This window comes from Heteronotia binoei, chromosome 17 (genome assembly GCF_032191835.1).
Source record: "Heteronotia binoei isolate CCM8104 ecotype False Entrance Well chromosome 17, APGP_CSIRO_Hbin_v1, whole genome shotgun sequence".
In the NCBI taxonomy this organism is placed as follows: domain Eukaryota; kingdom Metazoa; phylum Chordata; class Lepidosauria; order Squamata; family Gekkonidae; genus Heteronotia; species Heteronotia binoei.
Window position 1 is genome coordinate 44516815 of NC_083239.1, and position 141891 is coordinate 44658705.

A 141891-nucleotide genomic window follows, 5' to 3' on the forward strand; every position below is an offset into this window, starting at 1 on the left:
CCAAGTAACGGTGACCCCCGTAGGGTTTTCAAGGCAAGAGACAAACTGAGGTGGTTTCCATTGCCTGCCTCTGCGTAGCAACCCTGGACTTATTCGGTGGTTTCCCATCCAAGAACTAACCGGGGCTGACCCTGCTTAGCTACTGAGAGCTGACAGGGCTAACTTGGGCCATCTAGGTTGAGGCAAGTGACATGCCAAGGAGGTTTGCCCTTGTCTGCCTCCGTGTAGCCGCTCTGGACTTCCTTGATAGTCTCCCATCCAAGTACTAACCTGGGCTGGCCCTGCTTAGCTTCTGAGAGCTGACAAGACTGGGCTAGCTTGGGCCATCTAGGTTGAGGCAAGTGATGAGCAGAGGTGGTTTGCCATCACCTAACTCTGCGTAGCAACCCTGGACTTCCTTGGTGATTTCCCATCTGAGCACTAACCTGTGCTGATCCTGCTTAGCTTCTGAGAGCTGACTGGGCTAGCTTGGGTCATCTAAGTTGGGGCAAACGACAAGCAGAGGTGGTTTCCTGTTGCCTGCCTCTGCACAGCGACTCAGGACTTCTTTGGTGGTCTCCCATCCCAGTACTAACCTGGGCTGGCCCTGCTTAGCTTCTGAGAGCTGACAAGACTGGGCTAGCCTGGGCCATCTAGGCTGAGGCAAGCGACAAGCAGAGGTGGTTTCCCGTCGCCTGCCTCTGCATAGTGACCTAGGACTTCCTTGGTGGTCTCCCATCCCAGTACTAGCTGTCAGAACTTAAGAACTTCAAACGGATCCCATACTTGGTTTCAAAGCTAGGATTTTATTAGAGAGAACTAAGTACTGGAAGAGACGAGATAACAGTGATGGCAAGGGCCACCACTAGCACAGTTTTATACACTAAAGCAAACACATCACAAAGCCACAATTCACCCCATTGCAAGCACATCTGTCTTCCCACCATCCACTATCAGTAAGGAGGTTGCCTCCTCGTTCTGAAGGCCACACTGCTTGGCTTCAAAGGGCACTAGTGTGAGAATGTGCAGAGACACACCATAATTCAATCTACAGCCCTAAATATTTTGGATACCAGTAGGGCAAGGTTAATTGCTACATAGGCACTCGGGGTTGTTAAGAGGTTACAACATGGAGTCAGTTTGGTTCAGTTACAATCTGAGCATGAGCAATACTGAAAGTACAAAGCAAATACTGGTTACATTACAGTTAAGCCTCAGCAGTAGTTACAAGTTCTGACACTAGCCTGGACTGACCCTGCTTAGCTTCTGAGAGCTGACAGGGCGAACTTGGGCCATCTAGGTTGAGGCAAGCAACAAGCAGAGGTGGTTCCCCATCGCCTGCCTCTGCGTAGCGACCCTGGACTTCCTTGGTGGTCTCCCATCCCAGTACTAGCCTGGACTGACCCTGCTTAGCTTCTGAGAGCTGACAAGACTGGGCTAGCCTGGGCCATCTAGGTCGAGGCAAGCGACAAGCAGAGGTGGTTTCCTGTTGCCTGCCTCTGCACAGCGACCCTGGACTTCCTTGGTGGTCTCCCATCCCAGTACTAGCCTGGACTGACCCTGCTTAGCTTCTGAGAGCTGACAAGACTGGGCTAGCCTGGGCCATCTAGGTCGAGGCAAGCGACAAGCAGAGGTGGTTTCCTGTTGCCTGCCTCTGCACAGCGACCCTGGACTTCCTTGGTGGTATCCCATCCAAGTACTAACCTGGGCTGGCCCTACTTAGCTTCTGAGAGCTGACAAGACTGGGCTAGCTTGGGCCATCTAGGTTGAGGGAAGTGATGAGCAGAAGTGGTTTGCCATCACCTACCTCTGCGTAGCAACCCTGGACTTCCTTGGTGGTTTCCCATCCAAGTACTAACCTGGGCTGGCCCTGCTTAGCTTCCGAGATCCGATGAGACCGGGCTAGCCTGGGCCGTCCAGTTCACAGTGGTGCAAGTAAATAACCCTACAAGTCTGTAACCTGTCCAGCCGTGGATGAGGGCCAAGAGAATGAGAGAGAGGGCTGAAAGCCAAGTCCAGAAGATAACCTAGGATGACAGGAAGTCAGTAAAAGCTCCAGCAGATCTGCGAGTCAAGATCACCCTGCCAGATCTCCAGGCCATAAATCTAGACCGCCACCACAAGACCCCCAAAACCAGAAACGATGGGTCCACATCCTTGGCAAGACGGTGGAGAGAAGGAAGAATGTGGCTCTTTGACACATATCGTGTGACTCTTGAAGTCCCCATTGCCCCACTGGCTTGCAGCCTGGAGAATGCATTTGAAATTAAAATTGCTTTCTTTATACCTCCCTCCCTTCTTCCAGTCTATTTGCTTTCATAGAATCATAGAGTCGGAAGGGACCTCCAGGGTCATCTAGTCCAACCCCCTGCACAATGCAGGAAACTCAGAAATGCCTCCTCCCAAATTCACAGGATCTCAATCGCTGTCAGATGGCCATCTAGCCTCTGTTGAAAAACCTCCAAGGAAGGAGAGCCCACCGCCTCCCGAGGAAGCCTGTTCCATTGCCACAGAAAACAATTCCATACCATCCTCTAGATGACAGCCCTTCAAGTCCTTGAAGATGGTGATCCTATCACCTCTCAGCTGCCTCCTCTTCGGGCTAAACATGACCAGCTCCTTCAACCTTTCCTCACAGGACTTGGTCTCCAGACCCTCACCATCCTTCTTTCCTTGCAGCTCTCAGACATCTGATAGTTAACCTATGTGGCTCTGACGTTAGGCAAGTTTGGCCACCCCTGGGCTATAAAATTCTGAGACACCTGAATTGGGGCATTCCCAAAAATGTATGTTTTCTTTTCCTCTCCTGATCAGCCAGTATTACTTTAAGCACAGCCAGCCATTTTAGGTGTGCGGGTATATCCTTTACGAAATCCAGGGGCCACCTAGAGGGTCAGGCCGGGACAGATTTCTCCTAACCGACCATTGAGGATGTGTGCATGTTATTTTTGTAATTTATATAACCCGCCACTTTATTAAAAAAAACTCTAGCTCTGTGGTCTCTTTCTCTCTCTCTCAGCAACATGAAACGCGACTTCAAAGAGCCCTGGGCTAAAATTGGTGAGGTTTCGGGAAGAAGAAATCCCAATCGATCCCCGTTCCTCTGATCCCAACACTCTTCAAATTTATTTTGGACAGCAATTCTTTCTCCATTTGTGAAGGAGAAGATATTGGATTTCTATCCCGCCCTCCACTCTGAAGAGTCTCAGAGCGGTTCACAATCTCCTTTACCTTTCTCGCCACAACAGACACCCTGTGAGGTGGGTGGGCTGAGAGAGCTCTCCCAGAAGCTGTCCTTTCAAGGACAGTTCTGCGAGAGCTACGGCTGACCCAAGGCCATTCCAGCAGCTGCAAGTAGAGGAGTGGGGAATCAAACCCGGTTCTCCCAGATAAAAGTCCATGCACTTAACCACTACACCAAACTGCCTCTTGTCTTTGGGAGAGAGATACAGCGGGACATGTGGGGTTCTGTGAGTTGGCAATGTACGCTTGGGGTGGGGGGAGATGTGTCATGGTTGTGGACACCCTATGGGGTGGTGTTTTGTGTCTAGGGGCCACATGAATCCTGGGGTTGGAGTGGGTGCCTATTGAGGCCTGCGCTTTGCAAATAATGTTAGGCGCTCTTTCCTTGGGTGTCCCAGCACCGTGGCTCGCAGAACGACCTTCGTAAAACCGGGGGTCGCTCAGAGAGAGGCCTGCCTCTTTTGGGGTGTCATTTGGGGTCACTTTGGCACAGGTGTCTCGGTGAGGTTCGGGGATCCCCTGCCCCCTTCTCCCCTACCTTGGGGAAGGTGAATTCTGCAGTAAAAGGGGAGGGGCTTGCTGGTGGGCTGGCGCGGGGGGGGGAGTCACTGCTGATTGGCTGTGGCGCCCTCCCTGGCTCAGACAGCAGAGCCGGGAGCCTGCTGGGCTCCGTCCTTCCGCGCCTGGCAGCCGTGGGCATAGTATCCCTGGCTGGGGCGCAGGCGGCTCCTCCTCTCCCCTGTCTGTCTTGTTCTCTCTCTCTCTCTCTTTCTCTCTTTCCCCCATCCATCCACCCACCCACCCATCGTCCATCTACCTGTTTGTCTGCCAGCCAGCTAGAGGCCCCAAGAGATTCTGGATCATCCAGGCTGAGACGGGAAAGCCACCAAGATGGGGGTAGGTACCAACACCGGCTCTGTGTGTGTATTTGTGCATGCATGGCGCTGTCAACATCCCCCCCCCCAACCCTCTCCGCTTGGGTACCCCTGTCAATTCCAGATTGCCGCTTTGCGTGCGCTTGACATCCATGCGTCCTTGTGCCGCATATGCGCCTCCAGCGATGCCGCCATGTCTGCCCCCTCCTCGCTATGCGTGCCCAGGGGAGAGCATCTGTCGGCACATCGATGTGCTCTTTGGGGTGGACGTTGCTGGGTGTCCGCACATCTCTCTTTCTCGCTCTCTCTGCCCCATGGAGTCATTTCGCCTGGCTGCTCATCCCAGAGACAGACCTATCCCTCCCCCCCTCAAGACAGCTGAGATCTGCACCGAGACACGTGTCAGCGTTTCCCATGCGCCACGTGTGAATCCTCCCTCCACCTGCGTGTCCGGGGACAAGTGCATCGGCATCTGCCGTCTGCCTGTGGGCGTGTGACACGGATCTATAGATGCCTGGGCATAGAGTGCCACTGGTGCCCGTATGTTGGCACCCTACCCCACCCATCCAGTAACCTTCCATTCCCCTCTGCCTGTCCCTTTTTCCAGGCAATGTAACCTCTTCTCCTGAGCTGGGTTTTTTTTTTTTTTGCTTCCTTGACCTGCCTAATTTTGCTCCTGAGTCCCCCTCCTCTCCCCCCTCCACCAGACCCGGCTTGCAACACCCCCCCCCTTTTTTTCTCCATGCTCAGGAAATATTTTTAGCTGGGCACAGATAAAGCCTTATCGCGCCATGCAGTGTTCTGGGAACCACAGCCGTGGTTAGGTGTGCATATAAAAGCAGCGGGCTGTGTTTTTTTATGGTGGGAGATGCGGAATTGAGGACCACCCCCCCCCCCCGCTTTAAGGTTGTTTTGAGGGGGGCGTTCTTGAGAATTGGGGTGCCTAGAAGAGATGCGCGGGGGGGGGGGAGAGGTGTCTTTGCAAATCGCACATGCTTTGAAGGATGGGGAGGGGAGTACAATGATTGCAAAGGCTGTGAATGAGCAGGACAGGGGGAGAGAAATCTCTCAAGGACCAAAAAAGAAAATAAAAAATGTCAGCTAGGAACCGATGGAGAAGCCGGGGAAAGGGAAGGAAGATGAGTCATAGGCGAGAAGTGAGAACACAGAAGGCAGGAGAGAGAGAGAGAGAGAAAGATGGTGCGTTCACACTGCACTAGGTAATATGTTTGACATCCAGATTTTTTTTTTTTTTTTGCTATTCGTCTACAGTAAAAATCTGGATGTAAAACACGTTATTTCGTGTAGTGTGAATGCAGCAGAGGAGAGAGAGAGAGAGAAGCCAGGTCTCCAGAAAGGATCTGGTGCTGAGAAAAGAGGGGGGGGGGGGCGCTGTGATGGCCCCTCATTGATATTCCAGGGCTGTCTTCTCCTCTGGGGGGGGGATGGGGGGGGGCTGCGGCAGTCGAAAGCGGAAGCCCAACCAAGCCTGGGACACCCACGGTTTGGGGAGGGTGGGGGGAACAGTGGAAAACGGATTCCTCTCCAAGGTCATCTTCTTTCTCCCCCAAACTGGAGAAGGTGCTACAAAACTGGGGGGGGGGGGGGGTTTGCAGAGAGATGGGGGGGGTGAGCAAGGTGTGTGCATGGAGGGGGGTGGGGTTTAACAGCCGCCCCGCTGCATTTCTGGCGTCCCCGGTTTCCTAAACTCTGCCCCTGGAAGGCATCTATTTTTTGGGGGGGGGGAGGGGGGGGTGAAACGTCTGGTTTGAGAAATCCTTTCGAGATGATCTCCCTCCTAGAAGAGGGAGGGGTTTTGAGAGGGTGGGATACGGATCCTGGAACGAAGCGTCGTTTTTCTGACTTTTTTTTGGGGGGGGGGAGTTGCAGAAATAAATCGGGGCGGGGGAGGGGTGAAAGAGGAGAACGAAGGCTTGCAAAAAAAGAAGAAAAAGAAAGAAAAAAGACCAGCCTGCTTGAAGGAGGTTGCGGGGGGGGGGGAGCATATGGCTCTGGAGAGAGTCGCTAATCCGCCTTTCTTTCTGCCGGGGGGGGGGGAGGAGACACACACATCAAAGCGAGGGCGCCGTTGCAGCAGCTGTAACCTTGCGAAGCACAGGAAGGGGAGAGAGAGAGAGACAGCCGGGCTGGGGAGGGAGAGGAGGCAGTACGCGAGGGTCTGTCCATCAAGACAGGAGCTGGGATTTTCCCAGGGGAGGGGGGAACCTGAAGCCTTCTCCCCCCCCCCGCAACAACCTCTGGGCACAGCACATCTTCCCCCAGAAGTGGAAGCAAGGGGAGGTGGCGAGGGAAAGGGGGCAGGGCTGGCCCTCCCACCTCCTTCCCTTTCCACTGGAGAGACCCCCCCCCCCCCCCGCCTTCCAGTTTGCAGATAAGGTTTCCTCCCTGCAGGATGTGTGTGTGTGGGGGGGTGTAGTTTTCAGGGCCTACCTGGATTTAAAATAAGCCTTCCCCTCCACCATCTGATTCCTTAGATTCCCCCCCCCTCCACACACACCCCAATAGCACGCCACCCATGTTTGGGGCAGTTTCTGGCCCTGCTTGTGGCGGCTGAATCCACCCTCACTGCTCTTGGGTCAAGAAGGGCAGGACATCTTTGCGCATGGGTCACCTCTGAGCTGGCTCCCCCTCTCCTCCCCCCATGTCTCCTCCCAGGGAGCCTCTAGGGGTGAGGAAGGCTAAGGGGGGGTCCCTCTTTGCCCTCCTTCCTCCTCCTCTTCTGTGGGCCTCTGCGGCTGGGGATCCTACTGCAGCGCTGGCGTGGCGCCAAGCATCGCCTGGCTTCCTTCTGTCGCAACACTGCAGAGTAGGTGGGTAGCAGCCGATCACAACACCGCTGGGGAGACCCAGCATGGCCCTAGAGGGGTTCAGTGCCCCGGAGGTGCCTGGAGCTAGAGGCGCTGTGCCATAGTTGCCCCACGGCGATGCGCCACCCGCCTCCGAGATGCGTCTCCCAGAGGCGCATCGTTAGGCTCTGTCCGCAGCGGGGAGCCAAGGGATTCCCCCTTTCTGGACCACTCCTCTTTTTCCACATAGGCCGGGAGAAAAAGCGATTTCTCGTCCCACACTGCAGCACACATCCAGGGCATAGTTTGTCGAGTTTGTCCCTCTCCAGCCAGTGAGCTGTGCGCATTTTATTTGGTTGCATTCTCCCACCACCACCAGGCCCCGGATTGCAGCTGTCTGTGAGGGAGAAGCAGGGGGGGGGGGCGGGGAAGGAAAATAGTTTGCAGTTCCCCACCACCACCAAGGTGAAATTTGGTGCAGGTGAGGAATAAGCACATAACTCATGTCAACAGCAGTGTGGGAGTGTGTGTCGGCTTATAGAGGCAGGGATAGGAAGAATAGGACGCCATATACTTGAGGAAAAGGAAGGCATATGAGTGCATTCGGAAGCCTTGGTGGTTCAGGGAATGTACAGGAGAGGTGGTCGTATGTACGGCATCTGTGTGCGCGTGGTGGTGCATTTGTGTGGGGATGAGTGTATAGCACTGCGACGGACTGTGGGGTGTGTGTGCGGTTCCATATGCAAAGTCAGGGCTTTTAAAGTTCTTTTCTCCCCTGTGTACGTCTGTCTTTGGTGTGGATAGCTGCACATGGGATGAACAGGATGTAAATATGTGGACACCTGTTGACATGTCCCTGTATGTTTGTGTGCCTTAGAATGTTCGTTCACTCTACTCAGGGCCGCATCCCTATCTTTTTGAGAGTCCTCAGTTCCGGCCAAACGTTTGTCCTATAATAAGGCCTTGCTTGCCATGGGGACAGTGAATAGGGGTGGTCACGGGGCGTTTCTCAATGTTCCCCTCCACAATGACCCAGAGGAAGATGGTTTCTGCTTTTGGATACATATCGGGGCGAGAGATACCCACCCGACAGGGCCTCTAGCCTTTTGACAAGGCAAAACCGGGAAGGACGTCTCAAGGTCATTGAAGGTCATGGGCATAGGCTTTGGGCCTTAAGAAGCAGGTTTATTTGTTGCTTTTATATGCCGTCTTTCCTTCCGTTCAAGTAAGGGGCATGGTTCAGTCTGGGTATCTTCTGAAATGGACTGACGTCAGGTGCCTTCAGATCACAAAAAATCGATTGATCCCCTTATCCTTTCCCACCCTGTCCCATTGAGGCCTGCCCGAGTTTTCTTTTAGGTTAGGGGTGTCAAACTCATTTGACGTAAATGAGACCTTGTTGGGCCAGGCCATGTTGGGCCGGGCCATTTGTGTACCGATTTAAGATTAGGTAGCAGAGAAATAAACACAAACACAATTAAATATTTTTTAAAACTTAAAACACATTTAAAACATTAGCACTCAGTGGTCTTAAAGGTGCTTTCTTCGTATCTTTCCCCTGGGATCCAGGGAACTGGGTAAAGGAAGCTCTGGCTCTTTCCTTTCTTCCCCAGGGAACAAGGAGGGGGAGGAGCCTCAGCCAATAGAAGGAAGAGAGGCTTTGCTCTGCTGAGTGATTGAGAGAGCCTGGCAAAGGAAGCTATCCTCCCCAAGGGGGGAGTCTCAGCCAATGGAGAAAATAGGGGGTTTGCTCTGCAGCTCCTGTGCAATTGAGCAAGCCTTGCAAAGCAAGCTGTGATGCAGAAGGAAGCAAGAGAGAGGGAGAAAGAAGCAGATGACAGCCAGTAGCTTGGGAGCCTGATAGAAGCCCTCCAAGGGCCTGATTCAGCCCCCAGGCTGCCTGTTCTAGGGAGCTAGAAAGACAAGGTGGTTTGCATATAGATAGTAGTTTTCAGCGACTTAAAGAGTGTATGAAGGAATCATTGGGTTTTTGGGGAGATGCACAGTGTCTGTTTTTCTTCTATGCATAGTCAAATAGGTTGTGCAGGTTTATGTATTGCTCCAAGAACCTGCAGCACCTGTTTGACTTTGAGACCCCAGCGGGACACAGTTGGGGAGGATAAATGTTCTGCTGCTGGGGGTGACAGTGTGTCTACCCTGCAAACTACATCTTGTTTGATGTAGTGGTTAAGTGCGTGGACTCTTATCTGGGAGAAGTGAGTTTGATTCCCCGCTCCTCCACATGCAGCTGCTGGAATGGCCTTGGATCAGCCATAGCTATCACAGGAGTTGTCCTTGAAAGGGCAGCTTCTGTGAGAGCTCTCTCAGCCCCACATACCTCACAGGGTGTCTGTTGTGTGTGGGGGGAAGGTAAGGGAGATTGTGAGCTGCTCTGAGACTCTGAGATTCAGAGTACAGGGCAAGATATAAATCCAATATCTTCTTCTTCTTCTTCCCTGACCACATGGAGGCCGATCTAGCACTGATCAAGGTCAAGGGAGAGAAAAACCCAGGGGGGACTTCCTCTCAGTTGGGTGTCTCTTTTTTAGTCTGGGGAATCACATATAATTTCAATTGCCATCTCAAGGATGGATTCAATAGTTCCAGGTAACATCCCTGAAGTGAGGGACAGGTCCTTTGCTTCGTATGCTCCAAAGGTGAAATGTACCAATAAGCAGTGCTCCCTCTAAGCTGAGTTAGCGTGAGCTAGCTCACAGATTTTTAGCCTCCAGCTCACACATTTTTGTCTCAGCTCAGGAAGGATGACCCCCAGAGTACACTAGTTTATGCAGCAGCTCACAACTTTTAATGCCAGTAGCTCACAAAGTAGAATTTTTGCTCACAAGACTCTTGGGTCTTAAAGGTGCTTTCTTTGTGTTTCTCTCATAGGATCCAGGGAACTGGGCAAAGAAAGCTGTTGCTCTTTCCTTCCTTCCCCAAGGGACAGGGTAGAGGAGCCTCAGCCAATAGAAGGAAGAGATGTTGTCTCTGCTGTGTGATTGAGAAAGCCTGGGAAAACAAGCTCTGCCCTCCTCCCCAAGGGAGGAGCCTCAGCCAATAGAGAAAATAGAGGTTTTGCTCTGTAGCTCCTGTGTGATTGAGCAAGCCTTGCAAAGCAAGCTGTGATGTAGAAGGAAGGAAGAAAGAGGGAGTAGGAAACAGATGACAGCCAATTGCTCGGCCTGATAGGAGCTCTCCAGGGGGCTGATTGGGCCCCCGGGCCACATGTTTGATACCCCTGGGTTAGGCTCATATGCTGGTCAGAAAACCATGCATGCCACAGGTCCCAAAACGTGGATTGTAGCCTCTAGAACCAGCCTAGTTCTGGAACCCGGAACATCTGCACATCCGCAGTGCAGAGTCTGCACTCCAGGAGCACAGGTGTGTTTGCGTGATTCTGCATAGGTAGAGACACCTGCGGGCAGAAGGGACTGAAAGGAGTTCATATTTAACTGGTCATCCATCGCTTGCCATTCCTTGGGCAGTGAAAACGCCGTTGACTTGGCCAGATGATCACTGTATCTAGCCTAGCATCATCTTGGGCAAAGGACTTACCCCCAGATGGAAAAGATGCCAAAGATCAAACCCGGCAGGCCGTCTTGCATCTGGAGTTTGCGCTTGACCTACAGTCTAGCTGGCTGCTGAGTAGATGGCCATTTTTCCTGGGTCTCCTTTTTTATCCCCAAAGATCTCACAGGGGTTCTTTTTCAGAGGGGAAAAAAACCTGGAACTTTCAACGTTGCGCCTCTTCGCCGGTGACTGAAGAGTAAGCCGCAAAGTGCCTGAGGAAATCAACTTTTTGTGAATTAATTGGTTCTTTAGGAATGACAACAAACGCAGTACTAGAACCGCAGTCTAGTAAACCAAGTCAGTAAGATGATGAAAAAGAAGATATTGGATTTATAACCCGCCCTATACTCTGAATTTCAGAGTCTCAGAGCGGTCACATTCTCCTTTACCTTCCCCCCCACAACAGACACCCTGTGAGGTGGGTGGGGCTGACAGAGCTCTGACAGAAGCTGCCCTTTCAAGGACAGCTCTGCCAGAGCTATGGCTGACGCAAGGCCATTCCAGCAGATGCATGTGGAAGAGTGGGGAATCAAACCCGGTTCTCCCAGATAAGAGTCTGCGCACTTAACCACTACACCAAACTGGCTCTCAGTGAGGGAGACTCAAAGAAAAACACGTATTTATTCAGTGTCTGCAGCCATACAAATTGCCATGAAGCGCCAAACCACAATTCCTTCTGCAGCCAAATATTTTGTTCCTTGCAACAGCCTGTGAGATGCCTCTGGGTACCCACAAGCAAGAACCAATGCATTTTCATATAGTTTCTTCCCAGCATCTGATATAATGCCTCTGAAAACGGAGGTTCCATTTAGTCACTGGGTAGGGTTTCCCAAGTCCAATTCAAGAAATATCTGGAGACTTTGGGGGTGGAGCCAGGAGACATTGGGGGTGGAGCCAGGAAAAGGGTGTGACAAGCATAACTGAACTCCAAGGGAGTTCTGGCCATCACATTTAAAGGGACAGCACACCTTTTAAAATGTCTTCCTTCCATAGAAAATAATGAAGGATAGGTGCATCTTATTTTGGGGCTCATAGAATTGGATCCCCTGGTCTAATCGTTTTGAAACTTGGGGGGTATTTTGGGGAGAAGCACTAGATACTGTACTGAAAATTTGGTGCCTCTACCTCAAAAAACAGCACCCCCAGAGCCCCCGAAACCTCCAGATTAATGTCCCATTATACCCTATGAGAATCGATCTCTACATAGGGAATAGTGAAGTGCTCAGCAGACGTTTCCCTCCCTCTCCCCCCACCCTGTTTCTGGTTACTCTGAAGCGAGGGATTGGCCTCTCTACTCATGAGTTGCTGCCAGCTTCTTCAAGGTAACACAGACACACCATCCCAAGAGGAAGTTTTTCAATCGGAGACTGAAGCCTCCGGAGGTGGAAAGTCACATGTTCCTCTGGGGGCGGGGCTTCCCCCTGCTGACTGGCTGACTGGGGGCGGGAAGGAGCCTGGGAAAGCAGAAGAACCCCCGCTGGGACCTGGGGATTGGCAAGCCTATCAACGGAGCCAAGAGAGGGAGAGGCCTCCTCTGCGAATAGCTTGTTGCTATCACCGCATCTTATGGTGTGGCATTTGGTCACAGATTTCAGCATTCAGGACTCAGGGCCTAGTCCAGGGATGGCCAAACTGTGGCTCAGGAGCCACACCTAGCTCTTTCACACATATTGTGTGGCTCTCAAAGCCCTCACTGCCCCACTGGCCAACTTGGAGAATGTTTTATTTTTATTTATTTTATTTTATTGCATTTATATCCCGCCCTCCCCTGTCAGACTCAGGGCAGCTAACAACGGTTAACCATTTGATAACAGATTTACATTATTAGATTATTAAAATATTAAAAGCAGTTTTAAATAAATGAATGGATCGAATAAATGAATGCATGAATGCATTTAAAGTTGCTTTTCCCCATATTTCCCTCCCTCCCCCATCTTCCTTCCTTGTCTTGTGGCTCTCAAACATTCAATGTTTATGTCTTGCGGCTCTCAAACATTTGATGTTCGTTCCATGTGGCTTTTATGTTAAGCAAGTTCAGCCACCCCTGGTCTAGTCCAGGGGTAGGGAACAGTGGCTCTCCAGATGTTTTTTGCCTACAACTCCCATCAGCCCTAGGCAGCATGGCCAATGCCTGGGGCTGATGGGAGTTGTAGGCAAAAAAAAAATCTGGAGAGCCACTGTTCCCTACCCCTGGAGTCAAACCTGAGGCTTCATTACCTGAAGGTACTTAATAGGCCTTACCAGAGCTTTTTTTCTGGAAAAAAGATGCTGGAACTCTCAAGAGGCAGCGGCGTCACTAGGGCGGGGCCAAGGGGGCCATCGGCCCTCCCCCAGAGCATTCTCATTGGCCCCAGTTTGCAGAAGGCCGGGCCGAGGAGCGAATGTCAAAGGTGCAAACGTAAAGCGTGCTCTTGTCTCTTAACAAACATCGTACCCCTATTTAGGTTTTAAGTAGCGTTATGCATTTGCATTCTTTTTTTTTTAAGAACAGTTTTCAATATATATCGTAACCCACCCGCAGTCTTCTGGATACGCTAGGGGGGGATTATTGAATCTAAATGCAATATCATATTTTCAGGGGGGGAAACCCTCCGGAGATGCCGCTAACAACTTTGCACGCTGCTTTCTCTTCCCCCCCCCCCACTCCCTCCTTGCTCCCGCTCCCTGCGAGGACTCGCACCGGCTCTGTGTTGGGGAGCGCCAGCTCCCGCAGGCTGCTGCTGCTGCTGCACGAACAGTGCACGGAGAGAAAGGAAGCGGATCAGCTCCACACCGGTCCCAAAGGCGAAAAGGAAACTGAGGAGGGTCGGAACCAGCAACAAGAAGGGCAGAGGGGGTGACGCAGCCCTCCAAAAGGGGTGACGCCCAATGGGGGGGGTGACTTGAATCAGTTACACCCCAGGGTGCAACCCACCCTAGTGACGCCTCTGTCAAGAGGGAAATGAAGGAGAAACGTACAGATGCCCCTCATGAACCTTAAAACGTTTTCTGGGAAATTTTGTGTCCATGAAGAGGTCCCGGAATTCCATGCCGCCATGTTCCCCCAGAAAAAAGCCAGCAGTTTCAGAGCCAGTCTGCGCTAGAACAGCTAGATTTGAAGAGCATACATTTGGCAGGGAAAGAAAATTGGCGTTCAGGGTAAAATGTCCTTCTAAATCTTATTAAAATAGAATTGGCAACTCAGGGTCGACAAGCATGGATTAGGCAGCTGAAGCCGGTTCCTTCGTCATCCATCTTTCTGTGTTGGAAATAACACCTTGCCCTTCTTTTCAAGAAAAAGAAAACAGAGCCTTGGGTCTTGGGATTTTGCTCATTTTGTTCAAGGAATGAAAAGCAACACCCAGGTCTATGCTATCAACCTTAAGGTCAGGGGTGTCAAACATGCAGTTCAGGGGCCGAATCAGGCCCCCGGAGGGCTCCTATCAGGCCCCCGAGCAATTGGCTGTCATCTGCTTTCTTCTCTCTCTCTCTCTTGCTTCCTTCTGTGTAACAGCTTGCTTTGCAAGGCTTGCTCAATTGCACAGGAGCTACAGAGGAGAACCTCTTTTCTCCATTGGCTGAGGCTCCTCCCTTGGGGAGGAAGAGGGGAGGAATAGCTTGCTTTGCCAGGCTCTCTCAATTGCACAGTGAAGCTACTGAGCCAAGCCTCTCTTCCTTCTGTTGGCTGAGGCTCCTCCCCCTCCTGGTCCCCTGGGGAAGGCAGGAAAGAGCCTAAGCTTCCTTTGCCCAGTTCCGTGGCTCCCATGGGAGAAATACAAAGGAAGCATCTTTAAGACCAATGAATGCTAACGCTTTAAGCTTGTTTTAATACTCACAAGGCCCGGCTCAACATGGCTTGGCCCAATCTGACCTGGCCCGGCCCAAGAAGGTCTCATTTATGTCAGATCAAGCCCTCATGAGTTCGACACCCCTGCTTAAGGTGGTCTCCAGTCATAAAGATTGGTTCAGCTGGAGAAAAAGGCCACTTTGGAAAGGGCTCGGTGGTGTATTATACTCCACTGGATGCCTTCTCCTTCCCAAGCCACGCCCTCCTCAGGCTCCACCCCCCCAGTCTCCAGGTATTCCCCAACATAGAGCTGGCAATGCTACCCAGGGCAGATAATCTGGCCTTAACTTAGGTGTTGGTCTGAAGCAGCAGAACAAAGGCCAGAGTCCAGTGGTACCTTTAAGACCAACAAAGTTTGAGTCAAGGTGAGCTTTTGTGTGCAAGCACACTTGGTTTTATTGTCTGATGAAGTGTGTGTGTGTGTGTGCTTGAAAGCTCACCTTGAATAAAACTTTGCCCTCTGGACGACCACTTTCTTCTACTGGCCTTGAATGGTTATTCTGTTCCCGAAATCTTTTGTACTGTGTATTTCACCAGGCGGAGAGAGCTCAGATCTCTTGGCTTCTTCCCAAGGCCAAGAAATGCCATCAAACCCCTCAAAAGTTTCAAATAGCAAGCCTTCTGACTGACATTTGTCTGTCACAATTTTCCATTGGTGAATGACGGCATGTCTTGTATGAATGAGGTCTTTGGACGCTTGTGGAAAATGTTCAGCCATCCAGGTGAATCGCCTCGGTTTACATGGATTCAGCGCACAAAATAGGAAAGCCAAGAATTGGTTCTGGATCGACCATCCTGATTGTGATGGGACGTGTAGGTTTTTGTAGGCTGGCATTTGTAAAGAAACAGTTTGACCCCATGGATCGGGATCTCCAACCTAGTGCCCAGGGGCACCTTTCTTGGCACCTGCCAAGTGCTTTTAAAAAGTGGGCAGAGCAAGGATAGGCTATTGGCCATTGGCAATAAGCTTGGCTGTACAGGTTTTTTTGTGTTGCTTTGGTAGCAGCTGCCACCAAAACACGAGAATAATCATGGTATGACTGAAGGAAGGGGTTTTTTTGAGCAGGGACGCACAGGAATGCCATTCCGGCTGACTTTGTGGCAGGGGGCATGGCCTAATATGCAAATGAGTACCTGCTGGGCTTGTTCTACAAAACAAAGGTGACATCAGGGGTCTGGCCTAATATGCAAATCATCTCCTGCTGGGTTTTTTCTACAAAAAAAACCCCCTGACTGCAGGTACGGTGTGGCATACATTTGGGGGCTAGTTCCACCTCCATTCTGCGGCAGCCATTTTGTGGTTACCACACTCAGAATTCCAAAGGTGCCCACAGGCCCAAAAAGGTCAAGAGAACTCCTTACACTCTTAGATCAGTGGGGGTTTTGGCCTGCATCAAGGATACTCTTCGACAGATCTGTATCCAAAATGTGTTTCCTCAAACAAGTTCTGAGAATTGAGAGTTTCCTATTTGGGTTGGACCAGGTCTATTGTATTCCCAAGAAGACGCCTCTAAATGGAACCTTCACCCCATGCGTGGTTTTTTTTTTGTATCAGGAACTCCTTTGCATATTAGGCCACATACCCCTGATGTAGCCAGTCCTCCTGGAGCTTATAGTAGGCCCTGTACTTACTGCCCTGTAAGCTCCGGGAGGATTGGCTACATCAGGGGTGTGTGGCCTAACATGCAAAGGAGTTCCTGCTACAAAAAAAGCTTCGGTGCTATGGATGTTGATGTTTTGGAGGTGCTCAAAGAAAGTAGTTCTGCAACCGTCTTTGATACCTTGATTTCTGTTTCCCCCCTCCCCCTTTTTCTGCTCAGTACGGCCGCTCAGACAGCTACCGTGTGGCGACCACACAAGACAAAAATGATGAGAAGGCCTCTCCTCAAAAGGGCAAAGCACAGAAAGCCCGGGACTTGGACGATCTGAAGAAGGAAGTCGCGATGGTGAGTGGGAACAGCATTGGATGCTATTGGACTTTGCTTCCCGGTTGTTTTTGGGTGTGATCTCAAAGAGGTTCGGGGTTTTCAGCTTGGAGGAATGACAACTGGGGGGCAGCGTTCCCTCTAAGCTGAGCTGGTGTGAGCTAGCTCACAATTTTTTAGCCTCCAGCTCACACATTTTTGTCTCCGCCCAGGAAAAATGGCCCTAGAGCAAACTAATGTATGCAGGAGCTCACAACTTTAATGCCAGTAGTTCCCAAAGTTGAATTCTTGCTCACAAGACTCCACAGTTTATGAGGGCTGACATGATAGAGGTTTGCAAAATTATGCATGGGATAGAGAAAGCAGAGAAAGAAGGACTTTTCTCCCTTACTCACAAGACAAGAATTCCTGAGCACTCCATGAAATGAATAAGCAACAAGCTTAGAACAGATGAAAGGAAGTACTAGTTCACCCAAAGAGTAATTAACACGTGGAATTCACTGCTGCAGCAAGTGGTGGCAGCTACACGTATAGAGGGGGTTGGAGGAACATATGGAGCAAAAGTCCATGTGCGGTTATTAACTGCAAAGCATACATGGGACATCTGACTGGGGCAGTGATGCTCTGTATCCTCGGTGCTTGGGAGGCAAGAGTGGAAGGGCTTCTGGATTTCTGGCCCCACTGGTGGGCCTCCTAATTGCCCCCAGGTTTTGGCCCCTGTGTGACACTGAGCGTTGAATTGGATGGGCCATTGGCCTGATCCAACATGGCTTCTCTTACGCTCTTATAATGTTCTTATGATCTGACGCAGACCAACTCCAGTTTACAGTCAGGGAAATATGAATTTAGAGTGGAGTAACTGCTTCAGATTAATTTGACAGCGGTAGACTGTGGAGTTGGGAGGGAGGAACAGAGGAAGAGAATGGAAGGGCCTTCTAATTCTCGCCCCATTTTGCATTCCCCCCCCCTGCAGACCGAGCACAAAATGTCCATCGAGGAGGTGTGCCGAAAATACAACACAGATTGTGTGCAGGTAATGAAACCCAGGCAGTGGGATTTTTCTCCCCCTTTATTGGGGTGCTAAAGTCTCCCTCCTGAAGGCCTAGGGGTGCTTTGGGGAGAATTGCAGTGCTGCATATTGGTGACAGTTGGACTTTATCTTCTGGAGAGAGTTGGAGTCTGGAAGGAAAAGGAAATAGGTTTTTACACAGTGAGTAATTCAAATGTGGAATTCTGTGTCAGAGGATGTAGTGATGGCCACAGGAATAGACAGCTTTAAAAGGGGGATTAGATACATTCATGGAGGACAAGTCTATCAATGGCTGTTAGCGTTTTGGTGACTGAAGGGAACCTCTCCATTCAGAGCCAGGAGGCAACATAAGCAGAAGGCCTTGGCCTCTAAGCTCTGCCCACTGGTCCTCCAGAAGAATTGGTTGGACATTGTGTGAGACAGGATGCTGGACTAGATGGACCACTGGTCTGATCCAGCAGGGCTCTTCTGATGTTCTTATGAAGGCCTTGGCCTCTAAGCTCTGCCCACTGGTCCTCCGAGGAACTGGTTGGCCACTGTGTGAGACCGGATGCTGGACTAGATGGACCACTGGTCTGATCTAGCAGGGCTCTTCTGATGTTCTTATGAAGGCCTTGGCCTCTAAGCTCTGCCCACTGGTCCTCCGAGGAACTGGTTGGCCACTGTGTGAGACCGGATGCTGGACTAGATGGACCACTGGTCTGATCCAGCAGGGCTCTTTTGATGTTCTTATGAAGGCCTTGGCCTCTAAGCTCTGCCCACTGGTCCTCCGAGGAACTGGTTGGCCACTGTGTGAGACCGGATGCTGGACTAGATGGACCACTGGTCTGATCCAGCAGTGCTTTTCTGTGAAGGCCTTGGCCTCTATCCCCTGTTGTTGGCTCTCCAGAGGAACTGGCTGGCCACTGTGTGAGACAGGATGCTGGAAGAGATGGACCTCTGGTCTGATCTAGCAGGGCTCTTCTGATGTTCTTGTCAGGGAAAGGCCACGGCCTCTGTACCCTGTTGTTGGTCCTCCAGAGGAACTGGTTGGCCATTGTGTGAGGTGGACTAGAAGGACCACTGGCCTGATCCAGCAGGGCTCTTCTTATGAATGAATTTGCCAGTCTTAGAAGCCTGACAGATGATTATAAAATCAACCACAGGGAGCTTGAACTTCTGAAACAGGATTTGACAAATGAGTTTTGGAAACCCATTTATACAGGATGAGGATCAAAAGACAGGTGATGGGTTGTCTGAGCCAGCATTACCACGGACACTTTTATATGTCATTTGGGACTTATCTGGAAGGAAAATAGTCATAAATATTCTCTGTAAACAAGAAAGTTAGTTAAGGAAGGCTGGATAGCAGATTCCTAAGAGGATGCCACGTTCCCACAGCCATCTTTTTGCAACATTTAGAAGTAAGAACTTATGTCTCAGGTTCCACAGTACCTTGGCTTGGAAAGCACCGTGGTGCATTTCCTGATGTGGGATTCAATTTGTCTTTTTGCCTCATTCGGGTAGAGGAAGGAATGAGAATGAAGTTGTGGAGGTAAACCGTTGAAGGGAGTGAAGAAACAAAAATGCAGGACGCCAGCTGACAGGCGGCTCCTTCGTAGCTTCGTGATTCGAACTAGTTTCTCTGTTTCAGGGTCTGACCCACAGCAAAGCTGCAGAGATCCTGGCCCGTGATGGCCCCAACGCACTGACCCCACCACCGACCACCCCCGAATGGGTGAAGTTCTGCCGCCAGCTCTTTGGAGGGTTCTCCATCCTCTTGTGGATCGGGGCCATCCTCTGCTTCTTGGCCTATGGCATCCAAGCAGGGACCGAGGATGACCCAGCTGGGGACAATGTAAGTGCTGGGAGAGAGGCCTTCTCCAGAGAGTTAGGGATGCCTGGGAAGGAGGCGGGAAAAGAAATAGGGCGAAACAAGGGGATTCCATGGAGCTTCCGAGATCCAACTTCCTGTAACTGTTCCTCCCCTTGTACAGTTGTACCTAGGTATTGTGTTGGCCGCTGTAGTCATCATCACGGGCTGTTTCTCCTACTACCAAGAAGCCAAGAGCTCTAAGATCATGGAGTCTTTCAAGAACATGGTGCCACAGGTATGGACTGTGAATAAGGCATGGTCCGGTAGGGTGAGGTGGGTAGAACTCAGTTTCACTAGTTAGACCTTTATCTGGTACTCAGTATGGGGGTCTGAAAAGTCAATAGGTTCCAAATTCTGCTTTGCAGTCCATGATTTTACCAAACGGTGCTGGGCTCCACCAGGTCCCTCCCACAGATTCCTCCCACAAGGCCTCTGGATTCCAGTGTGGCTCCTCCCCCATTGCTTTCTGATTCTAGTCTGACTCCTCCCCCAATCCAGATTCTAGTCTGGCCCCTCTCCCAGTGCTGTCTGATTCTAGTTGGCTCCTCCCCCAGTGTTGTCTGATTCTACTCTGGCCCCTCCCCCAGTCCAGATTCTAGTCTGGCTCCTCCCTCAGTCCAGATTCTAGTCTGGCTCCTCCCCCAGTGCCTCCTGATTATAATCTGACCCTCCCCCAGTGCCTTCAGATTCTAGTCTGGCTTCTCCCCCAGTTCTTTCTGATTCTTGTCTGGCTCCTCCCCCAGTGCCTCTAGATTCTAGTCTGGCTTCTCTCCTAGTGCCTTCAGAGTCTAGTCTGGCTCCTCCCCTAGTGCCTTCAGATTCTAGTCTGACTCCTCCCCTAGGGCCTCAAATTCTAGTTTGGCTCCTCCCCCAATGCCTCCAGATTCTAGTCTGGCTTCTCCCCCAGTGTCTTCAGATTCTAGTCTGGCTCCTCCCCCAGTGCCTCCAGATTCTAGTCTGACTCCTCCCCCAGTGCCTCCAGATTCTAGTCTGGCTTCTCCCCCAGTGCCTCTTCAGATTCTAGTCTGACTCCTCCCCCAGTGCCTCCAGATTCTAGTCTGGCTTCTCCCCCAGTGTCTTCAGATTCTAGTCTGGCTCCTCCCCCAGTGCCTCCAGATTCTAGTCTGACTCCTCCCCCAGTGCCTCCAGATTCTAGTCTGGCTTCTCCCCAAGTGTCTTCAGATTCTAGTCTGGCTCTTCTCCCAGTGCCTCCAGATTCTAGTCTGACTCCTCCCCCAGTGCCTCCAGATTTTAGTCTGGCTACTCCCCCAGTGCCTCCAGATTCTAGTATGGATCCACCCCCAGTGCCTCCAGATTCTAGTATGGCCCCTCCTCCAGTGCCTCCAGATTCTAGTCTGGCTCCTCCCCTTACATCCCTCCTTAGATTCCATTTTGGCTCCATCCCTCAGTAACCCAGGTTGTCCATTGCTCTGTCCTTGATTGCTAAGTTTGGTCAGGTATTCTTCTTTGTTCTCCCCCAGTTAGCAATCAATATATATATATATATATTTCTATCTCAACTTTGCAATGCTGCACAAGAAGGATTTGAGTGATCTCGAGAAAGGAGTGCAGCCCAGAACCTCTGATGGTTCCTTAACACATTTCTTTTTTTGTCCTAAGAGATCAACATGTCACTGCGTTGTCATGAACAGCGTGGGCTAACCAGTTAGTTCTTGAACTGGGGCAGACCCCGGTTGAGAACCAGTGTGGTGTCATGGTTATAGCGTCAGACTAGTATATGGGAGACCCAGGTTTGAATCCCCACATATCATGAGAGCTCATGGGGCGACCTGTGTACAATTCTGGTCACCTAAAAAAAAATAACACTGGAAAAAGTCCAGAAAAGGGCAACTAGAATGATTCAAGGGTTGGAACACCTTCCCTATGAAGACAGATTAAAGCACTTGGAGCTCTTTATCTTAGAGAAATGTTGACTGAGGGGTGACATGATAGAGGTTGACAAGATTATGCATGGGATAGAGAAGGTAGAGAAAGAAGGACTTTTCTCCCCTTCTTGCAATACAAGAACTCATGGACACTCCATGAAATTGCTGAGCAGTCAGGTTAGAACAGATAAATGGGAGTCCTTCTTCATCCAAAGAGCAATTAGCACACAGAATTCACTGCCACAGGAGGTGGTGGAGGCTACAAGAATAGACAGCTTCAAGAGGGGATTGGATAAACATCTGGAGCAGAAGTCCATCAGTGGCTATTAGCCACAGGGTATAGATGGAACTCTCTGCCTGGGGCAAGTGATGCTCTGTATTCTTGGTGCTGGGGGGACAACAGTGGGAGGGCTTCTAGTGTCCTGGCTCCACTAGTGGACCTCCTGCTGGCTCCTGGGTTCTGGCCACTGTGTGACGCAGAGTGTTGGACTGGATGGGCCATTGGCCAGATCCAACATGGCTTCTCTTATGTTCTTATGATTTGGGCCAGTCATACTCTTTGAGCCTAACTTAACTTGCAGGTAGGATAAAACGAAGGAGAGGAGTATGATGTAAGCCACTCTGGCTTCCCAATGGGGATAGAAGCAGGGTATAAGTAATTAAATTAATTAGTAATAATTTATATAAATACGTAATACCATTGACTATTGGCAGGGGTGGAGTTCTAGCAGGAGCTCCTTGCGTATTAGGCCACACACCCATGATGTAGCCAATCCTCTAAGTTTACAAGGCTCTTTTTTGTAAGCTCTTGAAGGATTGGCTACATCAGGGAGGTGTGGCCTAATATGCAAAGGAGCTCCTGCTAGAATTCCACCCCTGGCTATTGGTCAGTTATTGAAAAATGGACCGGAGGTGGGTGGGATTCTGAGCCTGCAGGTACTGTTGGAATTGTGACACGATGTCTGCCACAAAATGGCTGCCACGGGAGTTGGAGCCAGCCACAAAATGCCTGCGGCAGCTTTCCTTCTCTCGCATGGTGAAGATCCTTGTGATGTTGAGGCTGTTACTGCCAAAGCAATGTTTTTTTTAAAACCTGCACAGCTAATCAAATCTGCAGTGGCCAATCAGGAGCCTTGTAGGGCAGAAGCGCCACCTGACCTCACCCACATTCTAAAACACTTGAGGGGGGGCGGAGCAGCAGGAAAGGTGTTGGCGGATGCAGCGGTGCACAAAAATGCACACGGAAATCAGAGGGTAAACCAAAGCAGCGCGGGGCCAGAACAGAGATAAGAAATCCAAGCGGAAAGGTCCTCTGTTTTAATGCCAAAAACAACAGAGGAACATATATACAGTTTCCCAAAACATGCAGGGAAAATAAAGCCACAATAAAACCTGAGAGGGTTTGGGAACGAGCATTATTACAGGGTAAATTTACCAGCTCTCTGGGATTGCTTCCTTTTCCTCTCATGCCTCTGGTACAACCGCACAGGAGTTTTGAAAGGACCGATTTGTAATTTGGAAGCTTTTCAAACCACCTCTTGTACAACAATTATGAGACAGGAAAACACGGATGCCAGCAGATCCTAAACCATGCTAGAAGTTCAACAAAGTCTAAGACTTTCTAGCAGACCATGTTTCTTCCAGATGTGGGTTAAAAATCCCAGCTGCTGTATAAATAGTTGGCCTTTGTACATCTGTTTTGGAATCCCTGCTTTTGCAAAATGGGAACAGAAATAAAGCATCTCAAAAGGATCGTTTTTAAGGAAGGATGAATCGATCAACTGAGGATTGCCAGTTGGTACGGTAACGTCTCAGGCCTTTGCCTGTTAAAAGCGCGATGCGAAAAACAACAGAAGTGATGACTCTAGGGTTGCCAAGTCCAATTCGAGAAATATCTGGGAACTTTGGAGGTGGAGCCAGGAGTAAGGTTGTGACAAGAATAATTGAACTCCAAAGGGAGTTCTGGCTGTCACCTTTACAGCAAAGTGACTGCACACTTTTTAAAGGCCTTCCCACCATTAGAAATAATGAAGGATAGGGGCACCTTCTTTTGGGGCTCATAGGATTGGACCCCCTGGTCCAATCTTTTTGAAACTTGGAGGGTGTTTTGAGGAGAGGCATTGGATGCTATGCTGCAGATGTGGTGCCTCTAACTCAAAATCAGCCCCCTCAGAGCCCCAGATACTCACGGATCAATTCTCCATTATACCCTATGGAAATTGGTCTTCGAGAGGGGAATATCCAGAGATGTAATGAAACGTGGAACCCAGTATATCGATGGGTTAAAGGAAAAGGTGTTGATTTGGAATAATAGAACTTATAATTTGACAACCTCAACCGCTCCTCGTATGAATGGGGAGTTAGTATGATGTTAGTTTGTTAGTACATTATTAGAGTGTGGCAGGTAATATACTGTATGTTATTAAGTTAATATGTTGAACTTTATATTCGTATTTCATGTTGTGGTCGTTGATTGGTTTTTTGTGTGTTTTTTTATTATGTAATAAAATTATTTAAAAACTGAAAAAAAAAAGGAAATTGGTCTTCAAAGGGAATAATGGATACATTTCTCTCCCCGCCCCCCCCCCCCCGCTTTCTGATGACCTTGAAATGGAGGATCGCCAAACCAGGGGATCCCCTGCCCCCAATTGGGAATTGGCAACCCTAGATGACCGAGTGTCTTTTGTCCCTCTCAGACAGTCCACTAGGGTAAAGCATTTTAGCTGATAGCTGAGAACCCCCAGAATTCGTATATCTCTCCCCAAGTCTGCTGTTCTCACCCTATAGCAAGCCCTGGTCATCCGGGAAGGTGAGAAGATGCAACTCAATGCTGAAGATGTGGCAGTCGGGGACCTGGTGGAAGTGAAAGGTGGAGACCGAGTCCCAGCTGATTTGAGGATCATTTCAGCTCATGGCTGCAAGGTGAGACCCTTGAGTTTGCATTTCTCCCCCCACCCCAAATTTCCTGAAGCATGGAACACCAGTAACTGGGCAGTGCTGTGAGATTTGTGAAGGGTTCTCTCCAGTTTTGTGTAGTGGTTAAGTGCGTGGACTCTTATCTGGGGGAACTGGGCTTGATTTCCCACTCCTCCACTTGTAGCTGCTGGAAGGGCCTTGGATTAGCTAGCTCTCGCAGAGTTGTCCTTGAAAGGGCAGCTGCTGGGAGAGATAAAGAAGATTGTAAGCCACTCTGACTCTGATTCAGAGAGAAGGGCAGGGTATAAATCTGCAGTCTTCTTCTTCCTTTTCTTCTTCCTCCTCTTCTTTTTCCTACTCTTCTTCTTCTTCTCCCTCTTCTTCTTCCTCCTCTTTTTCCTACTCCTCTTCTTCTTCTCCCTCTTCTTCTTCCTACTCCTCTTCTTCTTCCTCCTCTTCTTCCTACTCCTCTTCTTCTTCTTCCTCCTCTTCTTCCTACTCCTCTTCTTCCTACTCCTCTTCTTCTTCTCCCTCTTCTTCCTACTCCTCCTCTTCTTCTTCCTCCTCTTCTTCCTACTCCTCTTCTTCTTCTCCCTCTTCTTCTTCCTACTCCTCTTCTTCTTCTCCCTCTTCTTCTTCTCCCTCTTCTTCTTCCTTAACCAAACCTAGTGGAGAAAGGAGCTCAGGCTACCGGCTTCAGAGACAGAACATCCACGATTTGTGGTCCATCGAGCGAGACGATTCAAATTAGCATCACAATGGCTGCTTCAGACATGCCTGTGCACAATGTTCTGTTCTGAAGATATTTCTGTCTCTTTATTAGGGAGGGGAAGCCGAGCAGTGCGGCTTGCAGAGGACATTTTAATGTATAAGAATCAGATATTTGTTTTAGTTGCACAATATACCAGGAAGTTCTCCGTTGTAATTGTAGCTCACCTTCTGTAGGAATTTTGCAACATGTCAAATGACTTTAATTCAGAACCCCAAATTCAAAGTTCTTTGTTGTTCATTTATTCAGATATTCATATATTGCTTTTCCCCCGTAAAAATGGTAAATTTGAAGGTAGAGGTCAGAGATCCCTTGAATTTCCTAGTATTTCCATGCTGACATTGAGAATGTGAAAATCTGAAACATGAATTCCGCATCAGAGTTTAAAATGAGGTCATTTGAATGCAAAGCTCTTGAGAAGTCTGCATTTTGTGGAAAAATAGGTGGTGAAGCTCATCCAGGGATTGTTATGCAGCTGCACCTACTATTCAATGGATAAGGAGGTGGAACTCTCAGAAGGAGGAGGTGGAACTCTCAGGAAGGTTCAGGAGCTGTGCTCCTGTGAGCTCCCACTGAATCTGAGGCCTGCAAGTCTGTTTCAGTTTAGAACCATTTTTAACTTACATGCGTGGTTCTCTTTCTGCCCAGGTGGACAACTCCTCCTTGACTGGTGAATCAGAGCCCCAGACGCGATCCCCCGATTGCACCCACGACAATCCCTTGGAAACCAGGAATATCACCTTCTTCTCGACCAACTGTGTAGAAGGTATGACCAGAGCCTAAAAGCGAGATGGAGGGTATAGACTGATGGAACCTGACTAGGTTGTCTCTAGGACAGTTTACCACAGGGGAGGCCAACGGTAGCTCTCCAGAAGTTTTTTGCCTGCAACTCCCATCAGCCCCAGCCAGCATGGCCAATGGCTGGGACTGATGGGAGTTGCAGGCAAAAAACATCTGGAGAGCTACCGTTGGCCACCCCTGGTCTACCAGGGTGCTGGTGGAAGAACAATATCAATAGATCTAGTACTCAACCCAGCCAAATCTGAAATCCTGAGACTGGAGCCCGGAACAGAGAAGACAGATCTTCCTACAAACCTAAAATCTAAACCCCTAAAAAAACTGGTGAAAAGGAAGCAGGAAAAGGAGAGGAAACAGTGTGAGAGGGGGAAAACGAGATGTCCCCGCAAGTCCTCACAGGCTCCCATTTGTATTAGGTCAAATTCCTTGGGGACTATCTGCGTTATAGACCTAAATGAGATTAATAGCTAACCATTCGGTTTTCTGGAAGAGGTAGACATTTCTAACAGATAATTCTTGTTCTTTCTGAAATACAATTCCCAGGATTCTTTGGGAGAGGTCAGGGGTGGAATTCTAGCAGGAGCTCCTTTGCATATTAGGCCACACACCCCTGATGTAGCCAATCCTCCAAGAGCTTACAAAAATGAGCCTTGTAAACTCCAGAAGGATTAGCTACATCAGGGGTGTGTGGCCTAATATGCAAAGGAGCTCCTGCTACAATTCCATCCCTGGGAGAGGTCATGACCCTCTGCCAAAGAATCATAGGAATTATATTTTAGGAAGGATGAGAATTATCTGTTAGAAATATCTGCCTTTCTCAGGGATGACAATGTGTAGTAAGTGAGCATGAAACCAACATAAGAGAGCAAGTGGGGTGTAGTGGTTAGAGTGTTGGACTAGGATCTGGGAGACCGGGATTCAAATCCCCGCTCATGCCATGGAAGCTCACTGGGTGACCTTGGGTCGCTCACATTCTCTCCACCTAACCTACCTCACATGGTTGTTGTGAGGATAAAATGGAGGAGAGGAGAGCGGCTTAAGCCACTTTGGGTCCCAGTGGGGAGAAAGGTGGGGTAGAAAGGAATGAATAAATAAAAGTCCGCCTTGCCTCAACTACGGCCAGGGCTTTTTTAGTCTTGGCCCCGACCTGGTGGAATCAGCTCCCTACAGAGACCCGGGTCCTACCTGGCTTATTAGCCTTCCGTAGGGCCTGTAAAACGGAGCTGTTCCGCCAGGCTTTTAGTTGAGGCTGCAGGCGTCTATTCTTGATCTGTTCGGCCTCCCCTATCGGCACTGTCACCTGTGTTAATGATGTGAGATGGCCGGGCTGGGCAATATGTGATGATATGGTAAATTTCTCTGAGCTCTGTTGAGTTGTCTGTTTTTAAAATATTTTTATTGTATTTTATTGTTTTATCATATGTTGTGCTCCGCCCTGAGCCCTACGGGGAATGGGCGGAATAGAAATATACTACAATAAGTAAAATAAATAAAATGTGCAGTGCAGAGATGCCCACCAAGCTGTCTTTTCATTCTCTTAGGCACGGCACGTGGCGTCGTCATCGCCACTGGTGACCGCACGGTGATGGGCCGAATTGCCACCCTGGCTTCGGGCCTGGAGGTCGGCAAGACCCCCATTGCTGTTGAGATCGAACACTTCATCCAGCTCATCACTGGTGTGGCTGTCTTTCTGGGGGTCTCCTTCTTCGTCCTCTCCCTGATCCTGGGCTACAGCTGGCTGGAAGCTGTCATCTTCCTCATCGGCATCATTGTGGCCAACGTCCCCGAAGGGCTTCTGGCTACTGTCACTGTAAGTACCGCAGATTGTAGGCGCGCTTGTGGAATGGGCACTCTGGTCGCATAGCCGCAGGTGTAGAGGGGAGAGATCCGACCAGTTGCAGCAAAATCCTGAGCTAGATTTCATCCACTAGCACCTTAGACCTGACCAAGAGTAAGAACATAAGAGAAGTCATGTTGGATCAGGCCAGTGGCCCATCCAGTCCAACACTCTGTGTCACACGGTGGCCAAAAAACCCAAGTGCCATCAGGAGGTCCACCAGTGGGGCTAGAAGCAGTCCCACTGTGCCCCCCCCCCCAAGCACCAAGAATACATAGCATCATTGCCCCAGACAGAGAGTTCCAACAATACGTTCGGGCTAATAGCCACTGATGGACCTCTGTTCCATATGCTTATCCAGTCCCCTCTTTTAGGCATCTATGCTTGTAGCCGCCACCACCTCCTGTGGCAGTGAATTCCACATGTTAATCACCTTTTGGGTGAAGAGGTACTTCCTTTTATCAGTTCTAACCTGACAGCTCAGCAATTTCATTGAATGTCCACGAGTTCTCGTATTGTGAGAAAGGGAGAAAAGTACTTCTTTCTCTACCTTTTCTATCCCATGCATAATCTTGTAAACTTCTGTAATGTCTTTCCGCAGTCGATGTTTCTCCAAGCTAAAGAGCCCCAAGCGTTTTAACCTTTCTTCATAAGGAAAGTGTTCCAACCCTTTAATCATTCTAGAGTGTTGAAGTATAAACTTTGGGAGGCAAACCTCCCTATATCAGGGAAGACAAAGGGAACTCTGACTCTCAAAAGCTTATACGCTGCAAATCTTGTTGGTCTGCAACTTGAATCAAGCTCTTGTTTGGTAAAGCGGTTAAGAAGACTGCAGATTTATACCCCACCCTTCTCTCTGAATCAGAGCTCAGAGCGGTTTACAATCTCCTATATCTTCTCCCCCCACAACAGACACCCTGTGAGGTGGGTGGGACTGAGAGAGCTCTGACAGAAGCTGCCCTTTCAAGGACAACTCCTGCCAGAGCTATGGCTGACCCAAGGCTATTCCAGCAGTTGTAAGTGGAGGAGTGGGGAATCAAACCCAGTTCTCCCAGATAAGAGTCCATACACTTGACCACTACACCAAACTGGCTCTTATCTGGTGGACTCTTATCTGGAGAACTGGTTTTGATCCCCCACTCCTCCACATGGAGCATTTGGGTGACCTTGGGACAGTCACAGTTCTCTCAGAGCTGTTCTCTCAAAAGCAGTTCTCTGAGAGCTCTCCCAGCTCTACCTCCCTCACAGGGTGTCTGTTGTGGGGAGAGAATGGGAAGGAGATAGTAAGCAGCTCTGAGACTTCGAGTGAAGAGCGGGGTATAAATCCAATCTCCTCCTTCTTCTTCTTCCTCCTCCTCCTCCTCTTTCTTTTTCCTCCTCCTCCTCCCTCTCTAGCAAAATCCTAAACTCCGGATGCATAATAGGCTCAAAGTTGTTTATTCAAGTGCCATAGTGCGTTTCAGTCAACCTACTGTCTTGATACTGGGTCCCTGGGTGGTGGGAACTGGGTAGAATGTTGCCTACACACTTTCCCATGTAAGTATCAGGGCTAGAGACAACCAGGGTTTTTATTTTTCATGGAACCTGGAGATTTAGGGAAAGGGACCCAGGTTCTGATACTGAACGCATGAAGCTGCTTTATACTGAATCAGACCCTTGCTCCATTGAGGCCAATATCGGCAGTGGCTCTCCAAGAGCCCCGTGGCGCAGTGTGTGAAAGCTGCAGTACTGCAGTCCTAAACTCTGCTCATGACTGAGTTCGATCCCCGGCGGAAGGTGGTTCAGGTAGCCGGCTCCAGGTTGAGTCAGCCTTCTAGCCTTCTGAGGTCGGTAAAATGAGTCCCCAGCTTGCTGGGGGGGGAAGCGTAGATGACTGGGGAAGGCAATGGCAAACCACCCCATAAAAAGTCTGCTGTGAAAACGTTGTGAAAGCAACATCACCCCAGAATCGGAAATGAATGGTGCTTGCACAGGGGGCCTTTTCTTTTCTTTTCCTCCAAGGTCTCAGGCAGAGGCATTTCACGTCACCTAATACCTAATCATTTTGCCTGGAGATGCCGGAGATTGAACTTGGGACCTTCTGCATGCCAAGCAGAGGCCACAGCCCCTCCTCTCTTTGGTGTAGTGGTTAAGTGCACGGACTCTTATCTGGGAGAACCGGATTTGATTCCCCACTCCTCCACTTGCACCTGCTGGAATGGCCTTGGGTCAGCCCTAGCTCTCGTAGGAGTTGTCCTTGAAAGAGCAGCTTCTATCAGAGCTCTCTCAGCCCCACTCACCTCACAGGGTGTCTGTTGTGGGGGAGGAAGATAAAGGAAATTGTGAACCACTCTGAGATTCGGAATATGTGATGATACGGTAAATTTCTCTGAGTGTTGTTGAGTTGTCTGTTTTTAAAATGTGGAGAGTGGGGTATAAATCTAATACCTTTGGCTGACTATTTGAAAAAACGGAACGTTGTTGAGTATTGTCCAGCTTTGTAAATTGTGTCTGCCCTTGCAAATCTGATTTGAATGCTGTCTTGCCCTCCGCCATCCTGCTGACTTCTGCCCTCTTGCCAGGTGTGTCTGACCCTGACTGCCAAGCGCATGGCCCGTAAGAACTGCTTGGTGAAGAACTTGGAAGCTGTGGAGACCTTGGGCTCCACCTCCACCATCTGCTCAGACAAGACGGGGACCCTGACCCAGAACCGCATGACAGTCGCCCACATGTGGTTTGACAACCAGATTCACGAAGCTGATACCACCGAAGACCAGTCTGGTGAGGGCCGCAGGGGAAACGAGTCCACACGTCACTCTCTCCCTCCTTGAGAACTTCACACTGTGACTTTTTCATCTCCCTTTCTCGTCCCTGTAGGCACGGCCTTTGATAAGAGCTCTGCTACTTGGGTGGCCCTGTCCAAAATTGCGGGTCTTTGTAACCGAGCGGTGTTTAAAGGGGGCCAGGAAAATATTCCCATCCTCAAGGTGAGAGCAGGATACCCAGACCTCCATTAGAAAGTGTGTCGAGAGCTGGGAGGGAGGGAAATGAGGTGAGTGGGGGACATGGTGCAGAAAAAATGGATCAACTTTGGAATGAAGGGGAAAGGAGGGCGTAAGGAAACTTGCTTTGATTTCTTGCATTTTCTTTCCAAGCAAAAAATAATATGGAGGTTGGCAACCTGAGTCAGTTTGGTGCAGTGGTTAAGTGTGCGGACTCTTATCTGGGAGAGCTGGGTTTGATTCCCCACTCCTCCACTTGCAGCTGCTGGAATGGCCTTGGGTCAGCCATAGCTCTCGCAGAGATGTCCTTGAAAGGGCAGCTGCTGTGAGAGCTCTCTCAGCCCCACCTACTTCACAGGGTGTCTGTTGTGGGGAGAGGGGGAGCAAAAGAAGATTGTGACTGCTCTGAGACTCTTAAATTCAAAGTATAGGGTGGGATATAAATCCAATATCTTCTTATTCTCTCCCCACAGCGTGATGTAGCAGGAGACGCTTCTGAGTCGGCCCTTCTGAAATGCATCGAGCTCTCGTCCGGATCTGTCAAACTCATGAGGGAGAAAAACAAAAAAGTGGCCGAGATCCCCTTCAACTCCACCAACAAATACCAGGTATGGATTCTTGTAGAGTTGCCAGCCTCCAGGGGATAACTGGAGATTTCCTGCTGTTGCCACTGTTCTGCAGTCAATGGTGACCAGTTCACCTGGAAAAAATGGCTGCTTTGGAGGATGGGCTTTATGAAATCTCTCCTCTGCCCCAACCCTGTCTTTCTCAGGCCTCACCCCCCAAATCTCCAGGTTGTTCCCAATCTGGAACTGGCAACCATAATTCTCAGGCTCTTGGGCCAGCCCTCAAAATGAGCATGAGAAGAGCCCAGCTGGATCAGACTCGTGGTCCATCTCATCCAGCATCCTGTCTCTCACAGTAGCCAGCTAGTTGCCCTAGAGAGCCAACAAGCAGGGTATAGAGGCCAAGGTTTTCCCCTAATGTTGCCTCCTGCCACTCAGATTGAGAGGCTGACTGTGTCTGAATGTGAAAATTCCCTTTAGTCACCATGGCTGGTAGCTGCTGACCTACCTTTCCTCCATGGATCTATCTTATCCTATTTTAAAGGTGCCTGCAGCCATTTCTACATCCTCTGGCAGCAGTCTCCACATGTCAATCACTTGCTGAGTAATGAAGCACTTCCTTTTGTCTACCCTACATTTACTGCCTGTCAGCCTCCTTGGATGTCCTTGAGAAGACAAGAAAAAAAAAGCTTTCTCTATCCACTATGTCTGCCTTGTGCATAATTTTGAAAATTCTCTTCACATTCACATACAAATAACACTACAGCTTTATAGCCCTCGCGTCCAGAATCTTCTTTCATGTATCTTTTGCTTTCAGTCAAAACAGTCACCGTATGTTCCCTTCAGCTCCCTTGAAGGCCCATTCTCTAGAACTTTCTTCTCCGCCAGAAGGCCGTGGCTACATATGACCCGCTCATATGGCGACATGTGCTCAGGCCATTCCTAGAAACCTTTACAACCTTCTTTCTAGCAGGCCTTAATATTTTCTTCACATTCACCTATAAATAACACTACACCATTGTCTCCCTCACTAGGCCTGCTAGATCCAGGTTGGAAAACTCCTGGAGATTGGGGAATGGAGCCTGGGGAAGACAGGGACCTCAGTGAGGTGAAATGCCACACAGCCCACCCTCCAAAGCATTCATTTTCTTCAGGGAAAATTATCTCTGTAGCTGGAGATAAGCTGTAATTCTGGGGGATCCCCAGGTCCCACCTGGAGGCTGTAATCCCTACCCTCACTTCCAGAATCTTCCTTCATATAACTTCCCTTAATTCAAAATGGCTGCCATACTTTCCCTTCAGCTCCCTTGGAGGCCTATTCTCTAGAACATTCTTCTCTTTGACAGTGCTGTGGCCACCTGCGTTACCCATTTGTACAGTGGCTGATGTTCTCAGGCCATATCTAGAGATCTCTACAGTCTTCTCCTTAACAGGCCTTAATATTCTCTTCACATTCACCTATAAATAACACTACAGCATTATCTCCACTGCCTTAATATAACTTTTCCCTTCACTCAAAATGGCCACCGTATGTTCCCTTCAGCTCCCTCGAAGGCCTGTTCTCCTGACCTTTCTTCTCTGTGGAAGGGTGGTGGCCACATATGACCTATTTTATGACACATATGACATATTTGTATGACAACGAATGTGCTCAGGCTCTATCTACGTCTCTGAGGGGGACATTCGGCCCTTTGTCTTTGAAAAACTGGCTGTGTTAAAGACATGGTTGGGGAATATAATTTGGACAGGACCTCAGTGCCAGGGTCCTGTCAGGTCTCCTTTTCCAATTGAGTTGCAATAGTATTGTTGCAATAGCAACTATTCCTAGTACTGCCAATCCTCAGGCGGGGGCAGGAGATCCCCTAGTTTGGAGGCCCTCCCCCTGCTTCAGGGTTATCAGAATGCGGGTGGGGGGGAAATATCTGCTGGGCACTCCATTGCTCCCTGTATTGACTGATTCCCCTAGGATATAATAGTGAATTGATCTGCGAGTATCTGAGATTCTGGGGAGGCTGTTTTTTGAAGTAGAGGCACCAAATTTGCAACATAGCATTCAGTGCCTCTCTTCTAAACACTGTCCAAGTTTCAAAAAGATTGGACCAGGGGGTCCAATTCTATGAGCCCCAAAAGAAGGTACCCCTATCCTTCTTTATTTCCAATGGAGGGCAGGCATTTAAAAGGTGTGCGGTCCCTTTAAATGTGATGACCAGAACTCCCTTTGGAGTTCAATTATGCTTGTCACAACCTTGTTCCTGGGTCCACCCACAATGTCTCCTGGCTACACTCCCCAAGTCCCCAAATATTTATTGAACTGGACTTGGCAACCCTAACTATTCTGAACCTTGCTCCGTTATTCTATAGGAGGAATCACTTTAGCCTGTTTCAGATTCTAAATTGTGTAGAATCAACATACGGGGGAGGGGAATTGGGATCACAGCAGCAGGCCCCGCCTTCACCCTCCACGCACCTGATGGCTCATTGGGCACATGGTTTGCATGAGGATGTATAACTTGCATGTGCGTAGGCACAGCGTAGCGATTAATGCATGACGCTGAGGGGTGGGGCCAGCTGACACGCTCCTGATTCCCTTACCCATGCCGCCATGCATTGATTCCGCATGCTTTTCAGAAGTCAGAAACAGCTGTTGTTTCGAGTCTCTCTCTGCCGGCATAGGGAGACCACTCTTTTGTGATAATCCCAGAGTTTTGTGCATTGATGCTTTTTCACAGCAGGGTTCCTCCAAGGAACTCTGAGCAGATTTTGTGGTGCTAACAAGTAGGCAGAAAGCTCCAAAGTCAGTGGCTAGTCCTCAAGGGGACCGCATGCCAGTTTGGTGTAGTGGTTAAGCATGTGGACTCTTATCTGGGAGAACCCAGGTTGGATTCCCCACTCCTCCACTTGCAGCTACTGGAATGGCCTTGGGTCAGCCATAGCTCTCGCAGAGCTGTCCTTGAAAGGGCAGCTTCTGGGAGAGCTCTCTCAGCCCCACCCAGCTCACAGGGTGTCTGTTGTGGAGGAGGAAGATAAAGGAGACTGTAAGCCGCTCTGAGACTCTCATTCAGAGAGAAGGGCGGGGTATAAATCTATGGTCTTCTGCTTCTTAAATGCCTCCCCTCCATTTGGAAATAATGAAGGACAGGGGCAGTTTCTTCTGGGGCTCATAGAATTGGACCCCCTGGTCCAATCTTTTTGAAACTTGGTGGATGTTTTGAGGAGAGGCACCAGATGTTGTGCTGAACATTTGGTGCCTCTACCTCAAAACACAGCCTCCCTAGAGCCCCAGGTACCCACAGATCAATTTTCCATTATACCCTATGGGAATTGGTCGCCATAGGGTATAATGGAGTGCCCAGCAGACATTCCCCCCTCCCCTGCTTTCTGATATCCCTGAAGCAAGGAGAGGGTCTCCAAACCGGGGGGATCTCCTGGGTCTCCGAGGGGGCTGTTTTTTGAGGTAGAGGCACAAAATTTGCAGCATAGCATCCAGTGCGTCTCCTCTCCAGGCTCCACCCCTAAAGTCCCTAAATATGTCTTGAATTGGACTTGGCCAACCTATACTAAATGCCAAGCTTCCACTGCCTCTAAACAAATACCTCAGCTCTCCATTTGTCCACAACTTCACACTCGGGGAGTCTGACCACTGAGGGGCCATTTGACTATCCTGCATGTTAGCTGTTGAAAGACCACCCCGTCATGAAGGGCTCTGATGCCTTCCTCAAAACTGCTTAAACTAGAAGTTATTTTAGGGTTGCCATCCTCCAGGTGGAGCCTGGAGAGCTCCTGGAATCACAAATGATAGGGTTGCCAGCCTCCAGGGGGGACCAGGAGATCTCCCGCTTTTACAGCTGTCAGAGATCAGCTCCCCTGGATAAAATAATATATATCACAGGTACCAATGTAATAGTAATATACTGCAAGATAAATCAGCGGTGAAAAATGCCACTTTCACACTTACATACATTCTATTTAGTGCAATTTATAAGAAGGTATACGTTTACAAATAGGCATGAGTAATGCGGCTACTCAAAGCTGAAACAAAACCAAAACGCAAAGTGTCCTTTTCTCCCCCAAGCGTCCTCGCAATAAGCTTTAACCGTGGCAGCTGCCGCTTTTTTCAGTTCATAAATCCGCAATTTGGGTGGAGTCTTTACGTCAGGGGTGTCAAACTCTTGTTATGAGGGCCGGATCTGACATAAATGGGCTGGGCCGTGTGTGTCACAAAATGGTAATGGCAGGTAGCGGAGATACAAACTTTATAAAGGAGACAGACAAACACAAAGATTTTTTTAAAAAAACTTAAAATATGCTTAAAACGTTAGCATTTGTTGGTCTTAAAGGTGCTTTCTTTGTATCTCTCCTGTGCAATCCAGGCTCTCAGTAGCACAGCACAGCTACTGAGCCAAGCCTCTCTTCCTTCTATTGGCTGAGGCTCCTCCCCCTCCTGGTCCCCTGGGGAAGGAAGGAAAGAACCAGAGATTCATTTGAAGCAAGCTATCCCTCTCCCCCCTTTCTCAGCCAATAGAGAAAATAGAGGTTTTGCTCTGTAGCTCCTGTGCAATTGAGCAAGCCTGGCAAAGCAGGCCGTGATGCAGAAGGAAACAAGCAAAAGGGAGAAGGAGGCAGACAACAACCAGTTGCTCGGGGGCCTGATAGGAGCCTTCTGGGGGCCTGATTCAGCCCCCAGGCCACATGTTTGACACCCCTGCTTTAAGTATTCAGCTATAAAAATCAAACTGAGAGAATAAGGAACCGTGTCCCCAGGATTTTCCACAATTTCGTGCCTCTGTCCTTCTTTAGCCTTTTCTTTCAAAGATGCTGCTTTTTTCCAAAGCCACAGTTTCTCTATATCAAACATGGATCAACGCACGTTACTCAAAGTTCCTGTTTCCGGTTCTCTCAGCAGCACTAAACACTTTCTTATAAATCGCACTAAATAGAACGCATGTACACACTGTAAGTGTGAAAGTGGCATTTTTCACCCCTGGAGAAAATGGTTGCTTGGAAGGGCGGACTCTATGATAATAAATTTATAATAATAAATTTTATTTATATCCCGCCCTCCCCGCCTAGGCAGGCTCAGGGCGGCTAACAACAGTTTAATAAAATTATACAATATAGAATATACAATATAAGGTGATTTAAAACAACATTGAAATTATACATTAATTTAAAACAACAATCTAAAACCAGTTCGAATGTCTGGGTCATTCCATAGTTTAAACGGCGGTCCAAATTCCGCAGGGCCCGTACCTCCGGAGGTAGGGGTGGCCAAACTTGCTTAACATAAGAGCCACGTAGAATAAATGTCAGGTGTTCGAGAGCCACAAGACATGAATGTCAGATGTTTGAGAGCCACAAGACAGGGAGGGAGGGAGGGAGGGAGGGAGGAAGGAAGGAAGCCCTTCCACTGCTGGCCCCCCAAGCACCAAAAATACAGAGCATCACTGCCGCAGACAGAGTTCAATGTACCTCAGACATAGATTGCAATCCACACCATTTTCTGAGTGACATCTTTCCACATGCATTTGTAATTTTAAAAGATCCAGCTGAAGGAAGGAAGGAAGGAAGGAAGGAAGGAAGGAAGGAAGGAAGGAAGGAAGGAAGGAAGGAAGGAAGGAAGGCAGGCAGATGGGGAGGGAGGGGTAGAAAGAAAGTGACTTTAACTTTAAATGCATTTAGAGAGAGAAATGCCTTCTCCTAGCTGTGAAAGAGCCACAATACATGTGAAAGAGCCACATGTGGCTCCCGAGCCACAGTTTGGCCACCCATGCTCTAGGGCGTTGAACCATGCTGAGGCCTCTCCCCTCCCCAAACCCCTCCCTCTCCCAGATCCACCCCCAAACTCTCCAGGTGTTTTCCAACACAGACCTGGCAACCCTAGATCAGACATCAGCTGTAATTCCAGGAGAAAATGGCCGTTCTGGAGGATGGATTCTATGACACTATGCCCCGCCTCGGCCTTCCCCAGGCTCCACCTCCCCAAATCTCTAGGTATTTCCCAAGCAAGAGTTGTCAACCCTGGTTGTTCTCACACCTACCAGTGGTGGATGTACATGCCTAAGTTATGCATTGCGTAGGGAAGATCTTCCATAGGCCAGCACCCTTCAGAGCAGAGCATTTCCTAAGGCTACCCCTAACCAATAAGAACATAAGAGAAGCCATGCTAGATCAGAGTAGGCGTTAGAACTCCTACTGCCAATAGAATGTAACAGAACAGATCTTCCTTACGTTGCACCCTGCCATTTTGAAATTACCTCTTGTTTTAAAAAGTGACCTGACTTCCTGTCTGGCCCTTCCTTTCAGCAGTAGTACAGGACTGCAGGGTGACATGATAAAGGTTTACAAGATTTTGCATGGGATGGAGAAAGTAGAGAAAGAAGGACTTTTCTTCCTTCCTCACAATACGAGAACACGTGGGCACTCAATGAAATTGCTGAGCAGTCAGGTTAGAACGGATTAAAGGAAGTACCCAAAGGGTGATTAACATGTGGAATTCACTGCCACAGGAGGTGGTGGTGGCTACAAGCATAGCCAGCTTCAAGAGGGGATTGGATAAATATATGGAGCAGAGGTCCATGAGTGGCTATTAGCCACAGCTTATTGTTGGAACTATCTGGGGCAGTGATGCTCTGTATTCTTGGTGCTTGGAGGGGCAAAGTAGAAGGGCTTCTAGCACCACGTTTGAACCTCCTGATGGCACTTGAGGGGTTTTTTTGTCCATTGTGTGACACAGAGTGTTGGACTGGATGGGCCATTGGCCTGATTCAACAAGGCTTCTCTTATGTTTCTATTAGGAACTCTGCCCCCCTGCCCCAAAGGGTTGCTGAGTCCAATTCAAGAAATATCTGGGGACTTTGGGAGTGGAGCCAGGAGACACTGGGGGTGGAACCAGGAGCAAGGGCGTGACAAGCATCATTGAACTCCAAAGGGAGTTCTGGCCATCACATTTAAAGAGACCGCACACATTTTAAATGCCTTCCCTCCATTGGAAATAATGAAGGATAGGGGACCTTCTTTGGGGGCTCATAGAATTGGACCCCCTGGTCCAATCTCTTTGAAACTTGGAGGATGTTTTGAAAAGAGGCACTGGATGCTATGCTACAAATTTTGTGCCTCTATCTCAAAAAACAGCCCTGCCCCCGAGCCCCCGATACCCATGGATCAATTTCCCATTATACCCTATGGTAATTGGTCTCTATAGGGAATAATGGAGTGCCCAGCAGACATTTCCCTCCCCCCGCTTTCTGATGACCCTGAAGTGGGGGGAGGGCCTCCAAACCACGGGATCTTAGGGTTTCCAAGTCCAATTTAAGAAATATCTGGGGACTTTGGGGATGGAGCCAGCAGACATTAGGGGTGGAGCCAAGATTAAGGCTGTGACAAGCATTATTGAACTCCAAAGGAAGTTCTGGCCATCACATTTAAAGGGACAGCACAGCTTTTCAATGCCTTCCTTCCATAGGAAATAATGAAGGATAGGGGCACCTTCTTTTGGGGCTCATAGAATTGGACTCCATGGTCCAATCATTTTGAAACTTGGGGGGTATTTTGGGGAGAGGCACTAGATGCCATACTGAAAATTTGGTGCCCCTACCTCAAACAACAGCCCCTCCAGAGCCCCAGATACCCGCAGATCAATTTTCCATTATTTTCTATGGGAATACATTTCCATAGGGAATAATAGAGTTCCCAGCAGACATTTCCCTCCCCTCCCCCCACTTTCTGATGACCCTAAAGCAGGGGGGTCCCTCCAAACCGGGGGATTCCCTGCCCGCACCTGAGGATTGGCAACCCTACCGTCCCAAGATGGGGAAGACCCAGGGCCAGCCCTCCTGAAAACCTTTGTAGTAGGGGGATCCCAGCCTGGTATGGCTCTGCCGTTCCCATGGCGAGGACAGCGTGATCCCAATACAGTTCCCTGTTCCCGGATTCTCAGGCCTGTCAACCTTAATCCCGTCCCTGTCGACGACAGCTGGGGAGGATTAGACAGGATTCCTGACGGGCAGCAGTCTGGAATGATCGGCCTTGATGGACAATGCCAGAAAGGGGGCAAGAGGAGGCTGTGTCTGCAAGCTAAAAGTGTTTCTGCTCCGCAGGGTGCTGCACATCGTCTCTTCCCCTCAGTCAATGTTGCTGTGATGTCGGCAGTGTTTCGTTTCAGTTGGGATTTCCTAGTCCCATGGAGACTATACTCTCACGATACCCAAATTTTTAAAATGTCTGATTAAAACCGAAGCTCTTCGATCAATGATTTCCTCAAGCGATAGAAAAGAAAAACGGGAGGAGTTCATAAGAACCGAAGAGAAGCCATGTTGGATCAGGCCAATGGCCCATCCGGTCCAATACTCTCTGTCACACAGTAGCCATGACACCAGGTGCCATCAGGAGGTCCATCAGTGGGGGCAGGACACTAGAAGCCCTTCCACTGTGCCCCCCCAAACACCAAAAATACAGAGCATCACTGCCTCAGACAGAGAGTTCAGTGTACCTCAGACATAGATGGCATTCCACACCACTTTCTGAGAGACATCTTTCCACATGCTTTCGTAATTGTAAAAGATCTCGCTGAAGGGAGGGAGGGAGGGAAGGAAAGGAAAGGAAGGCAACTAGTTGGTGTATTTTTATAATTTAGACTGGACACAACTGGTTAGCTGTCTGCTGGGCTGGCTCCATGGGCAACTCTGTCCTCTGGTGGCCAGACCCCATTTTAATGACAGGTAAAAATGTAGCTCATGTTTTCATGGGTACAGCAATGAAGCATGTCGGAGACTCAGGGTGTCTTTTTTTATAAATTACTACCACCCATCTGACTCTTGAGGGGATATTTCTGGAAGCACGTTTTCCCTCAGGCTGAGCCCTTGATTACCTCACGCAGTCCAAATCATGCACAGCCTAACCGATGTGATTCTGAGTCAGTAACAGAATCCGGCTATCTGTAGAGAATTGGCATAGTTCCAGCCCTGAAACTTGTGTCTGACAAATACAGATTCCTTTCTTTTAAAAAAAATTAAAATCTTTCCTCTGATGCTGAATTCCAGTTTGCAGTGAAATGTAAAACTGACGGAAGTCATCTTCGCTGTTTGCTGAGATGTAGTACAAATAACGTATGAAGTCTTCCAGAAACACACACTGTAAACAGATTTTTTTTTTTTGCCCTGACTTAGGGCTGCCAAGGTCCTGGGTTGGGTGGGGGATCTCTCACTCTGGAGGTTCCCAACCTATCGGCCCACATTGGGGCGGAAGGGGGATCCTCTCCTGACATCGCTGGCGTGATGACGTCACTCAGAAGAAAAGGCTTAGTGAGAAGTGCCTTGTCATGACTGGAGCTTAGAGAAAGCCTGGAAAGCTAAAACAGGTTCTGAATTTCCAGATACCTCGTTTAGCTCTTATGCAGTAAAAACAGAAATTTTCTGCTTGTCTAAGAATCTACATTGACCGCTAGCTGACTGTTCACCTGTTCCCCTTGGCGTTCTTAAGTTAGAACGCCAAGGGGTTGGTCCTTCATTCTGTTTGCTTCACAGGAGACTAAACCTGAACCTTCTGTGAAATTGTCTTAAGAAAAAGGAAATTGCCTCTGTGGACCTTGTAAAAATATATATATACATCATTAGGTGTTTGGCTCTTCTCCTGCTGATGTTCCGTTTGCTATACATGTATTTTGATAAGGCCAGTTATATTTTTGTGTTAGAGTAACTTTATTTGTGTTAGCTTTCAGAAGCACCATTGAGACTAATTTATACATGGTAGCGTTGCTTTGTATCTCTGCCACCCTTATCTGTGTTCCACTTTGGTTGCTTACTTAACCTCCAGATGACAGAAATCACTTCCCTTGGAGTCACACACCTCTCCTCTTTGGATCATTATTAGAGAGCAAGGACAAAGACTACCTGTCTTGTCACACTGCATGCAGAAAATGTAGTACTTACGGGAGAGTGCTTTAGCATAGCCCTTTCCCTGATATTATAGCTTTGGAAAAAGGGCAACTAGAATGATTAAAGGCTTGGTACGCCTTCCCTATGAAGAATGGTTAAAACACTTGGGGCTGTTTAGCTTGGAGAAGTGTCGACTGAGGGGTGACATGATCGGGGTTGACATCACCCACCCCTTTGCCTCCCCCACCCCCACAGTGTGCCGCACTTGCTCCCTGCCAGCCGTGACGCGCACGCTTCTGAAGGACACTCTGGAGAAGGCTTGGTTCTCCCCTCCCTTTGGAGGGGAGGAGGTGATGGGAAGGGAAGGAGGGGGTGGGTGGCAGGGGGAAGCGCAACAGAGCACGGTGGGGGCAGTGCAATGGAGGGGGGGTGCGATGGAGCGTGGCGAGGGGGTACCTGCTGGAGTGCCATGCACTGTCTGTGGATGTGGAAGTCCTGATTGAATTCAGAGAGTCTTCTTTCCTTCCCGCAGCTCTCCTTTCATGAGACGGAGGCCCCAATGATAACCGCTACCTGTTGGTAATGAAGGGGGCCCCTGAGCGCATCTTGGACGATGCAGCACATCATCCTCCAGGGCAAAGAGCAGCCGCTGGATGAGGAGATGAAAGAAGCGTTCCAAAACGCCTACCTGGAGCTAGGAGGACTCGGCGAGCGGGTGCTGGGTAGGGTGATACCTGGAGAGAGGGGGCAGAGGGGGATGCTGGAGAGGGCCTGAAGAGAGTGTGGTACCCAGGGGTGGGATTCTAGCAGGAGCTCATTTGCATATTAGGCCACACACCCCTGATGTAGCCAATCCTCCAAGAGCTTACAAAAAGAGCCTTGTAAGCTCTTGGAGGATTGGCTACATCAGGGGTGTGTGGCCAAATAGGCAAAGGAGCTCCTGCTAGAATCCCACCCCTGGTGGTACCCATAGGCAGGGGTGCATGATGGTGTTATTTATTCATTTATGTATTTCATTAGATTTGTAGCTCACCCACCCCTGCACTGCGAGGCTCAGGGCAGGTAACGAGAAGATAAAAACAGTACAATAATTCATTATTAAAACAATTTAATGTACTAGCAATCGAAGATAAAACAGATGGCAATGTAGGCACTAATGCAATTCATCAGGCAAGGTTGTGCAAGCTGTGTGTTTGTTAAACGCTGGAACAAACGCTGGAATGCAGTGAAAGGCAGGGAGGGGGACTGGGGAAAGCATTTTTTTTTTTGTATTTGTGTGTGTGTGTGTGCACCTCAAAGTCATGGCAATTTCTGCTGGGGGTCTGGAGGATATTCAGAGAGATGGCTGAATAAAGCATGCCCCTGTCCCCTGACTGCTGGTATTCCAAGGAAGTCTCCCATCCAAGTATTTGCCAAGAGGGATTTATACCCGCCCTCCACTCTGAATCTCAGAGTCTTGGAGCGGCTCACAATCTCCTTTTCCTGCCTCCACAAAAGACACCCATCTGAGGTAGATGGGGCTGAGAGAGTCTCCCAGAAGCTGCCCTTTCATGGACAGCTCTGCGAGAGCTATGGCTGACCCAAGGCCATTCCAGCAGCTGCAAGTGGAGGAGTGTGGAATCAAACCTGGTTCTCCAGATAAGAGTCTGCCCTTTCAAGGACAACCTCTGCCAGAGCTATGGCTGACCCAAGGCCATTCCAGCAGCTGCAAGTGGAGGAGTGGGGAATCAAACCCGGTTCTCCCAGATAAGAGTCGGCGCACTTAACCACTACAACAAACTGGCTTTTGCAGCAACTCAGGTGCTAGGTTTTCAAAGAGAATTTGCCTGTCTTTTTGCACCCAATGTGGGGGTGGAGGGTGGGGATGGTTCCAAGTTCTTAAAGAGGCAAGCGGAATCCCCGGATTAGCTCCCGGCCCTTCCAGTTTTGAAGGGCCCCCCAAGACTTCCATCTTCTCCCCACCCAGGTTTCTGCCTTTACTACTTACCAGAGGAGCAGTACCCCAAGGGATTCGCCTTTGACTGTGACGATGTCAACTTCACCACCGAAAACCTCTGCTTTGTGGGGCTCATGTCCATGATCGACCCACCCCGAGCAGCTGTACCTGATGCTGTCGGGAAATGCCGAAGCGCTGGCATCAAGGTAGGGAGGCTGAGCATGTCTGGAAGCAAAAGAGCCGGTGCTGAAATCTGGTGGCCCCTACCCTGAATGAAGCCAGTCGGCTTTTTTATAGAGATGCACTTTGCCCAGGGCTGAGATGTATCTACCACAGGGCATGGTGGTGCTGGTGGGGTGCTTAGAGATCGCTTTCTTGGTGCCAAGCTTGCAGCTGTTTCTGTGAAAGGAGAATCCTTCATGTGGTAAACATGTCCAAATTCAGAAATCTGTAGCATTTGTTTATTCTAGTGCTCTTCAGTGAATCCCAGAGTTGCCCATGGTCTTTCAGAACTGAATGCAAGAATTCCTTTGCTCCGTGGCAGCTGTTTGGCCAAGCCCTCTGTGACATCAGAGTAGCTCAGCCAATGCCAGCTAAGAAGCTGTGACACTTTGGGGGCTTTTTTCAGGATAGTCATTGTGATAGACACACACCAACTGTTTTCTCTCTCATTAGAATTCACACATCCGGACAGCTGGTCTGAGTCAAAGGTACTTCCCTGGGGGAAAAAATTGGCCCCCGATGCCCTAGGGAATTCTTGAATAAATATCAGCTTGTGTCAGTTTGGAATTCCTGCTTCAAACTGCAGGATTGTCCAGGGGGCAGCTGGAAAATGACACCACTCTAAACAACTTGACTCTTGCAGAATTTTAAGTCGTAGGAGGCGTGCACTGGTTTATAGCTGTAGAAAGAAAGCTGCAGTTAGGGGTGTGTCGATAAGCAAAAAGGAGTGTTATGTCTTCCTAAGGAAATAGATCCAGGTGGGCAACCGTGTTGGTCTGAAGCAGTAGAACAAAGCCAGAGTCAAGTTGCACCTTTATGACCAACAAAGAAAATGCTTCTCTTTTAATCTGCTAAAAAACATTTCCATGACTTCGCACGCTAACTCTCTGCTCACTTTCATATTTAGGACTGCTTGCCATTCCATCCTATTGTCTGATGAAGCGTGCTTCTAGCACACGAAAGCTTACATTCTGAATAAAACTTTGTTGGTCTTAAAAGGTGCAACTTGATCCTTGCTTTTTCCTAAGGAAATGTTTGTCTTTTGGGCCCCTTGGACTTCCTCCTGAACTTTTTAGCTCTTGAAAGGGAGCCCAGGCTGGTTTGGTGGATGGGTCATCCTGGCTTCCTTTCTCCTCACTGGTTCTCCTTTGGTCCCCTGCCCTTCTCCTCCACCAGGTGATCATGGTAACCGGCGACCACCCAATCACAGCCAAGGCCATTGCCAAAGGTGTGGGCATCATCTCAGAGGGCAACGAGACGGTGGAAGACATTGCCGCCCGCCTGAACATCCCTGTCAGTCAGGTCAACCCCAGGTGTGCACAATTCTGGTCACTGGACCTCAAAAAAGATATTATAGCATTGGAAAAAGTACAGGAAAGGGCAGCTAGAATGATTAAAGGGTTGGAACACTTTCCCTATGAAGAAAGGTTAAAACGCTTGGGGCTCTTTTGCTTGGAGAAACGCCGACTGACATGATAGAGGTCTATAAAATTATGCATGGGATAGAGAAGGTAGAGAAAGAAATACTTCTCTCCCTTTATCATAGGAGGTGGTGGCAGCTACAAGCATAGACAGCTTCAAGGGGGGATTGGATAAGCATATGGAGCAGAGGTCCATCAGTGGCCATTAGCCACAGTGTATTTTTGGAGCTCTCTGTCCAGGGCAGTGATGCTCTGTATTCTTGGTGCTTTGGGGGGGGCACAGTGGGGGTGGGCTTCTAGTGTCCTGGTCCTACTGGTGGACCTCCTGACGGCACTTGTTTTTTTTGGCCACTGTGTGACACAGAGTGTTGGACTGGATGGGCCACTGTCCTGATCCAACATGGCTTCTCTTATGTTCTTAAAGCAGGTGGGAGAAAGGGGGGAGGGAGGAGCCAAAGGTGGGGTTGTAGAGAGGGGAAGCAAAGAATTCTGGGTTGGGGAATTCTGGAAGATTTGGGGGGGGGGGGTTCAGTTGGCAGGCTTTGGGGGAGGAGATGGCATGCCATAGAGCAAGTGTCCCTGAGTACACAGGCACCTCTGGAATTCTGACATGGGATGGTGATTTATAGCCTCCATGTTTCAGCAATGCTGAATATTTCCTTCCTGTTAGGGTTCCCTCTAAGCTGCGTTAGTGTGAGCTAGCTCACAGTTTTTTAGCCTCCAGCTCACACATTTTTGTCTTTGCTCAGAAAGAATGGCCCTGGAGCAAGCTAATTTATGCAGCAGCTCACAAGTTTACTGCCAGTAGCTCATGAAGTAGAATTTTTGTTCACAAGACTCCACAGCTTAGAGGGAGTATAGGTTACCAGCCCTTGGTAGGGAAATACCTGGAGATTTGGGGGTGGAGCTTGGAGAGGAAGGGGCTTGGGGAGGGGAGGGGCCTCAGCAGGGTTCGATGCCATAGACTCTACCCTTCAAAGCAGCCATTTTCTCCAGGGGAACTGATCTCTGTTGCCAGGGGATCAGTCATAAAACAGGAGATCTCCAGGTACCATCTGGAGTAGGCTTCCCAATCCCCAGGTCTCAGAGGGGGATCCCCCGGTTTTACAGGCTTCCCCCCTCCCCCAGCCAGCTGGCCGGTGGGAGAAGCCCCACCCCCACAGCCATCATGCACCTCCATGAACGATTCCCATAGGGAATGATGGGGAATTGATCCACGAGTATCGGGGGCTCTGGGGGGGCTGTTTTTTGAGGTAGAGGCACCAAATTTTCAGTATACCATCTAGTGCCTCTCCCCAAAATACTGAGGTAGAGGCACCAAATTTTCAGTATACCATCTAGTGCCTCTCCCCAAAATACCTTCCAAGTTTCAAAAAGATTGGACCAGGGGGTCTAATTCTATGAGCCCCAAAAGAAGGTGCCCCTATCCTTTATTATTTCCTATGGAAGGAAGGCATTTAAAAAGATGTGCAGTCCCTTTAAATGTGATGGCCAGAACTCCCTTGGAGTTCAATTATGCTTGTCACAGCCTTGATCTTGGCTCTGCCCCTAATGTCTCCTGGCTCCACCCCCAAAGTCTCCTGGCCCCACCCCCAAAGTCCCCAGATATTTCTTGAATTGGACTTGGCAACCCTAATCTGGAGGTTGACAGCCGTACCTTGAACTCCATGTTTCCTCTGCGGATCAGGACAGGGGTCTCTTCTCCTGCCTTCACCCACTGTTGTTCTTGGAGTACCAAGCTGGCAATGGGGAAGAAACAGCCAAAGCGCTGCCCTTACCAAACAGCCATCCCAGGCAATCACTCGGGATTCCTCTTGGCAGGGCCAGGCCTCATGCCTGGGCACGGGAGTGGCATTTCTCACCATCTTTCTCCCACCCAGGGATGCAAAGCCTGGTGTGATCCACGGCACGGATCTGAAGGACATGACCCGCGGAACAGATAGACGAGATCCTGCAGAACCACCACAGAGATCGTCTTCGCCCGCACCTCCCCCCAGCAAAAACTGATCATTGTGGAGGGGCTGCCAGCGGCAGGGTAAGGAAGGGAACCCCGCCACGCACACACTTCCGTCCCTCCGCAACTGGTTCCAAGACCCACACCTCTAGCCAGGGCTTTTTTTTTTTGGGTAGCAGGAACTCCTTGCATATTAGGCCAACCCCGCCCCCCCCTGATGTAGCCAATCCTCCAACAGCTTGCAGGGCTCTTAATACAGGGCCTATTGTAAGCTCCAGGAGGATTGGCGACATCAGGGAAGGTGTGGCCTAATATGCAAAGGAGTTCCTGCTGCAAAAAAAGCCTTGCCTCCAGCCCACGTCTCCCCCTATTGGGCAACCCCTGTTAAAATTACACATGCCCAAACTGCAGGACTCTCAGGGTCATCTATCCTGGATTCATTTCTGTGGGAGGAGAAAGCATGTTATTTTTTTTTGGGGGGGGGGGTTGTATTTATACCTGCATCATGCACATGTGTGCGTATCTGGAAGTCATGGCAACCTCTGGTGACTGACCCCTTCTGAGGGCCTGGAGGATATTCAGAGAGGTGGCTGAATGAAACCTGCCTTTGCCCTCCCGACTGCTAGTATTCCAAGGAAGTTTCCCATGCCATGGCTTGCCAGAGAAGAACCTGGAAGTCATGGCGACCTCTGGTGACTGACCCTTACTGGGGGCCTGGAGGGTATTCAGAGAGGTGGCTGAATGAAGCCTGCCCCTGTCCTCCTGATTGCTGGTATTCCAAGGGGGTCCTCCTATCCAAGTACTTGCCAAAGTTGAGCTCTCTTAGCTTCTGAAATATGACCAGATCAGGCTTTGCCTGGGCTACCCAGGTCAGGTGTGGGAGAAGAGAACTTGAACGGTGGCTAGGGTTGCCTGGAGAGGCTGACAAATTAGCAGGGGACTTACCTGGAGGTTCTGGGAGAGGGGAGGAAGAAGTGCGATTGAACTCCGAAGTGAGTTGTGGGTGCGTTGGCCATCACATTTAAAGGGACCACTTTCCTTTTAAATGCCTTCTGCTCGATGGAAATAATGGAGGATGGGGGCACCTTCATAGAATTGGACCCCCCGGTCCAGTCTTTTTGAAACTTGGGGATTTCAGCTATGTTGAAAATTTGGTGCCTCTACCTCAAAAACACGGGCCCCCCATAGCAACAGATACCCATGGATTGATTCTCCATTATACCCTTTGGCAGGGGTGGCCAAATTATGGCTCAGGAGCCACATGTGGCTTTTTCACACATATTGTGTGGCTCTCAAAGCTCCCACCAGCCCATTGGCCAGCTTGGAGAAGGCTTTTTTTCTCTGAAATCACTTCCCTAAGCCAAGCCAGCCGGTGGCTTGGAGAATGCATTTAAACTTAAACTTCCTTCCTTCCTTCCTTCCTTCCTTCCTTCTTCCTTCCTTCCTTCCTTCCTTCCTTCCTTCCTCTCCTTCCTTCCTTCCTTCCTACTCCTTCCTTCCTTCCTTCTCTTCCCTTCCCCTTCCTTCCTTCCTCCTCCCTTCCCTCCGGCTCTCAAACATCTGACGTTTGTGTCTTTCGGCTTTCAAACATCTGACCTTTATTCTATGCGACTCTTTACATTAAGCAAGTTTTAGCCACCATAGCCTCCATAGGGCATAATGGAGTGCCCAGTGGCCATTTTCTTTTCCTACACTTTTCTCCTGCCCCCAGCTGGGGATTGGCAGCCCTAAATTTTTGGTGTATGTTTCTTCTTTCCCCACTCAGGGTGCGATCGTGGCCGTCACAGGGGATGGAAGTGAATGACTCCCCGGCCCTGAAGAAAGCAGACATTGGGGTGTGGCCATGGGTATTGCCGGCTCTGATGTTTCCAAGCAGGCAGCTGACATGATCCTCTTGGATGATAACTTTGCGTCCATCGTCACTGGAGTGGAGGAGGGTAAGAGACAGAAGGGTGGCTCCAGGGCAGGGACGGGTCAAAGTCTGGGGTGCTAAGCAGGGGTCGTTTTGTAGAAAAATAGGGTGGTGGAGCACATTAGCTATCATCATTAGCATATGCTGCCCACCCCCATCCCAAAGCAACCCAATGCAAGAAAGGAGAGCCTCGGGTGAGTGAGGCCTGCTTGGGCTAGCTAGAGATCCAGCCAGCCCAAGCAGGCCCAACTCACCTAGGGCTCTCCTTGGACGGCCCCCCTCCCATAGTCAAAAGGCCAGCAAGTCACCTGCTGCCCAAAATCACATAAGAAGTGGAGAAAGGGTGATGCGGGCTTCTCCAGGGGGTTAATGAGGGCACTGTGAGTGTGGCAAAGCCCTTGGGGGTTGGCTGGCTGCCCGCTCTCCTAATCCAGGGATTGTTATGCAGGTGCACTTCCTATTCAATGGTCAAGGTAGGTAGGTGGGGAGGAGGAGGGGGGCCATCAGAAAGGTCCATCTAGACCAGCATTCTTATGAGGGGGAAAGGCCTCTCTGTCCTGTTGTTGGCCCTCCAGAGAAACTGGTTGACCACTGTGTGAGACAGGATGCTGGTCTAGATGGACCACTGATCTGACCCAGCAGGACTCTTCTGAAGCTCTTCTGAAGGCCTCAGCCTCCATGCCCTGTGGTTGGCCCTGCAGAAGAACTGGTTGACCACTGTGTGAGTCAGGATGATGGACTAGATGGACCACTGGTATGATCCAGCAGGGCTCTTCTTAGGTTCTTATGGCCTCAACCTCTATGCTCTGTTGTTGGTCCTCCAGAGGAACTGGCTGGCCACTGTGTGAGACAGGATGCTGGACTAGATGGACCAGGGACAGGGATGGTGGCTCAGTGGTAGAGCATCTGCTTCGTAAGCAGAAGGTCCCAGGTTCAATCCCTGGCATCTCCAAAAAAGGGTCCAGGCAAATAGGTGTGAAAAACCTCAGCTTGAGACCCTGGAGAGCCACTGCCAGTCTGAGTAGACAATACTGACTTTAATGGACCAAGGTCTGATTCAGTATAAGGCAGCTTCATATGTCCATATGTCCATGACCACTGGTATGACCCAGCAGGGCTCTTCTTAGGTTCTTTTGAAGGCCTCAGCCTCTATGCTCTGTTGTTGGTCCTCCAGAGGAACGGGCTGGCCGCTGTGTGAGTCAGGATGCTGGACTAGATGGACCACTGGTATGACCTAGCAGGGCTCTTCTTAGGTTCTTATGAAGGCCTCAGCCTCTATACTCTGTTGTTGGTCCTCCAGAGGAACTGGGCTGAACACTGTGTGAGACAGGATGCTGGACTAGATGGACCGCTGGTCTGATCCAGCAGGGCTCTTCTTACGTTCTTATGAAGGCCTCAACCTTTATGCTCTATTGTTCATCCTCCAGAGGAACTGGCTGGCCACTGTGTGAGACAGGATGCTGGACTAGATGGACCGCTGGTCTGATCCAGCAGGGCTCTTCCGATGTTCTTAAGGCAAGAGCCAAACAGTGGCGGTTTGTCATTGCTTGCTTGTGTGTGATGGTGGTCTCTATCTGGGTACGAACAAGGGCTGACCCTACTTAGCTTCCAAGATCTGACAAGATTGGCTAACCTAGGCCATCTAGGTCAAGGCAGAGATGTTCAGAGGTGGTTTGCCATTGGCTGCTTCTGCATAGCAACCCTGGACTTGGTGGTCTCCCATCCAAGTACTAACCATGGTTGACTCTGTTTAGTTTCTGAGATCTGATGAGACTGGGCTAGCCTGGGCCATCCACAGCCAGGTGCATCTATCCAAGGAAATAGACAGAGAGGAGTCAAAATCTTGCTTCTGAGGGGAAGACTGTACAACCATAACGCTGAAAATGACCTTGAGGCAATCACTTTTAAGCAGGGCTGGAGTTCTAGCAGGAGCTCCTTTGCATATTAGGCCACACACCCCTGATGTAGCCAATCCTCCGAGAGCTTACAAAAAAGAGCCCTGTAACCTCTTTGGAGACTGGCTACATCAGGGGTGTGTGGCCTAATATGCAAAGGAGCTCCTGCTAGAATTCCACCCCAGCTTTTAAGCCTCTCCCATAATTGGGGATATTCTTTTTATAGCAATAATTCCTCCCTCTTTTGGAAATCTCCACAAAACAAGATTCTATGGGCTTGCCCAGGGGCTTTTTGGTAAAAAAAAAAAAAAAGCCCAGCAGGAACTCACTCATTTGCATATTAGGCCACACCCCTCTGACGCCAAGCCAGCTGGAGCTGTGTTCCTGCTCAAAAAAAGCCCTGGGCATATCCACGCTACAAGCATACACCTGTATTGAAGCAATTATACAGCTGTGGCTTTTCCCAAAGGATCGTGGGAGATGTAGCTTGCTGACTATGCTAAGAAATAGGGTTGCCAGGTCTGTGTTGGAAAATACCTGGAGACTGTGGGGATGGATCCAGGAGAGGGTGGGGTTTGGGGAGCGGGGGGGCCTCAGCAGGGTCCAATGCCATAGAGCAGGGGTGGCCAACGGTTGTTCTCCAGATGTTTTTTTGCCTACAACTCCCATCAGCCCCAGCCATTGGCCATACTGGCTGGGGCTGATGGGAGTTGTAGGCAAAAAACATCTGGAGAGCTACTGTTGGCCACCCCTGCCATAGAGTTCACCCTTCAGAACAGCCATTTTCTCCAGGGGAGCTGATCTCTGCCAGCTGGAAAAGGAGATCTCCAGGCCCCACCTGGAGGATGGCAATCCTACAGACAAAATCTCTCTTAGAGATTGCACCACCCCTTCAAATTCCTAGCTTTCCCTGGATAGCCAGGGAATTGCTACAAATTCATTTTCAGACTGCTGTATAGATATACCCACTTAACAACCTCTTCTTAGCAGCTTTAACCATCGCTAGAATCCCTTTTTATAAAGTTCTTTGACAATTCAGCGTATGTTCCATTGAAAAATCCACTGAATTTTTGTCCTGGCTACGCAAACTGCTCTGCGTGTTCTGTATGTGAGGGGGCAGCTGGTATTCAGATATTTACCCTATGTCCCCTCAAAAATAGGGTACAAAGAGGGCCTGTGAGAGGTAGGACATCTGCTTGGCATGCAGAAGGTTCCGGGTGCGATCCCTGGCATCTCCAATTAAAGAAACAGGTGATACAAAAGACCTCCACCCAAGACTTGGGAGAGCTGCTGCCAGTCTGAGTAGACAATACCAACCCCAATGGCCCAATGGTCTGATTCAGTATCTGACAGCTTCCTGTGTTCATGAGGGGGCAGGTGGGAGAGGTAAGATGGGGGTGCAGAGCCCAGCGTAGAGAGGGGCGGGGGCGGGCTCCCGAAACCAGGGCTTTTTTGGGAGCAGAAACTCCTTTGCCTATTAGGCCATATACCCCTGATGTAGCCAGTCTTCCAAGAGCTTACAATAGGCCCTGTACGAAGAGCCCTGTAAGCTCCAGGAGGATTGGCTACATCAGAGGAGTGTGGCCTAATATGCAAAGGAGTTCCTGCTACTAAAACCAAGCCCCGAAACCAAGCCAGGGGATGCAGAGATCTGCCTGGCTCTGACTTTTGGGACTCCTGCTTTCCCCGCCCCCCCAGTCGTGCCCCCCGTCTCTCCCCTTTATACCCACGTGTCTCCCTCCCGCCAGGGCGACTGATCTTTGACAACCTGAAGAAATCCATCGCTTACACCCTGACCAGCAACATCCCGGAGATCACCCCTTTCTTGCTGTTCATCATGGCGAACATCCCCCTCCCCCTGGGGACCATTACTATCCTCTGCATCGATTTGGGAACCGATATGGTGAGTCATCTCCTCCTAGGGTTGTCAAGTCCAAATCAAGAAATATCTGGGGATTTTGGGGGTGGATCCAGGAGACTTTGGGGGTGGAGCCAGGAAACATTGGGGGTGGGGCCATAAGCAAAGTTGTGACAAGCACAACTGAACTCCAGAGGGAGTTCTGGCCATCACATTTAAAGGGACCGCAGCACCTTTTAAATGCCTTCCCTCCATTAGATATAATGGATAGGGGCACCTTCTTTTGGGGCTCACAGAATTGGACCCCCTGGTCCAATCTTTTTGAAACTTGGAGCATTTTGAGGAGATTCATTAGACGCTATGCTGAAAAATTGGTGCCTCTACCTAAAAAAACAGCCCCTCCAGAGCCCCAGATACCCCCAGATCAATTCGCCATTATTCCCTATGGGAATCGATCTCCATAGGGAATAATGAAGTGCCCAGCAGACATTTCCCTCCTCCCCCCTTTCTGACGACTCTGAAGCAGGGGAGGGCCTGCTCCCACCTGGGGATTGGCATCTCTACTCACGAGTCGCTGAACTTCCAACTTCTTCAAAGTAACACAGAGCAACCGACCTCTGAAAAGCTTCTGCGACCAACGAAGGGTCTGGGCTGCAAACGACCTCTGCAAAGATTGTGCAACCAACGGAGGGTCTGGGCTGCTTTCACAGCCATGTTATTCTGCCTGCTCCCCCGCCCCCCTTCAGTGTTAAAGACGCAGACGCACCATCCCAAGAGGAAGCCTGTCCAGTAGAGTCTGAAGCCTCCAGAGGTGGAAAGGCACATGGTCCTCTGGGGGCGGGGCTTCCCTCTGCCGGCCAGGTGACTGGGAGCGGGAAGGAGCCTGGGAAAGTGGGGGAACCCCCACTGGGACCTGGGGATTGGCAAGCCTATTTCCTCCTCCCCCTCCGGGCCTCTGTGTGTCCAACTCCTCTGCCCAAATGTTTCCAAAATGGTATGCCCCCTGGCTTCTGCGTTGCAGCTCATGGCAGTGAGGCCTTGGATTATTGTGGCCTCGAAGCCAGTTCTGCACAAACCGATGTGGTAAAACTAGGGATCATTCAGTTGAAAAAGAGGCACCAGAGCTCATTAGCACAACTCATTTGCATATTCCACACACCCCTGACATCATCGGAAAGTGTATTAAATAATATCAGCTCAGCATCTACCTTAAAAATGCTTCTTGAATTCAGGGCTTTTTTTTTGTAGCAGGAACGCCTTTTTAAAAGTATGGTGGGAGTAAGGTTTTATATTACAGGGCTTTTTTGTTGTTGCAGGAACTCTTTTGCATATTAGGCTATACACCCCTGATGTAGCCAATCCTCCTGGAGTTTACAGTAGGCCCTGTACTAACAGCCCCGTAAGCTCTTGGAGGATTGGCTACAACAGGGGGTGTGGGCTAATATGCAAAAGAGTTCCTGCAACAACAAAAAGCCCTGGCATATAAAACCTTACTGCCATCAAACTTTAAAAAATGACTTTCTTCTATGTGGCCACAGCGGCGGGATGAAGATTTCCATCTGTCTGCTTTATGTGTTTTGGTTGTTCTCCCAGTTTTTGTGGGGGAAAATATTAAAAAAATGGTCCAATCGTAGAGATCAGCAAAATTCTCACAGGGGGGAGGGGTTGAAGAATGGAGCCCAGAAACAAGTATTGGGGGAGAGGGTGGTAAGAAAGAAAGAGCACGACCATTATGTAGTGGTTCTGGAGCTCTGCTCCTGTGAGCTCCTGCCCAAAATGAGGCCTGGGTAAAACTTGTTCTTGGAAGGGCTGCCAGGTCCAATTCAAGAAATATCTGGGGACTTTGGGGGTGGAGTCAGAAGCCATTGGGGGTGGAGCCAGGAGCAATTGTGTGACAAGCATAATTGAACTCCAAAGGGAGTTTAGGCCATCACATTTCAAGGGACCTTTTAAATGCCTTCTCTCCATTGGAAATAATGAAGGACAGGGGCACCTTCTTTGGGGGGCTCATAGAATCGAACCCCCTGGGCCAATCTTTTTGAAATTTGGAGGGTATTTTGGAGAGAGGCCCCGGATGCTATGCTGGAAATTAATGAGGACATTACAATAAACTCAAATACAACACACACACACACACACACACGTATAGATAAATACATAAGATTCAAGGCTTCATTTATGGAAACAATCAATGCGAGGTTATTAATGAAAGATATTCATCTTGCGGTAACGTTGAAGTGTGAGGGCAGGAACCAAAATTCCTTTTCAAAAAAGGTTCCTATTTAAGCAACATAGAAGGAGAAGACTTAGACCCATAATGGGATTGAAAGCTAACTCATTTATCTAAAATAAAATATTCCCAAAGTTTAGAAGCCCAAGTTTGGATAGAGGGAACTCATTTGCATATTAGGTCACACACACCCAATGTTCCCTCTTAGCTGCAGAATCTTGTGAGCAAAAATTCTACTTTGTGAGCTACCGGCATTAATGTTGTGAGCTAATGCCATTAAAGTTGTGAGCTACTGCATCAATTATTGTGCTCTGGGGGGGGGGGGGGCATTTTTCCTGAGCTTAGGCAAAAATGTGTGAGCAGGAGGCTAAAAATCTGTGAGCCAGCTCACCCTAACTCAGCTTAGAGGGAACACTGCTTGTGAACTACTGGCATTAAAGTTGTGAGCTCTTGCATAAATTAGTGCGCACTGGGGTCTTCCTTCCTGAGCTAAGACAAAAATGTATGAGCTGGAGGCTAAAAATCTAGCTCACGCTAACTGAGCTTTGAGGGAATACTGGTTACACCCTCTGATGTCAAGCCAGCTGAAACAGAGTTCCTGTTCAAAAAAAAGCCCTGAGGATTCACAGTGTACAAAGAATTGCAGGGGGGGCCCACTGTAAAATCTTATTAAAAGTGCAAATCAGTTGGCCGATTCCAATGTAACATGATTCATGAGGGATCACAATTTGTTTGAAGCATTCAGAACGTCCATCAGATAAGGAGATCAGCGTACAAATTCCTCTGCTCATTTCACAACCCCAAATTATTTCATGTATGTATGCAGCATTTCGTATATGTAGCCTACATGGCTAGGGAAATCGATGAATAGTTTTTGGCACGTGAAATACTGAAAAGAGCATTGGGTTTTTGTTACAAGGTGCATTCTTGAGGAAGAATCTGATTTGAAACGGGCTTCCGGGATCCAGATGTGTCTGTTGTGGCACTACACAGCTGCACGAGGGGATAGAAAACTCTCGCTGAAGCTCAAAACTAATTCCATAGGTTAGTTTTTTCTTGAGGGAATGCAGGGCCTTTTGGGTACAAAAAGCCCAGAAGAACTCATTCGCATATTAAGCCACTCTTCCAGTGCCACCATTGTGTCACGCAGGGCTTTTTTGGTAGAAAAAGCCCAGCGGGAAATCATTTGCATATTAGGCCACACCCCCTGACGCTGAGCCAGCCAGAACAGCGTTCCTGTGCAAAAAAAGCCCTAGACAAGACAGTCAAACTGGTTGGCATCTGTAGGTAGGGTGCCAGGTCCCACCCCCCCCCCCACTAGCAGGGGATGGCAGTGTAGGGTTACCAAATCCAGGCTGGAAAACTCCTGGAGATTTGGGGATAGATGCCACAGAGTCCCCTCTCCAAAGCCTGCGTTTTCTCCAGGGGAACTGATCTCTGTAGTCTGGAGATAAGCTGTAATTCCAGGGGCTGGCATCCCTATAATAAGCGGTCAGTATGAATATGAAGCACAGCCTTCAGGTATTTTTTACTCTCTGAGCCTGGTGGCCGCAGCCAAATGCCTCTCGGTGCCAGCTTGACAAAATGGCCACATCGGAGCATCCAACACTCTCAGTGAAGCACGCCGACAGCCATTGTGGAGATTCAAAAGGTTAGCTGTCCAATAGGGCTGGAACGTTTTTAAGAGGTGCACAGAGCTGGTCCTGTCCCCAGGTTCTGAAAGTAACAACATGATAGAAATGTTTTGGACTGTTCAGGTCTGTAAGGTGCTACTGAACTCGAATCTAGTTCTCGTTTGGTGTAGTGGTTAAGAGTGGCGGACTCTCATCTGGAGAACCGGGTTTGATTTCCCACTCCTCCACATGCAGCCAGTTGGGTGGCCTTGTGTCAGCCACAGTTCTCTTAGAACTGTTCTCTCAAGAGCAGTTTCTGTCAGCGCTCTCTCAGCCCCCAACTACCTCACAGGGTGTCTGTTGTGGGGAGAGGAAGGGAAGGAGCTTGTAAACTGCTGCAAGATCCCTAGCGAAGAGTGGGGTATAATTGGCAGCCATTTTGTGGCAGCCATTTTTTTGTCTATGCCCACCGAGCTGTGTCAGAATTCCACAGGCTGAAAAAGGCTAGGGGCCCCTATTATAATTCTTCTCTCACCTTTGCCTGCAGGTGCCAGCCATCTCCTTGGCCTACGAAGCTGCTGAGAGTGACATCATGAAGCGTCAACCACGAAACCCCAGAACCGACAAGCTGGTGAACGAGCGGCTGATCAGCATGGCCTACGGACAGATTGGTGAGGGGGCGAGGCAGTGTGCCTTTGCCATGGAACTGGGGAGAGCATGTGCCCTGGGAACAGGAAGGGGGGAAGTCTGAAAAGGTACAGAAAGCCAGGCCAATGTTTCAGATCTGACTTTCAGGCAGTTTGGTGTAGCGGTTAAGTGTGCGGACTCTTATCTGGGAGAACTGGGTTTGATTCCCCACTCCTCCACTTGCAGCTGCTGGAATGGCCTTGGGTCAGCCATAGCTATTGCAGGAGTTGTCCTTGAAAGGGCAGCTTCTGTCAGAGCTCTCTCAGCCCCACTTAACCTCACAGGGTGTCTGTTGTTGTGGGGGGGGGGAGGTAAAGGAGATTGTGAGCCACTCTGAGACTCTGAGGTTCAGAGTGAAGGGTGGGGTATAAATCCAGTATCTCCTTCTTCTCTAGAAAGCCTGGTGCTTAGTGCATTCTGTGGGCCAAACAAACACTGGGGGGAAAGACAGAAAGACAGAATAGGGTCGCCAGCTCCAGGCTGATGTTTAATTTTTATTTTTTAAAAGATGTCATCGATATCAAGATGAAATTGGATTTTTTTTTTTTTTTTAGAAATACAAAGAATAGAAAAAAAATACACGGTTCCAAATTGAAATATATGAAACAATCTAAAAATACACGCCTGGGCTTCTTTAGCCTTAAATCTTGTTACTTGTAGTTAACACAGTGTACAGTCGTTAAAGAAGCACAAATGTCTATTGATGAGCTCGAAATTGGGAAATTCTTGGAAATTTTGGGGGTCGATCTTGGGCAGGGTTGTCAAGTCCCCCAGCTGCTGATGGGGGGTGGGAATAAGGTGCCAGCTTCAGGTTGGGGAACTCCTGGAGATTTGTGGGTAGAGCTTGGGATGACCTTAGTAGGGTAAGATGGCATAGAGTCCCCCCTCCAAAGCATCCTTTTCCTCCAGGGCAACTGATCTCTGTAGTCTGGAGATGAGCAGGACTGGATTAACAACTAAGCCAAGTAGGCACTGGCCCATAGACCCCCCCACACACACACCTTTAGGGGCCCCCGGCCGGCTTTTCCCCATGGTTTCCCCCCTGCTTGCAGCTTTGGAACCTGCACACGCAGCCAGCAACTGAGCCGCTCGTTGCCTGACTTGCCTGGTGCAGCTGCTGCTGGCGTTGTCCCCAAGTTTGCCTCTCTCTGCCTCTCCCCCGCAGCTTTGTCAAAGGGGCTTTTGAGAAGGTGCCTGCAGGATGCAGTGGGGGCTGTGGGTGGTGGGGTAGGAGCTCCGACTCTGAGATAATTTGCAAGGGGACCTCCAAGATTTTGACTGCCGAGGGGCCTCCACAGGGCTTAATCCAAGACTGGGGGCACGGGAGATGAGCTGGAATTCCGGGGAATCCCCTGGTCCCCCCTGGAGGCTAGCATCCTTGTCCTGGCCAGGGCAGGGTTTGGGGAGAAGAGGAACTTCAGTGGGGTATAATGCCACCCTCTCAAGCAGCCATTTCCCCCCCCCCCCATAGGGTTGCCAAGTCCAATTCAAGAAATATCTGGGTACTTTGGGGGTGGAGCCAGGCGACTTTGGGAGTGGAGCCAGGAGACATTAGGGGTGGGGCCAAGATCAAGGCTGTGACAAGCATAATTGAACTCCAAAGGGAGTTCTGGCCATCACATTTAAAGGGATGGCACACCTTTTCAATTTCTTTCTTCCATAGGAAATAATGGATAGGGGCACCTTCTTTTGGGGCTCATAGAATTGGACCCCCTGGTCCAATCTTTTTGAAACTTGGGGGTATTTTGAGGAGAGGCACTAGATGCTATACTGAAAATTTGGTGCCTCTACCCCAAAAAACAGCCCCCCAGAGCCCCAGATACTCGCAGATCAATTCTCCATGATTTTCTATGGGAATAAATCTCCATAGGGAATAATGGAGTTCCCAGCAGACATTTCCCTCCCCTCCCCCTGCTTTCTGATGACCCTGAAGCAGGGGGAGGGCCTCCAAACCGGAGGATCCCCTGCCCCCACCTGGGGATTGGCAACCCTACCCCCCCCCCCCAGGAGAACTGGTCTCTTGTGTCTGGAGAACAGCTGTAATTCTGGGAGATCTCCAGGGGCCACCTATAGCTTGGCAACTCTTGAAACAGGACCAACAGGGCTTTTTGTGCAGCAGGAAGTCATTTGCCTATTAGGCCACACCCCCTGATGTAGCCACCCAGCCCAGCGTCCGGTTGCCAAGTATGCTGGGCTGGATATGCAAACCATGGAGTGATGACTGCAGGATGCGATGAATGTTAAATTATGGGACTGTAACGTTAAGATTCTTCAGGTTTCGTTTACTGTGTAATGATATGAAAAATGTGGTAACGTACGAGAAGTATAGTATGCTCTTTTGACTTATTTATGAATTTAATGGAATTTGGTTTTGCAAAAAATTGGTAGTCTTTAAGACTGCTTCTGTCGCATTTGGGGTTGTAAAATCTATCTGTTGTAGTTTCCTGTATGTTTGTCTATTTCCCACCTGGGGACTGGCAATTCTACTCAGAGCGGTCACAATCTCCTTTACCTCCTGCACCCCCAACAGACACCCTGTGAGGTGGGTGGGGCGGAGAGAGCTCTCATAGCAGCTGCCCTTTCAAGGACAACCTTTGCCAGAGCTATGACTGTCCCAAGGCCATTCCAGCAGCTGTAAGTGGAGGAGTGGGGAATCAAACCTGGTTCTCCCAGATAAGAGTCTGTGCACTTAACCACTACACCAAACTGGCTCTCTTGCAAAATATTGCGCATAGTGGTTCATTGAAACTGCAGATATGAATGGATATAGTTTTGGGATGGTCTGTGGTGGAAGTGCTCAATCCAAGTCCAGAAACCCTTTAGAAACCAACAAACCAAGAGAGCTTTGAGTCTTAATAACTTAGCCAGTTTGGTGGAGTGGTTAAGTGTGGGGACTCTTATCTGGGAGAACTGGATTTGATTCCCCACTCCTCCACTTGCACCTGCTGGAATGGCCCTGGGTCAGTCACAGCTATCGCAGGAGCTGTCCTTGAAAGGGCAGCTGCTGTGATAGCCCCCTCAGCCCCACCCACCTCACAGGGTGTCTGTTGGGGGGAAGAAGATATAGGAGATTGTAAGCCACTCTGAGTCTCTGATTCAGAAAGAAGGATGGGGTATAAATCTGTAGTCTTCTTCTTCTTAGACTCTGAAAATTTTGTTGGTCTCTGAGGTGTCACTGAACTCGAATCTAGCTGCTTGACTAATGGACATAGCTTTGTTATATTGACCGGGAATAAATTTTAACACGCCTTTAACCTTTCCAGATCCCAGAGAGTAATGCAAACCCCTGAATGTCATTCTGATCTTTATGGTTTTGGAACACGATAAAAAGTACATAAAAATTTATTGCATTAGCCACAGCTGTAAGAACAGCATTACACAAAAATGTGCCTGGGAACACCCTCCCAGAAGCTATAAGGGCCCTGCGGGATTTGTCTGCGTTCCGCAGGGCCTGTAAGACCAAACTGTTTAAACAGGCTTTTGTGGTCTAACTGAAAAAGGGCTGCCACCGGACACCGGTGGGTCTGATCATAGTTAAGAAGTCAATACCGCCTATACTGGATTGAAATAGCGCTATAGAATGGTTTTAAAGTTGATATGTAAATTATGGCTTTATATGTTTTATTGGATTAATTGTTTTATAATGTTGTAAGCCGCCCTGAGTCCGCTGGCGGAGAGGGCGGGATATAAATGAAAAGTAATAAATAAATAAATAAATATTTAGGCAGCTCTACAAAGACCTCAGCTAGATGGGTCAAGGATTCTGCACAGGGGTGGAATTCTAGCAGGAGCTCCTTTGCATATTAGGCCACACACCCCTGATGTAGCCAATCCTCCAAGAGCTTACAAAAAAGAGCCTTGTAAGCTCTTGGAGGATTGGTTACATCAGGGGGTGTGGCTTAATATGCAAAGGAGTTCCTGCTAGAATTCCACTCCTGGTTCTACACCATAAGCAGGTAGGGTTCCCAGCTGGGGGGGGGGAGATTTCCCCTGGTTTTAAGGCCCCCAAATAGCTGGCATGGACCTGTCCGGTGGGCGGGATCTCTGCCCCAAAGAGTCCATCACACCTGATCTGCCTTGTGCAATGACATTGCCCAGAAGTGATGTCATCACACCAGGCGCATCATTCGGGGGACACTCTAGGAATTTGGATAAAGATTCTATGGCATGTGAAGTGATGGTATCACTTTACTCGGCTCGGGTAAGTCTTAGTGTTCCCGCTAAGCTGAGTTCGTGTGAGCTAGCTCACAGTTCTTTTAGCCTCTGGCTCACACATTTTGGTCTTAGCTCAGGAAAAATGGCCCCAGAGCACACTAATTTATGCAGCAGCTCACAACTTGAATGCCAGGAGCTCGCAAAGTAGGATTTTTGCTCACAAGACTCCACAGATTAGAGGGAACATTGCTGGCAACCAGTGTTCCCTCTAAGCGGAGTTCGTGTGAGCTAGCTCACAACTTTTTAGCCTCTGGCTCACACATTTTGGTCTTCGCTCAGGAAAAGTGGCCCCAGAGCAAACCAATTTATGCAGTAGCTCACAGCTTTAATGCCTGTAGCTCACAAAGTAGAATTTTTGCTCTCAAGTCTCCACAGCTTAGAGGGAGCATTGAAGTAGCAACATCAGCTGTATCCTTCTAACTCCATTGACTCCAATGGATTTAAGGCATAGGCAGGCCTCGGATTCAGCGGGAGCTCATAGGAGCACAGCTCCTGAATCTTTCTGAGGGTTCCCTCTCCTCCTCCCTACCACGTCCACTGAATAGTAGGTGCAGCTGCATAACAATCCCTGGATGAGCTCCACCACCTCTTTTTCTACAAAACGACTCCTGTGTATAGGACTGCATCATAACACAGGTGACTGGTAGGCAGGCAGGCTTTTTTTCCCACTGTCCTTGCAGGCTCAGGGCGGGTTCCAACATGGTTCCGACATATGGCATGATTAAAATGTAATGCAGCCTCCAAATCTGAAATTTATTAATCCATCAGTTTAAACCAGGCATGGCCAAAATGTGGCTCGGGAGCCACATGTGGCTCTTTCACACATATTGTGTAGCTCTTGAAGACCCTGCCAGCTTGGAAAAGGCATTTCTCTCTTGATATCACTTTTCTGAGCCAAGCCAGCCAGCAGCTTGTAAAATGCATTTAAAGTTGCTTTCTTTTCACCTCTTCTTCCGCATCTTTCTTCCTTCCTTCCTTCCTTCCTTCCTTCCTTCCTTCCTTCCTTCCTTCCTTCCTTCCTTCCTTCCTTCCTTCCTTCCTTCCTTCCCTCCTTCCTTCCTCCCTCCTTCCTTCCTTCCTTCCTCCCTCCCTCCCTCCCTCCTTCCTTCCTTCCTCCCTCCCTCCCTCCCTCCTTCCTCCCTCCCTCCCTCCCTCCTCCCTCCCTCCCTCCTTCCTTCCCTCCCTCCCTCCCTCCCTCCCTCCCTCCTCCCTCCCTCCCTCCTTCCTCCCTCCCTCCCTCCCTCCCTCCTTCCTCCCTCCCTCCCTCCCTCCCTTCCTTCCTCCCTCCCTCCTTCCTTCCTTCCTTCCTTCCTCCCTCCCTCCTTCCTCCCTCCCTCCCTCCCTCCTTCCTTCCTTCCTTCCTCCCTCCCTCCCTCCCTCCCTCCTTCCTTCCTTCCTTCCTTCCTTCCTTCCTCCCTCCCTCCCTCCTCCCTCCCTCCCTCCTTCCTTCCTTCCGTCCTTCCTCCCTCCCTCCCTCCCCCTCCCTCCTTCCTTCCTTCCTTCCTTCCTCCCTCCCTCCCTCCCTCCCCCTCCCTCCTTCCCTCCTTCCCTCCTTCCTTCCTTCCTTCCTTCCTTCCTTCCTTCCTTCCTTCCTTCCTTCCTTCCTCCCTCCCTCCCTCCCTCCCTCCCTCCCTCCCTCCCTCCTTCCTTCCTTCCTTCCTTCCTTCCTTCCTTCCTTCCTCCCTCCCTCCCTCCCTCCCTCCTTCCTTCCTTCCTTCCTTCCTTCCTTCCTTCCTTCCTTCCTTCCTTCCTTCCTTCCTTCCTTCCTTCCTTCCGACTCTCAAACATCTGATGTTCATCTTTTGTGGTTCTCAAGTATCTGACGTGCATGTCTTGCAACTCTCAAACATCTGACATTTATTCTGTGTGGCTCTTATGTAAAGCAAGTTTGGCCACCCCTGGTTTAAACTATAATAAAACGTTGCCAAAACACTGGATGGCGTCCACCGCACTGTTGACAAGTCCCAAGAACTCAGGTTATGCGTAGCCAGGGATGGAACAGGAGAGAGCAGCTGGGTGGGTGAGAAGGTCAGGCTTGATGGAATAGAATACGGCAGAGCAGGGGAGGCCACTATAGACCAGCTCAACCATAGGCCTCAACAGTGGTAGAATTCTAGCAGGAGCTCCTTTGCATATTAGGCCACACCCCCTGATGTAGCCAATCCTCCAAGAGCTTACAAGGCTCTTTTTTGAAAGCTCTTGGAGGACTGGCTACATCAGGGGGTGTGACCTAATATGCAAAGGAGCTCCTGCTAGAATTCCACCCCTGGGCCTCAACCATCTTTAGGAGCTCTTTTTTTTAATTAGGAGCTTTTGTAGTTTTACTTGTAAGGCAAAGTATGGTGTGGGAGGGTTGGCAGAGAGAGAGAGAGCACAGAAGATTCAAGTGCAATTATGGTTGCCAGCCTCCAGGAGAAAAAAAAATACCTCTACAAACATTACGAATAAATGGTCAGTATAGCAGCCCCATGGCACAGAGTGGTAAAGCTGCAGTACTGCAGTCCTAAGCTCTGCTCACGACCTGAGTTCAATCCCGGCAGAAGCTCGAGGTTGGCTCAGCCTTCCATCCTTCCGAGGTTGGTAAAAGGAGTACCCAACTTGCTGGGGGTCAAGTGTAGATGATTGGGGAAGGCAATGGCAAACCACCCCGTAAAAAAGTCTGCTGGGAAAACATTGTGATGCTACATCACCCCAGAGTCAGAAATGACCAGTGTTTGCACAGGGGACTACCTTTTACCTTTTTATGGTTACGAATGTTTACAGAACAGGATAATACTGTGAACAATTAACTCGATTTATATCTATACCACTGAATAGTCATCCTGTAATTTCTTAAATCGACTAATTTTGACTATGTAGTTGGGAACACTCTCCAAGTTAAAACTGCAATATGAAAAGGTGACATGGTTGACTTTTAAATATTAATTAACTTAAACTCCACTTGACAGTATTTTATTTTTGGTTTAGAATAAATGCAAATACATATAACAAATATCTCTAATATAAATAAAAAAGAAGGGAAAGTATTGTTATTCTGAAGATAACTGTATTCTGGGGTATGTAAAGATTTGATGTATGGTATATTGTATCTTGATTAATTAGTTAATAAAAAATTGAAAAGTCAGATGGCAGCTGGAGTTTTCCCAGAGTTACAACCAGGTGTTTGGGTTTTTTTGTAGCAAGAATTCCTTTGCATATTAGGCCGCACACTCTTGATTTAGCCAATCCTCCTGGAGCTTACAGTAGGCCCTGTACGAAGAGCCCTGTAAGCTCCAGGAGGATTGGCTACATCAGGGGGGCATGGCCTAATATGCAAAGGACTTCCTGCTACAAAAACAGCCCTGGTCTTCTGCCCTCTCTCTCCTTTGAAGGAAACCTACTCTGTAAAAGAGAGAGATTCAGTCCAGTAGCCCCTTAGAGACCAAGATTTTCAGGGTATAAGATTCTGAGAGTCAAAACTCTCAAAAGCTTAAATCCTAAAAATCTTGCTGGTCTTTAAGGTGCTCTTCTACCCAGGGCTTTTTTTGTAGCAAGAGCTCCTTTGCATATTAGGCCACACACCCCTGATGTAGCTAATCCTCCAAGAGCTGACAGGGCTCTTTGTACAGGGCCTACTGTAAGCTCCAGGAGGATTGGCTACATCAGGGGTGTGTGGCCTAATATGCAAAGTAGCTCCTGCTACAAAAAAGCCCCGATTACACCTGATCTTCAGCTTGCAGAAGGTGGATTCTGTGGCATCAGATTCCTGCTGAGCTCCTTCCCCGAAGGCTGCCTCCCTCTGGCACGCCGCTCCTCAGTCTCCAGGAATTCCCAATCCAGAACTGGTGACCCCAGTTGCCCTGGAAGGGTACAGAGAAATGGGTCTCCCCTAATTCAAACCTTGTTTTGCAGGAATGATTCAGGCGCTGGGAGGTTTCTTCTCCTACTTTGTGATCCTGGCCGAGAACGGGTTTCTTCCGTCAGTGCTGGTCGGCATCCGGCTGAACTGGGACGACCGAACCGTCAATGACCTGGAGGATTCCTATGGGCAGCAGTGGGTAAGAATACACACACACACACACAGACTGTTCCAGTTGCATAGCAGCATAAGACTAGCTATTCAGTGGAATTGACAGATACTGAAATATCATTCAGGTAGCCTTGTTGTCTATTGTAACCGGGGCTTTTTTTTTTGTAGCAGGAACTCCTTTGCATATTAGGCCACACCCCCTGATGTAGCCAATCCTCTTGGAGCTTACACTAGGCTCTGTACTAAGAGCCCTCTAAGCTCCTGGAGGATTGGCAACATCAGGCGTGTGCCCTAATATGCAAAGGAGTTCCTGCTACAAAAAAAAAGCCCTGCTTGTAGCAAAATAAGGCTTCTGGACTGCTGTAGTGGTACATTAAATATTATATTAACAACATTTATCGCAGCACAAGCTTTCATATCATTTCTGTAACTTTCTGCTTCTAGAATGAGGTAAAAGCGTTCCTCTCTCGCCGCTGTATCTGAGGAAGCGAACTGAGTTTCATGCAAGCTCATAACTGGCATAAATGTTGTTAGGCACTGCAATTAATAGTTCTGTTAAAATGCTTGGAGAAGGCCTTTCTGTCTTTATATCGCTTCTCCATGGCGAGCCAGGTGGCAGCTTGGAGAAGTGCCTTCAGATTTACAACCATAACTCATGCACAGCATGGATTGGGCCTGAGGGGCAGAGAGGCAGGGGTATTTTTGGGAGGGGGTGTCCTCCCCTCTCAGGATATTGATTTTCCCCTCCTCTGCCTCTCCCTAGACCTACGAGCAGCGCAAAGTCGTGGAGTTCACCTGCCACACAGCCTTTTTCGTCAGCATCGTGGTGGTGCAGTGGGCCGACTTGATCATCTGCAAAACCAGAAGGAATTCAGTCTTCCAGCAGGGCATGAGGTCAGAACACTGGGGGTCTAAAGATACATACCAACAGAGTAGAAAAGGCCCAGCAGGAACTCATTTGCATACTAGGCCACACACCCTGATGGCACCGTTGTTTCACATAGGGCTTTTTTTGATGAAAAAGCCCAGCAGGGATTCATTTACGTATTAGGCCACGCCCCCTGACACCGAGCCAGCCGGAACTACATTCCTGTGCGTTCCTGCTAAAAAAAACCCCTGCATACCAACCACTGCAGTTCTGCAGCCCCAAAATGGATTATGGAATAGCTGGGGGAGGAATAACGCATATCAGACTTTAAGGCAGGGGTCTCTAGCACAATGCCTGTGGGTGCCACGGTGCCCGCCGACAGCTTTCCTGGTGCCCGCCCAAACCATGCCCTCCCCAGGCTCCACTCCCAAAATCTCCAGGTCTTTTCCCACTTAAGGTTGGCAACTCTAGTTGAACGTGACACACGTTTTCCCTATGCGTTTTGACACATTCTCTTAGTGCTAGCATGAGAAAACAGAGGTGACCGTAGAAATCTGTAATGCCCAGGAGAGATGCATTAGGTGTGAAAGAGACCTGTGAGAATTTGGGGTCCCATTTTAATTTGATTTAATTAATTTTTCAAATTATATCCCATCCTATCCCACAAGTGGGCTCAGGGCGGCTTACAACATTAAAACACCCTTAAAATGAATCACTTCAAAAACATTGTCTCCAGAGAAATGTCTATCGGATTCGAGAGCAGCAATCCGTAAATCTCTCTCTCTCTTTCTCCTCAGGAACAAGATCCTTATTTTCGGTCTCTTTGAGGAGACTGCCCTGGCGGCTTTCCTATCGTACTGTCCCGGAATGGATGTGGCACTGAGAATGTACCCCCTGAAGTGAGTAGGGGTCATGGCCAGCTTTCTCAAACAGGATGGCAACCCATGTTCTTGGAGGGGTTTTGGCTGCCGTCTCCGGGAGGTCCATCCCACCCTTTAATCCCTCTGCGCTGATCTCCTGCCATCTCTCCTCAGGCCTAGTTGGTGGTTCTGCGCCTTCCCATACAGCTTCCTCATTTTCGTGTACGACGAAATCCGTAAACTCATACTGCGCCGTAACCCAGGAGGTGAGTGGGTTGTGAAGAGGCATGGGTGCGCATTCGCGTGCATGCACAGGAACTGGGCAGGTACGATGCAACCTTCGGGCAGGATGCTTAATGAGGAGAGTCAGGAGCTATCCGGGGTTGTATCCGTGCATTGTTGGATATTGCGTTGTTGTCTCCTGATAGCAGTCATTCAGATATGGATTCTCCCAGGTGGGCAAGGCACCATCTGTTTGCAAACGATTGCTATTGCACATCTGTTTGCAAAAGATCGCTATTGCACATCTGATTGCAAAAGATCGCTATTGCGCATCTGATTGCAAACAATCGCTATTGTGCATCTGTTTGCAATCGATCGCTATTGCACATCTGATTGCAAAAGATCGCTATTGCACATCTGATTGCAAACAATTGCTATTGTGCATCTGTTTGCAAACGATCGCTATTGCACATCTGTTTGCAAATGATTGCTATTGCGCATCTGTTTGCAAACGATTGCTGTTGTGCAGGTAAAGTGCAATATCCAAGAATGCGTGGAGGGAACAGAACTCCAACCCACAGATGATAAGAGGCCACTGCTATTGATTTCCCACAATTCGGACTAGCGCAAACCTAGAAATAGGTGTCGAGCCAACAGCTCAGCGATCTATCTAGAGTTCTGTGTTATTAAAATAGGGAGGGGAGGTGGCAAGGTCTCATCAGATCTTGTAAGCTAAGCAGGGTCAGTACTTGGAAGAGAGACCACCAAGGAAGACCCTGCAGAGGAAGGCAAAGACAAACCACCTCTTCTTCTCACTTGTCTTGATAATCCCTTGCTGGGTCGCCGTAAGTCGGTCGCGATGCGATGGCACATACGTATGCGATTAAAATGAACTTACATTTAATTTCCCAAATATATGTATTGGTTGGAGCTTACCAAACTCAAGGCAAGGGCTAAATATGGAGAGCAGCCATAAAGAAAAGTTTAACCAAGACTGATAGTAACTCGGTAGTCTGGTCTCCCCCTTTAAGATAATCCCTTGGTCCAAGCACTCTGCACTCTACCTCTCCAGGTAGGCCTTTAACTACTCATAGAATAAAGACCCTCCTGATTTGGATGGCCCAGGTTAGCCCCCTCATCAGATCTTGGAAACTAAGCAGGGTCAGGCCCTGGTTATTCCTTGGATGGGAGACTGCCAAGGAAATCCTGCCTTTCTGTGGAAAGGCAGGCAATGGCAAGCCACCTCTGAACTTTTCTTATTTGGCTGTGATTTGATTACACTTTCTGCCACTACCATGACCGATGTAAGGACCACTTCCTAGCTATTGTGCCAATCAGAAGACAGGGTTCCCCCACTCCACTCCATTCAGCCTGAAAATCTTTTCTGGTTAGCCCCAAAGTCGTGGGAAAATTCAGAACAGGAACATGCAGTGTGAATGGGGGAAGCTGCAAAGGGAAAGGAGGTTAGGTTTGAAAACGAGGTGTTCAGAAACTATTTGAGCGGTGGCATAAGTGGAAGGGGGGGGGAGGAAGCTGGTGGAATGGGCGTTTGTGAAAACAGGGGTGGGGTGTAGAAACAGGCTTGGCCCTAACGCCCCCTCCTGTTGATTTCTCTCTTGCAGGATGGGTGGAGAAGGAAACCTACTATTGAGCCTCTTCCTTGGTCCGTTGCTGGTGTCTCCCCTGCAAGGGGGTGGGCACTCCCCCCTCCAAAATTACACCTACCCCTCCGATTATGAGACAGTGGCCGGGACCGTCTTCTCAGACGCAGAAACAACAAACCGATTCCCTGTTCCCAAACCCCCATTTCCTCCCCAACATTGGGTGGTTGAGATGGAGAATTAGTCCTGTCTCATCCTGCCTTCATGTCCCAGGCCAGAGGCGAGGGGGAGGGACACCCTTCCCTCCCGCCCTCTACTCTCTGCCCTCTTCTTCATTATCTTTGGGGGAGGAATCTGGGGAGAGGGTCTCGTGTGCCACAGACAAACGGGGGGAGATCTAAGCGAAATGGATTTACCTCTGCAAAATACTCCTTGGGGAGCTCCCCCTCCCTTTCAAATCCCTTTCCCTAGCTGGAATCAAACCTGGGACCAGTGGCAGCCCAGAGGAAAAAAAATTATGCCTCGGATATGTGAGCCAAATGTGACAGGGTTACTGTTATCCGGTTAGCAGAAGTAGAGACTTTTGACCACCCCACCCCACCTTGGGGAGGTGACCCCCTCTTCCTGTTCTCCTCAAGGGGGGGGAGGGTGTTTGTGTGTGTGCGTGCGTGTGTGTGTGCGTGTGAGGGGGAATGGAGGCCAGAGATGGGTGAGCCCCCCACTGCCCGACAAAAGCTTCCCCAGCCTTCCCCCCCTTCTCGCAGTGTTCCGAAACGTGTCTCGTGCTGGGTGCTGAGCACAAAGCGGTGTGTGTGTGTGAATGAATGAGGGGGAACCCAGCGAGAACAAAAAGCACCAGGATTCCACAGCGCCTCCCTTCTCCCGCCTTCCCTGCCCGATTCTGACTCCTGCTAGATGTGTAAATGAAACCCAGGAGTTCCGAGTCCTCTGTGCATGTACAAAGTTGCTCTTTTAGGACCAAGGCAGCCGCTTTTCGCCTGTTTCCCTCCTCTGTGTGTGCGCATAGGGGGAAGTCGTCATTGTTATCCTCCTATTCCAAGAGAACCCCTGGAGGGGAAGGGGGATGCCCCTTTGGTGCTCAACACCATCTTCTCCTCCCCTGCTCCCTCTCTCCGTGGCCATTTTCCCGGTGCCCCTGCCTTGCCAACCAGCCCAGGGCAGAGGGGTCCACAGCCATAGCCCTTTCCCCAGGGGGCTCTGCTCTTCCTCATCTGCCTTGGGGCAGGAGAACGGGGAGGGGGGCTCTCTTGTCTCCTGACAGGGTGAGATGGCTGCATCACCCTGTTACCCCCCTCCCCACATACCCTCTTATTTTCTTTGTGTTTTAGGGGTGGGGAAGGGGGACAGGAGGGGCCCACGTTTGGAGGGGGGACCTCTACCCTTCCTGTCCCGTCTTCCCTTTCCTGTTTCGGGATAGTGTTGTCGTGTGAATCAACCAAAACAAGGAAAACAAAACAAAACAAAAAAAATACAATTTAACAAATAAAAACCAGAAGTGGAATATTTAATAGGAGAGCTGTGGCCGTCTCATTCCCTGCAGCCCGTGAGCATCCAAGGGGGTGTCTGTGTTCTGAGAGAAAAAAAAAATGGTTTCTGAATTAAAACCAATGTACAAACCGGCCAATGTACCCATTACGCAGAATGAAGTGGTAAACCGAGTCTGTGACAATTTGAACTCTGTTAATTTAGATGGTGGTGGGGGGGAGCATTGTCGTCATAATTTAGAATGTTCTCTCATTTAAAAAAAATCAATCTCCCTGTCTGTTAAAATAACACATAAAAAGGTTTGACACGGATGTACCAATTCACTACATGTAGACAGTCTGGTTTTTTTTTAAAATGAAGAGGCGATAAAAACACACTTCCCCCCCCCCCACACACACTGCATTTTGAAGTGATACAACCTGGAACCTGCCACAATGGGGAGGAGAAACCAACTGCGGCATAGGGGTCAAGAGCGTGAGCAGCGAACCGGCACGAATATCACTTTAGCCATGATTTTTACGACTGTCGGAAGGGTTGAACAGGAAAGTCTCTAAGGGAAAAACACACCCCAAACTGGCTTGTGCCTTCCCACTAAGCAAAAGCTGAAGGCAGGCCTCCAGGCTAAGGGACCCTGCGCCCCGACCAAGTGGCTGTTCCGCCGTCGGAAGAAAGTAGGAAGTTGAAAGTAGGCTTCGCATTTTGCAGAGTTTGAACATATATGAACATATGAAGCTGCCTTATACTGAACCAGACCCTTGGTCCATCAAAGTCAGTATTGTCTTCTCAGACTGGCAGAGGCTCTCCAGGGTCTCAAGCTGAGTTTTTTCACACCTGTTTGCCTGGACCCTTTTTTGGAGATGCCAGGGATTGAACCTTCTGCTTCCCAAGCAGATGCTCTACCACTGAGCCACCGTCCCTCCCCAAGTTTGGTCAGCATCCCGAAAGGGTTCGTTGAGTTTGGTCAGCATCCCGAAAGGGTTCGTGGTCGGGGAACCGTGCTGGTTTAAAAGCAAGCATTTGCCTATGTACTCTTTGCAGAGAGGAGTGGGGTGCGTGCGTGGGGGATTTACTGGGGACATGAAAGGAGCCGGCGCTGAGAATTCCAATACAAAACAGGGTTTCCGCATCAATTGAGACAAATTAACACAACAGCTGGAATGTAGGAGCACAAAGAGTCCCCAAACGTTACATGAACATTTCACACACTTTTTAATAACATATAATAACCGTAGATAGATCCCAGTAGGCAGCCGTGTTGGTCTGAAGCAATAGAACAAAGCAGTAGACAAGTTCACCTTTAAGACCAACTAAGTTTTATTCAGAATGTAAGCTTTCGTATGCTCTTAAGCAGACTTCATCAGAAAAAATGAAATGGAAGCGGCAATTCTTAATATAAGTGGGCAGTGCAGAATCATGGGAATAAAAAGATTCCCATGATTCCACACTGCCCACTTATATTAAGAATTGCTGTTTCAATTCCCATTTTGTCTGATGAAGTCTGCTTAAGAGCATACGAAAGCTTACATTCTGAATAAAACTTAGTTGGTCTTAAAGGTGCACTTGTCTACTGCTTTGTTCTATATAGTAATCGGATTTATTTAACCATTATTCGCAGCCATACGATATCCATACAACAATAGAACTCTCCTTAAAAAAAAGTGAAGAGCGTCAATTTCCTTTTCTCTTATTCTCCGTGTCGGAGCTTTTAGCCCCCACTCTTTCAAATACAGATGAAGACTGAAATCTACAGCAAGCCTTTAGGACTGGAAAGAAGCAACAGATAGAAAGACGAAGCGTAGATCCATGCAAACTTTACTCCTGTGGCTCCAAATAAGGATCCAAGTGATTATAAAATGTTGAGAAAGCTGCACCGAAACCACCTGTTACTGGAAGGCATGTCTGTTTGCTCGCTGTAGATTTCAGTCTTCATCTGTATTTGTGGAAGTGATTTCCCTGTTGAAGGAACGTTATCAGTTCTTATGGATCGTTTGACGACTTGAAAAAGTTCACAGTGGGAGCTAAAAGCTCAAACACAGAGAATAAGAGAGAAGGATGCAGTGGTTAAGCGTGTGGACTCTTTTCTGGGAGAACCGGGTTTGATTCCCCACTCCTCCACTTGCACCTCCTGGAATGGTAAGGTAAAGGTAAATTTATTTTTGTATCCCGCCCTCCCCCGCCAAAGGCAGGCTCAGGGCAGCTCACAGACATGGAATAACCATGATTTCAATAAAATACAATCAATACAATACAATAAGACAAATTAAAATACAATTAAATTACCATTATAAGTTAGGATAAAATTGGATAAAACAGCTGTTATATGTTAATAATTAATAATTAAGGTGCTACAATTCACAGTCCTCCACTTACCCGTAATCCACTAGTTTAAAAAAAAAAGTTTACTAATTGACTCACTTTGATTAGTTTATTGTATATATTGGATTTGGACTGTTTAAATTTTTTTTGCTAATTAATTTAAGAATGGTTAATGGGGGGTGGGCCTTGGGTCAGCCATAGCTCTGGCAGAGGTTGTCCTTGAAAGTACAGACTCTTATCTGGGAGAACCGGGTTTGATTCCCCATTTCTCCACTTGCACCTGCTGGAATGGCCTTGGGTCAGCCATAGCTCTGGCAGAGGTTGTCCTTGAAAGGGCAGACTCTTATCTGGGAGAACCGGGTTTGATTCCCCATTCCTCCACTTGCACCTGCTGGAATGGCCTTGGGTCAGCCATAGCTCTCGCAGGAATTGTCCTTGAAAGGGCAGCTTCTGTCAGAGCCCTCTCAGCCCCACCTACCTCACAGGGTGTCTGTTGTGGGGGAGGAAGATAAAGGAGATTGTAAGCTGCTCTGAGTGTCTGATTAAGAGAGAAGGAAAAAGGAAAGGTCCCCTGTGCAAGCACCAGTCGTTTCCGACTCTGGGGTGAGGTTGCTTTCACAACGTTTTCATGGCAGACTTTTTACGGGGTGGTTTGCCATTGCCTTCCCCAGTCATCTACACTTTCCCACCAGCTTTCCCACCAGCTGGGTACTCATTTTACCGACCTCGGAAGGATGGAAGGCTAAGTCAACCTCGAGCCGGCTATCTGAAAACCCAGCTTCCGCCGGGGATCGAACTCAGGTCGTGAGCAGAGCTTAGGACTGCAGTACTGCAGCTTTAACACTCTGCGCCACAGGACTCTTGAGAGAAGGGCGGGGTAGAAATCTGCCTCCTTTTACTTTTTTTCAAGATGAGGAAGCGAGGATTTCTCATAGGATTGAGTTCTATTGTTCCATGGATGTCAATAATGGTTAAATAAATACCATTACCCTGTGTTATAGGTTAAAAAGGGTGTGAAATATTCAGGTGATGTTCGGGGAGTCATTGTGCTCCTACATTTCAGCTGTTGTGTTTTATTCGGCACTGAGAATTCGGCTGGAGGTAGCCAAGGGTGCCCTGACCTGGTTGGCCCATGCTAGCCCCATCTCAAAGTTAAGCAGACTCAGCCGTGGTTAGCACTTGGATGGGAGACCTCCAAGGAATCCCAGGGTCGCTGCGCAGAGGCCGAGGCAGGCAAAGGCAAACCGCCTCCGATCACCACCTCTGATAAATACTTGAAAGACTGTCCTAGAGAGGATGGTGCGGAGTTGTTTCCTGTGGCCCCAGCCGGTCAGACCAGAACCAATGGGTTGAAATTAAATAAATGTTTCGAGGTCAACATTAGGAAGAACTTCCTGACCGTTAGAGCGGTTCCTCAGTGGAACAGGGGAGGTGGTGGGCTCTCCTTCCTCGGAGGTTTTTCAACAGAGGCTGGATGGCTATCTGACAGCGATGGGGATTCTGTGAATTTTGGCAGCTCAGGAGAGGAGGACAGGAAGGATTGCATCAGTGCTGAGTTCTTGTGACCCTTTCGGACATGCCCAGGGAAATGCCAATCACCACTTGGGAGGGCAGGAAAGAATTTTCTCCAGGACAGTTCGGCTAGATATCCTGGAGGGTTATTTTTTTTCTTCTTTTTGCCATCTTCTGGATATGGAGCAAGGGTCATCGGGGGCATGGGGGGAGGTAGTTCTGAATGTCCTGCACTGTGCAGGGGGCTGGACTGGATGACCTCAGAGGGCCCTTCCAACTCTACTCTAGAGCCAATTTGGTGTAGTGGTTAAGTGCGCGGACTTTTATCTGGGCAAACCGGATTGATTCCCCACGCCTCCACTTGCACCTGCTGGAATGGCCTTGGGTCAGCCATAGCTCTGGCAGAGGTTGTCCTTGAAAGGGCAGCTGCTGTGAGAGCCCTCTCAGCCCCACCCACCTCACAGGGTGTCTGTTGTGGGGGGAGGAAGATAAAGGAGATTGTGAGCTGCTCTGAGACTCTGAGATTTAGAGTGGAGAGCGGGATCTAAATCCAATATCGTCATCCTCCTCCACTTGCAGCTGCTGGAATGGCCTTGGGTCAGTCAGAGCTCTTGTAGGAGTTGTCCTTGAAAGGGCAGCTGCTGTGAAAGTCCTCTCAGCCCCACCCACCTCGTAGGGTGTCTGTTGTGGGGGGAGAAGGTATAGGAGACTGTAAGCCACTCTGAGTCTCTGATTCAGAGAGGAGGGTGGGGTATAAATCTGCAGTCTTCTTCTTCTATGACCGTCTCTGACCTTGAAAATCCCTTCAGAGTTGCCATAAGTGATGGAATTTTTCCGCCACTGGCTCACTGTGCTCTTGTTCTTCTGCATTTGGACACCAGGGGGAGTAGCAGCTTCATCCAATACTGCGGCAGACAGTAGCGGCAACGGCTGTGGGGGGGAGCTGCCATTCAGAGGTTTGTCCCGAAATGGCCCTCCACCTTCCCCCTCCCATACCCCCAGGTTCCTCTTCAATGCTTCAGCTCTGTGCTAGTCCCCCCCGCCCCCAGCCCAGCCACCCCCGGTCTGGCACTGCCCTCGGCTTCCAAAGATGCCACCTGATGCGGCTAATTTAATCGGATTGTTTTTTTCCCATCTGGCTCCCATGGGGTGGGGTGAGGGGGAACAGGAGGAGGAAGAGGTCATCACCGCAGCAACGGAAGGATCTAATCGCCGTGGTGACTAAAACTGAGGAAACGGCAGGAATCTAAGGAGGGCCGTTCATGAATCCGAAGAGTCGGCAAAGGTGTTTGGCGGCCTTCCACGTCTACAAGGCTGTTCAGAAGATGGCTGTCTTTCCAGGGCTTTTTGGGTAGCAGGAACTCCTTTGCATATTAGGCCACACACCCCTGATATAGCCAGTCCTCCAAGAGCTTACAGGGTTCTTAGTACAGGGCTTACTGGAAGCTCTTGGAGGATATATGGGCAACCCCCCTGAAATCAGGGCTGCCAGGCAAGAACACAGCTTCCTAGCAAACCCCCACCCCCCATAAGTCCAATATGCACAAACACATGAAGCTCCTTGAAGTGGAGTCTGGCCTTCGGCAAACCTATCTGAGTCTAAGAGAGCCAGTTTGGTGTAGTGGTTAAGTGCGCGGACTATTTTCTGGGAGAACTGGGTTTGATTCCCCACTCCTCCACCTGCAGCTGCTGGAATGGCCTTGGGTCAGCCATAGCTCTGGCAGAGGCTGTCCTTGAAAGGGCAGCTGCTGTGAGAGTCCTCTCAGCCCCACCCACTTCACAGGGTGCCTGTTGTGGGGGAGGGAGATAAAGGAGATTGTGAGCTGCTCTGATAATCTGAGATTCAGAGTGGAGGGTGGGATATAAATCCAGAATCTTCTTCTTCTTTACTCTGCCCTTCAGGCAGTGAGAGTTCTTTCACACTCTTGGAACCCTACTTTGTCTCTGATGCATTTTTATTCAGCCCTTCTTCTAAGGCAGGCGTGCCCAAACTGTGGCTCGGGAGCCACACGAGTCTCTTTCACACTTATCGTGCGGCTCTCAAAGCCCCCAACACCCCATCGACCAGCTTGGAGAAGGCATTTAAAGTTGCTTTCTCTCCACCTTTCCTCCATTTCCCTCCTTCCGGTTCTCAAACATCTGACATTTATTCTATATGGCTCTTACGTTAAAGCAATTTGGTCACCCCTGTTCTAAGGAGCTTCCCTGATGCCGCAAGGAACGGAACGCGGGCCTCCCATGTCCTAGCCTGACACGCTAACCGCTATACCACAGTGCCCCTCATTAACCAGAGAGAGCTCACATTATCGAACCCAAGAAGCTCCTGCACTGCAGAGCATTTGTTTGCAACTGATGCAGTCATGAACTGTTTCCCTCTTCCCATTTCCAATATAAGAGTCTTCCGCTGCATCCGCCTCTTCCTTTAACATCCAGAGAGCCTTGAGGCATTGTTGCGCTCCCCCACCCCAAGGCCGAAATCTGTGCTTCTGACATTCTCTGTTAGTTTCAGGCACGTGCTTAGTAGGGTTGCCAAGCCCCAGGTGGGGGCAGCGGATCCCCCAGTTTGAAGGCCCTCCCCCTGCTTCAGGGTCGTCAGAAAGCGGGGGGGGGGGCGGGGGGGGGAAATGTCTGCTGGGAACTCTTGTTATTCCCTATGGAGATTTATTACCATAGAAAATCATGGAGAATATATCTGCAGGTATCTGGGGGGGGTTGTTTTTTGGGGTAGAGGCACCAAATTTTCAGTATAGCATCTAGTGCCTCTCCCCAAAATACCTCCCAAGTTTCAAAAAGATTGGACTGGGGGGGCCAATTCTATGAGCCCCAAAAGAAGGTGCCCCTATCCTTCATTATTTCCTATGGAAGGAATTGAAAAGGTGTGCTGTCCCTTTAAATGTGATGGCCAGAACTCCCTTTGGAGTTCAATTATGCTTGTCACATCCTTGATCTTGGCTCCACCCCTAATGTCTCCTGGCTCCACCCCCAAAGTCCCCAGATATTTCTTGAATTGGCCTTGGCAACCCTAGTGCTTAGGATTGCCAATCCCCAGGTGGGGGCAGGGGATCCCCCAGTTTGGAGGCTTTCCCCACACTTCAGGGTCATCAGAAAGCAGGGGAGGGGGAGGGAAATGGCTGCTGGGAAGTCCATTGTTCCCTATGGAGACGGATTCCCATAGAAGGTGTAATGGAGAATTGATCTGTGAGTATCTGGAGCTCGGGGGGGGGGGGAGGCTGTTTTATGAGATAGAGGCACCACATTTTCAGCATAACATCCAGGGTCTCTCCCCAAAATACCCTCCAAGTTTCAAAAAAGACTGGACTGGATCAGGGGGTCCAGTTCTATGAGCCCCCAAAGTAGGTGCCCCTATCCTTCATTATTTCCAGCGGAGGGAAGGCATTTAAAAGGTGTGGGATCCACTTAAATATGATGGCCCAAACTCCCTTTGGAGCTCAGTGATGCTTGTCACATCCTTGCTCCTGGCTCCACCCCTAATGTCTCCTGGCTCCACCCCCAAAGTCCCCAGATATTTCTTGAATTGGACTCGGCAACCCTACACATGCTCCTTTCCCACAATATGTCACATTGCAAACATTCTCACAGCTGCTCCCATTCATCAGGAACCCCCCCCCCCCTTTTGTCAGAAGAACACAGGGGCCTGTACTGATTTCTCAGCAAAGCGCCCACGCAAAAAGCTCGGAAGTAGCGAGGCAATTCAGCAGGAGCAGAGCTCCAGAACTTCTTCAATCTTAACGGGCTCTTTCTTTCTTAACCCCACCCCTCCCCCAAATACTTGCTTCTGGGCTCTGCTCTTCAAACCCCCTGTGAGAATTTTGCTGAACTCGAAGATCTGACAAACTTTCTAGTATTTTCCCCACACAAAATGGGAAAATCAACAAAAAAAGATCAAGCAGACGGATGGAAATCTTCATAATGCCACTGTGACCACAAAGGAGAAAGTAATTTAAACAGTGTGATGAGAGTAAGGTTTTATTATGACAATTCTAATTCAAGAAGCATCTGAAGGTAAAATGGGCAGCTGACAGAATTTACTCCACCTTTTGGTGATGTCAGGGGTGTGTGACAGATGCAAATGAGTCGTGCTAATGAGTTCCAGCACCTCTTTTCCCCACAAAATAACCCCTGGAAATAATCATTACCGTTTTGCACCCCAAAGCCAAAAGACTGATGTTTGGCCCTGTCCAGGGGTGGAATTCTAGCAGGAGCTCCTTTGCATATTAGGCCACACACCCCTGATGTAGGCAATCCTCCCAAGAGCTTACAAAAAAGAGCCTTGTAAGCTCTTGGAGGATTGGCTACATCAGGGGTGTGTGGCCTAATATGCAAAGGAACTCCTGCTAGAATTCCATAAAAAAAGAGCCTTGTAAGCTCTTGGAGGATTGGCTACATCAGGGGTGTGTGGCCTAATATGCAAAGGAGCTCCTGCTAGAATTCCACAAAAAAGAGCCTTGTAAGCTCTTGGAGGATTGGCTGCATCAGGGGTGTGTGGCCTAATATGCAAAGGAGCTCCTGCTAGAATTCCACAAAAAAGAGCCCTGTAAGCTCTTGGAGGATTGGCTACATCAGGGGTGTGTGGCCTAATATGCAAAGGAGCTCCTGCTAGAATTCCACCGCTGGCCCTGCCTGCAACAAGATCTTAAGAATTCCAGGCGTCTGGTCACCAGTGTTCCCTCTAAGCTGAGTTAGCGTGAGCTAGCTCACAGATTTTTAGCCTCCGGCTCACAATTTTTTGTCTTCGCTCAGGAAATATGGCCCCAGACCGCATTAACGTATGCAGGAGCTCACCACTTTAATGCCAGTAGTTCACACAGTAGAATTTTTGCTCACAAGACTCTGTAGCTTAGAGGGAACGTTGCTGTTCACCCGGAACGCCGTAAGATATTCTGGTCTTCTGTTTTGCCCCTAGGTACGATTTCGCAAGCCTAACTGACTTCCTCCAGTAGAAGATATGACTCTGAAGTACAGAACCTGGTGGCTCTTGTATGAGTCAAGAATTTCCATGGAGTCCTTGACCTGAATAGCTCAGATCTCAGAAGCTAAGCAGGGGCAACCCTGGCAAGTACTTGGAAGGGAAACCTCCCAGGAATACCAGGGCCGGGACGCTGAGGCAGGCAATAGCAAGTCACCTTTCTGAAGGTCCTCCATGCCCCAGTAGGGATCGCCAGAAGTCAGCCACGACTTTCAGTTGCACACACAAACTACACGCAACAGAATCCATAGATTCAGGTGAGTTGCCGAGTTTTGGTCTGAAGCAGTCGGATTAGAACAGATAAAAGGAAGTCCTTCTTCACCCAAAGGGTGATTAACACGTGGAATTCGCTGCCACAGGAGGTGGTGGCAGCTGCAAGCACAGACGGCGTCAAAAGGGGATGGGATAAGCGTATGACACACATGGCCCGGCCCAACAAGGTCTCATTTATGTCAGATCCGGCCCTCATGACAAATGAGTTCGACACCCCTGAGCTAGAAGGTTTCTAGGAGATAAACTTTTTGAGAGTTCAAGCTTCCTCCGAATCTGCGAAGCTCATTCCCCTAGAAATCTTGTAGGCCTGCAATGTGTTACCAGACTCAAATCTTCCCCTTCCTAGAGACTGCGGTGAGCCCTGTGGAGTTGGCCACAAGGAACTAGGGTAGCAACTGGGTTTTTGAGCTAAAGATGGACATAAGAAGAAGAAGACTGCAGATTTATACCCCGCCCTTCTCTCTGAATCAGAGACTCAGAGCGGCTTACAATCTCCTATATCTTCTCCCCTTCACAACAGACACTCTGTGAGGTGGGTGGGGCTGAGAGGACTCTCACAGCAGCTGCCCTTTCAAGGACAACTCCTACAAGAGCTATGGCTGACTCCAGGCCATTCCAGCAGCTGCAAGTGGAGTGAGGAATCAAACCCGGTTCTCCCAGATAAGAGTCCGCATACTTAACCACTGCACCAAACTAACTCAATGCACGGAGACAACCTCTTTTGTGGCATGGATTACAACACCAGAAAGACCATTTGATAACTGCTGTCTTTCTTTAATGTTACCGGTAAGAGGAAAAACGGGAGGCTGGACTCAAGACGTTGATCGAAAACCTCCAGGGCTTGACTGTTATGGAATGACTTAATGTGGAGATCAGCTCACAGTGGAGGAAAGGAAGAGTGGGCTGCGTTACAGCACGCCCCAGACAGGGAAAACCAGGAGGGACTAGGAGTTTGTGGGAGGGGGCTAGGAACGGAGGGTTGGGGGACCAAAGGGGGAATGGTGGAGGTTTAGGAGGCCAGAAGGAAGCCTGCAAAACAGACTCTCGCAAAGAGAGAAAAAAGGGGGGGGGGGAGAAATGCAATGCAACATCAGACGTATATACAGAGGCGACAGAAAAGTAACGCCGAAGCACAGAAAGTGCTGGGGATGTTATTGGAGCCAGCCAACATCCTCCAGGCTGTTCACACCGGCTCCATCTGCAGATCGTCGCTCTCTCCGGATTCCAGCTCGTGGAAGGCGGCGTGGGAGCCAATGACGACCAACGTGGCACCTGCAGGGGGCGACAGAGAGGAAGGGGCGCTCGTCGCAGCCATCTGTAACGTTAGAAGCAGAGAATCTCCCCCATCCCAAACCTGGCCCTTGCAAATGAGAGGGGGGGGGCAAAGTCGGAGCCTGGGGCAGCAGAGAGGAGGGAAGCGGGAGAGAAAGAGCGGGGCTTGCAGCAGGGAGGATGAAGAACGGGAAGGGGTTTTGTTCCAGGCGTGCTTCCCAAATGGTTGGCGTTCTTATAGAGATGAAAAATATCTTGGGGGGGGGCCTCCAGGGGTGAATTTCTAGCAGGAGCTCCTTTGCATATCAGACCGCACCCCTCTGATGTAGACAATCCCTCAAGAGATGACAAAAAAAGAGAGCCCTGTAAGCTCTTGGAGGATTGGCTACACCAGGGGGTGTGGCCTAATATGCAAAGGAGCTCCCTGATAGAATTCCATCCCTGGTGGGCTCTCTTGGTCTCCTTTGCTCACCGTCTGCCAGGTGAGGCAAAGGGGAGTCTGGATCGTGTGCCTAAATCCTGGCACCGGTGTGTCCTCACAAGGAGGTGTGTTGCACTACAGCATCACGCAAAGCTTGTGGCTAGTTGGATGCACTGGTTGTCGGTGAGATACCAAAGGACTAAAAGGGGCAACGGGCGAACATGATCCAAAGCCCAGGGCTTTGTCTTGTAGCAGGAGCTCCTTTGGATATTAGGCCACACACCCCTGATGTAGACAATCCTCTGAGAGCTGACAGTAGAGCCTGTAAGAAGAGCCCGGTAAGCTCTGGGAGGATTGGCTACATCAGTGGGGTGCAGCCTAACATGCGAAGGAGTTCCTGCTACAAAAAAAACCCCTGCCGAAGCCTGTCACAGAAGACAAACGCACCCCCCCCCCCCCGGGCCATACTTGAGAACCGAAAGGGTAGACAGCAGGTTGACCCCGTCCCCACCCCTCCCTGCGAGAGTGCTGAGGTCAGACGGCTCATCTGAATGTCGCTGTCTTGGAAATGCCAGAAGAATAGCCTGAGAAATGATAACAGAGGCTTTTAAAGGACAGTTATGTTGAATGTGGCCTTTGCTTGGGCAGGGTTTCTTTTTGGGGGGGCCGGGGGACTGAAAAGCAACTAACAAGCTGATAATTTTTTAAAAAATTCCAATAGATAGCGGTCAATCGAGCTTGCAGTATTCCACGACCGCCCACAAAGATGGGTAAAACTTTGGTGATGTTATCAGATGCTAATCCAGCACCCTGAGAATCTCTTCCTGAATTTTATTTTTTTTTTTTAAAAAGCAGGAGTCAAGTCACACCTTTAAGACCAACCAATTTTTATTTTAGAACGTAAGCTTTCGTGTGCTCTTAAGCACACTTCATCAGACGAGGAATGCAGCACTGTGCTGGATTCCTCGTCTGATGAAGTGTGCTTAAGAGCACACGAAAGCTTACGTTCTAAAATAAAAATTGGTTGGTCTTAAAGGTGAAACTTGACTCCTGCCTTGTTCATCTGCTTCACACCAACACGGCTGCCCGCTTGGATTTATTTTTAAAAGTTTCCAGTCCTTTTGATTGCAACTGGAGGTTTAGAACTCTGGGAATAGTAGGAAGGAGAATTTCAGTGGCAACAAAATGCCAAAAAAAAAGGCTTTCGGGGGGATTAAAAAATGGGCGGAGGGACATGCACAGAGAAGTAGAGCAGTTCCTCGGCTCTCTCCGAGAGCAACAAAAAGCAGATCATGAAAGAAGCATGACTTCATGCCTAATTTGCAACATATATATGAATTTAGGATTTAGCCTTCCTAAATCCTGCATAATTTAGGGATTTTTAAAAGACAGTTAAGAAATGGCGCCACCTATCGCCCACTGAAAGAACTGCAGGTGCTCTCAAAACAGGATTGGCAATCTAGTCAGGCACCTACTTGCAGGCAAGAGAAGTAGGACAGTGAGATATTCAGGCCTGTAGCAATGGGGGGCACATATATACCCCCCAATACATGCCACGCCCCATCCCAGACTCTCCAGGTTTTTAAAAATAAAAATGTCTCTAGCTGTTATGCCTATATCCCTCGAAGGACTCGTCTGGTAGCAGGACAAGAGAACTATTATTGGGGAGGGACGGTGGCTCAGTGGTAGAGCATCTGCTTGGGAAGCAGAAGGTCCCAGGCTCAATCCCCGGCATCTCCAAAAAAGGGTCCAGGCAAATAGGTGTGAAAACCCTCAGCTTGAGACCCTGGAGAGCCGCTGCCTGTCTGAGGAGACAATACTGACTTTGATGGACCAAGGGTCTGATTCAGTATAAGGCAGCTTCATATGTTCATATATATGTTCATATTACAATGGGGTGTTATGGGATTAAAATGGTTTTGACTACAGACTCACATAGGATGAACCAGGTAAGGAAAATCAGGCAAAGTAAGGGAATGGGTTAGTTGTACTGCCTTTTCTGGAAAATAATCTTTGGCCTTGATGGATTTAAACGAGGGAAAAGAACCGCCAAAAGCTAGACCTTTGCATCTTTAGGATCGTTTTTCCCAGACAAGCCTCTGGCCAGTATTTGATGACACACATTCCACGTGATTGTAGGACGTATTTTGATCCTATCTGCCGACCAGGTAACAGTCTAGAGGAGTGACCCTGTGAGATGTTGAGAAAGAAGGTTGCCTGCGTCACCTTGCCCAAGGTACCGGGCTAGTCCTTTGAGGGAGGAGGGGCCCAGGCATAACATAGCCCTTTCCATTGCAGAGATATAACAGAAAATGCGCAGGGAGTTCATTTCATCCAGAGCGCCTGGCAAGGAGAGGAAGCAGCAAGCCACCTGCAGCTGGCCCAGTTAACCCCTTACTGGCCAAAGTAGTTCTCATCTCCATTACTTTTTCTCCTTGGGTCTTGTGCTTGTTTGCTTTCTGCTGCACCACTGCCTCTTTAGCAGGCTAACCCAGAAGGCCTCGAGTGTTAAATGGCAGGGTGAGGGGAAAAAACACCCAAACAGGTTCACAAGTAACTAATCACCTACACAAATGGTTGGGCTCAGAACTAGGCTGGGACGGTTCTGGGCCTACATGAAAGGGAACCAGAAAAAGGATACGCTAGGGGTCCCCAACCTTTTTGAGCCTGTGGGCATCTCTGGAACTCTGACTTTATGCTTAATTTGCAATGTATATATGAATTTAGGATTTAGCCTTTCTAAACCTTGCATAAGTTAGGGATTTTAAGAACACAGTTAAGAAACGGCACCACCTATCTTCCACTGAAAGAACTGCAGGTGCATTGACAAAATGGCTGCTTGGGGGGAGGAGCCAGCTACCGACATGGCTGCCACAGCTTACCCACATTCCCCAAAATCAGATCCTTGCGCTGTGCAGAAACCTGCCAGCAAAGCAACCTTTTAAAAATTTGCACTGCCGATCACATCTCTAGTGACCCATCAAAAAAATTTCTGGGCAAAAGCCAAGGGGCAGACCTTATTGCAGTCGTCACTGCAATGGGAAGGCACTGCTTGGCCACTTTCAACCCAAAAGTGGCTGGGCACCGCTAAAACAGTGCACCGAAGAGCATACTGCAGGGGAAAGTGGCGACACAGCAGCACTCGTGTGCTTCCCATTGCTGCCTCATCCCCTGCTTGCCCGGTGCGAAGAAGTCACTTTCAGTGACATCACTGTGCCACGTGTGCACTTCGTGGAATGACATCTCCAGAGGGCGCTTGTGGGGGGGGGTGGCGTGCGGCACCGGGGTCTGCCTGTAGCGCCAGAACCCCCAGCACCAGGGCTGGTAGGAGGCAGCACGGTGCAATGGTCAGACTAGGCCTGGATTAAAATCCCTTCTCGGTCATGAAACTCACTAGGACTGAAGTTAGCTTAGCCAACCTGGCGGGGTTGTTGTGAGGTTAAAAACTGAAGAGGAGAAGAACCATAAGATGATATTGGATTTGAAAATGATAATAATATTGGATTTATATCCTGCCCTATACTCAGAGTCTCAGAGCGGTCACAATCTCCTTTACCTTCCTCCCCCAAAACAAACACCCTGTGAGGTAGGGGGGCTAAGAGAGCTCTGACAGAAGCTGCCCTTTCAAGGACAACTCCTATGAGAACTATGGCTAACCAAAGGCTATTCCAGCAGGCCCAAGTGGAGGAGTGGGGAATCAAACCTGGTTCTCCCAGATAAGAGTCCTCACACTTAACCACTACACCAAAGTGATCAGACTAGGCCTGGATTAAAATCCCTTCTTAGTCGTGACACTCGCTAGGACTGAGGTTAGCCTAGCCTACCTGGCAGGGCTGTCGTGAGGTTAAAACCTGAAGAGGGGAAGAACCACAAGCTGAGCTCCTTGGCGGAAGGGGCAGGAGAGAAACATAAGAGAGGCTTAACTCTGTTTGCTCTTGGTTGAGCGGATGTGCCTTAAAAAAGGGAGGGGGGGTCTTGGAGGCCGAGGAAGGAGACAAAGCATTATTTGGTGGCCCATGGAGAAGGGGCAAATGCCGAAACTACTCACCCAGCACCCAGAATACAGCAGATCCAGCTCCTGCCAGCCAGAAGAAAGGAAAAGAAATGCCTCCGGCTAGACCATATTGATGGGCTGTGCTGAGTTCCCGGCCTGGAGAAAAAGAGATGGGGTGAAAATGCAGAGGAGCGACAATAAGGAACCCTTCAAGACTAGCAGCTTTCTTGAAGCCGACCTGGGGCTCCATTTTTATTTCCCCCCTCTAAGGTAGATCTCCCGTAGTCAATCAGAAGTCTCGCTGGGCAAAAGATTTACCTAGCCCCACCCACTTTCTGAAAACACTTGGGGGGCACCACCGGAGAAGGTGTTGGCTCTAAGGCCTGGGGAGGTGTGTGGATTATCTGCAAATTAACGATGCTCGTTCTTGTTAGCACATTGCCACCTGATGGCGACTTTGGGAACTGCAACACCCAAACACGGTTCTATTGAGATTGATCCAAGCGGGCGGCCGTGTTGGACTGAAGCAAGAGAATGAAGTAGGAGTCGGGAAAAGCTTTTGAGAAAGAAACGCCCTCATTTTGGCCCAGGCTTATAACAATAGAGCGATCAACAGACATTCTCACATGTTTCTGTTTTGTTGGTTTCTCACGCTCATGCTACCCAATTCAAAGGTTCGCTCAATTTGTTAATTTTACCATTCTGTCATTGGATTTTAAATTTGTACCATTTTGCATTCTGAGCCACTGCCTACCGGCTCTATGTAGCTCTGCTCACTGTACCTGATTCCTCGTCTGATGAAGTGCGCTTAGAGCACATGAGAGCTTACAATCTGAATAAAACTTTGTTGGTCTTAAAGGTGCTAGTGGACTGTAACTTTGTTCTATGGTTCAATTAAATTACAGTGATTGGCCAAAGCTCACATGAAGGACAAATATAAGGAACAGGGAACGGGGAGAGTTACTGCCTTCCCTTTCATGGCGTACAGCTTCCTACGCTTCATCCTGTTTGCCAGCGCTGGCTTCCTGAGGATGCCAGATTTTCTGATTTTCCCTCGCAGACTGGATTGCTGATGTCAATCCTCACTTGCCATCTCTGCTTCTGTCCTTTTGATTCAAGCCTCCAGCTGGCAGTTCCCTGATTTGGCATTCGGCTGGAGCCTGCTTTAGTGTGGCACATCTCGCTGTTGACAAGTAGCTTTAATACAACAGTTCTGAGAAGAGAGCTGTCGCAATCCGGGATGCTGCTGGATTCCAAAGGATTCCCTTTGACACAATTTAGTTCCTTCTAACTTCGACCAAGGTGGCTTGGTGTAGAGCAGCAAGGCGCACGAGGAGGGAGATTTTGGTGCAGTGGGTGCCGAGCACCATCCCAAACAGGAAAAGACAGTCTGGGTGTGCTTTCCCCAGGAAACAAGAAGAAACGTTTGGGAGATTAAGAACATAAGAGAAGCCATGTTGGATCAGGCCAATGGCCCATCCAGTACGACACTCTGTGTCAAACGGCGGTCAAAAAAACCAAGTGCCATCAGGAGTTCCACCACTGGGGCCAGGACACTAGAAGCCCTCCCACTGTGCCCCCCCCCCCCCACCAGCACCAAGAATACACAACATCACTGCCCCAGACAGAGAGTTCCAATAATACGCTGTGGCTAACAGCCACTGGTGGACCTCTGCTCCATATGCTTATCCAATCCCCTCCTGAAGCTGTCTATGCTTGCAGCCGCCGCCACCTCCTGTGGCAGTGAATTCCTCGTGTTAATCACCTTTTGGGTGAAGGAGGACTTCCTTTTATCAGTTCTAACCCGCCTGCTCAGCAATTTCATTGAGTGCCCACGAGTTCGCGTATCATGAGAAAGGGAGAAAAGGACTTCTTTCTCTGCCTTCTCTATCCTGTGCACAATCTCGCAAACCTCTATCATGTAAACCTCAGTCGACATTTCTCCAAGCTAAAGAGCCCCAAGCTAAAGATTCTTCTGCACTGGGGGAAAACCCAGAAGAATTTCCCTTCTGAACCAGCACAGGGATATGATATCGGTCCCTCACACATGCTATACAGATCTGATTTAGTTTATGGCCCTACAGTCTGAGAGTGAATCTCTTTGTCAAGGAAAGTGTACTGTCCAGTTCCAGAATACAGCAGGGGAACGCCATAAATGTTTATTTGTGCCAAAAAACTAATTTCCTCTGATGAAGCGTGCATGCACACAAAAGCCTATACCCAGAATTCAACTTTGTTCATCTGGAAGGTGCTGCTTAACTCAAACTTTGGTGCATTGCTTCAGACCAGGGGTGGCCAAACTGCGGCTCGGGAGCCACATGGGGCTCTTTCACACATATTGTGTGGCTCTCAAAGCCCCCACCGCCCAGTCAGCTGGCTTGGAGAAGGCATTTCTCTCTTTAAATCACTTCTCCAAGCCAAGCCAGCCCATGGTTTGGAGAATGCATCTGAAGTTAAAGTTGCTTTCTTTCCACCTCCACCTCCCTCCATTTGCCTTCCTTCCTGTTTTGTGGCTCTTAAACATCTGATGTTCATGTCTTGTGGCTCCCAAACATCTCACATTTATTCTATGTGGCTCTTACATCAAGCAAGTTTGGCCACCCCTGCTTCAGACCAACACAGCTACCCACCTGTGCAGATAGCGAGAACATCAAAGATCTAACTCTGCTTTTTCCTTGATGCATTTGTTTGCATGTAAGGAGGTTTTCTTTTCTTTTCTTTTCAGGGGAATGTTGGGCGGTAAAACATGCAAAAGGGACCATCCCCAGAGGACTGTAGCATATGCAAAAGGAGGGTTGCCAACCTCCCCAGGTAGGGGCTGGAAATCTCCTTGAATTACAACCGATCTCCAGACCAGTGTTCCCTCCAAGCTAAGTTAGTGTGAGCTACCTCACAATTTTTTAGCCTCCGGCTCACATATTTTTGTCTCAACTCAGGGAAAATGGCCCCGGAGCAAACTAATTTATTCAGTAGCTCACAACCCAAATGCCAGTAGCTCAAAAAAGTGGAATTTTTGCTCGCAAGACTCCACAGCTTACAGGGAATACTGCTCCAGGCTACACTTTATTTATCCCACTTCTCCTGGAGAAAACAGTCGCTTTGGAAGATGACCTTCATGGCACTAAACCCTAGTAAGGTTTAAACCCCTCCCTAAACCCCACTCACCCAGTCTTCACCCTCAAAATGCCAGGTATTTCTGACCCTGGAGCTGGCAACCTTATATGAACATCTAGAAGGGCACTGTTTTATGGGGTGGATCTTTGGCTTCTCTGGCTAAGGCAGGACATAATTTATGGAGGTTAAGGACTAGCATGAATGTCGCCCACTGGACCGGCCCCCCGCCAATCAGAGCCGCCCCCTCCTTACCAAACACGACCAGCTGTGACTGCTGTGTCTTCAGGTAGATGATGTAACAGGCCCAAAGAAGATGGCGAGAGCGATCAGAAGCAGAGGGGATGTGATGCTGTGGCGAGAGGGAGGAAGGCAAAGAGGTTAGCTAAGGGAGGAGTTGAGGTTCAGTGGCAGAGAACACAACTGGCATGCAAGGAAGTTCGAGGTTTGATTCGTGGCACCTTCGTTTCCAGGACAGATTGGCCATGGGCCAGCGGCTGGAATCAATGAAAGATAGCGGCACACGAAACAGGAATCAGCGTAGGACAAAATGTTGTCGAAGGCTTTCACGGCCGGAGTCCAGTGGCTGTTTGTATTTTCTGGGCGGTGTGGCCGTGGTCTTGGCATTGTGAGACCTGACGTTTCGCCAGCAACTGTGACTGGCATCCTCAGAGGTGTAACCCAGAAAACTGGAGTTCTCTCCGAGTCAAATATCTCAGGTCTCACAATGCCATGGCCACACGGCCCGGAAAATCTACAACAGCCAATGTAGAGCAAAGTTTGAGTCCAGGGACACCTTTAAGACCAACGAGGTTTTATTCAAGGTATAAGCTTTCAGGTACACGCAGCCTTCTTCAGATTAGGGTTTGTAGAATCTTTCGGGCTCAAGTGCCGTGTTCTACTGGAGAAAGTTTTCCTTCCAGACGTTTCGTTCTCAGCTGCGGAGAACATCCTCAGTGGCGTTGCAGCCGGAGCAGGCGCTCAGACCTTCTTGGCTGCTGTACAACTCAATGCACAGCAGCCAAGAAGGTCAGAGCGCCTGCTCCGGCTGCAACGCCACCGAGGATGTTCTCCGCAGCTGAGAACGAAACGTCTGGAAGGAAAACTTTCTCCAGTAGAACACGGCACTTGAGCCCGAAAGATTCTACAAACCCTAATGATGTTACCAGCCGTGAAAACCTGAAATCTTTGATAACTTCTTCAGATTCTTCATGCATGCACACAAAAACGCCTACCTTTTTTTTTTTATAGACAAATTTCATTGCAACTCCAAAACATACAACCAAACATACATACACAAAACTCTCAATAAAATATACACAAAGGATTTAAGTATACAAAAAAACAAGACTATAATGCAAATATTTAGGAAGCAATCTTTTAGCAGTAGAGCATTGCCAGTCCAAGTCCAGTAGAGGCAGGCCTTGAATTCAGCAGGAGCTCACAGGAGCACAGCTCCTGAACCTCTCTGAGGGTTCCCCCTCTTCCTCCCCACCTTGTCCATTGAATAGGTACAGCTGCATAACAATCCCTGCATGAGGAGAGCGGGGAGCCAGCCAGCCACCAGGGGCTTTGCCACGCCCCCAGCAGCCCTCATTAACCCCTGGAGAAGCCCGCACCACCCTTTCTCCACTTCTTATGTGATTTTGGGTGGCAGGTGGCTTGCAGGTCTTTTGATTGGGGGAGGCCAAGGAAAGTCCCAGGTGAGCGAGGCCTGCTTGGGCTGGCTGGATCTCTAGCCAGCCCAAGAAGGCCTCGCTCACCCGGGGCTCTCCTTTCTTGCATCGGGTTGCTTTTGGCTGGTGAGGGGGCGGCATATGCTAATGAGTTATGCTAACGAGCTCCACTACCTATTTTTCTACAAAATGACCCCTGAGTAGAGGAATCCATGGATCCAATAAATTAAGACGAAAGCTCACACCTTAAATAAAACTTCATTGGTCTTAAAGGTGCCACTGGACCTGAACCTTGAAAGACTCTACAAACCCTAATGAACCTTGTTTGGCTGCTTCAGACCAATCTGCAGGGGTCTTTTTTGTAGCAGGAACTTCATTACGTATCAGGCCACGCCCCCATGATGTAGCCAATCCTCCTGGAGTTGACAGGGCTCTTCGTACAGGGCCTCCTGTAAGCTCTGGAAGGATGGGCTACATCAGGGGGTGTGTGGCCTAATATGCAAAGGAGTTCCTGCTGCAAAAAAAAGCCCAGCCAACGCGGCTCCCCGCATGAATCTAAGAATCAGTGCAGCAGACTTCCTATTTCACAGATTCCAAACAAAAGCAATGAAGGGCTGAACTGAATCTCGGGATGCTTCAGAATGCGTGCAGGTCAATGAAAAATGCCAGATTTCCAAATAGGCGGCTGTTCGAATCCTATAGCCCAGGGGTGGCCGACGGCAGCTCTCCGGATGGATTTTGCCTACTACTCCCATCAGCCCCAGCCATTGGCCATGCTGGCTGGGGCTGATGGGAGTTGTAGGCAAAACAAAACATCTGAAGAGCTACCGTCGGCCACCCCTGCTATAGCCCGTCTGCAGTATATAACACACTCAACAGATTTCCTTAACGTAAGAATGTGAGGAAAAGCCCTGCTGGATCAGAGCAGTAGCCCAGCCAGTCCAGCATCTTTCAAATGAAAACTTGCGTTTTCATTTGAAAGAAGTGAATCTTAGGATATCACGTTTTTTTCTAACCTGACCATTGATTCTGTTACTGCATGGAAATCTGACACTGGGATGCTCAACTGTGCTCCCAACGCAAAATGAGGAGTTCCCCCCTCCACTTCTACTCACAGGCAATAGACAATGAGTCCCAAGAAAACAAAGACGTAGTTGCTCTGGAAATATTCGACGTTACGCACGAGCCGCTTGCACAGCTCCCCAAAATTCCGAGGTTTCCCAAAACGCCGCTGATCCAGAAAGTTGGCCCAGGGACGGATGGTGGCTTTCCGCTGCTCCAGCCATTCTTTGGCAGGGCCTTGGGGCAAAAGAGCTGGGATGGAGATCCTAGAAAAGGAGGAGGAGAAAGAGGAGGAGGAGAAGGAGAAGAAAAAGAGGAAGGAGAAGGAGGAGGAGAAGAGGAAGGAGAAGGAGAAAGAGGAGGAGGAGAAGAAAAAGAAGGAGAAGGAGGAAGAGAAGGAGAAAGAGAAGGAGGAGAAGAAGAAGAAGAAGAGGAGGAGGAGAAGAAGAAAAAGAAGGAGAAAGAGAAAGAGAAGGAGGAGGAAGGAGAAGGAGGAGAAGAAGAAGGAGCAGGAGGAAAAGAAAAAGAAGAAGGAGGAGAAGAAGGAGAAGGAGAAAGAGAAGGAGGAGGAGAAGAAGAGGAGGAGGAGGAAGAGAAGAAAAAGGAGGAGAAGGAGAAAGAGGAGGAGGAGGAGAAGAAGAGGAGGAGGATAAGAAGAAAAAGAAGGAGAAGGAGGAGAAAGAAGGAGGAAGGAGAAGGAGGAAAAGAAGCAGAGAAGGAGGAGAAGAAGAAAAAAAAGGAGAAGGAGGAGGAAGAGAAGGAGAAGGAGAAAAAGAAGAAGGATTTATATCCCTCTCTCTACTCCAAATCTCAGAGTCTCAGAACGGCTCATAACCTCCTTGACCTTCCCCCCCCACACACACACACAACAGACATCCTGTGAGGTAGGTGGGGCTGTGAGATCTCTCCCAGAAGCTGCCCTTTCAAGGACAGCTCTGAGAGAGCTATGGCTGACCCAAGGCCATTCCAGCAGCTGCAAGTGAAGGAGGTGGGAATCAAACCCGGTTCTCCCAGATAGGAGTCCACGCACAACTACTGCCCCAAACAGGGCAGAGTGGGGCAAAAGAAGGAGGGTATGGAGTGCTTTGGGAAGCTGGAAGTCATAAGAGATCCACCCCCAGTGCCCCGCACCCTTCAGAATGCTGAGCCCCCAAGCCCTTCCCCTAGAGCCAAGGCCCTTTGCCAGGGGCTCTCTTCCTAGCTTCTTACTTGGTGCCCAGCACTGATCCCGCTGCCTCCATTTCGGTTCCTGGGTTGAAGAGATGCTCTGGTCCTACTTTGCCCGCCATTGCACTCTGGACAGTTTCAGGCCAAGGCGAGGAGCTACAGAGGTGGGAAGAGAAGAAAAGAGGATGGCTTGAAGGAAAACAACTGTGGAGGGCCAAGACCTTGCGAGAGGCCGCTCACGCACAATCCTCGATTTACGGATACCGAAATGAAGATGATTTTGCACAGTACAGACACAAATTAGGAACATTCCGCAGGGGCTGCTGCAGTCATTCAGGACTCCCTGAGAGATACAGAACTGAGAACAGTTGTGGCGTAGTGGTTAAGAGTGCAGGAGCAGTCAACCAACCGTCAAGTTTTTGAAATAAACCAACGATCAAGTTTTTGATTCATGCAGTAACCACAGCAAGGATAGTGTATGTGGGATGGTGGGAATTACAACAAGTACCTAAGCAAGAAGAATTTAACCAAAAGCTCCTAGAAACTGCAAAAAATGGACACACTTTCTATTAAATTAAAAGACGGCAATATACAAGGAAATAAAAAGACCTGCCAACCATTATAGGATTGCTTAAGTAATGCATGAAAAAATAGGGTATGAAACGAATTTTCGACATTCTTTATAATCGTGGAGATGCTAATAAGAAGTTAATGTATATAAGATGTATATGTGGACATATGTATACTAGATAAGAGGTTAACAGGATGTATTGTAACTGTAGTAACTTGTAAGATGCAATTATATGAAAGATGAAAATGTGAACTACAAAGTTGTATTAACAAAATGTTTGGATGAATTGATGAATTGAAAGAGATGAATTGAAAGAGTAAATATAAATGTTAATGGCATAAAGATTATGAAATAATAGCAAATGTCATCTGATAAAATGAAAGGAAAATGGAAATGGAAAAGATATGTGCTCTCCCCCTCCGATCCCCTTTTTCCTCTTCCTCCCTTTACGTTCCCCATTCCCCTTCCCGCAACAGAAATTTAATAAAAATTTTAAATAACAAGAGTGCTGCAGCTGTATCTGGAAGAACCAGGTTCGAATCCCCACTCGTGCCATGGAAACTCACTGGGTGACCTTGGACCAGCCAAGCAGATCTGAGTGCGGAAGCACCTGAGAGGCCACGAGAGTCAAAGCTCTCTTCATCAGACACGAGCTCATACCCTGAAACTCTTAAAAAACAACTGAAGAGCCCTCCTGGATCAGTAACAGTGGTCCATTCAGACCAGCATCTTGTCTCACACAGTGGCCAGCCAGTTCCCCTGGACAATCAACAACAGGGCAAAGAGGCCGTGGCCTTTCCCTGATAAGAACATCAGAACAGCCCTGCTGGATCAGACCAGAGGTCCATCTCTTCCAGCATCTTGTCATGCACAGTGGTCAGCCAGTTCCTCTGGAGGGCCAACAACAGGGCAGAGAGGGCAAGGCCTTCCCTTGATGTTGCCGCCTGGCTCTGGGATTCAGAGGATTAGGGTCTCTGAATGTGGAGGTTCCCCTCCATCACTACTGCTACTAGCCACTGATAGATCTGTCCTCCAACAATCTATCTAATCCCCCTTTCAACTCGTTTATTCCTGCAGCCATCGACTGATCCTCTAGCAGCGAATTCCACACTTTAATCACTCTCTGTGTAAAGATGTAATTTTTTTCCCCCTGTCCTGAATCTACTGGCCATCAGCTTCATTAGATGCCGTCGAGTTCCAATATTTTGAGACAGGGAGAAAAAGTTCTCTTTCTCAACTCTCTCCCCCCTGTGCATAATTTGATAAATCATCTCCAGTGTTCCCTCAAAGATGAGTTAGTGTGAGCTAGCTCACAGGTTTTTAGCCTCCAGCTCACACATTTTTGTCTTAGCTCAGGAAAAATGGTCCTGGAGCAAACTAATCGATGCAACAGCTCACAACCTTAACGTCAGTAGCTCACAAAGTAGAATTTTTGCTCACAAGACTCTATAGCAGGGGTTTCAAACTAATTTGTTATGAGGGCCGGATCTGACATAAATGAGACCTTGTCAGGCCGGGCCTATTTAAGATTAGGTAGCAGAGATATAAATTTTATAAAGGACACAAATTAACACAATTAAAGATTTTTTTTTTAAAAAAACCCACCTTAAAACATGCTTAAAACATTAGTACTCATTGGTCTTAAAGGTGCTTTCTTTGTATTTCTCCCATGAGATCCAGAGAACTGGGCAAAGGAAGCTCTGGCTCTTTCCTTCCTTCCCCAGGGGACCAGGAGGAGGAGGAGACTCAGCCAACAGAAGGAAGAGAGGCTTGGCTCAGTAGCTCTGCTGTGCAATTGAGCCTGTCAAAACAAGCTCTTCCTCCCTCTCTTTCTCCCCGAGGAGCCTCAGCCAATGGAGAAAATAGAGGTTTTGCTCTATAGCTCCTGTGTAATCTAAGCCTTGCAAAGCAAGCTGTTCCGCAGAAGGAAGCAAGAGAGAGGGAGAAGGAAGCAAATGACAGCCAGTTGCTCGAGAGCCTGATTTGACCCCTGGGCCACATGTTTGACACCCCTGGTGTAAGCTGCTTTAGGTCCCCATTGGAGAGAAAGATGAAATAGATAGATGACAGACAGACAGACATCCGGACATCTGCACAGTAATGGGTTTGGCATGACCACACTTCACATTTTTTTAAAAGAAGAAAATATGTAATCTAGGGTTCTGCACAGTTTTTACAAGGTAAACTAAAAGCTACCATCAGAGCCACATTAAAAATTCCATATTTTTTAGGTGAATGCTTTCAATCTCGGCTATATGCCTGAAAATGTGTAAATGGCAACATAAACCCACTCTTCCCTCCGGAGGGGTCAGCACCGCCAGAAGAATTTGCATGGACAGCAGCCACCCTTCCTTCCCCCGTCTCTGCCACCTGCACAATCACAATCTAGGGATCGTCCTGCTGGTTCCTGAAATCCTGTTTGTCTACTTTTGCAAGTTTCTCTTCCTTACCAGTAAAATCTATTCAGTGGCAATATCTGACCTACCGTGCTTTCCAGGTGAGATATACGTGGGTTTATTCTAACCAGGGACTGCTTTAAAAAAAAAAACACCTGGAAGAGAGATTTCCTCCTCCAGTTCTGCAAACAATTGGATCCTGGAACAAGAAGCCAGTTCCTAGCATTACTGAGCAAATCAGAAGAGGATCTTGATGTGCAGGACTGTTGTCTATAATATGGCTATCATTATTAGCTTAATTACCTTTAAAAAAAAAAGAACATGTGTAACAGCTTCTGATACAGATTGTGTGGAGACAAATCTCTGCTAGCTCATGGCATTTCTCAGCAGGCTTTGAGCAAAAAGGATAACTTTGGGACCAACCCACTTCACAGGACTGTTGTGGCAATAATTTTGAGCTATTAGGGTTTGTAGAATCTTTCGGGCTCAAGTGCCATGTTCTACTGGAGAAAGTTTTTCTTCCAGACGTTCCGTTCTCAGCTGCGGAGAACATCCTCAGTGGCGTTGCAGCCGGAGCAGGCGCTCTGACCTTCTTGGCTGCTGTGCATTGAGTGAGGCCAGGGCTGCTGGAGAGCTGCTATTTCTAGGCTGGAGGGGGTGTGGTGAAAGGGCAATAGGTTTGTGGATGTGCCCATTGTTTGGTGGGGCTTCCTGGAAGGGTAGTGATAAGGAAACTGGCAGTTGAATGTGACCATTGTTCTGTGTTAATTGCTGGGAGGATTGGAAGGGGTATGAAGATAAGGAAGATGGTTGTTGACTGTGCTGATTGTTCTGTGGAATTTGCTGGTTGTTCTGAGACTTTCTGCAATTTATAGTCTATAGGGTGTTTTGCAGAGCTGGATACCAAGATTGGTGGATGAAAATGCCTTCTTCTTTTCTGTTAAAATTGTGCTGGTGTTTGTAAATCTCAATAGCTTCTCTGTTCAGGCGGGTATGATAATGTGAGACCGTAGAAAGGACTTCAGTTCTTTCAAAGTGGATGACGTGGTCTCTTTGAAGTGCATGTTCAGCTACAGCTGATTTTTCTGGCTGAAACAAGCGACAGTGTCTCTTGTGTTCGGTGAGGCGGGTGTTGATACTGCGTTGGGTAGTGCACTCATTGAGTTGGGTAGTACAACTCAACGCACAGCAGCCAAGAAGGTCAGAGTGCCTGCTCCGGCTGCAACGCCACTGAGGATGTTCTCCGCAGCTGAGAACAAAACGTCTGGAAGAAAAACTTTCTCCAGTAGAACACGGCACTTGAGCCCAAAAGATTCTACAAACCCTAATGATGTTACCAGCCGTGAAAACCGGAAATCTTTGATAATTTTGAGCTAGTTCATGCATTTGGCTCTCAGCTGCTTAGCAGAAGGATGGGATAGAAATGTGATGGGTAAAACCTGGCACACAGAGACCAACAGGGAGACAAGAGACCTTAAGAAAGGGTAAAGGTAGTCCCCTGCACAAGCACTAGTCGTTTCCGACTCTGGGGTGACGTTGCATCACGACGTTTTCACGGCAGACTTTTTATGGGGTGGTTTGCCATTGCCTTCCCCAGTCATCTACACTTCCCCCCCCCCCAGCAAGCTGGGTACTCATTTTACCGACCTCGGAAGGATGGAAGGCTGAGTCAACCTGGAGCCGGATATCTGAACCCAGCTTCTGCTGGGATTGAACTCAGGTCGTGAGCGGAGAGCTCAGACTGCAGCTTTACCACTCTGCGCCACGGGGCTATACTTCATTAAATCCCCTACCCCCCAAAAGAAAAACGTTTTAGAACTTCAGGGCAGCAAAGAGGAGAGAATAAAGGGAGAGAGAAGTCTGGCTGGACAAATCCTGTGGTTTCTTTTTTTGCAGGAGGTGTGGTTGGAGCCTGGATGGTGTGGAGAAGAGGTTACAGGGAATATTTCCCTGGCAGAGTGTGAAACTCTCAGCAAGCCAGCTGACCTCTGCTGGAAACAGGGTGCTGGGTTAGGTTTGAACCCTCAGGTCAAATATTAGGAAGAAAAAAGGAGAGAAGCATTGTGTCATTTGCCAAAGGCTGCCAACTCTAGGTTGGGAAATTTCTGGAGATTTGGGGGTGAAGCTTGAGGACTGTGGGATCTGGGGAGAACGAGGGACCTCAGTGTGTGTGGGGGGGAAGCCATACAGCCTATCCTTCAAAGCAGCCATTTCCCCCAGAAGAGCTGCTCTTTGTCATCTGGAAAGCAGTTGTAATTCCACAAAATCTCCAGGTTCCACCTGGAAGTTGGCAACCCTAAATCTGCCTCACTCCTGAGCTACTCACCACTAGATCAGGGACCGCATCCCAAGCTAAAGCCCACAATGGCCATGGGATGCCAGCCTCCCGTGTCTTAGCATTTCAGCTCACTTGCCCAGGGTGGGGCTCAGTAAAAAGACCCTTCCTCGGGCGTCTCTACTCCCTCCCCTCCAAGAAATACCAGCCCGGAGAGAAAGATGCTCAGCAGGGGCCCAGGGCAACTCTCCCCCTGCATCCCGGGTTGCCCCTAGCAACCGAACCTCCAGGACTCACCTGCCGCCTTGGGAAAGTGGTCCAGCAAAGCCCCGCCGGAAGCGCGGTGTCTGCGTGGCAAGGAGGCGGGGCAGGAAGACGGATGTTTACCTCTGTGGGCGCGGTGGCTGGTGGGAAATGTAGTCTCGGCGTGTTTGCAAGCTCCCATAGCGAAGGAATGGGCGGTGGGTTTGCGTGCTCTCTCCAATGAGGTGTAAGTAGGCAGCCGTGTTGGTCTGAAGTAGTAGAACAATATAGGAGTCGATTGCACCTTTAAGACCAACTTAGTTTTATTCAGAACGTAAGCTTTCGTGGCCATGCACACTTCTTCAGACGAGGAATGAGTTACAGTAAGCAGAGCCACATATAGCTGGTGGGGTTTGGAATGCCAAGTGGTACAAAGTTAAAATCCAATAGCAGAATAGTAAAAAACAAATTCAGAAAACCTTTGATCTGGGTTGCATTAGCGTGGGAAACCATAAAACAGTAACATGTCAGAATGTGAAAATGCTTCTTAATTATTCTATTGCTAATAAACTTGGGTCAAAATGAGGGCATTTCTTTCCCAGAAGTTTTTCCTGTCCAACTAATGTACCTTTTAACATGTAACATAAATATATACATCATTTTAGTTTGTCATTAGGAAAAAATACATTAAAATATAGTGGAAGATGTGTTTAGTATATGTACTGAGATAAACAGCCAGGACTGAACAGAGATGTTTTGTTTTTTTATCTCATTACATATGCTAAACCCACTTTCACCAAGTATGGCGATAGATCCACAGTATTCCAATGTATTTCTCTTTTAGGATAGTGTATCAGAATAATGCTTTTGTATTGACACACTCAAACGAGGGATATTGGCTGTTTATCTCATTACATATACTAAACTCAACTTCCACTATATTTTAATGTATTTTTTCCTAATGGCAAACTAGAATGATGTATATATTTATGTTACATGTTAAAAGGTAAATTAGTTGGACAGGAAAAACTTCTGGCAAAGAAATGCCCTCATTTTGACCCAGGTTTATTAGCAATAGAATAATTAACAGGCATTTTCACATTCTGACATGTTACTGTTTTATGGTTTCCCACGCTAATGCAACCCAGATCAAAGGTTTTCTGAATTTGTTAATTTTACTATTCTGCTATTGGATTCTAACTTTGTACCACTTTGCATTCCAAACACCACCAGCTATACTTGGCTCTGCTTACTGTACCTCATTCCTCGTCTGAAGAAGTGTGCATGCACATGAAAGTTTACTTTCTGAATAAAACTAAGTTGGTCTTAAAAGTGCAATCGACTCCTATTTTGTTCTCCAACTGGGTGTGTATTTAATATAAATGACACAGTGTATTGTATCATTTTGTTCGTTTGAACGTTTAATATGGGAAGTATCTGAGGCTGATTTCGTGTGAAGTTTAATACGGGAGTAGCTAATTCGACCCTTTTAAGTTGGCATGAGAGAACCGCCGTCTTTCTTATTTGTATCCAGCTTTTCTCTACAGTTGGGACTCAAAGCAGCTGGGGCCGTCGTTCTCCCTTCTTCCATTTTCTCACATCAACCCTGCAATGTAGGCCAGGCTGAGAGTTTGCGACAGTCCCAAGGTCACCAGGCAAGCTTCGCTGGCAGAAGTGGACATTCGAACCCAGGCCCCCGGGATCCTAACACTCTATCCACTATGGCACGCCAGTTTCTTCTGTTATTACACCATTTGGGTTCCCATGTACTCCCTGGCCATCAGCTGAGGCGAGGCATAGGGTTACCAGATCCAGGTTGGGAAATTCCTGGAAATTTTGGGGAATAGCCTGGGGGACCTCAGTGGGGTAAAATGCCATAGAGTCCAGCCTCCAAAGCAGCCATTTTTGCCTGGGAGCTGTTCTCTGTAGTTTGGAGCTGAGCTGTAATTCCAGGGGATCCCCAGCTCCCACCTGGAGGCTGGCATCCCTCATTTAGGTTCATGCCTCCTACTCAATAGCAGATATTTCATAGGTCCTAATATGTATTGCATAGTTAAGTATAGTGTTGGACTAAATGTGAGATCTGGGTTCAAATCCCTACTGTGCTATGAAGTTCCCTGGCGTCTAGTCATTTCTCTGCCAGCCTAACCTGCCTGTGAAGAGGAGAAGGAGGTGGAGGAAGAAGAACTGGGCATGAAGTCCTGAACTCCTTGAAGAAAGGATCTAAGGGGAAAAATAGGTAACAGCTCTAGTATCCCATAATTCTATATTTTCATTTTGCAGGTATGGAGAGGGGCTGTGGCTCAGTGGTAGAGCATTTGTTTTGCATTAAGAAGGTCCCGGGTTCAGTCCCTGGCACCTCCTGTTCAAAGGATTGGGTTACAGGTAGCAGGGAATATGAAAAGCCTTGTCCCAAGACTTTATCGAGCTGTGCCAGTCAGAATACCCTGGATGGACCCACCATAGAAAGCTAGTTCATGTTGGTCACTGATGCGTGTAGAATCTCTTCTTGAAACACCAGTATTCTGACCCAGTCCATTGTCGCCGAGTCCTAATATTGACTTTGCTTTGCAAGCCACAGCTATGAGCGTAAAGGGTACTAACAGTCTGGTCATGGGAGAGTGGCCTAAGACAAGTACACTTTATTTTGCAAATCCATCATTTATACAATTGTCCGTATGAGATTGGGAGGGGGGGGACACAATTTAGTAGCGGGCCCAGAGAAACAGTGCTGGAGTCCTGATAACAGTGCGGCCTGGAGATTTTCTGGAACTATCATTCTTCTTCACACCACAGAGGTGGAGGAAAAAGCAGCTTTGGGTGGTGGATTTTAAGGCATTATTTCCCACTGAGGTCCCTCTACCCCCAAATTTCCAGGAATTTCCCTATTTAAAGTTGCCAATCCTAGTTAATGTTCCATTTTTATCAAAAGCTGCTGCCAGATTTTTCACAGTCTGGGCAGTGGGCCTTCCTTAATTTTAGCAATACTAAAAAGCGACTAGCGACTAGACAGGATTTCAATTCCTGTGAATTTTTGAAGTAGAGAAAATGCACATTAATTCAGAAGCGTATTTAAAACCAGGGTTAATCCACACCACCCTGTAAAAAGTCGGCTGTGAAAACGTCATCATCACCCCAGAGTCAGAAACGACTAATGCTTGCACAGGGGACTACCTTTACCTTTAATCCACACTGCAGGCAAGCCTCTGCAATGCTTCTGTCAGCTCAGACCTCTGCCTTTCTAGCCGTTTTTTCTCACTGGCACTGCTTTTTTAGTTTTGCTCAGCAATTCAGCGTCCCATAATTGGATATAAAAACCGTAACCACCAAATATATCAAAAGAGATTACTTATCACATTACATCTGTACATATTAGATTACAGGGAGTGTCGAATGAACGAATCATTCCAAAACCCTTCAAGGGTGCAGCTGCCAGTAGTTGGTTTTAAGACAGATTTGTTCTGGGGCTCTTGCTAGGAATTCTGGGAACTGTAGTTTTTAAAATGAAGGTACTTAGATTCTTCATGTATCGTCGCCAGCTCATCAAGTTACAGTTCACAGAACTCAAGAGAGAGGAATATTTTAACGTGTTCACAAGGGACTTTTCAATCAGGGCCGTCGCCATATTAAAGAAAGCTTATCTGATCAACTGAACAAAGTTTGAGGGCCAACAAAGTTTAATTCTGGATATAAACTCTCGTGTGCATCTGGTGAAGTGTGCATACACACCAAAGCTTATATACCCAGAATTAAACTTTGTTGGTATGAAAAGTGCCACTGGACTCTAACTTTGTTCTGTCACTTCAGACCAATACAACAATCCACCCGAATCTACCTGATCAGCTTTTGAATTTTGAAATGATGAAAATGCCATATATTCAGGGCTTTTTCTGTAGCAGGAACTCCTTTGCATATTAGGCCCTGATGTAGCCAATCCTCCTGGAACTTAACAGCAGACCCTGTACTAAGAGTCCTGTGTGACACAGAGTGCTGGACCGGATGGGCCATTGGCCTGATCCAACATGGCTTCTCTTATGTTCTTATGTGACACAGAGCGTTGGACTGGAGGGGCCACTGGCCTGATCCAACATGGCTTCCCTTCTGTTCTTATGTGACACAGAGTGTTGGACTGGATGGGCCATTGGCCTGATCCAATATGGCTTCTCTTATGTTCTTATGTGACACAGAGTGTTGGACTGGATGGGCCATTGGCCTGATCCAACATGGCTTCTCTTGTGTTCTTATGTGACACAGAGTGTTGGACTGGATGGGCCATTGGCCTGTTCCAACATGGCTTTTGCTTATGTTCTTATATTCTCTTGGATGGTTGGCTACATCAGGAGTGTGTGGCCTAATATGCAAAGGTGTTCCTGGTACAAAAAAAGTCCTGCATATATTTATATGGGAATTAGAATGAGGGCTTTGAAGGGAAATTATATTTTGTGTTTAGGTGATGGATGCTTGTGATCAACGTTCCCTTTAAGCTGTGGAGTCTTGTGAGCAAAAATTCGACTTTGTGAGCTACTGGCATTAGGGTTGTGAGCTGCTGCATAAATTAGTGTGCTCTGGGGTCATCCTTCCTGAGCTAAGACAAAAGTGTGTGAGCTGGAGGCTAAAAATCTGAGCTACCTCATGCTACCTCAGCTTAGAGGGAACACTGCCTGTGATGTCTCTTCAGGAAATTTATTCCCACCTAAGAAAGGAAAGGAGAATGTGTCTTCTCAGACGGCCCCTGCCTAGAGTTGCCGAGTGTATGTGGAGAAATACCTGGAGATTTTGAGGTTGGGGTAGTGTTGCCAAGTCCAATTCAAGAAATATCTGGGGACTTTGGGGGTGGAGCCAGGAGACTTTGGGGGTGGAGCCAAGATTAAGGCTGTGACAAGCATCATTGAACTCCAAAGGGCGTTCTGGCCATCACATTTAAAAAGACGGCACACCTTTTCCATTCCTTCCTTCCATAGGAAATAATGAAGGATAGGGGAACCTTCTTTTGGGGCTCATAGAATTGGACCCCCTGGTCCAATCTTTTTGAAACTTGGGAGGTATTTTGGGGAAAGGCACTAGATGCTATTCTGAAAATTTGGTGCCTCTATCCCAAAAAACAGCCCCCCAGAGCCCCAGATACCCGCGGATCAATTCTCCATGATTTTCTATAAGGATACATCTCCATAGGGAATAATAGAGTTCCCAGAAGACATTTCCCTCCCCTCCCCCCCCCCCGCTTTCTGATGACCCTGAAGCGGGGGGAGGACCTCCAAACCGGGGGATCCCCTGCCCCCACCTGGGGATTGGCAACCCTAGGTTGGGGAAGAGTTTTAGAGCGCAATCCTGAGGCGGGGAAGTGTTTTGGGAGCAGACGATCCACTACATTGGTGCAAGTAGCATTTGCACCCACGTAAGGCCGGCTTCGCCACAACGGAGGGGAGTTACGTGCGCGTGGGGCCACCAGAGAGCCGCTCCGCCCAAGAGCAGCTGTGCCTGAGGGCTGCGCCCAAGCGTTGGTGGAAGTGCGGAGGAGCACGGCGCTCAGGCGCAGGAGGGGTTGGAGTTGGGGGCGTGGCCAGGCTTAGATGGCTCCCTAAGTTCGGGCCATGACACGCCCCCCCCCGGAGAGGCGCAATGTTACGTCTGCAAAAACAGCGGTGTGTCCCATTGAAACCGAAAACAAAGGTGGCCTCCACCACTGCAGAAGCTCGCAAACCCTGTAGGGAGCGGTGTGATTGTCTCACCAATCCCCTCGCGCCTCGGGCTGACAAGCCCTTTCCCCAACACCCAATCGTGGTTCCCCCCCCTCCTAGAAATACTTCCACTCTGACCTCGCACAACTCAGTTGTTAGGGACAGCTTTGCGTGGTGGGAAGCTCTGCTGGGGAGCTCCCTTCCATGCAGACTTAGAGCGGGGGACAGGCAGGCATGTTGGTGATGGGTTTTTCACTGCGCGGTTACTTTGACAGTATCTTTGACTTGCGAGGGGGAGAGCGAGGTCTCTCCCCTGGGGCTAACTGCTCTTGTTTCCAGGTTCCCAGTTCTCAGAGGCTCTGCATGCGAGGACTGTTGTCCATGTCTGGGTAAGTTCAATTGTGCACTCCCACTGTCCTCCCCCTCCCCTCGCTCTAGACCGGGTGGTGTGTGAGCGTCTCTGGCACTTGAACCAGGCAGTGGGCTCTGGCAGGGGGCATTTCCTGACCCCGCTCCCCTGTGTTGCTGCCTGCTCCCTTCGCTTGGTCTGCCCTCTGCCGTGTTCCCAACCCCTGGCAGGGTATGGATGTGTGTGTCTGGCAGCTGCCCCGATGCGGGGAGGTGGATCAGAGACTGTCCCTTTAAGAGAGCACCCAGCTGAAATGCAGCCTGCTCCTCCAGCTGCCGCCTCTGCAGTTGCTCTTGATCTCTGTCTTGCAGGTGGGAATCCAACATAGAGGCTTCTGCGTGTGTCACTCCACCCCCCCCCTCCATTCCCTCAGCTGTTTCTGCCCGCCACTGTGAGTGGAGCCCCACCCGCAGCGAGGCTGCCCAGCAACCACTGGGGAAACTGTTGGACTCTGTTCCGGAAAAATAAAGTCTGAGCTGTGCCCTCTGTTGTCTCTCCTGCTTGGCATCTGCTGCACGTTCCCTGGGCAACCCCCCCCCCCACTTTGTTAGTGGCCTCTCCAAGGGAATGCCTGGGAGGGTGGGCAGACTTGGTTCTTGGGGGGGGGAGCAGGCTATGAGCCGCCACGCTGCCCCCACGTGGCTGGACAGAGGAGGCGGGTGCTGCCTTTCAGCCTGCCCAGGCTGAAAGCCTACCCGACCCCACAGGGCTGTTGTGCGCAGGGCACAAAGGGGGGGCTGATGAAGTGGATGTATACCTGGTGGCTCGCATTCTGAGTTCTGCGGTCCCCAGGGGAGGTGTTCCTTGCACATAGCAGGGGGTGGTGGCAGGGCAACACCGGGCGGGGGGGGGGGGGCTTTGGGTGGTGGTGGGGGGGGTGTCTTTTGGACTTGGTGGTCTGCCTGCTCCCAGACACACATTCCAGCCACTGTTTAGGGCAGCGAACTCCTGCACTTTGTGGTTCTTGTTTGTCCGCGCATGCCTCTGCCCATTTGTCTGCCATTGGCAGAATTTCTGACAGCGGGAGGGTGTGAGGGGATTGACGGCCTCTCGGGTGCAGGCTTTCCACCCCCTCTCCCGGTCACGTGCAACGGGCTGGCCAATCCTGTGGTTCCGTGCAAGCCTCCCCCACCCCCGCCTCGGCAGCGGGCCCGTGGCGTGTGAATGGGTGAAATCACCATGGTGACGGGTTCTCGCTCACTCGTCGGCCCACGCTCCCCCTCCACGTGTGGCATAACGTCTCCCCTTTGGGAGCTGACTGCGGCCACCTACGCTAGTTCTGCACTCGAGCACAGCTACACGGCGGTTCTAAGGGTTGGGCTTTAGTCACTTAAACAATTTATAATGTCATCCTGTCCACTTTCCAAAGCAGACATTTTCTCCAGGGGAACTGATCTATGTTACTGTAGACTAGTTGTAATTCTATTCCGGAAGATCTCTAGCCATCCCCTGGAGGTTGGTAGCCCTATCTGCCACCCTCACCACTCTTACATTAAAAACCTTTAACACTTTTTTTTAAATCTGTCTGATTAATTGAGATCACCTTTTTAACCAATAGGTTTTAATTGTTTCATCTTAACGGTTTGATGAAAGGTTGCAGTTCTCTTTATAATTCTGAATCAGAACCTGTTGTCAAGGTAGGCTCCTGACAGCCCCGTCTTTTCAACCCCAATCTGTTTTAAGATGACCAAATAACTACCGAGCAAAGTCAAGTTTCTTCAAGCCAAACCTTTCGGTCACAATACACGCTAGTTCCAGAGCCCTCGCAAAACCACAATTCCCAGAATCTTTTTGGGGTGGGAAGCCATGTCCAAACTAGTTTTCTTTGCTACACAGACATGAACCAGCTCTGTCCAAGGTGTCACATCCGTTCTTGGCTGTCCCATTCTTGGTCTAAGAACTCTAAACAAATTCACACCCACTTTGGATGAGGGTCACAATATGGTTTTATTAGGAAATAGTTTTCATGGTGGGGGTCCTAAAAAGAGGGGGGCTCTATTCCTTCACGAGATTTCATGGTGGGGTTATCACAGGGGGTCCTATGCCTTTGTGGTCCCTCCTGCAAAGGTCTTTCTGGTCTAAAAATACGCTGGTGCCATTCCAAAATGGCTCTCGCCCCTCTTCCCATCTAGTTGGTATGAAGATTCTCCACTTCTCTGTCCATTTCAGTTTCTGCTGTTCAGTTCTCGGGAAAGCTGGCAAAGACCGCAGAGCGGACAGCAAGACATGACCATCCAGTCATTACAGATAGAGCCCTGGGGAAGAAACAAAAGTCAGGGTAAGCAAGAGAGTGTGTTCCAGTGGGCAGAGAAGACTAGGATCAACAAAGGAGTTCTGTGAGTCCTTAAAGCAGGGGTCCCAAACCTTTTGGAACCCGTGGGAATTCTGACACAGTGTAGTGGACGTGACAACAAAATGGCTGCCACAAGCTGACTGCCACAGGAGACAGAGTCAGGCACAAAATGGCTGCTGCAGCTTACTTTCAATTACATAGTGAATATCCATGTGTGGCCAGAACAGCATTTTTTGTTTTTAAAAAATCTGCAAAGCCAATCAGATCCCTAATGGCCCTTCAGTAGCCTATCTGGCAACACAATGAGGACCCCTGACTTAAAGGCTAACCAATGAACTGTGGCATGGGCTAGCCAGTGGAAGCTTATGTTTAAACCAATAGCCTGACAGGAATTTCAGTCTTTGGCTTCAAATTCCTGTTGCGGCAAAACCAAAAAGTTGTTTTAAAAGGAATCTGAAGCCAAGGACTAAAATTCTTGTCAAACTATTGGATTAAACTGGCCAGGCCTTGGAATTTTAGCTTGAGGGCTCTTTCTTTCTTTCCTCATCCATACGTGTACATCATCACAGACTCAAAACCTTTCATAAACTTCTAACATCAGTCTATGTACAATGCCTGCCGCTGGAATAGGATTGCCATGTGCTCCTAGCCACTGGCAGGAGAACGGGCGGGGAGAGGGGGTTGGTTGCCAGATGCTGCTGGCCTAGCTGAGAAACTCCTGAAGATTTGGGGGTGGAGCCTTGGGAGGACAGGGACCTCAGTGGGATACAATGCAATAGACTCCACCCTCCATAACAGGCATGATTCTCCAGGGGAACTGAGCTCTGGAATCTAGAGATGAACTGTAATTCTGGGGGATCCCCAGGTCCCACCTGGAGGCTGGCATCCTTATCAGGTCCCCTCCAGCCCTCCCCCCCAGGCATAGGATGGGGAGGTAGGCTTGCCAGCCTCCAGGTGGGGCCTGGAAATCTCCCATTTTAACAACTGTTCTCCAGCTGGCAGAGATCAGCTCCCTTGGAGAAAATAGTAAAGATACACAGCAGGTTCCGATGTCAGTAGAAAATCTCAATGAAAATCGCCGGATAATAAAAATACTTTCACACATTCAGTGTGTATACGTATTCCAGTTTTGAGTGATTATCAGCAATGTTCCTTTTCAGCTGCAGAGCCTTGTGAGCAAAAATTCCATTTTGTGAGTTATTGGCATTAAAGTTAGGAGCTACCGGCGTTAAAAGTTGTGAGCTACTGCACAAATTGGCGTGCTCTGGGTCATCCTTTCTGAGCTAAGACAAAAATGTGTGAGCTGGAGGCTACAAATTTGTGAGCTAGCTCACGCTTACTCAGCTTAGAGGGGACACTGGTTATCAGTGATATACGATGATCACTATTAATGCTGATGCATTTTTGTTGACACAATAGAGTATGTATACAAACTAGATGTGTGAAAGTATTATTATGGTCCGGTGATTTTAATTGAGATTTTCCCCTGAAGAAAATGGCTGCTTCGGAGGGTGGAGTCTATGGCGTTATACCATGCTGAGGCCCCTCCCTCCCCAAACTCTGCTCTCTCCCAGATCCACCCCCAAAGTCTCCAGGTTTCTTATATTATATTATATTTATTATATTATATTGTTGGAAGAGCCCCGTGGCACAGAGTGGTAAAGCTGCAGTACTGCAGTTGGAGCCCTCTCCTCACGACCTGAGTTCGATCCCAGAGGAAGCTGGTTCAGGTAGCCGGCTCAGCCTTCATCCATGTTGATTCAGCCTTCATCTATGATGGGGAGGGGGGACCCTATGAGGTAGACTTTTCCCCCTTTCCTTTAACAAGCCTTGAACAACAGCACGATAAGCAGAAATCCAACAGGCTCAGCCTCCATTTCCTATCCTATTTCGTGCATCATGAAAAAAAAAAATCACCAACAACTTCGGAGCCTATAGAAAATATCACCGGAACATCTCAGGCCTCTCCTGGACTGGCACAGCAAACCTATATTGTAATTCAGTCAGATTTGGGGAGGGACGGTGGCTCAGTGGTAGAGCATCTGCTTGGTAAGCGGAAGGTCCCAAGTTCAATCCCCGGCAACTCCCAACTAAAAAGGGTCCAGGCAAGTAGGCGTGAAAAACCTCAGCTTGAGACCCTGGAGAGCCACTGCCAGTCTGAGTAGACAATACTGACTTTGATGGACCGAGGGTCTGGTTCAGTATAAGGCAGCTTCATATGTTCATATGATTTATTTCGGTTTAATGGTCCATAAGCCATACACCATAAAATGTTTTAAGAATTATAAAAACACTGTGAAACAAACATTTGCTACATCTAGAATGCAATTTTGGCATATGCAATTAACACTTGCTCCCCCCCCCCAACCCTCCCCCCCTCCATTTACATTTCCCATCTTTCACCTCAATGTGGTATTTCTCACGGACTCCAGTGCGCAGCGCAATCAGAGTACCAGGCAGAAAAGGGAGGCATAAACACTCGCCGGCTTGCTCTGCCACCCGACATGCCAGGATACAGGGCACAAAAGTGGCACAAAGACCTGTGGGGTGGCAAGGGGAGAGCAAAGCATACAGTCAAAGACGTTTGGGAGCAGGGGTGGAATTCTAGCAGGGGCTCCTTTGCATATCAGGCCACACACCCCTGAAGTAGCCAATCCTCCAAGAGCTTACAAGGCTCTTTTTTGTAAGCTCTTGGAGGATTGGCTGCATCAGGGTTGTGTGGCCTAATATGCAAAGGAGCTCCTGCTAGATTTCCACCCCTGCTTGGTAGACCATCCTGGTCCCTCCCCCTCCGATGCTCTTCAATAGATGCATTTTAGTCCTCCTTACCTAATTCTCCTTTCCAAGGCTTCTTTTTTTTTTGCAGCAGGAACTCCTTTGCATATTAGGCCGCACCCCCCTGATGCAGCCAATCCTCCTGGAGCTTGCAGTAGGCCCTGTACTAACAGCCCTCTTAGCTCTTGGAGGATTGGCTACATTAGAAGGGTGTGGCCTAATATGCAAAGGAGTTCCAGTTGCAAAAAAAAAAAAAGCCCTGCTCCTTTATACCACTTCTATTGCTGGCTCTTTGGGGAAGTTAGCTTGTGTTTTAGTTGCCAACTCAGTGTTGGGAAATACCTGAAGACTTTTTTGGGGGGGGGGTGAAGCTTGCGGAGGGTGGAAGTTGCAGGTTGGGGAGGGAGCTCAGCAGACTATGATGCCAAAGAGTTCCCCCTCCAAAGCGGCTATTTTCTCCAGGGGAATGGAACTCTGTTGCCTTGAGCTCAGTTGTAATTCCAGGAGGTTTCCAGGCCTCACCTGGGGGTTGGCAACCCTGCCACAGGTGCATGGATTGCTAAAGAAGCCCTCCATGGCAGGTTATACCTGTTCCTCCACTCCAGTTCTCTAGACTAGTGGTCCCCACCTTTTTGGCACCAGGGACCGGTTTTGTGGAAGACAATTTTTCCACAGACCAGTGGTGGTGGTGGGGGGGCACGATAGTTTTGGGATGATACAATTGTGCACTTTATTTTGGTGCGGTAGTTACGTGTGCAGACTCTTATCTGGGAGAACTGGGTTTGATCCCCACTCCTCCACTTAGAGCTGCTGGAATGGCCTTGGGTCAGCCATAGCTCTCGAAGAGCTGTCCTTGAAAGGGCAGCTTCTGAGAGAGCTCTCTCAACCCCATCCACCTCACAGGGTATCTTGTGCGGGTGGAAGAAAAAGGAGATTGTGAACCACTCTGAGATTTGGAGTGGAGGGCAGGATATAAATCCAATGTATTATTATTATTATTATTATTATTATTACATTGTAATATATAATGAAATAATTATACAACTCACAGTCCGGTTGCTAACAGGCCACGGACTGGTACCAGTCCACGGCCCAGGGGCTGGGGACCCCTGCTCCAGACCCACGCAACACGGCTAGGAGACCAAATTTTGCAGTCGTGGATCCCAAACCACAGAAATAGTTTGCTTGCCGAAACAATGCTTTCCTTGACATCTTTCATTTTGGGTCCTGGATTAACATTTTTAATGGGGTTCTTTTATTTAAAGGAATGAGGTTATACTGAAGGGGAAAAAAAGAGGACAGAAGACCTCTCCAGGGTTTCCAATGTGAAGGGCTAGAAACTTTTTTTCAGAATGAAAAGTCAGCCTCCATTTGTGGCAACATTTGGGCCTGCACACCAAAGCTACATGCCCTGTATTTTTCTCTTTCAGGACATCTGTGCCCTTCCCTGGATAGCCCAGGTCAGGGGTCCCCAGCCCAGGTCCATGGACCGGTCCTGGTACGTGGCTTGTTAGCAACCGGGCTGTGAGTTGTATAATTATTTCATTATATATTACGATGTAAGAAGAAGACGACAACAACAACATTGGATTTATATCCCACCCTCCACTCCGAACCTCAGAGCTGCTCACAATCTCCTTTATCTTCCTCCCCACAACAGACACCCTGTGAGGTAGGTGGGGCTGAGAGAGCTCTCCCAGAAGCTGTCCTTTCAAGGACAGCTCTGTGAGAGCTATGGCTAACCCAAGGCCATTCCAGCAGCGGCAAGTGGAGGAGCAGGGAATCAAACCCGGTTCTCCCAGATAAGAAGAAGGAAGGACGAAAATTAGACAGGGGAGAGAGGTGGAAAGAAAGCAACTTTAACTTTATATGCATTATTATCTAAGCCGCCAGCTGACTTTGCTTGGAGATGTGATTTAAAAAAAGAAATGCCTTCTCCAAGCTGGCCGACAGGGTGGTGGGGGCTTTGAGAGCCACACAATACGTGTGAAAGAGACACATGTGGCTCCTGAGCTGCAGTTCGGCCACTCCTGTTTTAAATGATCCCTGTTAGTTAACGTTGCCCCCTCAGCCTTCCCCACAACCACCAACTTAAAATAGCCTTCTGGATAGAGAAGGCGGAGATGGGGCAGATCCCCTCAGTTCAGGACTGGAGGGATGACATAGAGGGGGAAGGATCCTGGGCCCATGCAGCTTAGTGAAAATTCAAGTTTCCAGATGAGTCATAAGAACATAAGAGAAGCCATGTTGGATCAGGCCAATGGCCCATCCCGTCCAACACTCTGTGTCACACAGTGGCCAGAAAAACCAGGTGCCCTTCCACTGTGCCACCCCCAAGCACAATACAGAGCATCACTGCCCCAGACAGAGAGTTCCAACAATAAGCTGTGGCTAATAACCACTGATAGACCTCTGCTCCATGACCTGTTATGGATCAGTGCAGTATACCTAGTATTTGGAAGATTCGGAGTTCCAGACCCCACCTTCCCATTTAACTCGCTGGGCGAGTTTGGGTACGTTGCTCTTTTCCTAGCTTGGCCTACCTCACAGGACTGTTGCGTGAATAAAACAGGGAAGAGGGAACCACGTGTACCGCCTGGGGCTCCTTAGGGCAAAGGGAGGATAAGATTGTGCCAGTCTGAAAAACAACCTGGTTTTATTAGTGAAAGGCTGTATGAGCATTCCCTTGGGGGTGCCCATTGGGATTCGGTTACTCACAAATGCCCATGTCAGAACAGCAGTCACACAGATCCGAACTCCAGGCCGCCTGGCTGGTGAAAGTGTAGCTGTTACCCACTGGCTGGGGCTGGGCATCTATGATCATCTCAGTCTGGTAAGCCATGTCCAATGCTGGAAAGAAGAGGAGGAAGAGGTGGTGGAGGAGGAGATTGGATTTATACTTCACCCTTCACTCGGAGTCTCGGAGCACTTTACAATCTCCTTTCCCTTCCCCTCCCCACAACAGATACCCATGTGAGCGATGTTCCTTCTAAGCTGTGGAGCCTTACGAGCTAAAATTCTACTTTGTGAGCTACTGGCATTAAAGTTGTGAGCTACTTGCATCAATGAGTCTGCTCTGGGGCCATTTTTCCTGAGCGGAGACAAAAATGTGTGATCTGGAGGCTTAAAAAACTGTGAGCTAGCTCACACTAGCTCAGCTTAAGGGGAAACACTGGCACTAAGTCCTGGGATGGACTGGGGCAGTCTCAAACACTGGCAAGGAATGAAGCAGTATCGGCGCGTGTGTGTGCAGACGGAGGAATAGAGAACTGTAAAAGGGTATACTCCGGAAAGAAGGTGAGCCACACACCAGCACCTAGTATAAAAGTAGTGTCTCTCTCTCTCTCTCGGCTTGACTTCGCGAACGAAGATTTACGAAGGGTGCAGTAGTCCATGTCTGCTGCAGGCTCGCTGGTGGCTGACAAGACCAATGCGGGACAGGCAGATCCGGCCACAGTGGCTGCAGGGAAAAGTCTGATTTGGGGTTGGTGCTGTAGCAGTGCGATTCTTCCTCAATCTCCTTTTGTTATTTTTTGACCGCAAGTAAGGATGCCCGTTGACCACGGCTAGCCAACTGGGGGGGGGGGGAGACGAGCTTTGTTTAGGCCACCTTTTCTAGGCCCCTCTCCGTGTGGAGCAAGCAGTGCTGTCCCTAGATAAGGCTGCTTGGTCGTTCAGAGTGCTGCCGAAAAATGCTTTCGTCTCCGGGTCAGCATCAGGCGACCAATACCCTGAACCGCCTACATGCAGGATCGGGACTGCGGCTTCCAGTGGCATCTTCCACCTGCCGTTTTGCCCCTTGTCCTTCGCTGCAGGACTTGGTGTGTTGTGGGTTGTGGATGTGGATATGCCCTTCAGGCCTGCGCAGAGGAATTTTTAGGTGAAGCACAGTGTGCGCGGTACTGGCTCCACCCTTTCACCTTGGGGTCATCTGCCATGGCCCAGTAAGCCGGGACTCCGGCAGCGAGTCCTCCAGGTGGTAGGTGTTACATTAACGAGCTCTATCTGCCCGGGTTTGATGTTAGAGTTTTCCTTCTCTTGGCTGGCGAGGTTGGTGAGCCCAGCCTGCCCATCCGGTTATACCGCCGGACATTCGGTCGCACCATAACGTGGCAAACTCTGTGAGAAACGGGGGGGGGGGACCAGCGGGAAGGTGTTGCCACGGATGCAGTAATGCAGGAGAGGCCATTGCAGTGACCATCTGCCAGGCATAGCTGGACAGTGACCACATGGCGTTCACTACACCGGGAAAGGAGAGGCTATATATTGCGCATACACTTTCCCTGGGGGGGCAGGATACCCAAGAGGGAGCCCACCCCCCCTCCCCCCATAAAAGTAGTGTATTTACAATCTATATACAGTACAACTAGTGCGGTGAATGTTCTTAATCTGAGTGACAAAGTGCTCCGCCAGTATCCAACTCTCGACTGAGAGAAATACAGACTGGTATTGCAATCCTTATATATACAAGTCAGCCAATCACGGCAGTCCATATAGTACTGACTTCAGCAGGTACTTTCCCTTAGTCACAGTCCAGCCAGAACCGGCTTGCTGACAAGGTTAATCTGACCTGACCTGTCAGATAGATCCACCTGCTTCTTCCTTGCTCCTGTCATGCTGTGGAAGGAGGACTCAATACATCAACAAGCAGGGGTGGGGAACCTTTTTTCTGCCAAGGGCCTTATGGATATTTATAACATCATTCACGGGACATAAAAAATTATCAATTTAAAAAAAACAGTGCTCTGCCAAGGGAGAATGATTCAGGCTGGCAAAATTAATACAAATTAATACAAATTATTTAATACAAATAATACAAATGTGGGGAGAGCCTAATCTGGCACACACACGCACATACCTGGTCCGCTGCCCTAGGTAAATGCATAGGTCTGGGGGAGGGGGGGTTATAGAAAAAGCCCAACAGGAACTCAGTATAGGGTTGCCAATCCCCAGGTGGGGGCAGGGGATCCCCCAGTTTGGAGGCGCTCCCCCCGCTTCAGGGTCGTCAGAAAGCGGGGGGAAGGGAGGGAAATGTCTGCTGGGAACTCTGTTATTCCCTATGGAGATTTATTCCCATAGAAAATAATGGAGAATTGATCCACGGGTATCTGGGGCCCTGAGGGGTTAGAGGGACCAGATTTTCAGTACAGCATCTACTGCCTCTCCCCAAAACATCCCCCAAGTTTCAAAGCGATTGGACCAGGGGGTCCAATTCTATGAGCCCCCAAAGAAGGTGCTTCTCCTACTTGAAGGGCTGTCATATAGAGGATGGTGTGGAATTGTTTTCTGTGACCCCAGAAAGTCAGACCAGAACCAGTGGGTTGAAATTAAACCAAGAGTTTCCGGCTCAACATTAGGAAGAACTTCCTGACCGTTAGAGCAGTTCCTCAGTGGAACAGGCTTCCTCCTTGGGAGGTGGTGGGCTCTCCTTCCTTGGAGGTTTTTAAACAGAGGCTAGATGGCCATCTGACAGCAATGAAGATCCTGTGAATTTAGGGGGAGGTGTTTGTGAGTTTCCTGCATTGTGCAAGGGGACTGGACTAGATGACCCTGGAGGTCCCTTCCAACTCTACGATTCTATGATCTTCATTAAGTTGTATGCTAATTTGCTGTTCACCGATGTAGAGGGATCTCTGCTATAGAAGAATCTTGAGAGTACCTTGGACTGCAAGAAGATCAAATCAGTCAGTCCTAAGGGAAATCAACCCTGACTGTTGCCTGGAAGGTCAGAGGCTGAAGCTGAAACTCAAATACTTTGGCCACCAAATGAGAAGGGAGCACTCCCTGGAGAAGACCCTGATGCTGGGAAAGACAGAAGGCAAAAGAAGAAGGGGATGGCAAAAGAGGTGATGGCTGGACAGCATTACTGATGTAACTAACATGAATTTGAGCAGACTTTGGAGGATAGTGGAAGACAGGAGGGCCTGGCGTGACTTTGTCCATGGGGTTGCAGAGAGCTAGACTCAACTGTGCAGCTAAACAACAACAACAAAGGGTTGCCCAGTCGGCGTTGGAAATACCTGAAGACTTTGGGGGTAGATCTGGGAGGGAGTAGGGTTTGGGGACAGGAGGGGTCTCAGCCTGGTAAAGACGTCTCAGCAAGACACCTTTAATGCCAGGTAGAGACGACGTTCTCATGCAACAGCCTTCACCTCCCCCTCCTAGAGAGTCACATATGACATTATTTCCAAGACAAATGGCATTTCCACCCGGCCCATGGGCGTATTTTGTGTCCAGCCAAAGTTACAGCTCGCCCGCCTTCACCAAACAATTCAGGACAAGTCATAGGCCTTTTCTCTTTCAGCATCCAGGTTTGTGAGAGGGCGGGAGGGGGAAACGTCTACAGAAGGCAGAAATTTGGAGCGCCACCAGGAGTTCACACACCCTCAGAGCAAATAAAGTCTGCCAGGGTGGGGGAGAGAATATTTACAGCTGAGAAATTAATGAAGGGGAGATGGTTGCTGGAGGAAGAAAACAGCACAGGGATTAAAGAAGGCCTTTTTTGGTTGGGGGCGTCATGAGTTGGGGGTTCATTGTCCTCTCTCTGGGGGGCTATCGACAACACTGGATGGAACCCAGCAGGCAAAGAGGTGTGTGGAGTCCACGCTGTGTACCTTTCCATTTGTTCTTATCGTCAGTTTCAGCCACGCAATGCTGATAAACCAATGGCACGCCCTGCTGTGGTGTTCTGGCTTGCTCCATATGCAGTTAAGTTCCAAACAAGAATTCCATATAAGGGGGTTCAGAAGAAGCGCTGGCTCAAACAGAAGGCCTTTTGGGGTTTTTTTGAGGGGGCGTCATCATAGAGCCCCCTGGTGCAGAGTGGTAAAGCTGCAGCACTGCAGTCCAAGCTCTCTGCTCACAACCTGAGTTCGATCCTGGCAGAAGCTGGGTTCAGGTAGCTGGCTCAAGGTTGACTCAGCCTTCCGTGGTCGGTGAAATGAGTACCCAGCTTGCTTACTGGGGAGAAAGTGTAGATGACTGGGAAAGGCAATGGCAAACGATCCCGTAAAAAGCCTGCTGTGAAAACGTCGTGAAAGGAACGTCAACCCAGAGTCGGAAATGACTGGTGCTTGCACAGGGGACTACCTTGACCTCTTATCAAGTCATAGCTGACTTATGGCGATGTCGTAGGGTTTTCAAGGCAAGAGAAGTTCGGAGGTGGTTTGCCATCGAGTGCCTCCACGCCACAGCCTTGATATTCCTTGGAGGTTGCCCATCCAAATACTAGCCAGAGCCAGTTTGGTGTAGTGGTTAAGTGTGAGGACTCTTATCTGGGAGAACCGGGTTTGATTCCCCACTCCTCCACTTGCAGCTGCTGGAATGGCCTTGGGTCAGCCAGAGCTCTGGCAGAGGTTGTCCTTGAAAGGGCAGCTGCTGTGAGAGCCCTCTCCAGCCTCACCCACCTCACAGGGTGTCTGTTGTGGGGGAGGAAGGTAAAGGAGATTGTGAGCCGCTCTGAGAGTCTTCGGAGTGGAGGGCGGGATATAAATCCAATATCTTCTGTCTTCTTTTTCTTCTAGCCAGAGCCAACCCAGGTTCTGAGATTTGATGAAATCAGGTTTGCTTGGGCTACCCAAGTCATGTCTTTTCAAACCTATAAAGAGCATATTTATGTTCCCATCAAGGACAAATTTACCCTGATTTGGATGGGTCAAGCTAGCCCAGGATTTTATCCCTGGGGAGAGGTGGGCTGTGAGGGCACTGCCCCCTGACTTCTGAGAGAGCCAGTTTGGCGTGGTGAAGTGCGCCGACTCTTATCTGGGAGAAGCGGGTTGGATTCCCCGCTCCTCCACTTCCAGCTGCTGGAATGGCCTTGTGTCAACCATAGCTCTCGTAGTTGTTGTCCTTGAAAGGACAGCTTCTGTGAAAGCTCTCTAAGCCCCACCCACCTCACAGGGTGTCTGTTGTGGTGGGGGCAGAAGGTATAGGAGATTGTAAGCTGCTCTGAGTCTCTGATTCAGAGAGAAGGGCGGGGTATGAATCTGCAATTCTTCTTCTTTAAAAGTGGGTTTTTTAAAATAAATAAATAAATCAGGAGGCACCGTTTCCCATCGTTTGCACGCCTTGCTACTTCTCAGAAGCTGTCTTCTGGCAAAAAAAGAGAGAGAGAGCAGACTGCACCCTGGTGGGCCCCCTGGAAGTTGGCGACCCTGCCCAGAAGTCAGGCAGCAGTGCCCCCTCAAGCCCCCCATGGATACTGGCCTGGAAACTAAGCAGAATTAGCCCTGGGTAGCACTGAGATGTGATTCCACCAAAGAAGTCCAAGGTTGCTACACAGAGGCAGGCGTTGGCCGACCACCTCCGCTCGTCTCTTGCCTTGAAAACTCTAAGTCGGCTGTGGCTTGACCGATGCTTCCTCTAAGGTGTGGAGCCTTGTGAGCAAAAATTCCACTTTGTGAGCTACTGGCGTCAAAGTGGTGAGCTACTGCATCAATTAGTTTGCTCTGGAGTAATTTTCCCTGAGCGGAGACAAAAATGTGTGAGGCGGAGGCTAAAAAACTGTGAGCTAGCTCACCCTAACTCAGTTTAAGAGAGAACACTGGACTTGACAGCTCTTTCCAGCACCCTCAATGACAAATGTTACCTGTGGGTGTATTTTACCCCACACACGACTTCTTTAAAGAACAACCAAATAATGGGTGGAATTTTAGCAGGAGCTCATTTGCATATTAGGCCACACACCCCAGATGTAGCCATCCTCCAAGAGCTTACAAAAAAGAGCCTTGTAAGCTCTCAGAAGATTGGCTACATCAGGGATGTGTGGCCTAATATGCAAAGGAGTTCCTTCTAGAATTCCAGCCCTGCACACACGCCCCAGTTTTCAGACAATGGTAGTTACCTTAGTTTGGCAGGCTTTCTGTGCTTTGTAAGATGCTTCCCACTTAGAAGGTCTGGAGGAGGAGACCTTTCAGGACAAGGTGAGCCCCCGAGGGGGGCAGTTGGAGAAAGTGAGTGGTAAGCCCTGCCAAAATCAATGGGGATGAAGCCTTCGTGCTCTCTGGTGCCACCAAAATCAATGGGCTTAGAAGTCCAATTCTAAAGGAAACCAACCCCACACAACACGTTTACTTCAAGGCAGACCTCATTGATTTCTAAGTGGGTACACACAGAACTCAGTATCAGTGAGCTTTTTCTGGGTTGCATCCAATACTCCCTCTAAGCTGTGGAGTCTTGTGAGCAAAAAACTTCTCCTTGGTGAGCTACTGGCGTTAAAGTTGGTGAGCTACTGCATCATTTGTTTGCTCTGGGGCCATTTTTTTCCCCGGGCTGAGACAAAAACGGGTGAGCTGGAGGCTAAAAAACTGTGAGCTAGCTCACACTAACTCAGCTTAAGAGGAAACACCGGTCGCATCCTGACTTCTGGGAGGAATAGACTGAAAAACCTCTTGAATTTGCCTTGAAGAGGCTAGTCCAAATGAATGGCAGTCCAGGAAAGCTACCATTTCAATTTTTCCTACTGCTCATTTGCAACATTTGATTATATTTAATGGGTGGAGGGGAAGGTTCAGTAATAATTTAGAGTAAAGCCGCTCTGAGCCTGCCTTCGGCGGGGAGGGCGGGATATAAGATAAATAAATCAACTCTGATCATTTTTCTTTCTACTGATACTTGGGATTTGATTTATACCCCCCACTTTTCTCTCCAATGGAAACCCAAAGCGGTTGATACCTTTCACCTTTCCTCCTCTGTATCCTCATGACAGCATTGTGAGGCAGGTGAGGCTAAAGAACACGACTGACCAGGGGTTTTTTTTGTAGCAGGAGCTCCTTTGCATATTAGGCCACACACCCCTGATGTAGCCAATCCTCCTGGAGCTTCCAGTAGGCCCTGTACGAAAAGCCCTGTAAGCTCTTGGAGGATTGGCTACATCAGGGGTGTGTGGCTTAATATGCAAAGGAGTTCCTGCTATAGAAAAAAACCTGTAGTCCAAAGTCACCCAGCAAGTTTCCATGACAGAGCAGGGATTTGAACCTGGGTCTCCCAGACCCTCAAACCACTACACCACCCTGGAATTGAGGCGAGCGAAAAGCCAGGTACGCCCTTGAGCTGCCACCTTCTCTCCTCCCACTCCACCCCAGCTCTGTGCCTCTGCCTTTAATGGCAGCCAGACCCAGAAACAAAACTTCCTGGTTTCTCCATGCCAGGAAGAACTGTCCTTCGGTTTGTGGCTGTCTCCCATTAAAGGCGCAGGAATAACTGGGATTTGAACCCAGATCTTCAACCCATCAGTTCAGTAATGGGGCTACCATGGTCCCAAGTACAACCACTGCCTCTCATGCAGCCCACTTTCTAGCCTGATCGGCAGTCGCTGTTATGAACCATGGCTTTGTGAGCACCCAGAAATAGCCACAAGCTGACTCGATTCCGGAAATTCTTATTTAGTGGCCTGCTTTAAAACCACACTTCTGCTCCTCATACAGCCACAAATTCTTGCTTCTCCACCGTTCTTTATTTCTTTGGGGAGCTCCTTAGACTGCAGGGCCACCTGGACACAAGCTGGAAAGCAACAGAGCCTGGGAGAATCTCTTTCCACTGAGCCAATCTCGTGTGTCAGTTTACCAGGTGTGAGAGAGCACAGGACTGTGGTAAAGCACATAGAACAGGTTAATGTGGAACATGAGAACATAAGAGAAGCCCTGTTGGATCAGGCCAATGGCCCATCCAGTCTGACACTCTGTGTCACAAAGGAGCCAAAAAACCCAGGTGCCATCAGGAGGTCCATCAGTGGGGCCAGAACACTAGAAGTCCTCACACTGTTGCCCCCTCCGAGCACCCAGAATACAGAGCATCACTGCCCCAGACAGAGAGTTCCAACAATACCCTGTGGCTAATAGCCACTGATGGACCTCTGCTCCATATGTTTATCCAATCTCCTCTTGAAGTTGGCTATGTTTGTAGCCGCCGCCACCACCTCCTGTGGCAGTGAATTTCACGTGTTAATCATCCTTTGGGTGAAGAAGTACTTCCTTTCATCCGTTCCAACCCAATTGCTCAGCAATTTCATTGAGTGCCCACATGTTCTCGTATTGTGAGAAAGGGAGAAAAGGACTTCTTTCTCTCCCTTCTCTATCCCATGCACACTCTTGTCAACCTCTATCATGTCACCCCGCAGTCGACATTTCTCCAAGCGAAAGAGCCCCAAGCGTTTTAACCTTTCTTCATAGGGGAAGTGGTTCCAACCCTTTAATCATTCTAGTCGCCCTTTTCTGGACTTTTCCCAATACTGTAATATCTTTTTTGAGGTGCGGTGACCAGAATTGTACACAGTACTCCAAATGAAGCCATTTCTGGGTGCTCACAAAGCTCATAACAGTACTCCAAATCAATTTATACAAGGACATTATAATACTGGCTGATTTGTTTTCAATTCCCTTCCTAATAATTCCCAGCATCGCACTGGCCCTTTTTATTGCAGTCGCACACTGTCTCGACATTTTCAGTGAGTGACCAAATGGCCATAGGTCCTTTCGGCCACCCCACCCGCAGGTTTATTAATAGCCCTGCCTAAGCATTCCTTTCTTACCTGTTTTTTTCCCTGGAGCTTCGGGTTCTGGGTCGACCAAGTGCCTTCAATAGGAAAACAGGTTGGGCTGGGTTGAGCTGGTGCCTTTTATACGCACCGTTGGAAAGGGCGGAGAAGCAGTGGCCCGTTCTGGGGAGGAAGCAGATCTTGGCGTGGGAGTGTTCTTTCTCCCAGCTAGCTTTTCCCTGGGCCCCGAATCGGTGTTTGAAAAATAAGTTCTGCGGGCAGCAGACTGGGGAAGAAGTCAGAGCCGGAAGAGATTTTGCATCCTCCACTTTTAAAGTACTTTTTTGACCTGCTGGCCCACTCTTGTTGCGCATGTGTGAAAGGTTGGGATACAGGATTGATGCTGCTTGTACCAGGCTTTAAACAGATGGTTTTTTTCCATGCAGGTAGGTAGATTTGCAATTGCCTTTCAGCTGTCCTGCATTTAAAAAACAAAAACAAAAAGTGAAGTGGCCAAATTTGCGGATGACACTAAATTGTTCAGGGTGGTGAGAACCAGAGAGGATTGTGAGGAACTCCAAAGGGATCTGTTGAGGCTGGGTGAGTGGGCGTCAACGTGGCAGATGCGGTTCAATGTGGCCAAGTGTAATGCACATTGGGGCCAAGAATCTCAGCTACAAATACAAGTTGATGGGATGTGAACTGGCAGAGACTGACCAAGAGAGAGATCTTGGGGTTGTGGTAGATAACTCACTGAAAATGTCAAGACAGTGTGCGTTTGCAATAAAAAAGGCCAACGCCATGCTGGGAATTATTAGGAAGGGAATTGAAAACAAATCAGCCAGTATCATAATGCCCCTGTATAAATCGATGGTGCGGTCTCATTTGGAGTACTGTGTGCAGTTCTGGTCGCCGCACCTCAAAAAGGATATATAGCATTGGAGAAAGTCCAGAAAAGGGCAACTAGAATGATTAAAGGGCTGGAGCACTTTCCCTATGAAGAAAGGTTGAAACGCTTGGGACTCTTTAGCTTGGAGAAACGTTGACTGCGGGGTGACATGATAGAGGTTTACAAGATAATCCATGGGATGGAGAAAGTAGAGAAAGAAGTACTTTTCTCCCTTACTCACAATACAAGAACTCGTGGGCATTCGATGAAATTACTGAGCAGACAGGTTAAAACGGATAAAAGGAAGTCCTTCTTCACCCAAAGGGTGATTAACATGTGGAATTCACTGCCACAGGAGGTGGTGGCGGCCACAAGTATAGCCACCTTCAAGAGGGGTTTAGATAAAAATATGGAGCACAGGTCCATCAGTGGCTATTAGCCACAGTGTGTGTGTATATATAAAATTTTTTGCCACTGTGTGACACAGTGTTGGACTGGATGGGCCGTTGGCCTGATCCAACATGGCTTCTCTTATGTTCTTATGTTCTTAAAAACCTCCTGTGCAATGTTCTCTCTAAGCTGCAGAGTCTTGTGAGCAAAAATTCTACTTTGTGAGCTACTGATATTAAAGTTGTGTGCTACTGCATAAATTATTGTGCTCTGGGGTCATCCTTCCTGGGCTAAGACAAAAATGTGTGAGCTGGAGGCTAAAAATCTGTGAGCTAGCTCAGGCTAACTCAGCTTAGAGGGAACACTGCTCCTGGGGACAGAAGCAGTCTATCAGAAACTGAGTTCCGTGGCTTCCCTTCAGCTTTGGAAACTCTTCCCTGGATAGAGGGATGCCAACCTCCAGGTGGGGCCTGAAGACCACCCGGAATTACAACCATGCTCCAGACTACAGAGATCAGCTTCCCTGGAGAAAATAAGCAATATAAGATAACCACCGGAAGCAATAAAACTTTCATGCCAAGCATGTAAATATGCATTTTTAGTGAAGTTAAACAAAAACAGAACAAAGGAACACTTTTTCATGTATTCAGTCAGGGGTGCTATTTGAATATTTCGTAAATATTCTTCCATTTTGTCTTTTCTGATTTACACACCTTTGAATAAATTTGCATAATATTTAAAAAATTCTCTTTTAATTCCCTCTTGATCAACTATCTTTTTTTGATTTACCGTGATTTTGTTAATAATTCTATTTTCTTTCTTTTTCTTCAATTGCCAGGCTAGATACTTCCCAGGTTTATTCGCGCCTTCAAATGATTTTTGTTGCAAACTTTTAAAATTCCTTTCTAATTCTTTATTCAACAAGTGTCTTACTTGGGATTGTAATATTGTGATTTCTTTTATTAATTTCTTCTTTCCTGGTCTTTTTTTTAATTCCCCTTCTTTTTTCTTTATTTCATTTTGTAAACCTAGCAACCGCTCTTCCTTGGCCCTCTTATCTTTATTATTCAATGTGATTAGTAATCCTCTCATTACTGCTTTATAGGTATCCCAAACTGTCTGAAATTCCACATCATCGGTCTCATTTATTTGAAAGAACGCTGCAGTTTCCTTTTCTAAAAATGTCACAGTGTCTTTATCTTGTAGCAGATCCTCATTAATTCTCCATCGTCTTGTTTTCTTTTGCCATTTTGTAGTCCAGCATATTGGGTTATGATCTGCACTAACCTTTGGTAGAATCTCCACTTTTTTAGTTATGAGGCCCAAACTTTCGGAACCCCATAACATATCTATTCTGGAAAAAGAATTATGTCTTGCTCTTACTTCAGGATTAAACTTTCTCCAGATATCTTCCAAATTTTCTTGTTTAACCAACTCGAAAAAAGAATTTGGTAGTTTTCCTTCTTTATCTGTCTTCTTTTGGCTTGATCTATCAATATTATTTTGTATTGTCCCATTAAAATCACCCATCATCGAGATCTGGTCATATGACATTTCATCTAACCGTCGATTAATGTCGTTAAAGAACATTCTTGAAAATTTCCCCACAAACTCTCTCAACAGTCACCAAGAATGACAGCCTCTTCAAATAGAACTAAATGAAGATGTGGGTGAAGTCTTTAATTTCTTAGTGTTCCACTCGTGATGGTGTGGAGAGAATAAGGAACCACTTTTAAGAGGACTCCTCATGGTTTCAATAGTTAGTTCTTCCTCAACCGGTAGCAGCAAATTAGAGCATGCATGGATCCATGCTGTAAAGAGTAGAACTGTGGCTCCGTGTAACATCGGGAGAAAGAGGCTGAGGAAGAACTAAATATTGAAACTGTGAGGAGTCCTTTTAAAAGCGGTTCCTTATTCTCTCCGCACCATCATGAGTGGAATACTAAGAAATTAAAGACTTCACCCACGTCTTCATTAAGTCCTATTTGAAAAGGCTATCATTCTTTGTGACTGTTGAGAGACTCTGTGGGGGAAATTTCAAGAATGTTCAGTGTTCCTTAGTTTTGTTTTTATTTAACTTCACTAAAAACGCATATTTACACCCTTTGCATGAAAGTTTTATTGATTCCGGTGGTTATCGTATATTGCTTATCGTCACACTGGTTCCAGTTGCATTTACTATCCCTGGAGAAAATGGCTGCTTTGGACGTTATTCTCAGCTGAGGTCTCTCCTCTACCCAAGCTCCACCCCGCAACATCTCCAGGAATTTCTCTACCTGTACTTGGCAAGTTTACCAAGAGATGTGCCAAATTCTGAGTCTACGCAGCTTTTGGAAATGTCAAGATAGAATCACAGAATTGGAAGGGGCCATACAGGCTATTTGTCCAATGCTCTACTCAATGGAGAATCAGCCTAGAGTTGGGGTGTTGAACTCATTTGTTATGAGAACCAGTGTGGTGTAGTGGTTAAGTGTGCGGACTCTTATCTGGGAGAACCGGGTTTGATTCCCCACTCCTCCACTTACAGCTGCTGGAATGGCCTTGGGTCAGCTATAGCTATCGCAGGAGTCGTCCTTGAAAGAGCAGCTGCTGTGAGAGCTCTCTCAGCCCCACCCACCTCACATGGTGTCTGTTGTGGGGGGAGAAGATAAAGGAGATTGTAAGTCGCTCTGATTCTCCGATTCAGAGAGAAAGGTGGGGTATAAATCTGCAGTCTTCTTCTTATGATGGCCGGATCTGACATAAATGAGACCTTGTTGGGCCGGGCCATGTCAGGCCAGGCAATGCATGTACCTATTTAAGATTAGGTAGCAGAAATATAAACTTTGTAAAAGACACAGACAAACACAAATATATATACTTTAAAAAAACCTTAAAAATAAAACATCCTTAAAACATTAGCACTTGTTGGTCTTAAAGTTGCTTTCTTGGTATTTCTCCCACAGGATCCAGGGAACTGGGCACAGGAAGCTCTGGCTCCTTCCTTCCTTCCCCAGGGGACTGGGAGGAGGAAGGAGCTTCAGCCAATAGAAGGAAGAGAGGCTTGGCTCCGTAGCTCTTCTGTGTGGCTGAGAGAGCCTGGCAAAGCAAGCTATACCTCCCCCCCTTCCTCTCCAAGGGAGGAGCCTCAGCCAATGGAGAAAACAAAGGCTTTGCTCTGTAGCTCCTGTGCAGTTGAGCAAGCCTGGCAAAGCAAACTGTGATGCAGAAGGAAGCAAGATATAGGGAGAAAGAAGCAGATGACAGCCAGTTGCTCAAGGGCCTGATTTGGCCCCTGGGCCACATGTTTGACACCCCTGGCCTAGAGCATCCCTGGCAAGTGTTTGTCCAGCCGCTTAAAGACTGCTTAAAGACTGCCAGTGAGGGGGAGCTCACCACCTCCCTCCGTAGCTGCTTCCACTGTTGAACAACTCTTACTGTAAGAAAGGTTTTCCTAATATCCAGCCATTACCTTCCCACCCTAAAGTTAAACCCATTCTTGTGAGTCCTCTCCTCTGCCGCCAACAGGAACAGCTGCCTGCTCTCCTCTAAGCCAGGAGTGGCCAATGGTAGCTCTCCAGATGTTTATTGCCTACAACTCCCATCAGCCCCAGCCATTGGCCATGCTGGCTGGGCCTAATGGGAGTTGTAGGCAAAAAACATCTGGAGAGCTAGCAACAGCCCTTCAGATACTTAACGAGCAATCATGGCCCCAGCTGTGTTGTGTATTGTGATTTTTTTTTTTTGTATTTTGCTTGCAATCAGTATTTTTGTTGGTGTATGTGTGTATGTGACAACTGCAGGCCTGGAAGTCATGGTGACCTCTGGCAACCTCCAGTAGGGCCAGGACGTTTTATAAAGGCCATAAGGGCCTGCAGGAACTCTCCCAATTCTGCAGGGCCTGTAAAACCGAACTATTTCAGCAGGCCTTTAACATTTAAATGGGAAAGGACTGCCACCCTATACTGCTGAGCGATATCAATCCCTGGCATCTCCAACTAAAAAGGGTCCAGGCAAATAGGTGTGAAAAACCTCAGCTTGAGACCCTGGAGAGCCGCTGCCAGTCTGAATAGACAATACTGACTTTGATGCACCAAGGGTCTGATTCAATATAAGGCAGCTTCATATGTCCATATGATATTACTCATAAGAAATTACGACCATCGTAGGATCTCCGTCAGAAAAAAAAGTTACGATTCTGCCTGCTGAAGGTGTTAACAGCACCATGAAATGTGTTTTATGTATTAATTGTTGTTTTAATTGTTTTAAATTGTATTCTTGAATTGTTTTAAGCAGACTGTTAGCTGCCCTGAGTCTGTTTATTAAATTTATTAATTATTAAATACATTATTTAATTAATAATAATGATAATAATGAGAATGAGATGTCTTGTATTGCCTGCTTCTGCGTCCCGGCCCTGGTATTCCTTGCAGTTCTCCCTTCCAAGTACTTGCCTGCTTAGCTTCCGGGATCTGATGAGATTGGGCTTTATGGATTTATTTTATTTAGTTAGTTCTATTCATATCTCTTTTGTTACTGTCCATGGGGTTTTCTTGGCAAGGATACTGGAGTGGGTTGCCATTTCCTTCTCCAGTGGATCGTGTTTTTTCTGAGTTCTCCACTGCAGCCTGTCCGTCCTGGGTGGCCCTTCATGGTATAGCATAGACTGGTATAGCATATAGACTCCTGAGAATCCCTTGGACTGCAAGAAGATCAAATCAGTCAATCCTAAGGGAAATCAACCCTGACTATTCCCTGGGAGGTCAGATGCTGAAGCTGAAGCTCAAATACTTTCGCCACCAAACGAGAAGGGAGCACTCACTGGAGAAGAGCCTGGTAAGCAATAGACAATTCTTCCTTTCAGTTGTGTTGTGAACCTAATTGGAGCCAGGGGATCCCCTGGTTTGGAGGCCCTCCCCCCACTTCAGGGTCATCAAAAAAGCAGGGGTGGAGGGAAATTTCTGCTGGATGCTCCATTATACCCTACGGAGACCGATTTCCGTAAGGATGGAGAATCGATCCATGGGTATCTGGGGCTCATGGGGGGCTGTTTTTTGCGGTAGAGGCACCAAATTTTTAGCATAGCATCCAGTCCCTCTCCTGAAGACACTCCCTACGGTTCAAAAAGATTGGACCATGGAGTCCAATTCCATGCGTCCCCAAAGAAGGTGCCCCTATCCTTCATTATTCCGAATGGAGGGAAAGCATTTAAAAGGCGTGCGGTCCCTTGAAATGTGATGGCCAGAACTCCCTTTGGAGTTCAGTCATGCTTGTCACATCCTTGCTCCCAGCTCCCCCCCCCCAAAAAAAAGTCTCCTGGCTGTGCCCCAAAAGTCCCCAGATGTTTCTTGAGTCAGTTCTGGCAACCCTAAAAGATACAGATCCGGTTGAAGAAAACACTGAGCTCCGCAGTCATTTGGAAAAACACCCTAAGTTCATTTCAACCACCTTCCTATTAGCATGGGTCCAAAGTCCAACAGGGGGAAACAGAGACCGCCTTGCAGGTGTAAATATTTGCCTCTCCAAGGGAACACACAGGGCTTATTATTACACCCCTCCAACAGAAGGTGTTTTCAAAACCCCACAATACTTTGGGATAAAGAGAACGAGGGCGGTGTTTTTCAAAGAAGGAAGGAGAACTAGGGTTGCCAAGTCCAATTCAATAAATATCTGGGGACTTTGGGGGTGAAGCCAGGAGACATTGGGGGTGGAGCCAGGAGCAAGGTTGTGACAAGCATAATTGAACTCCAACAGGAGCTCTGACCATCACATTTAAAGGATCCTCATGCCGTCTATATGCCTTCTCTCCACTGGAAATAATGAAGGATAGGGGCACCTTCTTTGGGGGCTCATAGAATTGGACTCCCTGGTCAAATCTTTTTGAAACTTGGAAGGGGTTTTGAGGTGAGGCATCAGATGCTATGTGGCAGATTTGGTGCCTCTACCTCAAAACACAGCTCCCCCAGAGCCCCAGATACCTGTGAATAAATTCTCCATGATACCCTATGGGAATCAATCTCGATAGGGAATAATGGAGTCCCCTCTCCGCTTTCTGATGACCCGGAAGTGGGGGGAGGGGCTCCAAACCGGGGGGGGGGGATCCCCTGCCCCTACCTGGGGATTAGGCAAAACAAGAAAAACACCGTGCACCGAATGTTGCAATATCAGTGCAAAAGCACTCTTTTACTCAAACACTTCATCAGTGTAATTCTTAAATGTCCTTTAAAGCAAATAAACAGTCCTTAGTAGAAACTCAAACTTTAAATGTTGCCAGGTGTGAAAATCTGCTGTCTTCTACTCTTTCTGTTGAGAGACACAGATAGCCCGGCTGTTCCTCTTTGAAGAGTAATTCAACAGCTGTAGTAGCAGCAACACAAGTCCTAGGTTCAAGTTTGTGTTCCCTTTACACTTCTTCTGGCTGTTATTTTTACATTCCGGAACTTAACATGCAAAATATAAATAAAAAAAATATACAGAGTATGCCTTTACAGAGTATGTCTTCACAGAAGTTAACCTTCTACATTTTCTGTGTATGACGTCACACACCATCTAACTTACCCTGTGCTTAGGCAACAGCTCACAGTCATATCTTATCAGTATGCACGAACGGTTCATATAAGATATAACGAAGGATGGAACAACTTCTTTGGGGGCTCATAGAATTGGACCCCCTGGGCCAATTCTTTTGAAACTTGGAGGGTATTTTGGGGACAGCCACTGGATGCTATGCTTCAAATTTGGCACTTCTTCCTCAAAAAAGAGCCCCCCCCCAGAACCCCATGGATCAATTCTCCATTATACCCTATGGGAACCGGTCTCTCTCTCTCTCTCTCTCTCTCTCGGCTTGGCTTCGCGAACGAAGATTTAAGAAGGGTGCAATAGTCCACGTTTGCTGCAGGCTCGCTGGTGGCTGACAAGACCAATGTGGGACAGGCAGGTCCGGCCACAGCGGCTGCAGGGAAAAGTCTGATTTAGGGTTGGTGCTGTAGCAGTGCGATTCTTCCTCAATCTCCTTTTGTCCTCAAGACCAGCTATGCGTGCGTTCTCAAAGGAAGAGACAGCCTGGTGGATGGTGTGCCTCCATGCTTTGCGATCTGAGGCTAGGTCAGACCACTGGTGATGGTTGATGTGACAGGTGCTAAGGGAACCGGTCTACATAGGGAATAATGGAGTGCCCAGAACACATATCCCTCCCCCCCACTTTCTGATGAGCCTGAAGCGGGGGGGAGGGTCTTCCAACTGGGGGATCCCCTGCCCCCACCTGGGAATTGGCAACCCTGCTATCCAAGCCAGAACCGACATGAACCCCCTCCCGTGGAATTTCTTAGTGGCAGGCCTCAGATTCAGTTGGAGCTCACAGGAGCGCAGCTCCTGAACCTTTCTGAGGGTTCTCCCTCTTCCTCCCCACCTACCTTGTCCATTGAATAGTAGTTGCAGTTGCATAACAATCCCTGGATTAGGAGAGCAGGCAGTCAGCCAGCCACCAGGGGCTTTGCCACACCAGCGGAAGAGAGATTTCCCCCAGCAGCCCGCATTAGCGCCTGGAGAAGCCCACGCCACCGTTTCTCCACTTCTTATGTGATTTTGGGTGGCGGGTGGCTTGCTGGCCTTTTGACTGCGGGGGCGGCCCAGGAGAGCCCCAGGCGAGCGAGGCCTTCTTGGGTTGCCCGGATCTCTAGCCAGCCCAAGCAGGCCTCGCTCCCCTGGGGCTCCCCTCTCTTGCTTTGGGTTGCTTTTGGCTGGGTGGGAGCCGCATATGCCAGTGAGTTCTGTTCATGAGCGCCACCACCTATTTTTCTACCAAACGACCCCTGCTTAGCGGCATCGCTAGCAAGAGGTGGGAAGCCGGGAAAGTTAAATATTGGGAGAAGCCTGCGATTCCCCTAGGAAGAGGCGCAGAAGCGGAGACGCTCTAAAAAACGCCTCCCTGTTAGATGTCCTGCTTTGTTGGAGGGGACGGCAGATGAAGCGGGAGGGGTGCAAATGGGGGGGGGGTGAGGGGGGGTGTCTATTGGCAGACCAGAGGCATGTCAAACTGTCAGAGACGCAAAAAGAGATAAATGGATTGCTGGGCTCAGCCATGAATAAATGAACTCTTTCGCTCTCCTTTTTTCTGCTAGGCCATGGGGTTATATGATCCAGAGAGAAAGAGAGAGCGGCGCACCCCCTCCCCTTCATGTCCCCCCCCCCATGGGGCCACAGTGTGGGCAGGGAGGGGGATCTGAGCCAATCTGACAGGGGAAGAAGAAAAATGGTGCATCAAATGAACATGGAAAGCTCTGACGGAAGAGGACACCAAGCGGCGCTTGAACCTGCTACTTACACCGAGGGCAGCGGGAGCAGGCAGACTGGCGTATGTCTTTTTTGTATGTGCCAGCGGCTTCCCTTCTGTTTTCCCTCCAAGATCCTGGTCTCTTTCCCTTTGCACAAATCCTAGAATGTAGCCCTTCACTCCCCCCCACCCCACCCCCGGCCATCTATCAGAACTGGATGAATCATCACGCTTAGTACTCCAGCCAAATCGGCCTGCACGTTTCCCCACTATGGGATCGTTTATCAGGGAATTTCCCAATGAGGAACCTGCAACCGGTTTATCACTTATGCCCAAATAAGCCTGCTACAAACATGACAGGCAGGACTTTTCTTATAGAAGGAACTCCTTTGCATAGTAGGCCATGCCCCCCTCATGTAGCCAATCCCCCTGGAGCTTATAGTAGGCCCTGTACTAATAGCCCTGTAAACTCTTGGAGGATTGGCTACATCAGGGGTGTGTGGCCTAATGTGCAAAGGAGCTCCTGCTACAAAAAAAGTTCCTGATTACAGTGCTTTTTTGTAGAAAAAGTCCAGCAGGAACTCCTTTGCATATTAGGCCATGCCCCCTGGTGTCACCATTGTTTTGCACAGGGCTTTTTGTAGAAAAAGCCCAGCAGGAACTCATTTACATATTAGGTCACACACCCCCAACACCAAGCCAGTCGGAACTGCGTTCCTGTGGGTTCTTGATAAAAGAAAAAGCCCTGCAAACACATATACATTTTTAAAAACCTGACTTTGCTCAGGTTGGATGTGCAGAAATTCCACCGGTGAAGTTTCTATCGGCACAAAGGCCGGAAAGTTTGGCAAGCTCCATTTTCTGCTGGCTCAGGGGTAAGGCGAGTAGAAAAAGGGGAGCAGATGACTACCCATGAGGATTTTTTTTTTAAAAAAAAATAAATCTTGGGGCTTATAATGTTTGGGCCTGAAAATAAAAGAGCTGAGCCTCCAAGATGTAGATGAGGTTTGAAATAATAATAATAATAATAATAATAATAATAATAATAATAATAATAATAATAATAATAATAATAATAACAACAATAATAACAATAATAATAATAATAATACAAGTGTCCAAGTGGTTATGCGCATGTACAGGGAACATTTTGTAGAAAAAGAGGTGCTGGAGCTCATTCACATAACTCATTTGCATGTGCCACATACTCTTGACATCACCGGAAAGGGTACTAAATTCTATCCGCTCAGCATCTACCTTCAAATGCTTCTGGAATTATAAAAACCTGACTCCCGTCATACTTTTTCAAATACTTTCTCCTACGTGGCCACAGTGGCAGGATGAAGATTTCCATCTGTCTGCTTGATATGTTTTGGTTACTTTCCCGTGTTTTTATGGGGGGAAATATTAAAAGAGTTTGTCAGAGCTGAGAGTTCCACAAAATTCTCCCAGGGGGTTTGAACAATGGAGCCCAGAAGCAAGTATTTGGGGCGGGGGAGAGAAAGAAAGAGCACAATAAAATTTAGAGGTGCATGAGCTCTGCTCCTGTGAGTTCCCTACTGTCAGGCACCCTACGCAAGGTTAACTTCTGGCGTCCCTCCCCCTGCACTGATAACATCATCAAGTCACATGGGTAGCACCCAATTCGGTGCCCCCAAAAGGCCAGCGCCCTAGGCGATTGCCTAATGGCAGGGCCCAAAATGAGGCCTCTGCGTATGGGAACACACTTGGCTGGGCCCGCCATTGTGTGTGCATGCTAACTGATGGGAAAAGCTGGTTTGTAGGGTCTAACCCATCTCTCCCATCTTGTCCCCAGGTCCCATCTATTTATCCACCGGCGTGCCTGTGCATCTCCCCCCCCCCACTTCTTCCTCTTCTTCATCTCCCCTTTTCTCCTCCTCTTCCCCCCCTTCTAATTCTTTCTCCCTCCTCTCCCCTCCTCTCCCCTTAGCTCCCGGGCTCCCCCATGCATGAAAAGAGCCCTTATTTAATTTAGTCGCCACGAAAATCGATTCTGCCATTCGATACAAAATAAGAATCAAGCAGATTAAGGGACGGAAATTAACTCTGAAAATATTTTTGATGGAGTGCCTTGTACTCTCCCCGCCAAATGGACTGCAAAGTGGAACAAATGACGGGCAGCTAGTGGCGGCGACAGGAGCTTTCCATCTTCCCATTATCCGCTAATGGGAAAGGTCCCGCTCTCGAGCCTTGGCCCACGGATTAATCACAACCCAGCCTTTATGAAGATTTATTTCTCCCTGCCTGCAGCCCGCGCCGGGATGAAGTCATAACGCTCGGGGGAGTCGGTGGCTCTCCCTGAAAGGAGGGAGGAAGTGTTTAGAAAGGAGAGGAGAGAAGGAAATAAAAAAAAGAGAGAGAGAGAGACCCAGAGAGAGAGAGAGAGAGAGAGACCGAGACACGGGTGTGGGCTCCAAAAGGAGGACGAGGAAGGCAGGCCAGGTTGGGGAGGTCTGGATTCACAGAGCCGGCCCTGCCGCTAGGCAAACTAGGCGATCATCTAGGGTGCCGGGCTTTGGGGGGCTAGGTGATTGTCTAGTGCACTGGCCTTTGGGGTGCCAAATTGGGCGCACCCATGTGACTTGGTGATTTTTCATGATGATGATGATGGTATTGGATTTATATCTCAGCCTCCACTCTGAATCTCAGAGTCTCAGAGCAGCTCACAGTCTCCTTTATCTTCCTCCCCCACAACAGACACCCTGTGAGGTGGGTGGGGCTGAGAGGACTCTCACAGCAGCTGCCCTTTCAAGGACGACCTCTGCCAGAGCTATGGCTGACCCAAGGCCATTCCAGCAGGTGCAAGTGGAGGAGTGGGGAATCACACCCGGTTCTCCTGGATAAGAGTCTGCCCTTTCAAGGACGATCTCTGCCAGAGCTATGGCTGACCCAAGGCCATTCCAGCAGGTGCAAGTGGAGGAGTGGGGAATCAAGCCCGGTTCTCCCAGATAAGAATCCGCACACTTAACCACTACACCAAACTGACTCTTTTTAATAGAGCTTTGAATACTCATCCTGATAAGTAGTACTATGTATCAGGTTTTACTATGTTGCTACTTTTTTATTTTGTAATCCTAATTTTATACTGTATGGATTTTGTACTCTTTTAGTATGTAACCTGGCTGTCCCTCTATTTTATATTCTTATATATGCCAATAAAGGCTGTCTTGTGTGTGTGCCTAGGGTGCTAAAATGGGTAGGGTGCCAGCCCCAGGTCTGGGCTCCCAGGACCAGTTCCAGGTTTCTAAGGGCCTTGGCGGAGAGTACCCAGGAGCCTCCATCTGCCCACACCCAGGGCCCCACAGATTTAAGGTGGCCAGCCTCCTAGAAATGCCAACTTCCTAGCGATCCCTCAGAATTACAGCTCATTCTGGATTACAAAGATAAACTCCCCTGGAGAAAATGGATGCTTTGGAGAGTAGACTTGCCCCACCAAGTGCCAAGAATACAGAGCATCTCTTGCCCCAGACAAAGCATTCCATATGCTCCATAAAAGAAGCCATGTTGGATCAGGCCAATGGCCCATCCAGTCCAACATTCAGTGTCACACGGTGGCCAAGAACCAAGTGCCATCAGGAGGTCCACCAGCGGGGCCAGAACTCCAGAAGCCCTCCCAATGTGCCCCCCCAAGCACCAAGAATACAGAATTCTGGAATGCTGGAATGGCCTTGGGTTAGCCATAGCTCTGGCAGAGGTTGTCCTTGAAAGGGCAGCTGCTGTGAGAACCCTCTCAGCCCCACCCACCTCACAGGGTGTCTGTTGTGGGGGAGGAAGGTAAAGGAGATTGTGAGCTGCTCTGAGAGTTTTAAGCATTTTCTCCAGGGGACCTGACCTCTGCTAGCTGGAGTTCAGTTGTGAAAGCAGGAGATCTCCAGGCCCCACCTGGAGGCTGGCAACCCTACCTCACCATCTCCCAAACCCCTCCCAAACTCTCCTTTCCATCTGCACACCTGCCCGTGTATCCTTCTCCCACTTTCCCACTGCCCATGCTCAGTTCCCTGTCTCAATTGCACACCCTTTCCCCTAACAGCACTAAACACTGGGTTGCCAACCTCCAGGTGAGGCCTGGAGCCCTCCCATTAGTATAATTGATCTCCAAGTGACAGAGATCGGTTCCCTTGGAGATGTATCTGCTTTGGAGGGTGGGCTCTGTGGCACTGTACTCTGCTGAGGCCCCTCCCTTCCCTAAACCCCGCCCTCAGGCTCCACCCCCAAATCCCCAGGGACTAATGCACCCAGAGCTGGCAACACAGCTTCAAGAGGGGATGGGAGAAATGCATGGAGCAGAGATCCATGAGTGGCTATCGGCCTCAAAGGATGGATGGAACGCTCTGTCTGGGGCAGTGATGCTTTGTATTCTTGGTGCTTGGGGGGAAAGAATGGGAGGGCTTCTGGAATTCTGGCCCTACTGGTGGACCTCCTGATGGCACCTGGTTCTTGGCCACTGTATGAGACACAGAGTGTTGGACTAGATAGACCATTGGCTTCTCTTATGTTCTTTTATGGAGCAGAGGTTCATCAGTGGCTATTACCGTAGTCACAAGGTCTAGATGGAACGCTCTGTCTGGGGCAAGAGATGCTCTGTCTTCTTGGTGCTTGGGGGAAAACAGTGGGAGGGCTTCTGGAGTTCTGGCCCTGCTGGTGGACCTCCTGATGGCCCCTGGGCTGTAATCACTGTGTGACAGAGAGTGCTGTTGGAGTGGATGGGCCACTGGCCTGATCCAACATGATTTCTCTCCAGCATTCACAGCTGGGAGTGTAGTTGCCCTTGCCACTAGGAATGCCACCCCTGTGTACCACCCATGTGCCCTTCCTCAGTGACTCTGGGCTGTCAAGAGCTTGGATATGGCCAAGAGGCAGGGGAGAGGTGGGGGTGGGGTCAGGGCCACCAGAAATCCTAGCCCCTGGCCCCTGTTCCACCTCAGGTTATGTTGATGGTCTGGGGGGGGGGCAAGTAGCATAATCTCTTTGCTGAGTGGTGGGTTCTGTTGGGTTCCCGTGCAACGCTCCCTCTAAGTTGTGGAGGCTTGTGAGCAAAAATTCTATGTTATGAGTTACCGTATTTTTCGGTCCATAAGGCGCTCCGGACCATAGGACGCACCTTCCTCCTGGGGGGTAATCCGCTGCCTCCGCCTCCGATCCCAGCGCTTCCCCCGCGCCTGCCTGCCTGGCTCCAGCTTCTTCCAGCAAGCGCTGGGATCGCTCCACGCTGCCCCCACCGCAAACCCAGCGCTTCGCGAGCTCTGGCTGCGGAGGGGGCAGCGTGCTTCCTCCGTGCCTGTCTGCCTGGCTCCAGCTCTGACGCTTACAGCAAGTGCCAGGATCGCTCCCTCCGCCCTCCGATCCCGGTGCTTGCTTTAAGCATCAGAGCTGGAGCCAGGCAGACAGGCATGGAGGAAGCACGCTGCCCCCTCCGCAGCCGGCGCTTGCAAAGCGCTGGGTTTGCAGTGGGGGCAGCGTGGAGCGATCCCAGGCAGGCAGGCATGGGAGAAGCGCCGGGATCGGAGGCGGAGGCAGCGGATCGCCCCCCCCAGAGGAAGGTACATCCTATCGTCCCTTCGCTCCTTAAGACGCACACACTCTTTCCCCCACTTTTTTGGGGGGGGAAAGTGCGTCTTATGGTCTGAAAAATACAGTACTGGCATTGAGGTTGCAAGCAGACAGGGCTTTCTTGTAGCAGGAACTCCTTTGCATATTAGGCCACACCCCCTGATGTAGCCAATCCTCCAAGAGCTGACAGGGCTCTTCTTCCAGGGCCTACTGTAAGCTCCAGGAGGATTGGCTACATCAGGTGGTTGTGGCCAAATATGCAAAGGAGTTCCTGCTACCAAAAAAAAAAAAAGCCCTGCGAGTGAGCAATTTGACTACTGCATAAATTACGTAGCTTGCTCTGGGGCCATCCTTCCTGAGCAAAGACAAAAATGTGTGAGCCAGAAGCTAAAAAACTGTGAGCTGACTCATGCTAACTCAGCTTAGAGGGAACACTGCTCTTGTAGCTCCTGACAGGCTAAGAGGAAAATCTTGTCCAATCCCTGTAGAGTTGCCAACTCCAGGTTGGAAAATTCCTCAGATCTAAAATGTCAGATTTCTATGAAATGTGGCATGGTTTTATAGAGCCAGTTGGGTGTAGTGGCTAAGTGTGCGGACTCTTATCTGGGAGAACGGGGTTTGATTCCCCACTCTTCCACTTCCAGTTGCTGGAATGGCCTTGGGTCAGCCATAGCTCTCACAGGAGTTGTCCTTGAAAGGGCAGCTGCTGTGAGAGCTCTCTCAGCCTCACCCACCTCACAGGGTGTCTGTTGTGGGGGAGGAAGATAAAGGAGATTGTGAGCCGCTCTGAGTCTCTGATTCAGAGAGAAGGGTGGGGTATAAATCTGCAGTCTTCTTTTTATTATTATTATTTCATATACAGATTGGGAAAGTGTTCAACATCTATCTAAGCCCTTCCTCAAATTATGGAAAAAGGAATTAAATATAAAGTAGAGAAAGAATGATTTTTTTTTAAAAAAGGCCCCTGTGCTATTAATGACTTCCTCTCTTAGCTGTATCTTGTAAAATAAATTGAGGAAAAAATGTGTTAAATATCAAGCCCCCTGTCAACACTCTGATTCAACATTATCTCCCCTTTGTATTTTGTGTGTGTGTGGGGGTTGCAATCTCTTTTCTATGTTTTGCAATTTAGAGAGTTATTTCCTTGTTTGTTTTTCTTGAGCAGCGGTTGTTCCTTTCTGGTTCTTTTGGTTTGAAAAAAATATTAATTAAATTATATTTTAGACTAGGAAAATCTTGAGATCTCAAGGCAGCCCCTGGAGAGGGACTTCCATTCTCCTTTTGGTATATTCCCCAAACTGCCCTTTGCCTCCAGGGGAACTGATCTCCGTAGTCTAAAGTTCAGTTCTAATGCCAGGAGACCCCTTTAGACCCCTCCTGGAGGCTGCTAAACTTCATTTAAAAGGTAAAGGTCGTCCCCTGTGCAAGCACCAGTCATTTCCGACTCTGGGGTGACGTTGCTTTCACAACGTTTTCACGGCAGACTTTTTACAGGGCGGTTTGCCATTGCCTTCCCCACTAAACCTCATTAGGTCTGCCCAAATTGTACCTCCTTGGCTAATGACATTTGGGGGGGGTAGAGGGGCTGTTTTTTAAGGGGGAGAATGACATGGCAAGGAAAGCTGTCACCCTCCCTCACTGCCGTAGCCTTGATCCAAATCCCCCCTCCCCAGCTGCTTTGGCATAAAAAGAGAGCTTTGCTCCAGTCTACATTTTCAGCAAAATGGGAGTTGAAGAGGGAAGAGTTGTGGCTCAGTGGAAGAACCTCTGCTTGGCTTGCAGAAGGCCCCAGATTCAATCCCATGGAATCTCCAGTTAAAAGGACCAGGCAGGAGGTGATGGGAAAGATCTCAGCCTGAGACCCTGGAGAGCCATGAAGTGGGGTATAGCTCAGTGGTAGAGCATCTGCTTGGCAGGCAGAAGGTCCCAGGTTCAATCGCTGGCATCTCCAGTTTTAAAAGGACCAGGCAGGAGTTGATGGGAAAGACCTCAGCCTGAGAGCCTGGAGAGCCATGAAGTGGGGCTGTCGCTCAGTGGTAGAGCATCTGCTTGGCATGCAAGGTCCCGGGTTCAATCTCCGGCATCTCCAGTTAAAAGGATCTGGCAGGAGGTGATGGGAAAGGCCTCCTTTGAGACCTTGGAGAGCCATGAAGTGGGGCTGTAGCTCAGTGGTAGAGCCTCTGCCTGACAGCCAGAAGGTCCAAGGTTCAGTCCCTGGCATCTCCAGTTAAAAAGATCAGGCAGGAGGTGATGGGAAAGACTTCTACCTGAGACCCTGGAGAGCTGCTGCCAGTGGACAATATATGATAGATAGTAAGTTTCTGATTCAGTATAAGGCATCTTCCTGTGTTATTTGCAAGGGCAGGGCTGTGGCTAAGTGGAAGAGCCTCTGCCTGTCCTGCAGAAGGTCCCAGGTTCAATCCCCGGCATCTCCAGATAAAAGAACCAGGCGGAAGGTGATGTGAAAGACATCTTTCTGAGATCTGCTGCCGGTCTGAGTAGCCAAGATTGATTCTGAGGGACCCAGAGTCCGATTCAGTATGGCAAATTCATGTGTACTGGATCAGCGGTGAAACTGCTTAAGAAAATAAGAGAAGCCATATTGGATCAGGCCAATGGCCCATCCAGTCCAACACTGTGTCATGCAGTGGCCAAAAAGCTAAGTGCCGGGTGGATGTAGCAAAGGGCAACTGGGGTGGAAAGTTCATTAAAAGGAGATTCTCCAATTTGATTCTGGACTGTACCCTATGGAGCAGCAGGAGAGAGATGGGATGGGCCTTTGCCATGTTTCTGAATGCTGAACAGAGAATCCCTGGATACAATAACCGCACCAGTGGTGGCGGCGGACAGCACTGCCAAGTCAGAGCCGACTTAAGGCAACCCCAAAGGGTTTTCAAGGCAAGAGATGTTCCAGGGTGGTTTGCCAGGGCCTGCCTCTGCAAAGCAACCTTGGCCTTGGGGATCTCCTATCCAAGTCTTTACCGGGGTGACCCCGCTTAGCTTCTGAGATGTGGTGAGACTAGGCTAGCCTGAGCCATCCAGGTTAGGGCAGAGGCAAACAGAGGTGGTTTGCCACGGCCTGCCTCTGCATAGCATCTCTGGACTTTTTCAGCAGTCTGCCATCCAAGTCCTAACCAGAGCTGACCCTGCTTAGCTTCTAAGATGTGCTGAGATTGGACTAGCCTGGGCCATCCAACAGAGGTGGTTTGCTATTGCCTGCCTCTGCATAGCTAGCCTAGGCGGTCTCCCATCCAAGTCCTAATCAGGACTGACCCTGCTTAGCTTCCAAGATGTGCTGAGATTGGGCTAGCCTGGGCCATCCAATAGAGGTGGTTTGCTATTGCCTACCTCTGCATAGATAGCCTAGGCGGTCTCCCATCCAAGTCCTAATCAGGACTGACCCTGCTTAGCTTCCAAGATGTGCTGAGATTGGGCTAGCCTGGGCCATCCAACAGAGGTGGTTTGCTATTGCCTGCCTCTGCATAGCTAGCCTAGGCAGTCTCCCATCCAAGTCCTAATCAGGACTGACCCTGCTTAGCTTCGAAGATGTGCTGAGATTGGGCTAGCCTGGGCCATCCAACAGAGGTGGTTTGCTATTGCCTGCCTCTGCATAGCTAGCCTAGGCGGTCTCCCATCCAAGTCCTAATCAGGACTGACCCTGCTTAGCCTCCAAGATGTGCTGAGATTGGGCTAGCCTGGGCCATCCAACAGAGGTGGTTTGCTATTGCCTGCCTCTGCATAGCTAGCCTAGGCGGTCTCCCATCCAAGTCCTAATCAGGACTGATCCTGCTTAGCCTCCAAGATGTGCTGAGATTGGGCTACCCTGGGCCATCCAACAGAGGTGGTTTGCTATTGCCTGCCTCTGCATAGCTAGCTTAGGCGGTCTCCCATCCAAGTCCTAATCAGGACTGACCCTGCTTAGCTTCCAAGATGTGCTGAGATTGGGCTAGCCTGGGCCATCCATCCAGGTCATGGCAGAGACAAACAGAGGTGGTTTGACATTGCCTGACTCTGCATAGCAACCCTGGACTTCCTTAGAAGTCTCCCATCCAAGTCCTAAGCCGGGCCGACCCTGCTTAGTATCCAAGAGGTGACGAGATTGGGATAGCCTGGGCCATCCAGGTCAGGGCAACTACAGCAGAGAGAAAGATATAAAGCAGCTCTTCTCCCTCCCCCCAGTTTATAACAGGTGGGCAACTCTAGACAAACAGGCAGGGGTGGAATTCTAGCAGGAGCTCCTTTGCATATTAGGCCACACACCCCTGATGCACCCAGTCCTCCACGAGCTTACAAGGTTCTTTTTTGTAAGCTCTTGGAGGATTGGCTACATCAGGGGTGTGTGGCCTAATATGCAAAGGAGCTCCTGCTAGAATTCCACCCCTGCCAACAGGTAAGGTAGGTAGTAACTGGGCACTGTGGCTAGGGTTGGGAATCTCTCCAAGACACCCCCCTTGCCTTGTCGGTGGCTGTGCTGAAAATAGCGGATGGTTCTCAGCACTGACTTGCAGCAGTCTATCTGCCTGCCTCAAACATTTTACCCCTCAGCAGGGGTCATTTCGTAGCAGGAGCTCCTTTGCATATCAGGCCATGCCCCCTGATGTAGCCAATCCTCCAAGAGCTTACAAAAAAGAGCCCTGTAAGCAGAGCTTTGGGGTAGAAAAAGCCCAGCAGGGACTCATTTGCATATTAGGCCACATCCCCTGTTGCCAGGTCAGCTGGAACTGCTTTCCTGTGAGTTCCTGCGCAAAAAAAAGTGCTGCTTGTAAGCTCTTGGAGGATTGGCTACATCAGGGGGCGTGGCCTAATATGCAAAGGAGCTCCTGCTACGAAATGACCTTTGGTCAGTATCTGATGAAGGGAAGTTCTACTGGACTCAATAGTTGGGGACAATCTGCACATGTTCAGAGTCACTCTTGGCCTATTACCATAGGCCTTCCAGGGCCAGGGGAGGAGGTAATCTCAGTCTGATTCTTTATGCCAACATAGGGTTGCCAATCCCCAGGTGGGGTCAGGGGATCTCCTGGGTTGGAGTCCCTCCCCCTGCTTCAGGGTCATCAGAAAGCGGGGTTGGGGGAATGTCTGCTGGGCACTCCGTTATACCCTATGGAGATCAATTCCCACAAGATATAATGGAGAATTGATCCATGGGTATCTGGGGCTCCAGAGTGGCTGTTTTTTAAGGTAGAGGCACCAGATTTTCAGCATAGCATCCAGTGCCTCTCCCCAAAATACCCTCCAAGTTTCAAAAGGTTTGGAGCAGGGGGTCCAATTCTATGCGCCCCCAAAGAAGATGCCCCTATGCCCTATCCTTCATTATTTCCAATGGAGGGAAGGCATTCAAAAGGAGCACGGTCCCTTTAAATGTGATGGCCAGAACTCCCTTTGGAGTTCAATTATGCTTGTCACACCCTTGCACCTGGCTCCACCTCCAATGTCTCCTGGCTCCACCCCCAAAGTCCCCAAATACTTCTTGAATAGGACTTGGCAACCCTATGCTGACAGCTCCTTCTCTCCCTTCCCCGCAAACCTTCTAGATTGCCCTCCTTCCTCTCCCAGGACAGCCTGGTCCCCCCGCTTCTTCCCCCTTTTGGAACCTGTCTGCAGAGCCGCCCACGGCAGATCAATGGCTCCTTGCTCGCCATCGGCTCCCCCTTCAATTCCCCATCCATCCCTCAAAGCCTGCCAGGATCGGAGAAACGGATGAACCTTTGAGTGGGCCCCGTAATGTACCAGATGTCCCCGGTCCTTGTTCCCTCCTCCATCATCCCGCCGTGCCCCCCCCCTCCAGCCCTGCTTGCTGAAAGAACAACGGCTCATTTTTCTTCCAGGTGTCTATCTAAATCTTCCCCTCCTGCAGGCAGCTCTTCCATCCCAGTGGATGGGCCAGAGGGAAGCCTGGAGAACAGGGGTGCCAGAGGCAGGCTGGAAAACCTCGGGAGATTTGGGGGTGGAGCCTGGGAAGGACAGGGACTGGATTAAACCCTGTGGCAGTCAAAACCCTAGGAAGTCAACATCTCAGGGACCCCCTTGCCGATTATCTCGGAGTTCAAGCATCCACCCTGCCGCCCACGGTCTCTACTGCAGCCTGGGGGCACCTTCTCAAAAGCCCCTTTAACAAAATTGCAGGGGAGAGGCAGAGAATGAACATATGAACATGTGAAGCTGCCTTCTACTGAATCAGACCCTGGGTCCATCGAAGTCAGTATTGTCTACTCAGACTGGCAGCGGCTCTCCAGGGTCTCAAGTTGAGGTTTTTCACGCCTACTTGCGTGGACCCTTTTTAGTTGGAGATGCCAGGGATTGAATCTGGGACCTTTCGCTTACCAAGCAGATGCTCTACCACTGAGCCACTGTCTTGGCGATGACTCCAGCACCCAGGGCCGGTGCGTGGGAGTAGGCAAAGTAGGCAGTTGCCTAGGGCGCCACCTGGCCTAGGGGGCACCACTGGGCGCCCCCTCCCTGACGCATGACTCTGGCTCCTGGCCACTCTCACCTTGTCCTCTCCCATCACCTCAACAAAGCTGCCCTCAACAAAGCCAAGACACCCCCCTCTCTCGGATGTGCGACTTGGCCTCCCACCTCATCCTATCCTGCCACCCTCCCTCCAAGTACTTGTTCTCACAACTTTTTTTTAATAACATCACTTTTTTTTGAAAAATTTAAATTAAAAATCAGTAAATTACAAATGTGAAAAGTTTCGTTTGGCACTTTTCCGTTCCCCTATATTTTTAAAAAATGGGGGGGGGGGCTAGTGGGTGATTTGCCTAGGACTAGGGTTCCAAGTCCAATTCAAGAAATATCTGGGGACTTTGGGGGTGGAGCCAGGAGACACTGGGGGTGGAGCCAAGCTCAAGGCTGTGACAAGCATAACTGAACTCCAAAGGGAGTTCTGGCCATCACATTTAAAGGGACGGCACACCTTTTCAATTCCTTCCTTCCATAGGAAATAATGAAGGATAGGGGCACCTTCTTTTGGGGCTCATAGAATTGGACCCCCTGGTCCAATCTTTTTGAAACTTGGGGGGTATTTTGGGGAGAGTCACTAGATGCTATACTGAAAATCTGGTGCCTCTACCCCAAAAGACAGCCCCCGCCAGAGCCCCAGATACCCGCGGATCAATTCTCCATGATTTTCTATGGGA

The 141891-nt window shown here is 49.0% G+C and overlaps 3 protein-coding genes and 1 non-coding gene across 4 annotated transcripts; 2 read left to right on the forward strand and 2 right to left on the reverse strand.

Annotated features, from left to right (window-relative positions):
* The first annotated feature begins 4030 nt into the window (after window positions 1-4030).
* On the forward strand, window positions 4031-68924 carry ATP1A3 (ATPase Na+/K+ transporting subunit alpha 3). Its single transcript, XM_060257544.1, is given in 29 exon segments — window positions 4031-4119; window positions 16121-16246; window positions 17199-17258; window positions 18889-19092; window positions 19232-19345; window positions 23784-23918; window positions 25330-25447; window positions 27021-27289; window positions 29878-30076; window positions 30173-30282; window positions 30771-30905; window positions 41268-41286; window positions 41289-41355; window positions 41357-41457; window positions 42702-42877; window positions 44070-44206; window positions 46195-46246; window positions 46248-46277; window positions 46279-46336; window positions 48023-48063; window positions 48065-48100; window positions 48103-48205; window positions 51824-51978; window positions 56324-56447; window positions 64570-64715; window positions 65451-65581; window positions 66353-66454; window positions 66590-66681; window positions 68260-68924. Coding segments are annotated over 29 exon segments (3075 nt in total). The 5' UTR covers window positions 4031-4113; the 3' UTR covers window positions 68289-68924.
* On the forward strand, window positions 49060-49132 carry TRNAT-CGU (transfer RNA threonine (anticodon CGU)). The gene has a single exon. It is a non-coding gene; the product is annotated as a tRNA-Thr (tRNA).
* Window positions 68925-79590: 10666 nt separating the features above from the next.
* RABAC1 (Rab acceptor 1) lies at window positions 79591-97180 on the reverse strand. The gene is given in 7 exon segments (XM_060257562.1): window positions 79591-80104; window positions 84574-84675; window positions 87886-87936; window positions 87939-87982; window positions 90422-90634; window positions 91578-91691; window positions 97075-97180. Coding segments are annotated over 6 exon segments (579 nt in total). The 5' UTR covers window positions 91658-91691; window positions 97075-97180; the 3' UTR covers window positions 79591-80015.
* A 7855-nt stretch (window positions 97181-105035) lies between these two features.
* Window positions 105036-120041, reverse strand: LOC132585693 (cornifelin homolog). Its single transcript, XM_060257563.1, has 4 exons — window positions 119703-120041; window positions 110894-111025; window positions 107804-107940; window positions 105036-105362 (listed from the first exon to the last, which is right to left on the reverse strand). Exons 2-4 carry the CDS (start codon window positions 111015-111017, stop codon window positions 105273-105275), a joined length of 351 nt encoding a protein of 116 aa, XP_060113546.1. The 5' UTR covers window positions 111018-111025; window positions 119703-120041; the 3' UTR covers window positions 105036-105272.
* Between the last annotated feature and the right edge of the window lie 21850 nt (window positions 120042-141891).

What these genes read in the sequence shown, in the direction of transcription:
- LOC132585693 (XM_060257563.1), bottom strand. Translation starts at nt 111,017, where the DNA reads ATGGCTTACCAGACTGAGATGATCATAGATGCCCAGCCCCAGCCAGTG. An exon ending in CTGTTCTGACATGGGCATTT is followed by an intron (nt 107,941 to 110,893) that starts GTGAGTAACCGA and finishes GCCACCCCACAG; the next exon opens with GTCTTTGTGCCACTTTTGTG. An exon ending in GTGAGAAATACCACATTGAG is followed by an intron (nt 105,363 to 107,803) that starts GTGAAAGATGGG and finishes TTTCTTCCCCAG; the next exon opens with GGCTCTATCTGTAATGACTG.